This window comes from Heterodontus francisci, chromosome 11 (assembly GCF_036365525.1).
Source record: "Heterodontus francisci isolate sHetFra1 chromosome 11, sHetFra1.hap1, whole genome shotgun sequence".
Lineage (NCBI taxonomy): Eukaryota > Metazoa > Chordata > Chondrichthyes > Heterodontiformes > Heterodontidae > Heterodontus > Heterodontus francisci.
Window position 1 is genome coordinate 68,920,356 of NC_090381.1, and position 142,015 is coordinate 69,062,370.

The 142,015-nt window shown below is 42.4% G+C and overlaps 1 protein-coding gene across 1 annotated transcript; it reads right to left on the minus strand.

Moving 5' to 3' along the window:
- Positions 1-17,361: 17,361 nt before the first annotated feature.
- On the minus strand, positions 17,362-89,889 carry zmat3 (zinc finger, matrin-type 3). The gene is made up of 6 exons (XM_068041659.1): positions 89,244-89,889; positions 66,032-66,369; positions 51,123-51,242; positions 44,159-44,328; positions 31,654-31,754; positions 17,362-19,601 (listed from the first exon to the last, which is right to left on the minus strand). The coding sequence occupies exons 1-6, from the start codon at positions 89,887-89,889 to the stop codon at positions 19,399-19,401; spliced, it is 1,578 nt and encodes a 525-aa protein (XP_067897760.1). The 3' UTR covers positions 17,362-19,398.
- Between the last annotated feature and the right edge of the window lie 52,126 nt (positions 89,890-142,015).

Genomic DNA, 142,015 nt, shown 5'->3' on the forward strand with positions numbered 1-142,015 from the left:
TCCCAACAAACATCCCCACCTGTCCCTATATTTCCCGACCACCTACCTATACTAGTGACAATTTATAATGGCCAATTTACCTATCAACCTGCAAGTCTTTTGGCTTGTGGGAGGAAACCGGAGCACCCGGAGAAAACCCACGCGGACACAGGGAGAACTTGCAAACTCCACACAGGCAGTACCCGGAATCGAACCCGGGTCCCTGGAGCTGTGAGGCTGCGGTGCTAACCACTGCGCCACTGTGCCGCCCTTGGGGTATGGTTCCAAGGGTGCCAGCCAGCTTCCAGTATATTGCAGAAGAGGGCATACTTCCCACACGACCCTTGACAGTGATTGTCAGTAGGCTATAGAACAATAGTAGGCATTACAGTCAAGCCTGATGCTCTGCTTATTTGAAATACATATATGTGTATTTCCACCACAGGTCACTAGATAGCAAGCCGGAGCCCTGATTGTTCTTTACAGGACACTGAACAGGAAGTACAGTAGAAAGTTCAAAAGAGCTAACCGAAAGTGAGGCCAGAGTTAAAATTTGTAAAGGCTTTTGTAAGGGGACGACATTTAATCAGAATCATGCATAAGGAGAGCAGATCAATTAAAAATCAAGCAGCACTGAGGGTGTACCTATCCCACATGCACTGCAGCGGTTCAAGAAGGCAGCACACCACCACTTTCTCAAGGGCAATTAGGGATCGGCAATAAATGCTGGCCTAGCCAGTGATGCCCACATCGAATGAATGAATTAAAAAAAAGAATTAGAACTAATGACCTGTATATGACTTGGGAATAGAGGTGCTCCAAAAGATAAAGTCTGCATGCACAGATGTCAAAGAGCACAAATAGCCCCAGGATGCCTAGACAGTAGTCAAAATATTGCAGCCTGCAGCATGTACACTTCAAAACTCAGGTACCAGTAATCAAGAAACACCTCAGTTCCAAGTGGTACTTGAATTTTCAGGTGGACCTGCTGTAGATGAAGGATAGGTTGAAGACCATATATTTTGCACATTTCTCACCAAAGGAAAGCATTGTGGGAGAAAACACTAGGCACTTACATGAAGCATGTCTGTTTATTAAAAATTTAGTTTCACTGAAGTCTAATGTGTGTAGAGAATATTCTTTCAAAGTTTTGCCAACAAGGTTCATCAGGTGCCACGAATGTGAGTTTTGTGAGGTGCATGGAAAATGTAAGACATTGTGGCTGAATACATATATTCCTGGGCAAAAATGTAAACAGGATTGTTAAACTTGTATTCACATTTGTATGAAGGGATTTTTTAAAAATTCAATCATGGGATGTGGTCCTTGCTGGCTAGGCCAGCATTTATTGTCCATCCCTAATTGCCCTTGAGAAGGTGGTGGTGAGCTGCCTTCTTGAACCGCTGCAGTCTGTGAGGTAGGTACACCCACAGTGTTGCTTGGAAGTTCCAGGATTTTGACTCAGTGACAGTGAAGGAAAGGGGATATAGTTCCAAGTCAGGATGGTGTGTGGCTTTGAGGGGAACTTGCAGGTAATGGTGTTCCCATGTATTTGCTGCCTTTGTTCTTCCAGTTGGTAGAGGTTGCGGGTTTGGAAGGTGCTGTCTAAGGACCCTTGGTGCATTGCTGCAGTACATCGTAGATGGTACACACTGCTGCCACTGTGTGTCGGTCGTGGAGGGAGTGAATGTTTGTGGATGGTGTGCCAATCAAGCAGGCTGCTTTGTCCTGGATGGTGCCGAGCTTCTTGAGTGTTGTTGTAGCTGCACCCATCCAGGCAAGTGGAAAGTATTCCATCACACTCCTGACTTGTGCCTTGTAGATGGTGGACAGGCTTTGGGGAGTCAGAAGGTGAGTTACTCGCCGCAGGATTCCTAATCTTGTAGCCACCTGCTCTTGTAGCCACGGTATTTATATGTCATCTCCAATTCAGTTTCTGGTCAATGATAGCCCCGAGGATGTGGATAGTGGGGGATTCAGCGATGGTAATGCCATTGAATGTCAAGGGGAGATGGTTAGATTCTCTCTTGTTGGAGATGGTCATTGCCTGGCACTTGTGTGGCGCTTCCTGGAGCAAATTAGACATTGGCCACTTGCTTTACACATCTGTGAAGAGTTGCTTATCTTATGCTGTTGATAATCACAGTAAAAGCCTAAAATACACTTGCAACATAAAGGTTAAGGGCGTTTGAGACTTTCACTGCCACCATAAATGCTGTGCCTGGGTCTGAATCTGTTGGTTGAGGGAGAAATATTGACCAGGATACCAAGTGGAGCTGCTCTGCTCTTTTAATAGTTCCATGGGATCTTCTACATCTACCTGAGAGGGCAGATGTGGCCTTGGTTTAAAGTCTCATCCAAAAGGCAGCAGTCCCTTAGTGATGCACTTAAGTGTCAACCTATTATGCACTCAAGTCTCTGGAGCTCAACTTAAACCCACATCGTTTGACTCAAAGGCAAGAGCACTACCACTGAACCATGGCTGACACATGCGACTTTATTTAAATATTCGAATGAAGATCCCATAGCCTCATTAAACCTAACATCAGAAATGTGCGGGATGCACAAAGTGAACAGAGATCAGTCAAAAATCAGGCATGACCAATCAGAAAAACAACTTTACTTTCTCCACTAAATTACTGCTTTGAGCCTTCTCATAGCTTCCACCACAACTTCTTTCAAGGCAATCCTGATTTTTAATAACAAATCGCTCAACAGCAACCACAATACTAAAAAAGTCAGAAAAACAGAACAAAAAAACTAGCATTTAATCAAAAACTACTCTTTTCTCCCCGAAATATTCAACTTGAATAGAACATTTTTAGAATATAAAAGCTGCACTCAGACTTGGATGATTTCTGTTTTGTTTGTTACCATAGAAAATGTAGTACAGAAATAAAAATGGTGTTTGAGCTTCAATTACACAAAGGACAGAGACTCCATACTATTTTGTTCTTTATTCATGTTTATTCATTCTGAAACACAATATTACTTCTATAGGATTGCTTTCTACAATATGCACAAACTGCGTTCCATCAAATGCTTCCTTCTAGTTTGTGTACTGTGATCTATGTGATTTCTTTGCTTAATAAATAGGTTAATTTTATTGTTGCATAAACAAAATATATTTTCTGGTCAAAAATTTCACGAACACTAATTTTACTGACTTGTTCCAAAAATTGCCAGGGGCATTTTAACTGCATACACAGTTATCAAAACAGTTTGTAAAATCTATTTTGGCAGCAGTAACTCCAAAGGAGAACACATGTCTGTTCAGCAGGACAGAGAACCCATGCTAGTTTGTCATTCATGTGAGACAATGTTGTCATCATAGAGCTTACTTAGCAGGAATGTTCTTTGTCTGCTGCTGCTCATGATAACTATCCTGGAATGTAACCAAGAGCTCTCAGTGCACAGCTGTCTAGAAACTTCCTGACTGTGGGAAGGACACAAACTCTACCATTGTTTAGAAAATTTAACTGCAATACTTTTACATTTCAGATTGGATTTTTGTATTCTAGTTGCTGTATCATTTGGGACCCCTAAATTCAAGCCGAAGGAAAGGGGAGGATCTAAAAGCTTGGTTTAGATTATATATTTTTCTTCAATATACTGGAAATGATTTTCTTCTAAACCAGGAATAATAACATCACAAAACAGACTGACACCCTTTGAAGAATAACAAGAAACATTGGAATTCTCCAAAAATCAAAATTAAATCCGTTTGCATTAATAGCCCTTTAATATAGAGGAGCTTCACAGAGGGCAAATGGATGCTGAGTTGTACCAGAAGAGTTGCGAGAGCTGGTGGAACAGATAAGCTTTGAAGAAGCTTCCAAAGGTGGAGAGTGAAATAGCAAAGCAAAGTGGTTTAGGTAGGGACTGGCAAGGTGCGGCCACTGATTACAGAGTAGGGAGGAGAAGATGCACAAGAGCTGAAGTTTGAGGTCTGAATGGTACATTGGAGATAGGGCTTGAAAAGGTTACAAAGGTAGGGTCGGAAAAAGCTATGGAGGGCCTGTAATTAGAATGAATTTGAAGCATCGGGAGTCAAGAAAAGCAATGGAGATGATAAGGACAAGATACTGGACAGACAGAATTTAATACAGGAGAGCATGTAGGCAGCAGAGATTTTGACAAATTGTGTAGGGGACCTCTGAAGGCTAGGAAGGGTGTGGATTAAGTAGTGTCTGGAGCTGACACAAATCTATGTAAGTGTGTGAGAATTAATAGGGATAAGGTAAGGACAGAGTTAGTTATTGAGGGGGAAGTAAGTAATTTTGGTGATGTACAGGGTGTGAGGTTGAAGCTTAATTTGGGGTCAAACAGGACATTGAGGTTACATAAGAATAGAATAATATAAGAAATAGTAACAGGAGTAAACCAAATGGCCCCTCAAGCCTGATCTGCCATTCAAAGCGAACATGGCTGATCTTCTGCCTCAACTCCATTTTCCTGCCCATATCCCTTGATTTCCTCAGAGACCAAAAATCTATCTATCTCAGCCTTGACTATATCCAGCGACTGTGCATCCACAACCCTCTAGGGCAGAGTTTCAAAATTCACAACCCTCTGAGTGAAGAAATTTCTCCTTATCTCAGTCCTAAATGATCGATCGGTCCCTTATTCTGATACTGTGCCCCCAGCCAGGGGGAGAAAACCTCTCAGTTTCTACCCTGTCAAGCCCCTTCAGATTTATGTATGCTTCAATGAGCTCACCTCTCATTCTTCTAAACTCCGGTGAGTATAGGCCCAATTTACTCAGCCTCTTATCATAGGACAACCCTTTCATCTCAGGAACCAATCTAGTGAACCTTTGCAGTACCGCCTCCAATGAAAGTAAATCCTTCCTTAAATATGAAGACCAAAACTGCGCACAGTACTCCAAGTGTGGTCTCAGCCAGCCCTACACAGTTGTAGCAAGACTTCGTTATTCTTGTACTCCAATCCCTTGCAATAAAGGCCAAGAAGCCTTTCTTTTAATATTCATTGAATATGAGCATTGCTGGCATATTTATTGCCCATCCCTAATTGTTCTTGAGAAGGTGGTGGCAAGCCATCTTCTTGAACCACGGCAATCCATGTGGTGTAGATATACCCATGGTACTGTTACAAAGGGAGTTCTAGGATTTTGACTCAGCAACAGAGAAGGAGCGGTGATAAACTTCTAAGTCAAAATGGTGTGGGGCTTGAAGGGTAACTTGAAGGTGGTGGTGTCCCTGTGCATTTGCTGCCCCTCTTTTTCTAGGTGGCAGAGGTCGCAGGTTTGGAAGGTGCTGTCAAAGGAGCTTTGGCAAGTTGCTGTAGTGCATCCTGTATAAGGTATACACTGCTGCCACTGTGCACCACTAGTGGAGGGAGTGAATATTTAAGGTGTTGGATGGGGTACCACTCAAGCCGGTTGCTTTGCCCAAGATGGTGTCAAGCTTTTTGAGCGTTGTTGGTGCTGCACTCATCCAGGCAAGTGGAGAGTATTCCATCACACTCCTGACTTCTGCCTTTTAGATGCTGGACAGGCTTTAGGGAGTCAGGAGGTGAGTTACAGGCCACAGAGTTTGCCTTCCTAATTGCTTGCTGTACCTGCATGCTAACTTTCTGTTTTCCTTGTATGAGTATACCCAAGTCTCTCTGAATATCAACATTTAAAAGGTTCCAAACTTCTAGAGTCTGATTCAGCTTGATTGATACAAAAATACAAATGTTAAGAGTAAACCTCCACACATAGTTGAAACCAGCATGAGTAAAAGACTGGAATTTAATTTCAGGGCTCTGGTAATGGTTACAACACTCGAGATTTCTTTTCACAATTTCTGACATCATTAGAACCCTTGGATTAAATTTCAGACTATAGTTCTGTGTGAGCAGTAACAAGTAAAACCTAAGATAACAGAGGTTTAAGATTATTTTCATTTAATGGTATAAAAGCAAGACCAATGTAAGATTTTAAAGATGAATTGTCATTCTGAAATACTGCACCAATGGCAGACATAAAATAGGAAAAACAGCGTAGGTTAATTTTGAAAGATATTGTTGTCCAACACTGCCCTCTTGTGTGGATCTGACATTGCAACAGTTCCCACAAAGTTGGACAGAAGGGAAATTCATCAGTAATAGAATCGTGCTGCAGTTTTCTTACTACGAAGAACAATTTTTGATGTATATATATTATGAAAGTGCTTCTATATTTCTTGTTAGGTATCTGTTTTGAGGACTTATATTTAGATTGTGAAGATGGAATCATTGCAAGGCTGAAGATTTCATAGAAGCTGGACTTCACTTTGTTGTTGACAGTTCATTGAAAGGACACTGAGATGTTGTTTAAAAACAGCCTTTCTGGAAGGCATGTGATTTCAGCAATAAACAATAGAAAACTTGGTGACATGGGGAAGATGTTTACGGAGAAGTGACAGGTCAAGATTTATAGCGGTCAGGAGGCTTGACTGTTGAGATATTGTTTTTGGTTTCACTTTGGACAGTGTGTTGGGGTGTGATCTGTTTTGAAGACAGTTGGAGAAAACCAGCCAAGAGAGCAATCACCATCAGTTCATCCTCTTCCATCTCTTTGAGAACTTCCCGAGAATCAAGTGTAAGAAATAAAGAAACTGATGCTGCATTTCTCCTGAAAAACATGCCAAATTGATCCTCAACATTGCCTGAAAAGAACTGCGCTAGAAAGATCCCAGCGACAGTCGTCTATGTGTATTTGGGATGCCAGACCAAAAAGGGACAACTGACATCTTTCCATATCTTCTCCTTTTTCTTCAAGAATCAGCAAGTATTTGGACAAAGTATTCTTTTTGTTTTTTTTGTAACAGACCTCTACAGAGAGAATTTCTGTATTTCTTTCAGTGTATGTGTGTGGGGAATTTAAAAAGGGGAACTTTCATATTTCAATCTGTGCGTTAATGCTTTGCTTCATTACTGGTTAAGTCTTGTTTTATAATAAACTGATAATTTTGTTTATTAAAGAAACCTGGTTGGTGTATTTTATTCTGGGATAAAGAGTAGAGTATATGATTGTTTACCCAGTTACCGGTGCAGTCAATTAAAAAAATATATGTTGTGACCTGTGGAGAAGTGGAACTAGAAAAGACAATGCACTTCTCCTGCCTCGGTCATAACAATATATATGTATGTTCACCTGACAGTGTGTCATAAGCGTTCCTAGGTTTTCAGTGCTTTTTCCAGAAAGCAGAGCTTCAAGTAATGGAATATTCTAAAAAATATCTATCCTTAATGGTATTGCTTTATACATTATAACATCAAATGGAACATTATTTTCCTATAGAGGGTTGCAGTAATGATTTCATGTCCTGCCAGCAAAATGCAAGTCAAACTGAATCATACATCCAGGCTAAAAGTGTTAGATTATGAGGGCAGACATAGATGAGGCTTGTACTTCTTTGGGTACAGAAGATTAAAGAGTGATCTAATTGAATTGTTTAAAATGATTAAAGAACTGGTTACGGCAGTTGAAACTATTTCCTCTGGTACAGGAATCCAGAACAAGGGAAATAACCTTAAAATTAGAGCTATGCTGTTAAGGGGCATCAGGAAGTACTTCGTTACACAAAAGGTTGTGGAAATCTGAAACTCTTACCAGCCCTCATCGCCCAAAAGCTGTTGAGGTCAATTGAAAATTTCAAAACTTGAGACTAATAGATTTTTGTTAGGTCTGGATTTTAAGAGATGCGGAACCAGAGCGGGTAGGTGAAATTAGGATATAGATCAGTCATGATCTAATCGAATGGTGGAACAGGTTCAAGGGACTGAATAACCTACCCCTGTTCCTATACTATCAGGCCATCATCACATGCATAGCTTGTATAGACAGCAACATTAAAAGATTCATCCTTAGGAACATGATATGCTGAGAAGGAAAATGATCTATTAGCAACTGCTATTGAGAAAAAAATGTATTGATCTGAGTTGGATCAACATTGTTAAACCAGGATGTAAAGAAACTCAAAATTGGACAACTGCAAACCAGTACATTGATATAGTGCCTTTCACATAACAAGACATCTTGAGATGTTTTACGGGACACTAAACAGAAAATATGGTAGAAAAATTGGGAGAGCTAACCAAAAGTGAGATTTGAAAAAGCTTTTGAAAGGGGAGGAGAGGGGAATCATTTATCAGAGGCATGCATAAGGAGAGCAGATGAGTTAAAGTTCAAGCAGAAGAATTAGAACCAACGACCTGTAATTTACTTGATAATACAGGTGCTGCAAAAAATAAGGACTCAGGGTACAAGATCTGTCTGTTCACATGTGATTCATGCGAGTTGGAAGATTTGATGACATACTGCTAACTTACTTTCTCTAACAGTTCATTTCAATGTTACAATTGAATTAATGTGAATGCCACTTATTTGAAAACCAACCAAACCTTTAAATATATTTTTCTCTTCTTAATGGGAAAATAGGGATGTTTTTCAATAATATTCACTAATTTTTTTTATTTGTTTGTGGGATGTGGGTGTCACTAGCTAGGCCAGCATTTGTGCTTATCCCTAATTGCCCTTGAACTGAATGGCTTGCTAGGCCATTTCGGAGGCATTTAAGAGACAACCACATTACTGTAGATCTGGAGTCACATGTAGGCCAGACCAGGTAAGGGCAGATGATTTCCTTCCCTAAAGGACAATAGTGAGATGGGTTTTACAACAATTGGCAATGGTTTCATGGTCACCATGAGACTAGTTTTTAATTCCAGATTTATTAATTGAATTCAAATTTCACTATCTGCTGTGATGGGATTTGAACCCATGTCCCCACAGCATTAGCCTGGGCTTTGGTTTACTAGTCCAGTGACATTACCACTACGCCTCCCCTAGTGAAGAGTTTTAAAATTATTTTGTGTTTCATTGTGTATAAAAGAACAAACTTTGCTGTGCTTCTGGAGTTATCAGATGAAGTTTGATTATGAAATACAGAAAAAGGATACCAGCCATCTGCAATAAAAATTAAGTATTTTTTCCATAATTTATGGCTGTTTGCTCCTTTCTGTATTTAACAAAGGGGTTATTATAAGAAAGATACCACTGATAATACATCCTACAACTGCATGTTAGGAACGTATAGGAGCATAGGAAGATAGGAACAGGTGTAGGCCATTCAGCCCCTCAAGCCCGTTCTGCCATTCAATGAGATCATGGCTGATCCGCGGCCTAACTCCAAATACCTGCCTTTGGCCCATATCCCTTTATATCTTTGCTTAACAAAAGTCTATCTATCTCAGATTTAAAATTAACAACTGTTCTAGCTTCAACTGCTGTTTGTAGGAGAGAGTTCCAAATCTCTACCACTCTTTGCATGAAGAAGTGCTTCCTAACCTCTCTCCTGAACTGTCTGGTCCTAAATTTTAGACTATGCCCCCTAGTTATAGAATCTCTAACCAGTGGAAATAGTTTATCTTTATCTAGCCTGTCTTTTCCTGGTAATATCTTGAAGACTTTGATCAGATCACTCCTTAACCTTCTAAATTCTAGCAAAAACAGGCCTAATTTGTGTAATCTGTCCTCGTAACTTAACCCCTGTAGTCCAGGTATCATTCTTGTATACCTACGTTGCACACCGTCCAAGGCCAATATATCCTTCCTAAGGTGTGGTGCCCAGAACTGCTCACAGTACTCCAAGTGGGGTCTAACCAGGGTTTTGTACAGCTGCAGCATAACCTCTGTGTCTTTATACTCCAATCCTCTAGATATAAAGGCTAGCATTCCATTAGCCTTTTTGATTATTTTCTGCACTTGCTCGTGGCATTTTAAAGATCTATGCACCTGAACCCACTGTACTTAACCTCTTCCCATTTAGAAAGTACCCTGCTCTATCTTTTTTGGTCCAAAATACTCATACTTGCCTGCATTGAAATCCATCTGCCACAGTTTTGCCCACTCACCTAGTCTGTCACTATCTCTTTGCAATTTTATGCTATCATCTAGACTGTCTACAATGCCGCCTAACTTTGTATCATCAGCAAATTTGGATATATGACTTACTATGCCATCATCCAAGTTGTTAATGAATAATGTGAATAATTGAGGCCCCAACACAGATCCCTGTGGGACACCACTAGTCACATCCTGCCAATCGGAGTACTTACCCATTATTTGCGTGATTCTTGTTCTTTTAGCTATACATGAAGTATATAAAAATAATGTTGATTGTGAACTTGCACACAAGGCCACGCTTCAGTTTATACTTGAGCTTGCCTATTGGAGCTGTCTTTTGTGTTGGCACAAGAAAAGGTATCTGAAGGAGCCCTCAATGTAATAGGGACTTTAAACCAAAACACCACTGCATCAGTCAGACAAGATTATGTAAAGATGTAATTTCTCTTCTGTCAAAACTTTTATCTTGCTATCATTGTATGTTGGAATGTTACTGTTTTAACAGATAATCCATCTTACACCTCAATATTTATTCATTGACAAACTATATTTGCAAAGAAAGAAAATCAAAGTATATCAAAAGAGAGTAACTTCCCGTACACAAAGTAAATCAGTTGTTAGCAGCTATCTTGATTTTAAACACTTGTTCTGCTTTGAAGACTTGGGAGCAGAATTTCATCAGCCATTTTTCCAGATTCCCGCTGTAACTCCAGTGGGCACAATAGCTGAGAAAAAGGCTGGACCCAGATACATCAGGTGTTAACCTCAGTAGGGATTTCCTGCTTGGCCTTGTAAGGAACAGAGCCTCTGCCAGCCCCTTTCAAGGTCAGCTGGGCCAGAGGAGGTGAGGCCCAGGGTGGGGACTCCAAGTCAGGTAACGCATACACCCTCCAGAACAATACCACTGTGGGAGTCCAAGCTAGGCAAGTGTCCCAAATCTTCAAAGGCAGACACATTTAAATAAAACTTTTGCTACTGGTAGCGATACATAGAGGGCCAAAGGGGAAAGAGCAAGTAGTCCCAGAAAGGGCTTGGTAAGCATGTCCACCCCCAAAGGTAGATAGCAGTAGCAACGGGCTGGTGGGCCTCTAAGATGTACCTTTACCGACATGGGTACCCATGACCCCAGGCAAATGAGATGTCCAACCCCCACTGTTGTTGAAAACTCTGGCAGTTTCAATACATGATCCCAGTATAATTGCAGGGATTGCGGCCCATCAATTTCTAGCCTACACGCACTTCCTGAACTGCTCTGGTGCCAAATTTTCCAGGAGTAGCCCACTGAGCTCCAGAGTAGTTTTATTAATTTCATTGCAAATTGATACTTTGGGCTGCCCAAGAAGCCTAAGCCAAGGACCTGAGTTTGGAAAAGTTGATGTCACCTGACTATGCAGTAGCTCCAAGCAATAGCAGCTCTACCTGGTCTTAGCAAAGCCCGTTCATTTAATTTTCCATTAGGTTAGCAACTTGTAAAGAAAGAACTCTCCTAATTTTTCCTACTCCATTAATAAAATCATGATTCAAAATTAAACGTCCTGAACAGAGTGCATTTAGTTTCTCAGTACAATTGCAACATACACACATATTGGTGATTGGGATTGAAAATTAGAACAAAATTGTAACATCTTTATCAATCACTAGATGGCAATGGCACCAAGCAACACTGATTCTAACAGATGGAAATCACATTTATTTGTATACCATTTTACAAACTTACCATAAATGAACAAAAACACCTGTTCATTTAGCATCTGACTTCGTTAGTCAACTTTAAATAAACATTTTTCTTCCCTGAAAATAGAAACCCCAGCTTCAACCTTGTGTTGGTGATTGGGGTCTGAAGTGGGCAGCAAATTGTCCTGACCTCACCAGCATTAGGCCCTTGCAATTTTAACCCCTGGGCATCACCCACATTCCCCCAGTCAGTTGCCTGCACAAAAACAACTGAAAGGGGCAGCTAGTCAGTGGTCAAGAATGGAGTGTTGAGCAGCAGAATCCACTATTGTGGAGTGAAGGAACAGTTCCCAGCTCTTGGATAAGTTGCTGACGGGGATTTTGGGAGGTTTTGCTTTAGAGGCTGTGGGGGAGCTCAGGTCAGGAGAGGCCTAAGCTTTCCTTGTGGGGGCTGGAGGAGCTCTTCAACTTCTCCTAACACCACAAGGAAAGAATTTTTTTCTTGAACTTATAGTTTTGGACCTCTTCTGGCCCAGACTTTGTCCTGCTAGATTCACCAAGTGGAAGAGCCTCGACAGTTTCCCACTCACGCCATTGTTTAAAAATCAGTCGGGTCCTGATGACATAATTGGAACCAATCTACATTTTTCAAGATCATCATTGGTTTCAGTGAGTGTCCTTCCCATATTCTCAGAATAGCAGCTTAAAGTGGAAGACTATAGAAAGTGAGGATGTCAGTGGGTAAGTTTCTGCTGGGTGGTCAAAGTTAAGAGCATTCCTAGCATTCCAACATTACTGAACCATTTGGATGTGGAAAGGATGTTTCCCCTTGTGGGAGAATGTAGAACTAGGGGTCACTATTTAAAAATAAGGGGATGCCCATTTAAGACAGAGATGAGGAGAAATTTATTTCTCTCAGAGGGCCGTGAGTCTTTGGAACTCTCTTCCTCAAAAGGCAGCGGAAGCAGAGTCATTGAATATTTTTAAGGCAGAGGTAGACAGATTCTTGATAAGCAAGAGGGTGAAAGGTTATTGGAGGGAGGTGAGAAAGTGGAGTCGAGGTTACAATCAGATCAGCCATGATCTTATTGAATGGTGGGAGCAGGCTCGAGGGGACGAGTGGCCTACACCTGCTCCTAATTCGTATGTTTGTATATTCCAAACACACTCATTAAGTAGAACTCTTGGCCGGAATTTTACGGCCCCCATAGGAGCGGGCTGTGGCCGCAGTGGGCCGTAAAATTGAGTGGGAGGCGGGGGGCTGTTCCCGACACCTTCCCGCCCCCGGTGCAATTTTACACAGGGCGGCAGAGGTGAGAAACAGCCAGCCCTCCCCAGGCGAATCCTCCTGGCGGCAAAGGCCCCCAGAACGCCGCCAGGTAAAACCCCTTGCGGGCTGACGGCAGCCCCAAGGTGAGACGCCCAACCACCCCCACTGCAAAACACTCCTCGCTCCCTCCCTCCTAACCGACTCCCCTTGCCTCGCCAGGGCCTGGCCGATTGTCTCCGGCGAGGCCTCAAAAACTTACCTTTTTCTGGAGCCATTGTCTGTCTTGCTGCCACTGGCTGAGTGCAATCCCAGCAGTGGCCACCACTCCCGCTGGCGCTGCTGGGACTGAGAGCTGCCGGCATGCTGATTGGCCAGCAGGTCTATTAGGCAGGACTTCCTGCCTCAGACAGGTAGAAGTCCCACCCAAGTCCAATTAAGGGCCTGGGGAGTGTAAAATCCCAGTATGGCTCCCCAGGCCCAGTCAGTGGGCGAGGCCTCCCATCCAACATAAAATTCCAGCCTTACTGCTGCTGAACTGCCATTCATTCTTATTATGTATAGTTCTAGTGTTGCGGACTACTTCCCATTCATTCCTTTGTATAGCACTCTGACACTAAACATCAGGGGCTAAAAATTCATCAGCCCTGTTTTTTGAGCATGGGATTGCGATTTGCAATCTGCCCACACCAGTTCCTTTGAGGACATGAGCTTCGTGCTCCCACCTCATTACTACGACTGTCGAGTGGGCCAAATAGGCTCCGTACTGCTGCCTTCCTTTGCGCTCAGCAGGGGGCCAAACAGCATTGTGCTGAGAGCACGTGGTCCAGCCAGCCTACTCTTCTTCAGGCTGTCCCTCTGAAGGGAAAGCTGCACTGAATAATATTGCTGGAATTTAAAAGATGGGAAATGGAACACCGGGGCACAGAGAGCGTTCCAGGGTGATGGTTTTGGCACTGGATGCATTAGTGGTGAAGGTGGGCAGGTGGGTAGATGCCATGGTTTTGTGAAGGGCTAGGAGGCCCTCAAGGACCTGCCTCAGAAGGGGAGGGAGCCAGTGGCCAGGATTCTGGACCAAAGGACGGCAGCAGTGCCACAAGCAATCTGATGACCTCAGACAGGATATCAAGGTCATCTCCTACCAATCCATACTATCAACCTCACACCCAACTCAATACAGCACACCCCATCACTCACCCAGCAGCACTCCCTGGCACTCAGGAATCACGCCTAACATCCAGATACTCCACTTCACGCTCATACATCTACCAATGCTGCCAGACTCTGACTCACCTAGTGCTGCCTCCACATAACTCCAGCTCTTCAGCTATGGCCTGCACATCACCCAAACCCAGAGCTACCCAATCACTGACACTCTGCCTTCCCTCTGCCAGGACAAGATGGTACACAATAGAAGGGAGCAGGGCATAACCGGCAGGAAACAAGGATGCCTGCATTTCCTGAGCTCGATGGAGAAGATAGCTGTCGGCATCATGGGGCATCTGGCGTCACTGAGAACACTGAGGATGCCCCTTCTCAACTCCCAGCTCACCTATCTGACATGATAAGCTGCTGGTGGTGTGACCATGGACCTCTTGCTTCCCACACCACCCCCTTTCAGACACCCAAAGAACTGCTACCTGCCCAGCCACAGCTACCCATGGAGGAAGACAGAGAGAGCAACAGCACAGCATTGATGAAGAGGCCCCATCACTTAATCTGACACTTGCAGCCACTAGCTCAGATACTGCACATACCTTGGAAACTACTATATCATTGGGATCAGCACAAAGTCATCCAGGGACGAGCGGGCTGCAGCCGGGTCAGGGAGAAAGGATGGTTCATTTACGAGCTCACTGGAGGGCAAGGTTGCAGATGAGTTCTGCTGCAGAGATCTCAGATGAGAACCTCGATGAAACGGCATACAGACCACCGATGGGCATGCACACTAAGATAAAAACAGAAAATGCTGGAAATACTCAGCAGGTCAGGCAGCATCTGTGGAGAGAGAAGCAGAGTTAACATTTCAGGTCTGTGACCTTTCATCACAACCTTCTGAAACATTAACTCTGCTCCTCTCTCCACAGCTGCTGCCTGACCTGCTGATTATTTCCAGCATTTTCTGTTTTTATTTCAGATTTCTAGCATCTGCAGTATTTTGCTTTTATGCATACAGAGATGTTAGGTGAATTGGTGGCTTGCCAGACAGCCTCCTGTCACTGTCAAGATGCATGGAGTCCAGCTCCAAGTTGGCAGAGGGCATTATGCAGAGCTTGCTCTGTCTGCACCCTCTGTTCCATGCTGCACTGCCACTGCTGCCCCCATACCTGTTGCACCTTCTGTGTGGATAGGCCACCTAATTCTCTGTCCTCGCTGTGAGGATGCAGAAACATTCTGGCAAATCCAGGAACATACCACACCTCCAAAAACATTCCAGAGTACTTCCAGACACATTGCAATAGCAGAAGTTTTAAAAAATACTTTGCCTGCAAGATGTGTGCCTGGTCCTTTAAATAACACTAGTACAGGGTGCATCTTGCAGCTGAGCACTTGTTGTTCGCAGAGTGGCAAGCAGGCGCTACAGAGGCTTGGTGCCTTTTTTCTGCGGCACGTAGTGCAGTCAGCTGCTTCCATCGCAAGCATCCCAACATGTGCTAGAAGCCTATGCAACCTATTGTCATGCAGACCCCCACCTGCCAAGAATGAGGCATATTAATTTTGCCATATGAACATTGATTTTAAACTGTTGCTGGAGTGAAGAAATGACTTGTTTGAAGATCACCAGACACTTGGCTGGAACAACATTTGCATACTAAGAGACAGTGCTTGGAGAGACAAAAGAATTACTCCCTGATCCAATTACCCAAATGGATTTTTTGATCACCAGACATTGAAGGTGTAAGGAAGCGCATTCCAGGGACTACTAAAATGATACAATCCACAAAGCCAGGACAGGTTAAAACAGCTGGTCACATGACTAGCTGGCTGGTTCAGGTTTTTTGAACTACCCACAGGACAGTTTGAATTGAGAGGCAGTTTGCAACTGAAGCTGGAACAAGGAAGCCTCTCTCTTGGCTGTCTCTCTCTCTCGCTTTCTTCCAAGCCACCGGACCCACGGAAGACACGCAAACCTCAAAAGAGAAAAGACTCCGACATCAAAACAAGTTGAAGTGTGAACTGGGCCCCAACAAACAGCAGGACTTAACGGCAAGCAAAGACTCCACGTTGAACTCAAAGGACTGTAAATATAATCCCGATATTGCCTCAAACTTTTCCCCTTTAGTCTTTTCTACTTTTTCTGTCTCCATCTGTGTGTGTGTTTATCACGTATGCAGGCTAGCGTGGTCACGTCGCATATTCGTAGTATTAACTGGATTAGAGTTCAAGATTAATTAACTTCCACCTTTCTTGTTTAAATCTAAGAAAACCTGTCTTGATTGATTTCTTTGCCTTACAATTGGAAAGTGGTGACCAAGGATTCACTGAGGGGGAGCTAAAATACTGTGTTTTTAAAATTAAACCCTGTTATGGTTAAACCAGGCAAAGGCTGAGAGGGAACCCCTAGATCCCTTCTCACCTGGTCATAACACTATCCAGACATCACACAGCCCAACTAGCTGTTGCCAGAATACCAACTTTGGATCACACAGATCCGGGATGCATTTGATGATTCCGAGACTTAAAGCTCTAAGTTATAAGGAAAAACTCATGGAACTAAACATTTTTGTTAGTAAAAATGTTTAAGGATGATATGAGAAAGGTCTTTAAAATGCCAAAGTAACAGATGATGTCGACACAATCTTGTTATTTATCTTGGATTTAGTGCAGAACTTGAAGATATAAGTAGGTGAATTTAAGATTACCGTAAGATTATAAGATTTCTCCCTTTCCCAAATAATAGATATGTGAAACAGTCTTCAAGCAAAATTACTTAAAGCTGTGCCAATAATTCCTTTAAAAAGGAACGGACATTTGAACATAAGAATTAGGAGCAGAGGTAGGCCATTTGGCCCCTCGAGCCTGCTCTGCCATTCAATAAGATCATGGCTGATCTGTTTGTGTCTCAAATTCTACTGTCCCATCTACCCCAGTTAACCTTTGATTCCCTTGCCTAACAAGAATCTATCTACCTCAGGAGTACAGATTGGGAATGGGATTAGCATTGGAGGCTGTGGGGATAGTTTTTGATTGGACTGATCAAATACTTCTTGATTGGACTGATCAAATACTCCATCAGATGTGATTGTTCCTGTGCAGATGGGGCTATGGAGAGGACATATTGTCTATGGAGTACGGTTAGCTTGGGTTGAATATAGAGATGTAGGAAAGGATATTGATTCTGGACTTTTGCTTCTTCACTTAGAGATAAGGAAGTACTTACGCATTAATTTGAGGACAAAAATTATCAATAACCACTCACAATGACATTTCTGTTTTGTTTTTGCATTGTTTTGACATTAGTATGAAATAGAACCACAAATAAATGTTATTAAAAAAAAATCAAGAAATTATTTTATTCCATAAATTAAAATTCTTGAGAAGCATATTATAAAGCTCTGTGAAATAAAAACAATTGCAAAGGTATGTTCAGGTAATTCATTCTTGGTGAGTTCAGGTAATTCAGTCTCGTATTTCTGCAATTTAGCATGGTAAACTATGAAAAAAATACATATAGTGAAATATATATATTAGATATATATATATCTTATAAATCAAAAAGTCAGCATCAAAAAGCCACTGGCTTTTAAATTTATTTTATGCCCCTTCTATGTGAAATTTTGCAACTATTCTTGTTGAATTGAATTTTAATCAGACAGAATACCAGAAGTAAGACCTGAAGTAAATCCATGTTTAAAATGGAAATGTTAGCCTATAGATTGTATCTCTGGCTACAACTAAAATTCCAAATAAATACAATCATGCAGTGGACACAGTTTGAACCATAAATGTATAAATGCACTTTTTTAGTATCAACATCTTTTCTATGAACCTAAAAGGCTCAATTTGATTATCTCTTAAAACGTAGACACCAAAACAGATCATTATCTTTCACGTTAAATCCAATGCAGAGAAAAATATAACAATGATAGAAAAATTCAGCACAATTTTACATCTGTAAAAAAATTATAAAAAATAAACCAGAATTTGAAAATGAACATTCATTCATAAAGGTATTTATTAAAAGGTCCTGCAATAAATATTCTTAAATGTAGCCTTGGCAGGCCAGTGAAAAGGGGCATATAGAGGTCATAGAATATAAAACAAGTAGCATGGAGTTCATGAAAATAATCACATTCCACCACTAAACTTGCAGTATATCCTACACAAATATACCCTTTATCTTGGCTATACTAAGTTTAACAATTTATATTATTTTTCACTTTGTAATTCACAGACTTACCTCGAATCACTCCAAGCACTGTCAGTCAGTCATCTAGCTCAGGTTTGGAAAGGATTTTATCCATCAAATGCTGAAATTTGAACTGACCAGCTTTCAAAACAGCAGCATCTATAACTTACCCATAATTTTGACCTTTGCTTCTTTTTTAAATTACACTTCGGTGGATTATTTTCATAAGATTTGGTACAGTGAAACCAGTCTTAAAAGGATATCACCATTAGGATCCTTTTCAAAAAAAATCAAGCAGTTTCAAGATTCACAAGAATAACACTAATATCCTTTAACTTTTCTGTTGTTGACTTTAAATAGTGCATGCTGACAATGCCATTAGTGGCTAAAATACTGACCCCAATTGAGGGAGCTCAATTTTACATATATATAAATAAATTATATATTTTATATATATATAGCATATACATATATATGTGCATATATATTAGAGACATACCCAGGGATGCTTCAATTTTGTTAATTTTCTAACATCACATCATCAAGCTCATTAACTCTTCCGAGCCTGTACCTCCCCACAATGATGTAATTAGCATGTTTTTTTAAACAAAAATATCTTTAAAATTAGCTGAAGTAGACACAGCAAACAGGTATTAATATATTATTGTAATTTTTATATCTATTTTTTCTACAGGGAGCCTGATGGTGAAACTCTCTTTATAAAGATCATTCAACAATAAATGAATGATTCAGAGTTGAACATTTATTAGGATATCACCTTTTGGATCAACTTCAGATGGCTATTATAGACTGTGAATCAAAATAAATAGAATATTATAGGGACTAAATTAGAATTACATTAAAATTGCACAAAAGCTGAACTTTTTGTTGGAAAATATTGTTATGAAACAATTATTAAATCACTTAAATGCTTCTAAATCATTTGCAGAAGCAGCATGTGACCAGTTACACAATCATCCTTTTAAGGGACAAATCTTAGCAACAAACTGAGGTTCTCTATACACAAAGTAGCAATATTAAATTAAAATATTAAGAGAATACAAAGTACATTGACATTAAACAAACTTCTGTACAAATAAAAAAACAATGATTCTATGATTTTTTCTTAATTATCAAGTCTTTTAACTTTCTATACAGAAATTGTGAATGTGCCATTAACAGACAATTATAATCATTCTCCTAAAGTTTCAAGATGCACGTATTTCCAAAGCTTCATGCATAGCCAAGGTTTTCCATCTCATTGCGGTACCGCTGTTCTGACACCTTGCTCTTATGCAGTTTGCTTTCAAGGTGAAGCCGAAATTCTTGTTCCTCACTGGCCCCAATATTACACATGGAACAGTAGAACTGTCCACTTGGTGTCACACACATTGCTAGGTCGCGTGGAATCCGCTGACGTGGATTAAAGTAAGGACCTATATAATGATAAGTTAACATAAATTGATCTTGAATCATTTAGAGACATGCTAATTACATGCCCTGATGTTCTGTGTCATCTAAATTATTATTTATTCTTGTAAAATTTACTGAAGGAAAAATATTCTCATACAATAACATACAGTGAGTGTTTCTTTGCCACTGTTTCACTACAATATTGCTCTAGCTGAAACTTTCTGATTTCCTTTTTCATTTGGTATCAGATTATTGGTTTCTAAATGTTTCATTTCTGTTTTCCTCTGTCTTTGAGAAATTGGCTCTGAACTCTCTCCCTTTATACTGATCCCTCTGTCCTCTTGAAATGATCTCACATATTTCTGCCAGCTGGCTACAAATTCTTTCTCTGAATGCACAATAAATGGGAGAATATTGAGAGAGGTAGAAGAAGTAAGAGACCTTGGAGTGCATATCCACAGGTCCCTGAAGGTGGCAGGACAGGAAGAGTTGTGAAGAAGACATATGGAATGCTTTTCTTTATTGGTCAAGATATAGAATACAAAAGCAGGGATGTAATGCTGAAACTGTATAAAACGCTGGTTAGGCCACAGCTGGAGTATTGCATACAGTTCCGGTCACCACATGACAGGAAGGATGTAATTGCTCTGGAGAGTACAGAGGAGATGTACAAGAATGTTGCCAGGGCTTGAAAGTTGCAGCTATGAGGAAAGATTGGATCGGCTAGGATTGTTTACCTTAGAACAGAGGAGGCTCAGGGGTGACTTAATTGACGTGTACAAAATTATGAAGGGCCTAGATAGAGTTGATAGGAAGGACCTGTTTCCCCTAGCAGAGAGGTCAATTACCGGGGGCACAGATTTAAGGTGACTGGTAGAAGGATTAGAAGGGACATGGGGAAAAACTTTTTCACCCAGAGGTTGGTGGGTGTCTAGAATTCACTGCCAAGAACAGTGGTGGAGGCAGAAACCCTCAACTCTTTTACGAGGTACCTGAACATGCACCTGAAGTGCTGTAACTTGCAAGGCTACGGACCAGGTGTTGGAAGGTGGGGTTAGATTGGGCGACTAGTTTTTTGGCCATGCAGATACGATGGGCTGAATGGCCTCCTTCTGTGCCATAATTTTTCTATGGTTCTATGGTTTTTCTATGTTGTTGATTTGCTGCTACCATTGAGGTCAATTTTTCTCAGCCTCTTCTCTCTTTTTCTGTTTCCCTTTCCTTTTCTTTTTACTTCCATCACATTTTCTCTTCCCTAAAAGTCTCTCTGTACATTGAACTGCATGGCTTCAGCAGCTATATTGATGTCAGTAAAATCTTTCAGTTCGTAATTTCTTTGTATGAGAATTTGACCATTACTTACTTCAATCTAGGCTCTCTGACGTTGCTAAGCAAGTACTGAACCCATTATTTAAAATAGATTTAGAAATGTCTATAAGGAGAAAAATAAGCTTGTGTACATATTAATATACTGAATAGTGTGTGGTAAAATGAAGTAAAAACATTACAAAGAAATTCAGTTCTCAACAAATTCAAAAAAAAAGTGAATTTAATATAAAAACAGAAAATGCCATAAACACTCAGCAGGTCAGGCAGTATCTGTGGAGAGAGAAACAGAGTTAGTGCTTCAAATCGATGATCTTTCATCAGACTTGGGAAATAAAGTAGAGATTTAACAGGTTTTTAGCAAGTAAAGAGGCTGCAAAAGGAGGAGCGGGAGGAAAAGGGAAGGTCTGTGATAGGGTGGAAGACAGGACAGATTAAATGAGAAAAGGGACAATGGTGCAAGACAAAAAGGAGGTAGTAATGAACAAGTAACGAAACAAAATATGGATCTACAGGAAGCGTGAATGGGAAACAGCAGAGTCATCACCAATAACTGCTATTTCTACCCCCATAAAATGGGGGAGAGGTTATGATCTGACATTGCTGAACTTAATGTTGATTCCGGAAGACTGTAAAGTGCCTAATCGAAAGATGAGGTAATGTTCCTTCAGCTTCATTGGAATTGTGTGGGAGGCCAAGGATAGAGAGGAGGTCAGAGTGGGAGTTCTTCTTCTTTGGCCTCCTTATCTCGAGAGACAATGGATATGCGCCTGGAGGTGGTCAGTGGTTTGTGAAGCAGCGCCTGGAGTGGCTATAAAGGCCAATTCTAGAGTGACAGGCTCTTCCACAGGTGCTGCAGAGAAATTTGTTTGTCGGGGCTGTTGCACAGTTGGCTCTCCCCTTGCGCCTCTGTCTTTTTTCCTGCCAACTACTAAGTCTCTTCGACTCGCCACAGTTTAGCCCCGTCTTTATGGCTGCCCACCAGCTCTGTCTTACATGTTAATTGTACATTAATTATGTTTAATTATACACAGGTGGTGGGCATTAACTGGGCATTCACTTGAGCTCCCTCTAAATAGACACAAATAGAGTGGGAGTAGGGCAGAGAATTAAAATGAGATGGGACTGGAAGCTCAGGGTCACATTTGTGGCCTGAATGGAGTTGCCGTGCAAAGCAGTTACCCAATCTACATTTGGTCTCCCCAGTGTAGAGGGGACCACATTGTGAGCAGCGATTACAGCATACTAAACTGAAAGAAGGGGCGGCACAGTGGCGCAGTGGTTAGCACCGCAGCCTCACAGCTCCAGGGACCCGGGTTCGATTCCGGGTACTGCCTGTGTGGAGTTTGCAAGTTCTCCCTGTGTCTGCGTGGGTTTTCTCCGGGTGCTCCGGTTTCCTCCCACAAGCCAAAAGACTTGCAGGTTGATAGGTAAATTGGCCATTATAAATTGTCACTAGTATAGGTAGGTGGTAGGGAAATATAGGGACAGGTGGGGATGTTTGGTAGGAATATGGGATTAGTGTAAGATTAGTATAAATGGGTGGTTGATGTTCGGCACAGACTCGGTGGGCCGAAGGGCCTGTTTCAGTGCTGTATCTCTAATCTAAAAAAAAGTACAAGTAAATCACTGTTTCACATGCAGCAGTGTTTGGGGCATTGGACAGTGAGGAGGAATTAAATTACACTTGCATGGGAAGGTGCTGTGGGGAGGGGCAGGAAGTGTTGGGTGTGATTGAAGAGTGGACAAGGTGTTGCGGAGAGAACAGGCCCTTCGGAATGCTGAAATGAGAGGGGAGAAGATGTGTTTGGTGATGGCTTCACGCTGGAGGTGGAGGACATGACAGAGGATGACCCATTGAATGTGGATGCTGGTGGGGTGGAAGGTGAGGACAAGGGGACCCCTACTGTGGTTCTGGGAGGGAGGGGAGGGGGTGAAAGCAGAAGTGCAGGAAATGAAACGCACACGGTCGAGGGCCCTGTCAACCACAGTGGGGGGACCCCTCAGTTGAGGAAAAATGAAAATATATTGAAAGCACTGGTATGGAAGGTAGATAAGATGCGACAGAGACAGACAAACTGGGAAAATGGTAGAGTCCTTACAGGAAGTGCCTCTCCCTTCTGTTCCTTGCCTCGTTACTTGCTTAAAACAGGTTATATCTCTAACCGTTTCCAGTTTTGATGAAAGATCATTGACCTGAAATGTTAACTCTGTTTCTCTCTCCACAGATGCTGCCTGTGTTTCCAGCATTTATATTTTTATCACAGGATTTTGCTTTCGAACTCGGTATACACTGGGGAAGAAAAATCAATTTGTACATAGCTACTACTGTCTGGCTAGTGGCTGATCCAGTGATAAAGACTAATACTTGCTTCTTTAAACGATAAGTTATTGGTCTGTCATATGCACTAAGTCTCAAATCTACTAGCAGAAAAACATACAAACAGTTGCCCCATAAATTAGTTGATTAACAAAGAAATACATTAATTTAATTTAAAAACCCCTATCCTATGTACAAAATAAATAGAATCACAGAATTATTACAGCATAGGAGGCCATTCAGACGATCGTGTTTGCACCAGCTCTCTGAATGAGCAATTCACCTAGTGTCATTCCCCTGCCTTCTCCCTATATCCCTGCACATTCTTCCTTTTCAGATAATAGTCTAATTCCCTTTTGAATGCCTTGATTGAACCTGCCTGCACCACATTCTCAGGAAGTGCATTCCAGACTTCATCCACTCGTTCTGTGAAAAGGTTTTTCCTCATGTCGCTTTTGTTTCTCTTGCCAAATTATTTTAAATCTGTGCCCTCTCGTTCTCGATCCTTCCACGAGTGGGAACAGTTTCACCCTATATCTAAACCCCTAATGATTTTGAATTCCTCTAACAAATCACCTTTCAGCCTTCTCTTCTCTAAGGAAAACAGTCCCAACTTCTCCAATCTATCTTCATAACTGATGTTCCTCATCCCTGGAACCATTCTTGTGAATCTTTTCTGCGCTTTCTCCAATGCTTTCACATCTTTCCTAAAGTGCGGCGCCCAGAACTGGATATAATACTCCAGCTGAGGCCGAAGTAGTGTCTTATACAAGTTCAACATAACCTCTATGTTCTTGTACTCTATGCCCCTATTATTAAAGCCAAGGAAACTGTACACTTTATTAATCGCTCTCTCAACCTGTCCTGCCACCTTCAATGATTTATGCACACAAACACCCACATCCCTCTGCTCTTGCACCTCCTTTAGAATTGTATATTATTCTATATTGTTTCTCTGCATTCTTCCATCCAAAATGAATCACTTCACACTTCTCCGCATTAAATTTCATCTGCCACTTCTCCACCCATGCCACCAATCTGTTTATGTCCTTTTGAAGTTTTACACTATCCTCCACACAATTCACAATGCTTCCAAGTTTTGTATCATCCGCAAACTTTGAAATTGTGCCCAGTACACCAAAGTCTAGGTCATTAATATATATCAGGAAAAGCAAGGGTCCCAACACTGATCCCTGGAGAACTCCACTATAAATCTTCCTCCAGCCCAAAAAACATCCATTAACCACTACTCAGTTTCCTGTCACACAGCCATTTTGTATCCATGTTGCTACTGTCCCTTTTATTCCATGAGCTATAACTTTGCTTACAAGTCTGTTGTGTGGCAGTGTATTAAATGCCTTCTGGAAATCCATGGACACCACATCAACAGCAGTGCCATCTTTACACCCTTTTTTGAACAAGGGTGTAACGTTTGCAATTCTCCGGTCCTCTGCCACTACATGAGTCTAAGGAAGACTGGAAAATTATGGCTAGTGCTTCCGCAATTTCAACTCTCTCTTCCCTCAGTATCCTTGCATGCAACTCATCTGGTCCTGATGTTTTATCAACTTTAAGTATAGACAGCTTATCTCATACCACCTCATCAATTTTAAATCCTTCCAGTGTATTAATTACCTACTCTTTCACCGTGGCCTGGGTAGCATCTCCTTCCTTAGTAAATACAGATGCAAACTAATAATTTAGCACCTCAGCTGTTCCCCCTGCCTCCATGTGTAAATACCCTTTTTGGTCCCTAATTGGCCCCACTCCTCCTTTTACCACCTTTTTACTATTTATTTGCCTATAGAAGACTTTGGGATTCCCTTTCATGTTAGCCACCAGTCTCTTTTCATACTCCTTTTTTGCTTCTCTTATCTGCCTCGTTACTTCCCCTCTGAACCTTCTATATTCAGCCTGGTTCTCCATTGTATTATAGGATGTAGCAGCTGAGAAAAATAAGTATCTCTGTTGTACAAATAATGTACCTTCCATGCACTGATGTATCTTCTATGCCAACAGGAACACAAATAGCAGCTTTCTATTTTGTGATATCTTAATTTAGTCCCCAAAATTAAATTACTGTCCTTTAGTTTATGACCTCTCTGTTTATAGTAACAAATTATCCACAGTGGTCTCTATAAAGCTACATGCATCAGTACAATTCTGTAATATAAAACATTACTGAATGGTCCTCTCAGCTCCCAAAGTAGCCATCAAAAATGCACGTAACCATTTGTGGAATTCAGGTATTATATGTACTCAGGATGCATATCAAGACATGTATAATGAGACTTTTGACCTATGGGGAAGATTAATGGTGTTTTTCAAAATGTAATGCTTTGTGTTTCTTGGATGCAGTACAATACTGCCAGCTACAGGAGAAATGCCATGAACAACAGATGCCCCTCTACGTTGCTTTCATTGATCTCACCAAAGCCTTTGACCTCGTCAGCAGACGTGGTCTCTTCAGACAACTAGAAAAGATCGGATGTCCACCAAAGCTACTAAGTATCATCACCTCATTCCATGACAATATGAAAGGCACAATTCAGCATAGCGGCGCCTCATCAGACCCCTTTCCTATCCTGAGTGGCGTGAAACAGGGCTGTGTTCTCGCACCTACACTGTTTGGGATCTTCTGCTCCCTGCTGCTCTCACATGCGTTCAAGTCTTCAGAAGAAGGAATTTTCCTCCACACACAATCTGGTGGCAGGTTGTTCAAGTTTGCCCGTCTAAGAGCGAAGACCAAAGTACGGAAAGTCCTCATCAGGGAACTCCTCTTTGCTGACGATGCTGCATTAACATCTCACACTGAAGAGTGTCTGCAGAGACTCATCGACAGGATTGCGGCTGCCTGCAACGAATTTGGCCTAACCATCAGTCTCAAGAAAACGAACATCATGGGACAGGACGTCAGAAATGCTCCATCCATCAATATTGGCGACCACGCTCTGGAAGTGGTTCAAGAGTTCACCTACCTAGGCTCAACTATCACCAGTAACCTGTCTCTCGATGCAGAAATCAACAAGTGCATGGGAAAAGCTTCCACTGCTATGTCCAGACTGGCCAAGAGAGTGTGGGAAAATGGCGCACTGACACGGAACACAAAAGTCCGAGTGTATCAAGCCTGTGTCCTCAGTACTTTGCTCTATGGCAGCGAGGCCTGGACAACGTATGCCAGCCAAGAGCGACGTCTCAATTCATTCCATCTTCGCTGCTTCCGGAGAATCCTCGGCATTAAGTGGCAGGACCGTATCTCCAACACAGAAGTCCTCGAGGCGGCCAAAATCCTCAGCATATACACCCTACTGAGCCAGCGCCGTTTGAGATGGCTTGGCCATGTGAGCCGCATGGAAGGTGGCAGGATCCCCAAGGACACATTGTGCAGCGAGCTCATCACTGGTATCAGACCCACCGGCCGTCCACGTCTCCGCTTTAAAGACGTCTGCAAACGTGACATGAAGTCCTGTGACATTGATCACAAGTCGTGGGAGTCAGTTGCCAGCGATCGCCAGAGCTGGCGGGTAGCCATAAAGGCGGGGCTAAAGTGTGGCGAGTCAAAGAGACTTAGCAGTTGGCAGAAAAAAAGACAGAAGTCCAAGGAGAGAGCCAACTGTCTAACAGCCCCGACAACCAATTTTATCTGCAGCACCTGTGGAAGAGTCTGTCACTCTAGAATTGGCTTTTATAGCCACTCCAGGCGCTGCTTCACAAATCACTGACCCCCTCCAGGCGCCTACCCATTGTCTCTCGAGACAAGGAGGCCAAAGAAGAAGAAGAATGCTTTGTGTTTCTTGGATGCATTACAATACTGGCAATACACCACTACAAAACAGAACTTTAACACTCACTTCAGGTTGCACGGTTTCTACAAAGCTATGCTGCTCCTTTTCTCTCCTTCAGGCAGCAGAAATGCCCTGACATATGCCTCTCTGTATTTGTAATTGCTCATCTAATTAATAAAGTATGTACTAAAAGCAGGAAGAACAATCAAAGCTTCCTTACAGACCCAAAACAAGAATTCAGAAATGAGAAAAGGGCACTTTGGATGATCCAAGTTCATACGAACATACATACGTACATACGAATTAGGAGCAGGAGTAGACCACCCGGCCCTTTGAGCCTGCTCCACTATTCAATAAGATCATGGCTGATCTGATCGTAAACCCGACTCCACATTGCCGCCTAACCACCCCCCCCCCATAACCTTTCACCCCCTTGTTTAGCAAGAATCTATCTACCTCTGCCTTAAAAATATTCAAAGACTCTGCTTCCACCGCCTTTTGGGGAAGAGAGTTCCAAAGACTCCCTCAGAGAAAAAATTTCTCCTTATTTCTGTCTTAAATAGACAACCCATTTAACTCTCCCATCATGGTGCCTAATTATATTTAAGAACCCCAATATTTTTGCTTCTGTTACCCTGCTTATTTGTTGTTGTTTATTTTATCCATACCATTTAGTATGTTACATTCTTTACCAAGAGAGATGTTAGAATGTGGAACCCACTATCACAAGAAGTAGTTGAGGCAAATAACATAGATGCATTCAAGAGGGAGCTAGAGAAGCACACGAGGGAGAAAGGAATAGAAGGATATGTTGAAGAGGTTAGATGAAGAGGGATGGGGGGAGGCTCTTGTGGAGCATAAACACTAGCAAGGACCTCTGTGTTGTAAATACTTGGTAATACATAATGTGATAAGGTCCCTCCAACAACCTTCCTTCTAGAATAAGGCTTAATAATCTTTAATTTGTCCTTTTTCCCTTTACAATTGTAATCAAACTAGCTAATTGTTACTTAACCCCTTTATTACAAGTTTATTTATTTAGTGGTATAGTGCAATAACCAAAATTGAACACAATATACGTCCAAGTTTGGCCACTGTCATATGTTTGCTATTACTCCCAAGTTTTAATCTATGTCTCAATGATAATTCAATTTTGTCTTCCTATTTTTCAACACATAAAACTTTAACCTTAACATTGAGATAAATGTAATTTGCCGTAAGTCTGCCGAATTGCGTAGCCAATCCATGTCTTTTTGCCAATCTTTTCCTGCACCTTTTGTTTCTATTGCCTCCCTACTTTTGTGTCAACAAATTTGACCAGCTTAGGGTTGGTTTCAGTATTCAGATCATTTAAATAGATTTATGTAAGTAAATGAGGCCCAATGGCATCCCATATTTTCTAATCAGAACAAACAACAGTATATTTTGAATCTTTGCAGATCTTCATGAAAGAAGTTCTAATGTCACAGATCCTTTCTAACAAGGACTGGCTTTTCCTACGAGATCAGACACCTTGGCTAGAATTTTATGTTGTGGCGGTGGCCCTACCCACTGGCTAAAATGTCGGGGGCAAGCCCGCCTCAGCTGGGTCTGGAGGCCACGCAGCAATTTTACATGGCTCAGGCCCTTAATTGGCCTCGGATGGGACTTCCACCCGTCTGAGGCAGGAAGTCCTGCCTCCAAGAGCTGGCAGTCAATCAGAGAGCCGACAGCTCCTCAGTCCCAGCAGCGTCACCGGGAGTGATGGCCACTGCTGGGACTGCACCCAGCCAGAACCAGCAACAACGGAGACAGCCCCGGAAAAGGTGAGTGGGGGGGTCGGGCCTTGCCAGGGACAATCAGCCAGGCCCCGGCAAGGGGGAGGGGGCGGGGGGGGTGTAGTTCTAGCAGGGGTGGCCCATGCTACTGGGGAGTCCCTTCCGTGGGGCCTGATGAAGAGGGTGCCCCCCCCCCACCCTCCCCACCAGTCTGCAAGGAGGCCGTCAGGTATTACTGGGCAGCCTCCTCAGGTGCTGAAGTTCCCATCCGCCGCTGGTAATACATCAGCGACGATGGGAGGAGGCCCTTAAGTGGCAATTAATTGGCCATTTAAGGGCCTTAATTGGCCGGGCAGGCCGTTTGCCACCTCCTCTGCCACTGGTAAAATAGCAGCAGGAGCGGGTAGGCGATGGGAACGGCACTTGTAAGATCACAAAATATCTCTACAAACTTGCGATGGAGTTATAATTCCAAGCATCATGTAGATTGCAAACAACTGTAAATTACTATATCCACAGAAGTGATGGGGTGAGGCAATGTAGACTTAATGGCACCGTTCTCAAGAGTGTGCAGGGACAGAGGGACCTGGGGGTGCATGTGCATCGATCTTTGAAGGAGGCAGGACATATTGAGAGAGTGGTTAGCAAAGCATATGGAATCTTGGGCTTCATAAATAGAGGCATTGTGTATAAAAGCAGGGAAGTTATGCTGGACCTTTATAAAGATCTGGTTAGGCCACAACTAGAGTACTGCATTCAGTTCTGGTCACCACACTTTAGGAAGGATGTAAAGGTCCTTGAGAGGGTGCAGAGGAGATTTACCAGAATGGTTCCATGGATGGGGGATTTTAGTTACAAGGTTAGTTTGGAAAGGCTGGGGCTGTTCTCCTTGGAGAAAAGGAGATTGAGGGGAGATTTGACAGAAGTGTAGAAGATTATGACAGGCTTAGATAAGTTAGACAAGGAAAAACTGTTCCCATTAACTGATAGTACAAGGACTAGGGGACACAGATTGAAGGTTTTGAGCAAGAGATGCAGGGGGAAGGTGAGGAAGAACTTTTTTATGCAGGTGGTAATAAACTGGAACTCGCTGCCCATGAGGGTGGTGGAAGTGAAAATAATCAATAATTTTCAAAAGGAAATTGGATGGGCACTTGATGGAAATAAACTTGCAGGGCTACAGGGATTGAACAGGCGATTGGGACTGACTGAATTTCTCTGCGGAGAGGCGGCATGGGCTCAATGAGCCGAATGGCCTTCTTCTGTGTCGTAAATGATTCCATGACTCTACTTTGCATGAGATTTTCCATTTTCTTATTAAAGATGTTCAAATATGTCAGTCTGGCAGGGACAATAGGTCCACAACAGTTATTCCAATGTAGCAATTTGACACAAACTGACTGGTTACAATATTAATTCCAGGCCAACTCATGGGATAAGATAAAGCCACTCCATATTAAAGTGAATGCACTACAATAAAAAACAAAGGCATAAAATCCATAAGAACTACTAATGGGAACATTTATATTTTGTAGAAGAAACTAAATAAGCACATAAGGAAAGGAATAGAAGGATATTCTTATAGAGTTAGGTGCAGAGAGGTGCAAGGAGGCTCATGTGGAGCATAAACACAGGCATAGACCAGTTGGTCTGAATGGCCTGTTTCTGTTCTGTAGATTTCATGTAATGATATGTAACTGAGCTTCATTTACATATTCCTATGATTCTGGTAAAATAATCAGATTTTGTGTAACTTTATCAGGAGCATAGTATAAATTCCTCTCCCCAATAAGAACTGACATAATTGAGTCAGCGCACATTTAAGACTATTGACTACCATCCTTGATAGTATAAAGGTTAAAAATAGTAACACTCCAGATCCAATCATGCCATATGCTGAGTTAGCTAATCTTACCTCAGGCACAGTGGGTCACTGGAATTTATTTATATGACCTGGCCTTAGCTGGGAGAATTGTAGAAAAAAAAAGCCTTCATTCCTGCTCCTGATCATCAAGTCACCTTCCCCTGAGAAATAACTTGTTTGTAGGTATCAGTTGACAGCAGGATTGGGCTCCCCATCCCCATGGTCAGAAAACCTGCCAACATCCACTGTCCAGGCTCACAAATGAAAAATATTTACTTGTGTGAGGAGCTAGGGTTTTATCAAAACCTATGGAACTGCACAACTGCATCAGCCACCACTTTCAAAAGAGGGCAAGAAAAAAGGTGAGGGAATTGGACAGGGAGTAGAGAGATGTAAAAGGAACTTATTTTTAATTTGTAATTTTGGTGTTCCCTAATTTCTCTTGAAGACAGAAAGTTTTACAATCAATTATTTCTTCCCTCAAGACATTTAGGATAGCTCCCTCAACTCTCTGTCCTTGCCCAGATCACTGATAGACACAGCCAATCTACAAAATGGGATATGAGCAGTAATTTATTTTTCATTTCTGCAACTAACATTAAAAAAAAACAAAATCTTAATAATTCCACCATCAACAATACCAAGTTAAAATATACAGCCTTGACAGCAGAATAATGCAAGTGTCAGGTGTCTGCCGTGACTTTGTGGTAGCACTCTCGCCTCAGAGTCAAAAGGTGAAAGGTTCAAATCTTACTCCAGAGATTTAAGCACATAATCTAGGCTGACACTTCAGTGCAGTACTGAGGGAATATTGTTGGAGATGCCGTCTTTCAAACGAAACATTAAACCAAGGGTCCATCTATCTTCTCAAATGGATGTAAAAGATCCCATGACAATATTTGAAGAAAAGGAGCAGGGTTCTTCTGGTGTCCTGGCCAATATTACTAAAAGCACTTCTCTCATTGCTGTACATTCCTATCTTGCAAATATTCAACATGTTTGCAAACAGAAAATACTAGATACCCAGTGTATTTTGAACTCCATGTAGATTGCGACGATTTGGCACAATTTTAAATTCATTCCCTTCTTTCCTTTGTCTCCTCTTTGTGAGCTCTGTAGCTTCTCTGCAAAATTAAGATACTTTGTTATTCAAATGTGTAACAATTGTACAATTTGCTTAAATGTTTTATAGTAATACTCTTGTTATTTTATCCTGTGATTAGTTAAATTATTTGGCAAGTGCAAAGCATCAGGCTTTGCTCTGTTGCTGCTAACAAGAACAGTTTACAATTTTAAGATAAAAGCCAAATACTGCAGATGCTGGAAATCTGAAATAAAAACAAGAAATGCTGGAAATACTCAGCAGGTCTGGCAGCATCTGTGGAGAAAGAAGCAGAGTTAATGTTTCAGGTCAGTGACCTGATGAAATTCTGATGAAGGGTCACTGACCTGAAAGGTTAACTCTGCTTCTCTCTCCACAGATACTGCCAGACCTGCTGAGTATTTCCAGCATTTCATGTTTTTATTACAATTTTAAGAATTTGTCGCACTATTTTCTTTTAAATATCCTTTCAGATGAAGAAAGATATAAAAATAGCAAATATAAATGCTCAATCCAGGCAATAACTCATCAGAGTTTAACATGTACAGACTGGAAAGATCCTAAATTTGAGAGTTTCGGCAAATCAAACTTAATTGTATGAAATCTACTATGGCATGCACATTTTGAATACCGCCACTTCAAATGAAAATTAACAATCCATACCAACCAGAAGTGGGTTGATGATAGAAAGAAGAACCACCATTCTACCCATCTCCAGCCTTTTCTGGTCAAACCATAAACTAGGCATAAAGACTGTTGTTACGTTTTGTTACCTTCTTCCTTTATCCCCATAGGAACAATTAACAATTCCCTTACTACAGGTATGGAGTCCAGGGCTTGATAGTGAATATTAGCAGGCTAATTGACCGCGGGTCCCCATCTAACTATCTACACAGCGTGGATCACTGATTAACAATTAAAAGCGAGAACCCTGATAGATTTTGCCCTTACTCACTTGAGGGTGGCCAGCTGAGATTAGTTAAAACTGATTAAGAATCAAACCTGACACCTTCCTTATGATTGATGTAACCATTGGATAAGATCACTAAGCCATCGGAAGGATTACTGTACTTTACCGACAAATTTTCTGGGCTTGAAATTATGCAGTAGGATACTAGCATACAAACACATGTTTGCCTAAAAATCCTCTCTCCATCATTTTAGCAGAGGCGTGAACCCATGAGAAGCTTGGGCTGTACCACTCCAGAGACTTGAGCACAAAAATCTAGGCTGACACTCCAGTGCAATGCTGCGAGAGCACTGCACTGTCAAAGATGCCATCGGATAAGAATTTAAATCAAAGCCCTGTATGCCCTCTCAGGTGGATGTCAAAGATCCCACGGCACTATTTTGAAGAGCATATTTGAAGACAATATTTATCCCTCAATCAACATCACTAAAATAGAGTATCTGGTCATTATCACATTTTTTAATGGAAACTTGCTGAGCACAAATTGGCTGCTGCGTTTCCTATATTACAACAGTGACTACACTTCACGAGTACTTCATTGGCTGCAAAGCCCCTTTGGAATGTCCTGAGGTTTTAAAAGGTGCAATATAAATGCAAGACTTTCTTTCTTAGAGCAGAGAGGCTAAAAGGAGATTTGATACAGGTGTTTAAAACCATGAAGGGCTTAGATAGAGTAAACAAGGAGAAGGGTCAAAAACCAGTGGGTACACATTTAAAGGTGATTAGCAAACGAACCAGAGGCTACATAAGGAAAAACATTTGTATGTAACAAGTGGTTAGGATTTGGAATGCACTGTCTGATAAGGTACTGGAAACAGGTTCAATAGTAGTTTCAAAGTGAATTGGACGAGTACTTGAAGGAAAAAAAATTGCAGGGGTATCGGGAAGGAGTCAGGGAGTGGGATTAACTGGACTGCACTTTGAAAGCACCAGCAGGAATAGAATGGCCTCCTGTACTCTATTGTTCTATGATTCTATTGTATTCCTGACAGTATTGGTAGGAGTGCCCATCGCACAGTCCTTGTGGGGAAAAAGTCCCATCTTCACATTAAGGATACCTCCATCATGTTGTGTGGTACTATCACCGTGCTAAATTGGATAGATTCGGAACAGATCTAGCAATGCAAAAGTGGGCATCCATGAGGCGCTATGGGCCATCAGCAGCAGCAGAACTGTATTCAATCAAATGGCCTGGCATATCCCCCACTCTACCATTACCATTAAGCAGGGGGATCAAATCTGGTTCAATGAAGAGTGCAGGAGGGCATGCCAGGAGCAGCAACAGGCATACCTAAAAATGAGGTGTCAACTTGGTGAAGCTACAACACAGGACTACATGCATGCCAAACAGCAGAAGCAGCATGCGATAGAGCTAAGTGATCTCACAACCAACGGATCAGATCTAAGCTCTGCAGTCTTGCCACATGCAGTCATGAATGGTGGTGGACAATTAAACTAACAGGAGGAGGCTTCACAAATATCCCCATCCTCAATGGTGGGGGAGCACAGCACATCAAGGCAAAAGCATTTTGCAACCATCTTCAGCCAGAAGTGCTGAATGGATGATTCATCTTGGCCTCCTCCTGAGATCCACAGCAACACTGATATCAGTCTTCAGCCAATTCAATTCGCTCCATGTGATATCAGGAAATGGCTGAAGGTACTGGATACTGCAAAGGCTATAGGCCCTGACAACATTCCAGCAATAGTACTGAAGACTTGTGCTCCAGAATTGGCCAGGCCCCTGGCCAAGCTGTTCCAGTACACGTATGACACTGGCATCTACCCAACAATGTGGAAAATTGCCCAGGTATGTCCTGTACATAAAAAGCAGGACAATTCTAATGCGGCCAATTACTGCCCAATCAGTCTACGCTCAATCATCAGCAAAGTGATGGAAGGTGTCATCGACAGTGCTATCAAGCGGCACTACTCAACAATAAAATGCTCAGTGACGCTCAGTTTGGGTTCCGCCAGGGCCACTCAGCTCCTGGCCTCATTACAGCTTTGGTCCAAGTATGGACAAAAGAGCTGAACTCAAGAGGTGAGGTGAAAGTGACTGCCCTTGACATCAAAGCAGCATTTGACCCAGTTGGCATCAAGACGCCCTTGCAAAACTGGAGTCAATGGGAATCAGGGGGAAAACTCTCCACTGGCTGCAGTCATACCCAGCACAAAGGAAGATGATTCTGGTGGTTGTAGGTCAATCATTTCAGTTCCAGGACATCACAGCAGGAGTTCCTCGGGGTAGTGTCCTAGGCTCAACCATCTTCAGCTGCTTCATCTTTGATCTTCCCTCCATCATAAGGTCAGAAGTGGGGATATTCGCTGATGATTGCACAATGTTCTGTGCCATTCCAGATACTGAATCAGTCCCATATGCAGCAAGACCTGGACAACATTTAGGCTTCGGATGATAAGTGGCAAGTTACATTCACACCACGCAAGTGACAGGCAATAAGCATCTCCAACAAGAGAGAATCCAACCACCTTCCCTTAAAATTCAATGGCATTACCATCGCTGAAACCCCACTATCAACATGCTGGGGAGTTACGTTGACCAGAAACTGAACTGGAGTAGCCATATAAGTACTGTGGCTATAAGAGCAGGCCACAAGCTGGGAATTCTGCAGCATGTAACTCACCTCCTAACTCTCCAAAGCCTGTCCACCATCTACAAGGCACAAGTCAGTATGATGGAATACTTGCCTGGATGAGTGCAGCTCCAACAATACTCAAGCTTGACACCATCCAGGACAAAGCAGCCTGCTTGATTGGCACCCCATTCATCACCTTCAACATTCACTCCTTCCACCACCAATGCACAGTGGCAGCAGTGTGTACCATCTACAAGATGCACTGCAGCAACTCACCAAGGCTCCTTCGAGAGCATCTTCCAAACCTGCAACCTCTACCACCTAGAAGGACAAGGGCAGCAGATGCATGGGAACACCACCACCTGCAAGCACCCCTCCAAGCCACACACCAACTTGACTCGGAACTATACCGTCATTCCTTCACTGTCGCTGGGCCAAAATCCTGGAATTCCCTTCCTAATAGCACTGTGGGTGTACCTACATCATATAGACAGCAGCGGTTCAAGGAAGCGGCTCATCATCACCTTCTCAAGGGCAATTAGGGATGGGCAATAAATGCTGTCCTAGCCAGTGACACTCACATCCCATGAATGAATAAAAGAAAATTGATCTCAATACTTAATTTCAAGGCCCTTATGTTTTAGTTCACCCCACCTCCTTTTCTTTCAAACTGAGTCAAAGATGTATGGCTGATTTAACAGCAGTAAAATATGTTTGAATGACATCTTGTTGGCACTTGAAATGTCTCCTGCTCAATTGATTCCAGCCCCATGGATTTTGCAGTTTGTCTAAGAGGAAGCGACTCCATTATATTTAAAAAGTTCTATATTTAAAAACAGTTTGAGGTAAAGTTGATCTTATTGATAAATTTTCAGAAGAAACTTGCATTTATGTAGTTTAGTTGGTCTCACAATTAGTAATAGCTACTTAAATCAGTTTTCTGGTAATGTTGATTTCGGGTTAAATGCTGGACAGGTCATTTGGAGAACTCCCTTGCCTTGGGCTCGTTTATGGTCAGCTGAATAATTGGGGCCTCAGTTTAATGCCTATCTGAAAGATGATTCTTCCATTACATGCAGCACTCCTTCAATACTGTAATGAAGTGTCAGTTTAGATTATGTGCTCAAGTCCTGGAGAGGGGCTTCAACCAATAATTTTCTGACCCGGAAGCTAGAATGCTGCCACTAAGCCAAGCTGAGATGGTAAATTTTGTTTAGGCTGTGAGATGATTGACAAAATCATGAGATAGTTGGTCATAAAAGATTTTTTCTAATATAATTTAAATAAAAGTACCACCTTATAAAATATAATTATGTCCTCCAAAGTGCAGCACAGAATTCATAAAGCAATTGATCAGCAGAATTTACATCTTAGTGCAATATCTTTTCATTTCCCATCATCATTCATGTGTGTCTGTTGTGTATGTTAAAAGGTATACCAAAGCTACTCCCCTATACTTACAAGGTCTAAAAAAACAGGGTGACTCAACATTTACATTTCCTGAGTATTTTTGGCCTTAGTTATAAATTAGTACACAATTAACCTAATTTAGAATTGAATTTAGTTGCCATTTTCAAATTAATTTAAAGTGCTTTTGTGTGTGCATCATTGCAGACATAGCAGTTCAATGCTGGAGACTATGAAGCACACAAAAGCGCAAAGGTGAAAGACCATCTCCAAACAGCTGTCTTACACAAGCGGAGTTTGCACACAGTATAATACAACTTCAGGCTTAGAATACCAATCAGAGTTTTGATGACATCATTTTACACACTGGATTATTACATCATTTTCATCTGACACTTGAATCTATCACAAATCAGCAAAAACCATCTTACAACAATAAGATCAACTTAGAAGCTATAACCTAAAATGCTACTACTATGGAGTAGTTACTGAAATGCAAGCCTTCAGAAGAATTCAGTCACTATGAATGATTACATCCAGCATTTTTAGCAAGGTGACAAAGTAGCAAAAAGACCCATGTTATTGTTTTATACCTTCAAGTTGCTGTACATAAATATAAAGTAAGATCAGTTACCTTTGATACGGTCCTCCTTATTCTTCAAATGTAGTTTATCCACCATGTACCTTAGGATATGCCTATTTTTTTTTTCTGGGAAAGGGGCAAAAATCAATAGACCAGTGCCCCCTGGAGGGGTTTTATACTCATCGAAATCATAACAGAATCAACTGATTTTCCCTCAATACTGTAAAACAAACAAGGCCTGCCCACAGACCACTCCTCTGTACTTTTTGCGGGACAGATTGAACTGAAGGTATTGTTATTCGGAGAAGAAAACAATAACAAAGTTAAATTACAACAAATATACTTGAAATAAGACTTAGAAATAGTAGAGGAGGATGTGTGCAAGATATGTCGAAGATAAATTACATTCAAAGAATGAGGAACATCACACAGAAAGGTAGCTACAGTCTTACTTTCTTCCTCATTTGTTTTTCCTTCACATACCTTACATCCTCAGACTAACCACCTTCAACTGCTTTGTCAATGACTTCCCTCCATCATAATCTCAGGAGTGGGGCTATTTGCTGACAGTGCTACAATATTTATTCAGCTCCAGTCACAATTTCTCTGAAATTGAAGCAGACCATGCTAGCGTACAGTATGATTCTGGACAATATCCAGGCTGGCCTGACAAATGCAGGTAACACTTGTACCATATAAATGCCAGAAATGACCATCTTCAACAATAAAATGTCCACCTCTCCATAACATACAGCAGCAGTACCAACACTGCCGAATCCCTGGACAATCATTATCTTGAGGGTCACCATTGCTCAGAAACTTAAATGGGCTAGTTGGATTAACAGAGAGGCTAAAAGATAAAGGCAGAAACTAGTAGACTGCTTTAAGTGGTTCACCTCCTGACCCCTCAAAACCTCTCCACTGTCTATCAAGACTCAAATGAGGAGTGTGACAGAATACCCACCATTTGCCTGGATGAGTAGAGCTGCAGCAATATGCAATAAGCTTAACAATTCAGAAGGGAGCAGCCTGGTTGATCAACTCCCTTTCCATTGAACTTAATATCCGCCACTGACCCACTGTGGTTTCACTATGTACCACCATAATTCACTAAGCTTATTGTGACAGCACCTCCCAAACCTGCAACTTCTACCGCCAAGCAGCGATGACATGGGAACATTATCGCCTGAAAGTTCCCCTCCAAATAACACAGTATCCTGGTTTGGGTATATATCAATGTAAGAACATAAGAAATAGGGTCAGGAGTAGGCCATTTGGTCCTTTGAGCCTGCTAAACCAGTCAATAAGATCATGGCTGATCATCTACCTCAACTTTACCATCCTGCACTCTTGTCTTAAATATGTTCAATGATTGAGCACCGACAGCTCTCTGGGATAGGGAATTCCAAAGATTCACAGCCCTTTGAGTGAAGAAATTTCTCCTAATCTCAGTCTGAAATGGCCAACCCTTTATTCTGAGACTGTGACCCCTAGTTCTAGACTCTCCAGCCAGGGAAAACATCCTCCCAGCACCTACCCTGTCAAATCCCTTAAAAATTGTATGTTTCAATTCAATCACCTTTCATTCTTCTTAATTCTAAGGAATATAGGCTTAGTCTACTCAATCTCTCCTCATAGGGCAATTCTCTAATTCCAGGAATGTTCCTTCATTGTTGCTGGGTCAAAATCCTAAAATTCCCTAACGCCATTTTAAGAATATCAAAGTCGTGAAAAAAATTGGGGAAACCCCATCCTCGAAGGGCAACAAAGTCCTGCCAACATTGCACCACATCCCAACAACAAAAAATCCCTAACATATTAAAGTTATGCCAAAAAACTGGGAACAGAGTTACTTTGATACTACAGAAAGCAGAGAGGAGTCGAGAAAGTAGAGGGTGAAATCAAAAAGGAAATTAGGAAAGCAAAAAGAGGGCATGAAAGAATATTGGCAAGAAAAATCAAGGTGAACCCAAAGATGTTTTATCAATACATTAAGAGTGAGAGGATAACTAAGGAGAGAGTAGGGCCCATAAAAGACCAAAACAGTAACCTATGTGTAGGGGCAGAAGATGTTGGTATGGTTCTTAATGAATACTTTGCATCTGTTTTCACAAAAGAGGGGGACAATGCAGATAGTGTAGTTAAGGAGGATGAGTGTGAAGTATTGGATATGATAAACATAGGGAGAGAGGAAGTATGACTACGTTTAGCATCCTAGAAAGTTGATAAACCACCAGGGCCAGATGAAATGTACCCTAGGTTGTTAAAAGAAGCAAGAGCGGAAATAGCAGAAGGTTTGACCATCGTTTTCCAGTCCTCACTGGATATAGGTGTGGTGCCGGAGGACTGGAGAACTGCTAACATTGTACCTCAGGATAAACTGTCACTTAGAAAGGCACGGATTAATCAAGGATAGTCAGCATGGATTTGTTAAGGGAAGGTCTTGTTTGACCAATTTGATTGAATGTTTTGATGAAGTAACAAGGAAGACAGATGAGGGTAGTGCAGTCGATGTGGTCCACATAGATTTTAGCAAGCCACATGGCAGACTGGTTAAAAAAGTAAAATCCCATGGGAACCAGGGAAATGCAGCAAGGTGGATACAAAATTGGCTCAGTGGCAGGAAACAAAGGGTAATTGTTGACGGGTGTTTTTGCAACTGGAGGGCTGTTTCCAGTTGCGTTCCACAGGGCTCAGTACTGGGTCCCCTGCTTTTTGTGGTATATATTAATGATTTTGATGTAAATGTAGGGGGCATGATCAAGAAGTTTGCAGATGACACAAAGATTGGCCATGTGGTAGATAGCGAGGAGGATAGCTGTAGGCTGCAGGAAGATATTGATGGTCTGGTCAGATGGGCAGAAAAGTGGCAAATGGAATTCAACTTGGAGAAGTGTGAGGTGATGCATTTGGGGAGGTCAAACAAGACAAAGGAGTACACAATAAATGGGAAAGTACTGAAATGTGTAGAGGAAGTGAGAGACCTTGGAGTGAATGTCCACAGATCCCTGAAGGCATTAGGACAGGTCGATAAGGTGGTTAAAAAGGCATATGGAATGCTTTCCTTTATTAGCCGAGGTATAGAATATAAGAGCAGGGAGGTTATGCTGGAACTGTATAACTCATTGGTTAGGCCACAACTTGAGTACTATGTGCAGTTCTGGTCACCTCATTACAGAAAGGATGTTATTGCACTAGAGAGGGTACAGAGGAGATGTACAAGGGTGTTGCCAGGACTGGAAAAATGCAGCTATGAAGAAAGATTGGATAGGCTGGGGATGTTCTCCTTGGAACAGAGAAAGCTGAGAGGAGATCTGATTGAAATGTACAAAATTTTGAGGGGCCTGGATAGAGTGGAGGTGAAGGGTCTATTCACCTTAACAGAGAGGTCAGTGACTAGGGGGCATAGATTTAAAGCGATTGGTAGAAAAATTAGAGGGGAGATGAGGAAAAACTTTTTCACCTAGAGGGTGGTGGGGAACTCACTGCCTAAAAGGATAGTTGAGGCAGAAACCCTCAACTCATTCAAAAGGAGTCTGGATATGCACCTCAAGTGCCGTAATCTGCAGGGCTACAGACCAAATGCTGGAAGGTGGGATTAGAATATGTGGGCCGTTTTTCGGCCGGCACAGACACTATGGGCCTAGTGGTCTCTTTCTGTGCCTTAAACTTTCTATGATTCTATGACTTGAGGTTATGATTGCCTTATGAACCAATTCACAAGACAGTGGCTTTGGATAAAAGTTCACAGAGTAGTGTTTTATAAAGGCATTAAGATTAATCAAATATGTTCCCTCAAAAATAGAAACTAAAGCACTTCTAATAATGTTAACTCATGGGATAATTGTGTCATGATCTGGCCTTTTCATACATAAAAAAACATTCCACAGTGCTTAGCTTTATGAAGTGGTGATCTTGAAGTTTTATTGCTAGAAACCACTATCCTGCTTCATAGAATTTTAATCCTATAAAATGTGAAAGCAATAAGTAAGCTTACACAGAAAATAGGTCTTCAGTCGTTGGTGATTGCAGTCGTTGAAATAAAGGGCTAACGGGATTGACCCGGGGAGCGGGACTGACTGCATAGCTCTGTCGAGAGCTGGCATGGACCTGATGGACCGAATGGCCTCCTTCTGTGCCATAAATGACTCTATAACCAGTTTTGAGGCTTAGATGAAATAAGTGTTACAAATATATTTTGTTGGAATATCATACTATATGACTGTAAAATCCTACACCATGAATCAAATGTCATCCATTTGGTGCTAAATGTTTTGAGAGTATTTTCAACATTAACCACTACAGGTGGAAGACCTCATTTGACAGTTTATTTCTCTTAACAACTAAGCCATCTGCGTCAGATCATGGAAAGTGATGAGTTTAATTGACATTCTGAGACAATGAGACCAACTTATGAAGAATTAGGTAGAAAAGGGATCAGTTTTTGGTTGTTGGCCATTAAAAGCCCTAACAGGAATTGTTTGTGCAAAGCAAACAATTTATATCATGCAAGAATTATATAATGTCCTTCGAGAAGCGCACAATAATCATTGTCTATGAAGTTTTATGAACCAATCAAAGCACAGCCACAAGCACCAGTTTAGCACCTAGCCAAGACTGATAAGTCTTTTCAATCTTATGTAAAAAAAAAAGCTGGCCCTCAACTCTAATGTAAATATAAACTTAAGAGCCATGGCTCAAAACCATTCTTAAAAATCTTTTTCACAAACACTAAGGCATCAATCATTGTGGTAGAAGTGCTGCTTAGATCAGGAAACATGTCTATGATGTGGAAAAAAGTTCCACTGACAGGTATGTAATCTTTTTCTCACAATACTCCTGCATTTCTTCAAACTACTTCCCAAAGAAGAATTTCTGTCATAAGGGAAATCCATGAAAACTTATGGGTGGTTGATAATTCCAATATTTCCAAGATTGAAACGTATGGGTAGAAATAAGTCTTCGGTGGTAACACAAAACTGGCAGGGTAGCAGCCACCTATTATATGCTGTGACCGATATTCAGTCCTCCTAACTTTAATGGAACTGAATACTGGGTAGGAAACATAACATGTGACCCATGTGACACCACCCAAGACAGATTTCTAACCCATGATATGAAATTGTAGGTATAGTAAATAAGGGTACACTCAAAATCAATAGTATTTAGGTCTACGTAGGAGATGGTAATCTAATACAGCCAAGAAGCAGTTTATCCTCATATCTTCTCATTGTAGTCTTCTGATTAACGAAGTGGATAAAAAGGACTTCAAAACCTCCAAGTAAATCAGATGAAGCAGACTGAACTACTGCGATATGGGATATATTGGTGCAGCAGCTGAAATCAATATGAAATTTGTGAAGCCAACATCCACCAATGAAGCGATTTTTCTATGCTGAATGGGGATGGGTGTTGCTTTGTCAAACAACACACTACAGCTAATTCTAGTTTTCTATCCTCTGGGAGCTTTGACTTCAAGCAGTACTCTAACTTAAAGATTTCTTGAAGACGGAGATACTGATAACCTTGATTGACTGTTTAGAGGTCACTTTGACAGGACCTCCCCTTCCACGACCTTGCAACACTGAGAAAGTGATCAGCAATGTTATGGGAACACCATAACCTCCAGGTTCCTCTCCAATTCATACACCAACCTACCTTGGAAATATATTCCTTCATATCAATCTTAGAGTTGTCCGACTACCATCATTGTGAATGTACAAGGACTGCAATGGTTCAAGGAGAAGGCCTACCATCACCTTCTCAGGGCAACTAGGGATTGATAGTAAATGTAGTCTTGCCTATGTCGTCCACATACCAAGATATTTTTTTTAAATCCATGTATGTCAGGTAAATCAGTAGCGTTCAAATATATGCTTGAGTCATGATTATGAATTGTGGTAATCGCAGTTCTTAGGTCAGTTCGTGGGTTCTGCCTCTCAGAAATCAAATCAAAAAAGCTTAGAAATTAATTTATGAAATCTTGTGGTAGATAGTCCAAAACTACATTGTACTGGACACTCATTGGCTTCTCCTGACACTAAGGCTTTAGTGAACAAGATAGAGAAAAGATGCCTCAGTTAAAAATTACTACTGCCATCCTTTCCAGTATACAGAACCCCCCCCCACAACCAATGGGTCAGCCTCACAACTAAGTACAAAGTCTTCTACGAAAAACAGAACTCTCAGGCATTAATTACCTATGTTTCACTTCAGAATTAGATTGCAGAGATCTTGGTTCTCAAGATTGACTCCTGCTGAGTGAAAAATCATTTAACCTCTTCCCATCAGATACACTGCTGCATAATCAAAATCTGAAGTCTAGTATGGGGAACATACCAATATACTTCTCATGTAAAAGGTTCCATTGAAGATATCTGAGCTGAGAACTGAAGCAAAGCTTCAAAAGTTGGAAATGGCTAATAACAAAGCAGAAAATACTTCACAAAAGCCTTTCCTACTGACAGGATAAAAAAGCTCTGTGCTGCTGCCAGAAATGGGAAACAAATTGTTGTGGAATGGCTTTCTGTGCAATGTGCACTTGGGGGAAGATCAAAATGTCAAAATTTCAAAACTCCCAAGAGGGCACTGTTCCAATAATTGCTGACTGGATGATAGGCCTGTCCTAAGGTATGTAGAGGATGAACGCATGAGGAAGAATCAGCTTTGTCTGTAGACAGTAAAAGAAACAACTGATATTTAGATGCCTATCATTGAAACAAAATCTATTTAGGTTTCTACGTAAAGAAGCGAAACATCTGTTTACGTTTTTCAAAATTATGATGGTACTATAACAGAAAGTAGATGTTGTACAAAACCTAACACATTAAAAATCCTGTTATAGAATTCTTAGCTGTTAGCATACATACGAAAATGAATTGGATTTTTGAGCCTCTGCTAGCCGCAGTCTCTTGGCATGGTTCTTTCCTTGATAATGTGCCTGTGCCACAGCTGGGGAGCTAAAAGAAGCATCGCAGAGTTTGCAGTAATCATTTGCTGTGGCCAGTATCACACGACCTGCTGCCTTTGAGGATCCTGACTGAACAGAAAATAACATTCATCAATAATTCACAAACATAAAAGAGGCAAATGATGAATGTTACATCCCCACAGAGCTCCCTGTAGACAAAAGAATAACCACAACAGTTATTTCATATCTTTGCATTATATAGGTAGCATAGACCAAAACAGAGAACACTCAAGTATTCTAGTTATTAGAAATTAGCAATATTGACAGAATTAACAATTGTAAGCTCAGTTATACTACCACTTTTGTGTTAATATGCAGCCACTTCTGTTAAGAAAAAGATGTGACCCTATAATATCATGTGAAATACAACTCCAGCGTAGCGTCAAGTCCGATTTAAAAAGTGCATTAATGGGCTCCATGGGCCTTGTCAGCGATGCCCACATCTTTTATTTCTTTACTTGTCCCATTACCACTTCCTGTGGCTTTTCACCATGAAAGCTTTTGTCATTTAATCTCTCCTGCCCTCCACCCTATCAGAGACCTTCTTCCCTTTTATTCATCTTCACACCCTCCCCCCTTTCACTTGCTCAAAACCTATTACATTTCTAACTTTTCTCAGTTCTGATGAAATGTTAACTCTGTTTCCCGCTCCAGGGATGCTGCCAGACCTGCTGAGTATTTCCAGCATTTTATGTTTTTTTTATTCCTGTTAGTTTTTCTTAAAATCATGTTATATTGAACACAAAGCTGGGTCTGCACCACCAGAACAGCTATGACTGTCAGACCACACTCTCTGAACCTTCAATAAGGGTGCACACTGGTACTGTTTCTAAATGTGGAAAAAGTTTTTGAAAAGGTTTAGTACAATGGGTTGCAGTACACTATCTCCCAGCTTGACTTCGATGGAAGTTTTGCCCAAGGGCAGATCTGCAGAGTCCAATTATCAGTCCACTCTTGTTCTTCATTTTTGCCAATAACATTCCACTATCAAAACAAAGGACTAGGGCTTTCTCATAATTTGCTGATGGCATAGCCATTTGAGTATTTCTGAGTTGAATATAACATTAGAAAAGCGTCAGAGAAGCATATTGATCTGGAGGAATGGACTTGGATGGCAAATTCGGCTGTATTCCAGAAAATCACAGTCTGTGCTATTTTCCAAAGAAAGTAAGCCAAAGGAACAGATGTGAGGATGAATTTCTGTCAAAACCATCAGACAACAGAAGGGCCATGACTTCTGAATCTTAACTAGGCCTCCATCTGCTTTTAGTAGGAGTCCCATCAGGAGTCTAAATCGCCACCATAAATATTACTGCAGCAGGAAACTTGAAGGCTTTGAGCCAGGATCTCAATTTTTAGGATTTTAACCTCTTGCCTGACCCTATCCTGCCCAATGGCAGTGGGGGTGGACGGAGGGGCTTCGAATTAAGGACAACATCTCAAGTATAGGACTTTGGTTCGGCCACATTTGGAATACTGCGTGCAGTTCTGGGTTCAATTCTGGGTACTGCCTGTGTGGAGTTTGCAAGTTCTCCCTGTGTCTGCGTGGGTTTCCTCCGGGTGCTCCGGTTTCCTCCCACATGCCAAAGACTTGCAGGTTGATAGGTTAATTGGCCATTATAAATTGCCCCTAGTATAGGTAGGTGGTAGGGAAATATAGGGACAGGTGGGGATGTGATAGGAATATGGAATTAGTGTAGGATTAGTATAAATGGGTGGTTGTTGGTCGGCACAGACTCGGTGGGCCGAAGGGCCTGTTTCAGTGCTGTATCTCTAAACTAAACTAATTACCAAAAGGATGTGGATGCTTTGGAGAGGGTGCAGAGGAGGTTCACCAGGATGTTGCCTGGTATGGAGGGCGCTAGCTATGAAGAGAGGTTGAGTAGATTAGGATTATTTTCATTAGAAAGACGGAGGTTGAGGGGGGACCTGATTGAGGTGTACAAAATCATGAGAGGTATAGACAGGTTGGATAGCAAGAAGCTTTTTCCCAGAGTGGGGGATTCAATTACTAGGGGTCACGAGTTCAAAGTGAAAGGGGAAAAGTTTAGGGGGGATATGCGTGGAAAGTTCTTTACGCAGAGGGTGGTGGGTGCCTGGAACGCGTTGCCAGCGGAGGTGGTAGACGCGGGCACGATAGCGTCTTTTAAGATGTATCTAGACAGATACATGAATGGGCAGGAAGTAAAGAGATACAGACCCTTAGAAAATAGTCGTCATGTTTAGATAGAGGATCTGGATCGGCGCAGGCTTGGAGGGCCAAAGGGCCTGTTCCTGTGCTGTAATTTTCTTTGTTCTTTGTTCTAAAATTCCTTTGGAAGGAAAGAGTGGCAGAAAGACCAAATTGATATAAAAATGAATTAATGCTTAATACAGCACTTGAGCACATGATCTAGGCTGACACTTCAGTGCAAGAGTGCCATTTATCAATAAACTGAAGTCCCTTCTGTCTGTTCAGCTGGATGTTCAAGAGACAATGGGATTTTTTTCCCTCAAGAACTACAGGGAGTTCTTCAGCTGTCCTAGCCTACATTCATATTTAATCCACACCAACATAAGATTAATTAGTCATACATTTCATTGCTGTTTCTAGGACCTCGGTTGCTTACAATACAAGACTGATCGCACTTCAAAAGTAATTCAAACCAAGACCTATCTGCATATTCACATGAGAAGGGAGTTATCCCTCAACTCATCATGACCAAGATAAATTAACTGGTAATTTATCTCATTTGCTGTTTGTGGGATGTTGATGAGTGCAAGTTACTGCCATGTTTGCCTAAATAACAAATAATAGTGACTTGGCTTCAAAAATAATATATTGCCTATTAATGCATTAGGATGTCCTGACAACAGGAAAGGTATTTAAAATGCAAGTTCATTCCTTTTTAAAGATATCAACCTAGTCTACTCAATACAGATTAGTAATGGTTGCCTAAACTTTTGTCCATAAATAAAACAAGCAATGACCTGGATGGATGACTGCCCTTGGTCTTGTCTGTAGACAAAATTAAAGCTCTGTAAACTGCCAGAAAAAATCCAACTAGAATCCATGTGGTGGCAGTAAAGTTTTGGCACCATTTCCTGAGGTACCTGGCAGACACTAACTTAGGTATAAATTTTACATGTGGCCTAAGGACTGCCCACCCTATATAAATATCAAACCAATGTGAAGTTTGCTAACACTGGAAAGCCAACAGTCCATCTGAAAGGTTAAAAACACATTAAGAAATTATGGTTTTGAATGTGTGGACAATTTCTAAAAATATTCCATATATATTATTAGATGCACAACTATTTAATTTTCCAGACACCCCTCAAAAACCTTGGACAGCCATTGATATTCACAAACTGATTTTGCCAGAGGTGGTCAACAGGCTGCAATGCTTGTCAGGTTGATCGTCAGCATGATAGATAATCCTGACCAAGTTGACACTGAACACAAAGTTCGGACAACACCAATGCTATATTTGTGAAATTGAGTCACAGCAGTTGGGAGTGATTCTTTTTCTCGAATGTTGACAAATTTATCTAATCTATCCACGAACTTCCCAATTTTCTGAAGTGCTTTTTTTGAAAAATCTGTGCTCTCTGAGCTCCGATGTGAAGCCTCTTCTGTCAGGAAATGAACTGTGCTTTCTATTAAAAGATGATTAGCTGATGCACATTGGCAGGGCAGGCTATTTTAGGTGCCACGCTGGGAAATGCTTTGAGGCACTGTTGGCATATTTATAAGTATCTCCAGAATCTCTTCCATTTCCTCCTCAGAGATATTTCCTTTAAAAAGGGTCTCTTTAGCATCTTCAATTTGTAGTTCCTGGGGAAACCTGAAATTAATTTAGGCATACCCTGTGCAACTAAGAACCTCTTGAACATCCAGCCTCATATCTTGTTGCAACAGCTTAGCAATTGGTATAAAGTTTCCCCAAATGAATGGCATTAACCTTCACTACTTTATTGAGTAATAAGCTCCACAACTGTTGTTTGAAGTGCATTCTGGACATAATGGACTGGATTTTAAGAGCCCGCCACCAATCTCGACGGCAAGCTCAAAAAATGGCAGCCTGACGCCAAAGAGCCGCCACGATCTCCCGTGCAGCGGCTCATTTAAATACCTGGGGCAGCCTGCACCCACCAATCATGTGGAGGGGGTGGGCTGTCTGCCCCCAGCAATGTCATCAGCAGCCTCTGCGCAGGCGCCATTTTTAAAGGGCAGCCAGCCCTGCCGGCTCATTAAAATGTTAAAGAAATATCCCCCCAAAATTTATTACATAAATTTCTAATGCCCCTTTCCCACCCCGCAATAACAACTATATTTACTATTTGCCCTTCCCCCATCCTCAAAAACACTCATCTTTTAAGTGTGACCTTCCCCCCCAGACTGCACAAAGTTTGAAGTTCACTCCTTCCCAGCATCCCCTACACCTATTACGTTTATTTGACCTTGTCCGCAACACCCCCACCCCCTGAAAACATCCCGGGCACTGAAAATATTAACTCTGCCCCCCCACCCCACCAGTGTCACGTGCCTTTCCCCAGACGGGGAACTGGGGAACTGAAGGCGCGGGAGTATGGGCCGCCGTGCCAAAGATCGTGGCAGGCCCACAAGATTGCAGGTAAGTCCATTTAAATGCATTCATTTTATTAATTTAAATGAAGGTCCCATCATTCAGCAGCAGGGGGAGGGGGCTTTCATAGAGCCTCACCGCCACCGAGAGGATCGGGCCGGGCCCTCCCGGTGTCAAGATCCAAGTCGGGCCTCTTCCGGACCCATCTTTGGGTCACCCCCACCACGGATCACAACGTCAGGGGCTTGGTAAAATCCAACCCAATCTTTCAATAATCAAATTAGTTGGATTCTATCACTGAGGCTATAAGGATCCTACCTAGGATGAACAACTTGTACACTTAACACATAGGATTTTTGTGAGGAATCCACAACAAATGAACAAAAAATAGCTGTTATACAGCTATGGGGATGCTATGTCACTGTAACTGAGTTAAAATGATCGGTTTTCCCAAACAGCTTTAGTGGGAGCAATGCAATATTCGTGCATATGAAAGTCCACAAGATTTAGGCAGTTCTTGCTCCAAGCAAGGCTCCCAAGTTTTGCGTTTTACCTCTTACCCCTTTATTGCTGCATGCTTCTTCAGTGGCTAATACTTAAACATTGCTATTGTATCAGCCTTGGTCCAGTGGTAGCACACTTGCCTCTGAGTCAGAAGTTGAGGGTTCAAGCCCCACTCCAGAGACTTGATGGCATAATCTATGCTGATGTTTCAGTGCAGTACTGATGGAGTAACCTACTGCACTGCCAGAGGTCATGTTTATCAGACGAGACATTAAACTGAAGCCCAATCTGTCCTCTTGGATGAATGTAAAAGATCCCATGGTGCTATTGAAGAGCTGAATTCCTCAACCAATAGCACTAAAAAACAGATTATCAAATTTCTTCTTGATATCAAATTTTAATTCTACTGCAAATTGTTAAGAATTTGCAAGAGTACACAATAGTGAACTTAGCTCCAGTAATTAGATTTTGGTCTAAAGTTAGCAGGTTTTTCTGGGGTGTGAACCAGAATTTTATAAATGACCTGGAAGAGGGTGTAGAAGGGTGGGTTAGTAAATTTGCGGATGACACAAAGGTCGGTGGAGTTGTGGATAGTGCCGAAGGATGTTGTAGGGTACAGAGGGACATAGATAGGCTGCAGAGCTGGGCTGAGAGATGGCAAATGGAGTTTAATGCGGAAAAGTGTGAGGTGATTCACTTTGGAAGGAGTTAGAGGAATGCAGAGTACTGGGCTAATGGGAAGATTCTTGGTAGTGTAGATGAACAGAGAGATCTTGGTGTCCAGGTACATAAATCCCTGAAAGTTGTTACCCAGGTTAATAGGGCTGTTAAGAAGGCATATGGTGTGTTAGCTTTTATTAGTAGGGGGATCGAGTTTCGGAGCCACGAGGTCATGCTGCAGCTGTACAAAACTCTGGTGAGACTGCACCTGGAGTATTGCGTGCAGTTCTGGTCACCGCATTATAGGAAGGATGTGGAAGCTTTGAAAAGGGTGCAGAGGAGATTTACTAGGATGTTGCCTGGTATGGAGGGAAGGTCTTACGAGGAAAGGCTGAGGGACTTGAGGTTGTTTTCGTTGGAGAGAAGGAGGAGGAGAGGTGACTTAATAGAGACATATAAGATAATCAGATGGTTAGATAGGGTGGATAGTGAGAGTCTTTTTCCTCGGATGGTGATGGCAAACACGAGGGGACATAGCTTTAAGTTGAGGGGTGATAGATATAGGACAGATGTTAGAGGTAGTTTCTTTACTCAGAGAGTAGTAGGGGCGTGGAACGCCCTGCCTGCAACAGTAGTAGACTCGCCAACTTTAAGGGCATTTAAGTGGTCATTGGATAGACATATGGATGAAAATGGAATAGTGTAGGTCAGATGGTTTCACAGGTCGGCGAAACATCGAGGGCCGAAGGGCCTGTACTGTGCTGTAATGTTCTAATTCTAATTCTAATACAAGTTTCATGTGAATAGCTGCTTTGTATTTGCTGCTGATCACACTATTCAGAATCCTACCTGTTCATGTTAGATAATTTAACACCCACTGCTACATTGGCTCTCCAGTGCATTGGAACATCCTGAGCACATGAAAGGTGCTTTATGTAAATGCAAGTTCTTTCTTTTTCAAGTTGCAGTGAGTGGTGGAAAATTGACTACATAAACACAGTATTATTGCACACAGTCATAATTCAATGACAACTGAATTATACAGATCTGCAGGAAACAAATAATAACTATAATTTTCGGTCGTTTCTCCAGATCTGGATCTTCTCTACAATTAGCATATATTTACATTACCTGGGATGCTGGTGGATGAAGTTGTGTGCCTAGCTGATCTACAGTATGAATCACTTTGGGAGTAGCCACACACTGATGCCCAGCATAATAATTACGAAGTTTCTTTGAGTGGTTTTTACCCTAAAAAAACAAATTTTAATGAATTATTTGGGTAGAGAGAACATATACACTGCATAATTAGCTTATATATTATGATACTATGTGCATAAAAATATTTACAATTGTAAATAGTAAACTATGGTTGGTACCTCACACAAGAAAGAAATATTGTAGTGCCTTTATCAACTTTGCCCTGCTTTCCTGTGTATCTCTTTGGCCTATGCCTACTTTCCAGACTTTTCTCCCTTTCGCCCTTTCGCCACATTTTAATATGCTCCTTATGCTCATCTCACTCACAGTAAGAAAGGGTCAATCAAAAGAGGGTGAAGTATGGTGGGACTCTTTATGTACTGGGCCGCTTCGATAACCTTAAAGGCCTGTTAGGAACCCTGGAAATACTCAGGAGACGGGGGCTCTGGCAAACAAGTCCTCAATGGTAGAACAGGCGGAGGAAGGTGTGCCATCTGAAATATCTCAATAGCTGTTCTGGCGGGCGTAAGCTGCAGCAGAATGAAACCCCCAATCATCCCAATCATCTTGGTTTCCTTGTCATTGGATCAAGGTGTCAGTCTGTCAAGATACATGTGGAAGCTGGTGTACAACAGTTTCTCCACATTAAAAGATGTCATGCACAGGCATCTTCCTTTCCAAGGTATGGATATCCTCCAAAATTTGTCACCATCCTTCACCCGCTTCATGATGATATGCAAGCGGTGATCCTTAGCAACGGATCCATTACAGACCCCTTTGAGGTTAAGACAGCAGTTAAACAAAGTTGTGTCATTGCCCCAACTCTTTTTTCGATTTTCCTAGCAGCCATGCTCCATCTGACTAGAGACAAGCTCCTTGCTGGAGTGCAGCTTATTTATAGAATGGACGGTAAACTATTTAATCCCCAATCAAAAACTAAGACCACCCTGACTTCAGTCATTGAGCTCCAATACACTGATGACACTGCAGCAAGTGCTGTGTCGGAAACAGATCTTCAGAGAAACAACGATGTATTTACTGAGGCATATGAGAAAATGGGACTTACACTCAAAATTCAGAAGACCAAATTCCTCCATCAGCAAGCTCCACATGCACACGCCCCAGCCTCATTGATCAGGATTCATGATGAGTGCCTAAAAATGTGGAACACTTCCAGTATCTTGAAAGTTATCTTTCACAGAAGGCTGACATTGATGAAGAAATCCAGCATCGCCTGAAATCTGCTGGTGCAGCCTTTGGCCACCTGAGGAAGTGAGTGTTTGAAGATGGCAACATCAAAACTGAAACCAAGCTGATGGTCTACCATGCGGTCGTGATCCCTACCTCACAGTACGGAGCTGAAACATGGGCAACGTATAGGAGGCACCTCAAAGCACTGGAGTCATTTCATCAACACTGCCTGAGGAAGATGCCCACATATCAAGGGAGAGGACAGGCGCACCAACATCAGTGTCCTCTCATAAGCAGGTACAAGCATCGAGGACATGATTAGCCGTCATCAGCTTTGTTGGGTTGGTCATATAGTTTGGATGTCATATACCAGGCTCCCAAAGCAGGTCTTCTTCTCCCAGCTCAGTCAGGGAAGACACACCAGAGGAAGACAAAAGAAGCGCTTCAAGGATTTGCTGAAAGCCAACATGAAGAAATGCAAGATTGACATCAGTTCCTGGGAGACAATCGCCCCGGACCGAACCAGATGGAGGCAGACTCTGTGGGAAGGAGCCAACAACGACAAAATGAAGAGGAAAAGCAAGAGCGGCGGAAAGAACAAGCCATGACCTGAATTAATAATACACGAGTTGACATCCCACAAGGCAACAAATGGTCTACATGCCATTAAGTTTGTAGATCCTGAATTGGCCTCATCAGCCATCTTCGGCCTGTTATGAGAGTGCTTCTACTTTTTGTAAAATATGTTTTAAGGACTTTTAGTTGAATTATGGACATTGATTCATCTGGAGGCTTGAAGAGATGCTGAACTTTGTGGGGTTTTTTTGCAAAAGAGGTCACCAAAATGATTCCTGGACTTGGCTCATAAACAAGTCCTTACTGGAAGGCACCTGCTTTCAGATAAAATACCAGCAGGGAACTTGTTGTTTTGACTTGGGGAGATGTTTATAAAGAAGTGACAGGTCAAGATTTATAGCGGTCAGGAGGCTTGACGTCTGGAATGTTTTTGGTTTCACTTTGAAATGTTACAAAAGATAGTTGGTTTTTGCCCGCCAAGAAAAACCCAGCCCATCTCTCTCTCAGAAAGAAACCCTACATGTCAAATATGTCTGTCTCCTCTTTCCTCTTGTACTTGAGGAAACCCTGTGTATCGAATGTGTGGGAACTGAAACCCATGTTGCCGCATTTCTGCTGTAAGGCCTATCTGAAGCCTCTGTAGCTGCATTTCTTAGAAAGCCTACTCAAAATGATCTTCAACATCGCCTGGAAAGAACTGTTCTAGGAAGATTCTAGTGACAATTGGGACGCCAAACCAAAACAAAGGACACCTTTCCATGTCTTCTCTTTTTTCCTCGAGAATGAGCAAGTATTCAGCCTAAGTGGTTTTTTGTATTTTTTTTGTAACAGAGCTCTAAAACCAAAATCCCTTTTTGTTTTTCCAGTTAACCGATGTATGTGTGTGTGTGTGTGAGGGACTAAGGTAAAAAGGGAACTGTTATACTTCAATCTGTGCATTTATGCTTTGCTTCATTACTGGTTAAGACATGTTTATACAATAAACTGATAATTTTGCTGTTTATTAAAGAAACCTGGTTGGCCTGTTTTATTCTGGGATAGAAATAGAGTCTATGATTGTATCAATAAGTGGGAAAAAAATTAAATGTGTGTTGTGACCCGTGGAGAAGTGGAACTGGAATAAACAGTGCACTCCTCCCACCTCAGTCGTTACAGGACTCACGGAAGACAATCATCCTCAATTGTCTCCAAAATGAATTTGAAAATGACAAATTGAGAGAGGCTATGAAGACATTTCGTGTATCATGAAAACAAAGTAATTGTCAGGTTCAGACAAAAAGTTAACAGTCTGTTTCTTGTTCCACAGATGTTCGCTGACCTGCTGAGTATTTTCAGCATTTTCTGTTTTTATTATTAATATGCAGTATGCTTCGCTTACAGGAAAACGCCATTGGGGTAATTTTCATAACCAAATATTGGAAATTAAGGTGCATGTGGGACATGATTATAGTTATAAAGCACACCCACAATTCTGATATGCACTTCTGCTGGATAAGGCTTCCTGCTTGCAGCACCAAATTACAGCATGGCCCCTTGTATTTCAGCCAATAACCAAACCCATCATTACCTAGGACTCAGCACTAGTACCACTGCTGTGGAAAACCTCATGGCTATTCAATTAATCTCTAACTGAGCCACAAAATAAAGGTAATATATGAAATAGAAATGTAAAGGAAATGCTAAAACTAAAAATCTGTAATAACCATTTTGAAACTGTGGATGGTATCTCGGTATTTTTCAGGTTGCTATGCAACAGAATATGTAATTGATGACATGGAAACTACTTGACCTCCTTCATGTGAATTCAGACAGAAGACTTCAAGATTTGCATTCTATAGCTCTTTCACTAGGCTTGTTTAGGAAGCCCTCTGCTATTTAAGAATGTAAATTCTGACCTTCTTCCATGCTAACAGTTTTGCCGTTGAGAACAAACTTTGGTCTTACGATTCAAAATATGTGCTTTATTTTTACAATAGCATTTCAACTAACCATGCATTTGTGGGACAATAGAAATATTCCATGATTTTTCAGCAATTAAGTGATTTAAGATTGTCAAATATATAGACAGAAAAGCTCTTGTAACACGGAACCCAAATTTGCATCCAATAGCAATCTGAATTGTTGGGCACTTGCAAAGAACATTTTTTTTAATGTATTGAAAGTTTAAAATTTGCATATACTTCAATTATAAAATCACATTTTCACCTTTGTTCCAGGTGGATGGCAGCATGTAGTACTCAATATGGATCACACTATTTCTGTTACTCAGAACTTTGCCAGTGCAACCAACTTTCCTATGGTACGGCATAAAATAGTTAGGGGGCATTCTAAACTATCCCCCAGAAAGTGGTACAGGTAATTGCAGCTTGAGATAATTATTTTCTGGAGTGCAGCAGGCTATTGGGTTTGAGATGTTTATGCTGGGTCAGTGATGGTGCATAATGTAAATGAGCTAAGAAATGGCATTGATGGGAAAATAGCCGTTCCTTCGTTTGTATTTCTGCTTCTATGTGCTGCATAGAGTCCTAGAGTAATACAGCACAGAAACAGGCCCTTCGGCCCATCGTATCCACACTGGCCATCAAGCACCTATTTATTCTAATACCATTTTCCAGCACTTGACCTGTAGCCTTGTATACAATGCTCATCAAAATACTCCTTAAATGTTGTGAGGGTTCCTGCCTCTACCATCCTTTCAGGCAGTGTGTTCCAGATTCCAACCACCTTCAGGGTGAAAAAATCATTCCTCAAACCTCCTGCCCCTTACCTTAAATCTATGCCCCCTGGTTATTGACACTTGTGTTAAGGGAAAAAGTTTCTTCCAATCTACCCAATCTATGACCCTCCTCATAATTTTGTATACCTCAATCAGGTCCCCCATCAGCCTTCTCTGCTCTAAGAAAAACAACCCTAGCCTATCCAGTCTCTCTTCATAGCTGAAATGCTCCAACCCAGGCAACATCCTGGTGAATCTCCTCTGCACCCTCTCCAGTGCAAGCACATCCTTTTGGCATGCATCAAACTTTGTGGAATTGCATTTGATGCTGGCACTGAGTGCAGAGTGAAAACATGATGCTTCAATTAGTTTATGGGAAGTTTACATGGTTAGTATTACTGCTGAGTTGTACCTCTCCTTACTGGATATGGTTCCACAGGTGCCGTTTGCTCTGATATATGTAGCTGAAGTGACCATCCATCACTAGTGAATGTAGACAGAGAGTGTCGGCAGTGCTGCTCCAGCATATGGGGAAGGGGAGAACCATGTTTTTGCGCGACTTACACACAGCGTTCTAGCAAAGTTTGCTGGAAAGTCATATAAGTCCTCACCAATTTTACCCTCCCTGACCTTGGGATGCCAAGCTTACTCAGTGATTTAACTGTTGCACAGCCGAGTTTGCCTAACTCTGTACAGATTGTTAATTATATATCAATTGTTTAATTATATATGGAGATGGAGAGTATTAATTGGGGTTTTACTTGAGCACTTAAAAGGAGACACTTACTGAAACTGGTGGAGGTTTTGAGTAAGGAGATCCACGTTTGTAATCCTTTTTACTCTGTACAATGAATGCAACACTGAGTAAAGATTGGCTCCAGCATCATCCTTCAACAACAAGCTTTCCAGAATTTAACACAGGCTAGGATTTAACTTGCAATTTTTCTGTTCTGTACGGCCCAGTTACTTACTGCCTTAGTCAGCTGAGCCACTGGTAGAGCCTGACCTTCTAATTGTTAATGTGTTCCTTGATATTTGAACCCCTTCACCATGGTTAACAACTTGCACAAATCAAATTCGTCAATTCTTCTAATAAACTGGAAACTTTGAAACTGAATATCTTGAAGTTCTTTCAAAAAGAAAGCAAGCCCAACTTCATTAACCTATCCTCTTAAATTCAATTCCAAATATGTAGCATTGGTATTTTTGCTCCTCCCTACCTTCTCGAGGGCAGCACTATCGTTCCTACAATAGGGTGACCATGCTATACACAGTACACTAGCTGGGGCTAGCAAACTCCTTAAAATAACTATATAACATGTTTTGATTAGTATTCTTCACCTCTGATAATTGCCTATTTTTTAACTGCTGCTAAGCCTTGGATATCTTCTGTGATCAGCGCAGTTGAATCACTGTACCATATAGTACACACACCTGAGTTTAGTTCTTCACGCTCACACTAACTATTTTATTTGCCCACATTGATTTGAATCTACCACTCTTTGGCCTTGTTATCCAAAAGATCTAGTTCTTTCTGAATCTAGTTACATTTTTCCTCATTATTTGTGCTTCCTCCTTTTTTGTGTCATCTGCAACCTTTTGCTTAATACATTAATAGAAGTAAATACACTGCACAGATCATAGAATTGTTAAAGCACAGAAGGTGGCCATTCGATCCATCATGTCCATACTGGCCCTCCAAAGGAGCAATTCACGTTCTGCCACTCCACCATTCTCTCCCCACATCCCTGTACATTTCTCCTCTTCAGATATTTAGAATATTTATAAAATGTAGAAAAATTTAAGCACAGAAGGAGGCCACTCTGCCCATCATGTCCGCGCCTACCGGAAAACAAGCCACCCAACCTAATCCCACTTTCTAGCACTTGGTCTGTATCCCAGGAGGTTACGGGATTTCAAGTGCATATCCAGACGCCATTTAAATGAGTTGAGGGTTTCAGCCTCTACTACCCTTTCAGACAGTGAGTTCCAGATCCCAACCAACCTCTAGGTGAAAAATTATTTCCTCAACTCCCCTCTAATCCTTTTATCAATCACTTTACATCTGTGCTCCCCAGTCACTGACTGATCTGCTAAGGAAAACAGGTGCTTCCCATCCACTCTATCCAGTGCCCCTCACAACCTTGTACATCTCAATCAAACCTCCCCTCAGCCTCTTCTGTTCCAAGGAAAACAACCCCAGCCTATCCAGTGTTTCTTCATAGCTGCAATTTTCGAATCCCGGCAACATCCTCATAAATCTCCTCTGTACCCTCTCTAGTGCTATTACATCCTTTCTCTGTAATGAGGTGACCAAAACTGCACGCGGTACTCAAGTTGTGGCTGAACTCGTGTTTTATATAGCTCCAGCATAACCTCCCTGCTCTTATATTCTATGCTTCGGCTAATAAAAGAAAGGATTCCCTATGCCTTCTGAAACCCTTATCAACCTGTCCTGCTAACTTCAGGGATCTGTGGACATGCACTCCAAGGTCGCTCATTTTCTCTACACCTCTCAGTATCCTACCATTTATTGTGTATCCTTTGCCGGGTTTGACCTGCCCAAATGCATCACCTCACACCCCAGTGGACTGAATTCCATTTGCCACTTTTCAGCCCATCTGACCAGTCCATTGATATCTTTCTGTAGTCTACAGCTTCCCTCCTCGCTCCCAGCCACGCGGCCAATTTTTCTGTCGTCTGCAAACTTCTTGATCATGCCTCCATACGTCCAATTTGTTAATATATACCACAAAAAGCAGGGGACCTAGTACTGAGCCCTGCAGAACCCCACTGGAAGCAACTTTACAGTCACAAAAAACACCAGTCAGCAAGTACCCTTTGTTTGAAATTACCCTTTGAGCCAATTTTTTATCCAGCTTGCTACATTCCCCTGGATCCCACAGGATTTTTTTTTTAACCAGTCTGCCATGTGGGTCTTGATAAAATCCATGTAGACCACATCAACTGCACTACCCTCATCAATCCTCCTTGTTATCGCCTCAAAAAATTCAATCAAGTTGGTCAGGCATGATCTTCCTTTAACAAATCCATTCTGACTGTCCTTGATTACTCCACACCTTTCTAAGTGACAGTTTATCATGTCTCTTAGAATTGATTCCAATAATTTTCCCACTACCAAGGTTGACTGACTGGCCTGTGATTATTCGGTCTAACCCTTGTACCTTTGTTTAAAAATGGAGCAATATTAGCAGTCCTCCAATCCTCCGGCACCAAACCTACATCCATTGAGGATTGGAAAATGATGGTCAGAGCATCTGCTATTTAACAGCCTGAGATACATTTCATCTGGTCCTGGTGATTTATCCACTTTCAAGGATGCTAATCTCCTTAATACTTCCTTTCTCCCTATGTTTATCACACCCAATATTTCACACTCCTCCTTAACTACAATAGCTGCACGTCCCCCTCTTTTGTGAAGATAGACGCAAAGTATACATTAAGAACTATATTCACATATTCTGCCTCCACACATAGGTTACTTTTTTGGTCTTTCATGGGCCCTACCTTTTTCTTAGTTATCCTCTTACTTTTAATGTATTGATAAAACATCTTTGGGTTCTCTTTGATTTTTCTTGCCAATATTTGTTCGTGCCCTCTCTTTGCTTTCCTAATTTCCTTTTTGATTTCATCCCTGCACTTTCTATACTCCTCTCGGCTTTCTTCAGTATTGAGTTCTCGGTGTCTGACATAAGCTTTCCTTTTCTGTCTTATCTTACCCTGTATGATCCTTGACTCCGGGGGCTCTAGATTTGGCTGCCCCACCCTTTTTCTTTGTGGGAACATGTTTACTCTGAACCTCTTAAATCTCACCTTTGAATGCCTCCCAGTGCTCTAACACTGATTTACCTTCAAGTAGCTGTTTCCAGTCCGCTTTTGCTAAATCACTCCTCAGCTTAGTAAAATTGGCCTTACCCCAATTTAGAACTTTAACTCCTGTTCTATCTTTGTCCTTTTCCTTAATTATGTTAAAACTAACTGAATTATGATCAGTACCACCAAAATGCTCTCCCACTGCCACTCCTTCCATCTGCCCAGCTTCATTTCCTAAAATTAAGTCCACAACCACACCAACTCTTGTTGGACTTACCATATACTGGCCAAAAATGTTCTCTTGAATGTACTTCAAGAATTCTGTTCCCTCCATTCCTTTCACACTAGAATGATCCCAGTTGATATTGGGGTAGTTAAAATTCCCTACTATTACTGCCCTGTTGTTTTTGCACTTCTCAAAGATTTGCCTACATATTTGCTTTTCTATGTCCCTCTGACTGTTTGGGGGTATATGGCAGCCCCTTTTTTGTTCCTTAGCTCAATCCATATGGCCTCATTTGATGATCCTTCTAACATATCGTCCCTCCTCACAGCTGTAATCGTTTCTTCAACCAAAATTGCCACCCCCCCCCCCCCTCCTTTTTTATCTCCCTCTCTATTTCATCTGAAAACCCTGTAGCCAGGAACGTTGAGCTACTATTCCTGCCCCACTTTAAGCCATGTTTCTGTAATAGCTATGATATCATAATGCCATGTTTCTATTTGTGCCCTCAGCTCGTCTGCTTTATTTGCTATATTCCTTGCATTGAAGTATATACTCTTGAGCACTGCCAAATTCTTTTTTAAATTTTCTAATCTTTGTTTCCTCTGCCTTCCAGACTCATTCACTAATTTACTGCCTTCCTTTTCTGATTCTGTCCCATCTGAATTCCCCTCAAGTTCCCATCCCGCTGCCAAACAGGTTTAAACCCTGCCCAACAGCACTAGCAAACCTCCCTGCAAGGATATTTGTCCCGGCCCTGTTGAGGTGCAAACTGTCCGGCTTGTACAGGTCCCATGTCCCCCGAGAGCCGATCCTAGGCTCAACCATCTTCAGCTGTTTCATCAATGACCTTCCATCCATCATAAGGTCAGAAGTGAGATGTTCGCTGATGATTGCAATATGTTCAGCATCATTCACAACTCCTCAGATACAGAAGCAGTTTGTGTCCATATGCAGCAAGACCTGGACAACATTCAGGCTTGGACTGATAAGTGGCAAGTTACATTCATGCCACACAAGTGTCAGGCAATGACCATCTCCAACAAGAGAGAATCCAATCATCTCCCCTTGACATTCAATGGCATTACCATCACTGAATCTCCCATTATCAACATCCTGAGAGTTACCATTGACCAGAAACTGAACTGGACCAGCCATATAAGTACTGTGGCTATAAGAGGGGAATACGCTCCACTTGCCTGGATGAGTGCAGCTCCAACAACACTCAAGAAGTTCGACACCATACAGGACAAAGCAGCCCACTTGATTGGCACCCCATCCACCACCTTAAACATTCACTCCCTCCACCACCAACGCACAGTGGCAGCAGTGAGTACCATCTACAAGATGCACTGCAACAACTCACCAAGGCTCCTTTGACAGCACCTTTCAAACCTGCGACCTCTACCACCTGGAAGGATAAGGGCAGTAAATGCATGGGAGCACCACCATATGCAAGTTCCCCTCCAAGCCACACACAATCCTAACTTGGAACTATATCGCTGCTTCTTCACTGTCACTGGGTCAAAATCCTGGAACTCCCTTCCTAACAGCACTGTGGGTGTACCTACACCACACGGACTGCAATGGTTCAAGGTGGTGGTCATCACCACCTTTTCTCAAGGGCAATTAGGGATGGGCAATAAGTGCTGGCCTAGCCAGCAATGATCACATCATGTGAAAGAATACATTTTTTAAAAATGCCCCAGGAATCTAAAACCCTCTCTCCTGCACCATCTCTCCAGCCACACAATCATCTGCGCTAACCTCCTATTTTTATGCTCACTACTGCGTGGCACTGGGAGTAATCCGGAGATTACTACCTTTAAGGTCCTGTTTCTTAATGTCTTTCCAAACTACTTAAACTCTGCCGACAGGACCTCATCCCTTTTTCTACCTATGTCGTTGGTACCAATATGGACCACAATATGGCTGCTCACCCTCCCCCTCCAGAATGTTCTGCAGCCGCTCAGTTACATCCATGACCCTGGCACCAGGGAGGCAACATACTGGATTCACATTTGCGGCTGCAAAAACGCCAGTTTGCTCCCCTAACTATAGAATCCCCAGCACTATTGCTCTACCAGTCTTTCTTGTACCCACCTAATCTTTTCGACCTAAAAAGTTCCTATTTATGGCTACCCTCTGTTGTCTGCTTTCAAGGCACTTTTAGAACAAGGACTACACTTTATCTTCTGATCCATCATCACAAATGTGGAATTTATATCAAAAGTTTGTTATGATAGTTTACTTTCTCCCTCTTGGACCAAGAAACAGAAATAAGATAGCTATACAGCAGTATTGGAAGCTGTTTATCCGTCATCTCAGTGAGAAACACATAGCTCATTCTATTGCTACCCTTTGCATGGCTTGTATATGTGACTTAGCTCTTCTAAGTTGTGTAATCCTTTTGCTGAATTTTATGGTCAGATCTTCCAATTTGAATAGAACTAAAATTCAGTCAAAGCATGCATCATGGCTTTGTTCATAGTATACCAGATGAAAACTGCTTTTCTGAATACTTCAACCTATACATATATAGTGAAGAAAGCTGTAGACTGCAGAATAATATCAATGGACTAGTCAGGTGGGAGGAACAGTGGCAAATGGAATTCAATCCAGAGAAGCGTGAGGTAATGCATTTGGGGAAGGCTAACAAGGCAAGAGAATACATAATAAAATGGTAGGGTACTGAGAAGTGTGGAGGAACAGAGGGACCTTGGAGTGCATCTCCACAGATCCCTGAAGGCAACTGGACAGGTAGATAAGGTGAGCAAGAGGTAGACGAGATACTTGTCTTTATTAGCCAAGGAATAGAGTAAAAACGGCCGGTTATGCTAGAACTGTATAAAACACTGGTCAGGCCACAGCTGGAGTACTGTGTGCAGTTCTGGTCACTGCACTAGAGGAAAGATGTGATTGCACTCGAGAAAGGGTACAGAAGAGATTTACAAGGATGTTGCCTGGACTGAAGAATTTTAGCTATGAAGAGTGGATAGGCTAGGGTTGTTTTCTTTGGAACACATGAGGCTGAGGGAAGACCCAATTGAAATGTATAAAATTATTAGGGGGTCTAGATAAAGTGAATAGGAAGGCCCTGTACCCCTTGGTTGAGGGGTCCATAACAAGGGGGCATAGATTTAGGGCAAGAGGTAGGAGGTTTAGAGGGGATCCAAGGGGAATCTATTTCACCCAGAGGCTGGTGGGGATCTGGAACTCATTGCCTGAAAGGCTGGTAGAGACAGAAACCCTTATAACATTTAAAAAGTACTTGGATATGTGCTTGAAGTACTGTAACCCACAAGGCTACAGACCAAGAGCCGGAAAGTGGAATGAGGCCGGCCAGTGCGGACACAATGGGCTTCCATGCTGTAAATTTCTATGATTCATGATTCATAACAGAATTCTCCTATCTGAGATGGTCAGGCTGTAACTGCACCCTATCGCCAATGATGGCACTGTAGCTCCTCAGTCACAACTGCAGAGAAACTCCTATGTCTTAGCTAACACTACTTCTCCGTTAACCAAATTAGATAAAGCTTTGCTATTTAACTATAAGTTAGTCAATATCCTGGGGCATTGCACAAGCAAAGTCAAGCCCAAATATAGTCTTCATATAAAGTGGGGAGAGCAAAGCACGCGTGAGGTGGTAAGGAAAAGGGAAGCAGGTAAGATAGAGGGTACAGAAGGATATAGGGGAAGTTATTTTAATATTCCTTTTTCTTATTTGTTCATGGGATGTGGGCATCGTTGGCAAGACAAGCATTTATTGCCTTTCCCTAATTGTCCAAGAAGGTGGTGGTGAGCTGCCTTCTTGAACCGCTGCAGTCCATGTGGTGCAGATACACACACAGTGCTGTTAGGGAGAGAGTTCCAGGATTTTGATCCAGCAAAACTGAAGGAATGATGACATATTTCCAAATCAGGAGGGTGTGTGACTTGGAAAAAAAACTTGCAGGTGGTGGTGTTCCCATGAACCTGCTGCCCTTGCCCTCTAGGTGGTAGAGTTTGTGGATTTGGAAGGTGCTGTCAAAGGAGACTTGGTGAGTTGCTGTGGTGCATTGTGTAGATGGTACACACTGCTGCCACGGTGCACCAGTGGTGGAGGGAGTGAATGTGTAAATTAACGGATGGGGTGCCAATCAAGCAAGCTGCTTTGTCGTGGATGGTGTTGAACTTAAGTATTGTTGGAGCTGCACTTATTCAGAAACTCACGCTCCTGAATTGTGCCTTGTTGATGGTGGACAGGATTTGGGGAGTCCGGAGGTGAGTTACTCGCCACAAGGTTCCCAGCCACTGACTGCTCTTGTAGCCACAGTATTTATATGGCTTGTCTGATTACATTTCTAGTCAATGGTGACACCTGGATGTTGATAGTGGGGGAATTCAGCAATGGTAATACTGCTGATTTTCAAGGAAAGGTGCTTAGATTCTCTCTTGTTGGAGATGGTCATATTTTAATATTCCTCCTCTCGTCCCATACCCTTATCTCCTCTCCTCAATGCCCTGAATCTCCTCTCCACTCCACTCAATGCTCTCCATTTCTCCCCTCCTTTTCCCTATCTCCTCCACTTCTCATTAACTGACCCTTAGCTCTCCTCTCCTTTATTTCTCCCTTTCTGCTCTTCTCCATTTATAAACTTTTTTCCCCATCATTGCTCACCTCATCATCTCTCCTTACCCTTTTCTAAACCTATTCTCTCTGCTCCTCAATCTTCTCTACTCCTCCCCCATCAATCAATACAAAATGGATGCACAAGGAAGGCTATCAAAGATTACTTAGAAAGCAAGGTTCGAGGCAGCGGGTGGTGGGGTTAAGGTCAAGTCAAAGTTGTGCACAGTTAGAGAGAGCACCAAGATCACCTGATCATCATAATGGGGGGCAGCGTAAGGGGAAAGAACCATATAAATGTAAACGATATATGTGAAACTGTTGCTTATTATTTTGGGCTCCATGAGGTCGAAATGTTGCTCTACACAAGGGATTTGCAACCTGTGTGAACAGGGCAAGCAACAGTGCATCCTTTTAACCAAATTGAAGAATCCTTACTGAGAAGCACTGAGTCTGAACATGGAAATGGCAGTTAGAATACTGAATTCAATGCCAAATCATGTACAGAATGTGAAATAAGGAGGAAAAGAAAGATGGGATAAAGAGAGATTAAAAAAGAGACAGAAAGAAATAGTTTAAGAAAATGAAATTATTTTTGGATCTCCAATAATTATTAAAATCTGAAGGATTGAGAATCTACACTTGTAAAAGGTAATTTTCAGTGACAGAGAGATTGTTTGGCAGTAATTAAAGATTTATTGTGCCATTAAAAATGCGCTTACACTAAAATAAATAAACCCTGGCGAGTTTAGAAGGTATCATGTGTGTACCCCAACCTCACGCCCTTCTACATATTTCAATGCTAAGCCGCTCGACAAGATATTGGTGTAGCGCAGCTTCTGGATAAGCAGGACAACTCAGATTTCCGCATTTAACTGTGCATGTGCTGTCGTCAGGGTGAGCTGTCTTTTTTATGCTTCAGTAACAATGAGCACTGTTAGCTTCATGTTAATTCTATACCATATTACAACCCAATATGAAGTCAAAACATTATAATAAGGATAGAATGTTTGACTACAAAACAATGACTGAATTACATCTGCTGCTCTAGTCCAATATCTCCACCCTCTAGCCCCACTTCACCTGAAGACAACACATGGTCTTGATTCCCTGTGTGTAACATGAGAGATTAACTTGTTTATATATAAATTCACTTCCAGCATTTAACATGCAGGCTACTAGAACAATTGCAAAGAAATTTGCTCCAAGTATTTAACATGAATGCTACTAACTCATTTGCAGAATAGTTTTAAATTGTAGCTTGGTAATTTGTTGTGCGTGTATAGATATCAGGTAAGACTTTATTCACGGTGATGTAACTGGATTGATTTCTTTAGAATTAATTTTTTCCAGTACAAATGCAAATTAGCCTTACCAGAAGCAACTGTTAATCTCAAGGCAGAGAGGAAGCCTCAATACATCAAGAAAGGTAGCTAGGCAAAAGCAATAACGTCCAAGACGCCAGACAGATGGTATCCAGCTCCAGTTTAGGCTCTAAAGCTAGATTTTCCAACTGGCGTTATTTTAACATTGCTATTCACCCATTTATTTTGAACAAACAATGCCAGTCAGAAAATTTAGGCTTAGGGTTTTTTTCATACAAATTCACCTCTAGATATTTCGATAGTGTGATTCAACATAATAATGCATGCACACACACACACTCACTTTCTTTCTGGCCCACTCACCTGATAATGTGCCTGTGCTTGCTGTGTTGAATTTAGGGATACGTTGCACAATTTACAAAGTAGTGGCTTACAGAGATCTGCTAACACCGGATCTTGGTCTGCATCAACGGACGGTACTTTTTCTTGCGGTAACAGAACAAGCTCTGACTGAGATGGTTTAAATAACTGTGCAGGTAACAACTGTGAGGATGGTGGCATCATTGCAGATGAGGTAGACTGAAGATTCTGGGGTTGCTTTAAGAGCAGAGGTTCAATAGCAAGAGGCTGCAGTGTCTGGGCTAGAGCTGTGTGGCGATATGGCTGTTGACACATTGTTGGTCCAGACGTTACCTTTGTTTCTGGCGATAAACAAAAAAGAGTAAAGTTAAGTTTCTATAACTTGTTTGCATGCACTTCCTGTCTGATGAAACATCAACATCCTGAAATGTTAACTGTTTCTCTCTCCACAGGTGCTGTCTGACATGCTGAGCACGCCAGCATTTTCGGATTTCCAGCATCCGCAGTATTTCAATTTTGAACTTCCTGTCTGCACCACTTGACTTTCTGTTATATTTTTGTGTCAACTTTATGCATTATAAATTGCCATGCATAATCTTTAGTGTATAATTCTGTCACACTGATTGCCCAATCATCAGTGACTATACAGAAGCTTTCGAGGCTGTGTAACAGCTCAGCCCCATCCTGATTTTTCAACTGAGATCCTAAAATGTAATTAAACACACATTAAAGTTTGTATTTTTTATTTTTCACATTACCTTTATGTCACAAAGTTTTTTCCCATCTTTATCTCTTACACCTGGCTTATTTAGAAATTATAAGTTTTCAGTTCTCTTTAGGGTCTCCTGCTACAGATCACTATGGCCACCCATGCTCTCATTGAAGTCAAAAGCTGATTTCATTCTTTTGCAGACAACACCACAAAACATAAAATTTGAAGGTGATATACTGATATGTAAGTTAAATCTACCTGGTAACAACTAATATTTTGGAGGCCTCTGTTCCCCAGAGTCTTCCCTGTGATGTACTTCCCCAACACTCACTCATGCTATAAAAACATCCACCAACTTTATAGGCAACATTACACTACAAAACCAAGCATCCTCCTTTGCAATAGCTTCCGCTCTGAGCACGTTTTCCATTTTAGGGATACTCCCACCAACACTACTATTGATCATCGTTTGTGACCCCATCCCCTCATTCAATAGGACTTCCACTTTTGAAGCAATCCTCGCCCACCCAGGAACATCTTCTCTTGGTGACCCCTTGCCACTGAGTGGCATTTTCATGATAATAGTAGAATTTCCACAACTAGATAAGCAACCCCCTATCACACACAACATACACACCTGGTAATTGCCCCTCCATTCACAGGAAAGTATTTACACAATCCCACTCTGGCAAGTGAGCATTATTGCCACCACTCATTCCAAAGCTCCCCCCCCCCTCCACCCCACCCAAGGTGAGCAACCTTGTTCTCCCTCCCTGAAGGATGCAGGATGGGTGCAGCAGAAGTAGGAGGAGGAAGAGGAGGATGAAAAGAGAAAGAAGAGTAGAAAGGGATGGGAAAATTCATGCAAATAACAGTGGGGGGATGGGGGAAAGGAACTGAAAGTGACCAATAGGATGGGGAGATCACCTGTTTCTGTCACTCCAGTTCGACTTTTATGTGCAGTCCTTGGTCTCTGCTGAGGCCTACAAGGCAGTAGTTCTCTCAGTCTTCAGCTTCTGCTCTTTTAATGTCAATATAACCAACACCATTACATCCCTCCACACCATTTTTCAAACAAAGATATGTTTTTACCTCTTGTGGTGCTACAGTGACAGTTCCATTGTAGCACTGCTGGCATTTCCCTCTGTGCCACTAACAGGCCCCTTGTTGGTGGGAAACTTGCTTGGGCCTCACCATGCATGGGAAAACACTCCTGATCCAAGGAAATGGAAGAGGATTGTTGTTAGGTTGCTACTGAAGCACTTAGGCTTAGGGGAATTCTTGTCCAGTTTCCTGTTTTGGAGAGGAAACCAGAAACATATCTTCAGCCACCTTTTAGCTCAAAGGAACCTGGATATGTACTTGTTGAGGTCCTGGAACTGCTGAATTGCATTGCAAATAGGCAGCATTTGGAACATAAAGAAGCGAGGGGGAGCATATTTATCTATATGATGTTCATTTTACTCAGCAGTAAAATGAACAGGCTCTTCCATCTGTTCAGGTAATCACATATGCTGTTGAGGAGTGAGCAATCCTAATTTTTTTTCCAGTAAAAGGCCCATGCGTTCCATCCTAAGGTAAATCTGCTTATAACCTGGGAATTGACTGAATTCTGATTGTTTGGAAGGTGGATGGGAAGGGATGTAATGGGGTTGGTAAATGCAAATTGGGTAAATAATACTGTATTCGCTGCTCACAATGTGGTCTCTTCTACACTGGGGAGACCAAACGTGGATTGGGTGACTGCTTTGCAGAATACCTCCACTCAGTCCGTAAGCATGACACTGAGCTTCCGGTTGCTGGCCATTTCAATAGCTCCCCCCATCCCACCTCCCGCTCTCATGCTCATATCTCTGTCCTGGGATTGCTGCAGTGTTCCAGCGAACATCAACGCAAGCTCGAGGAACAGCATCTCATTTACCGATGAGGCACGCTACAGCCTGCTGGACTGAACATTGAATTCAATAATTTCAGAGCATGACAGGCCCCCCCCTTTTTATGTTTAGTTATTTTTTTTCTTTATATTTTTTCTTTTTTCCTTTTTTATTTGGTTATTTTATTTTAGTTTTTTTAATTTGGTTAGTTTGTTTCTACCGTGCCTACCCACTTTCTGTTTTTTTTTTAATTTTAATGTTTGTGCTTGGAGTGCTTTGTGCTTTACAGTCAATTCACACCCTCTCTGTACTAACGCTTTGTCTTTCAGCACGCCATTAACATACTGTTTGCCTTTGTTCCATGACCTTCTGGTCAGTTATTCTCTGTGACCTTGTCTTATCAACACCTTTTTTGTTATCTCTTGCCCCACCCCCTACTTTACTTGCTTAAAACCTTTTACATTTCTTATATTTGTCAGTTCTGAAGGGTCACTGACCTGAAACATTAACTCTGCTTCTCTCTCCACAGATGCTGCCAGACCTGCTGAGTATTTCCAGCATTTCTTGTTTTTATTTCAGATTTCCAGCATCTGCAGTATTTTGCTTTTATTTTAGTGCAACTTTGGGAGTTTGGATATGCACAGAATAACGTGGAAATCCAGAGATTGGTGTGAGTCTATGCTCCTCCATAGGATGTGTAAAGGGTCCCCACAGATTGCTATTTCCCTTGCAATTATGAATTTACTAGAACTTCCACTCTAACGCTGTTAGTCTCACCGTAAAAAACCCTGGAAAATGTTACACCTTGTTAAATGAGATGTAACTGACTTTTAGCTGCATATTAACTTCTGTTACGACCTCAGTAGAGATCATTAAATTTAAAACAGGAGAAATGACCAAATAAGGGATTACACAAGATTTTGCGTTTTAAGACTTTTACTATAACACCTAAACTAAAAATCAACATTAATCAAACAATACTTAGTAGGTAACTAATACACTAAATTACAGAGAAAGGTATTTCCTATTAACTTATTAACACACTTGAAAACCCCGCACAACATTTATACATTACACAATGTTATCATCGAAAGCTTTCCTTGCAGTTAAAAGTCCCAAACTCCTCCCAATTGCAATGGGTTGGATCTTCCAGTGTCCTTCTCAAAAAACCAATGTCCGCTTCGCTCACTAATAAAACAACCTCTAGCGACTCGATTGGTCTTTCTCCTCCGCAAATGTCAACTTTCGAATCAGATTCAAGAATTGGCAATCTTTTGCAATATCGGTGATCTGAAAGCAGTTGTTTCTCGCTCTCTTTTGAAGCTGCCCCTGCTGGTCTTCATGTCTTCCTTTCGGCCTGCCTCATCTAGGCAAGCTTGTCGAATTGATTCCGAACAAAGTCAATAGTCATTTGCCTTTTACAATTCTCAGAGTACATACGTTTGACCATAGCAAAACCACCTGGGCCTTCCTTTATTTCCAGTTTTAGTGCCCCTGGCTCCCTATTTACAACCTGAGAGTCTGGGAGAGTAAAACCCATTGTCCTTTAAAGGTTACAACCTTGCACCCTGCTTTCAAAGGGTTTTTGATCTGGGATCCTTGTTTGCATGGTACCAAGATCCCTGGTTTGTCTCTGGGCAGATGTGGCGTGAGGTCACATGTCTCCTCCAAATTCATTTTACACTGCATTGAAGATCATAGCTTTTTAAAACATAACCATACTACAAAGTCCAGCATTCATAACACTTCATAATCACTGCTAAACACCCTACTGGCCCTGAAAAGCTAATCAAATTTATTTACTGATTAACAAATTAAAATTTTCAGAAATTTAATATTTTTCATTTTTTGTAAGTCTCTATTTTAGCTTCTATCTTTAATGCAAGCATACATTTATTTCACTATCTGATGATGGATATTAAGTGTTTTTAACTTCCTGGTTTGCTGTGTGTTAACACTTCACTTTCAATTGGTTGTCTACCATAGATCACTGAAGGCAGCAGCACAGGTAGATAAGGTGGTTAGGAAGGCATATGGGATACTTGCCTTTATTAGCCGAGGCACAGAATATGTGGAGCTGTATAAAATGCTAGTTAGGCCACAGCTGGAGTACTGTGTACAGTTCTGGTCGCCACACTATCGGAAGGATGTGATTGCACGAGAGGGTGCAGAGGAGATTCACCAGGATGTTGCCTGGGCTGGAGCATTTCAGCTATGAAGAGAGACTGGATAGGCTAGGGTTGTTTTCCTTAGAGTACAGAAAGCTGAGGGGAGACTTGATAGAGGTATACATAATTATGAAGGCCTCAGCTAGGGTAGATAGGAAGAAACTTTTTCCCTTAGCAGAGGTGTCAATAACCAGGGGGCATAGATTTAAGGTAAGGGGCAGGAGGTTTAGAAGGGATTTGAGGAAAATATTTTTCACCCAGAGCATGGTTGGAATCTGGAACATACTGCCTGAAGGAGTGGTAGAGGCAGGAACCTTCACAACATTTAAGTAGTATTTAGATGAGCACTTGAAATGCCATAGAATACAAGGCTACAGGCCGAGTGCTGGAAAATAGAATTGGAATAGATAGATTTGATGGCCGGCATGGACACGGTGGGCCGAAGGGCCTGTTTCTCTGCAGTATAACTCTATGACTCTACCCACTTGTTGACATCATTGATGCTGCATGCCAAGAGATCCCTTTGATTTAAATTTCCCTGGGGCAAGGGGAAATTCCCACCACAGAGATTGTTAGATCTTCTTGGACAGCTTTCTTCAAGGTCAGCAGCGCGCGCCCTTGCCTCACCACTGGCCATAAAATCCATGCCTATGTATTCAAAAGCCTTTTTCTGCAACTAGCGGTAACACCAATATGAGTATATTCTTGCTGTTCTGCTGATGCAAAACATTGAAAACTGAGGCAAGTGTACTCTTGCTGTTGCAATGGAGCATGACAATGCAGTTTGGTTCGCTGAGAAACATTGTCAGATGAACTTGTTTTGGTTAGGGAGGAGTGGTGACTGAATCAAAGAGGTCAGAATTTGAAAAACTGACATGGGCCTGTTGGATGCACAGACATTGGGGCATACCTTTTTATGTATTAGGGTAGTCGTAACTGATTTCAAGGATCCTAAGAGGATGTTTATAGCAATATATGGGAGAAAAGCTTTGTTAGCATGGGGGTCAGTTCAGGAATTGGGCATTATAGAACTCAATGGGAGACTCAATAACCCTGTAGCTTTGCCAAACTGTGGGCCCAAGATTACTCTTGAGATGCTACAAGGCCCAGGTCACAGCACCAGTCTTAAACTGCCATGACTGTCTGTTCAGAGGTCTTAGATCTGCAGGAAGCTTGTTGAAGTCTGGGGATAGAGGACAACTTGCATTATCACTGCGGCTCCTAAATGGAATGTGACATTAAGAGTATTGCCGTGGGAAATGTGGAGATATTTGTGTTTTAGACCTAGTCACTTTGGACATACTGTTCCTTTTTCATTATGTCTGGACCCGTTTCCTACTTATTGGATAATTTGGCCCATGTACACTTAGGGATATTATTTTGTTTGCCAAATTAGGATTTGATTCCATAATAGGCCCTGGACAATTATTCTCTTTTATTTTGCAACCTTCACCTCCTAGTGACTTGCTAGATTGCCTCTGCATCAAGCAAGCACATGTTGAGCAATCCTAAATTATTGTGCATATAATTGATTCCCCTTCCCCCCCCCCCCCCCCCCCCCCTCATTAACTACAGCTCTTTCTGACTGAGGGATACAAGTTAGATGAAAAATCCCTGAGAAGGTCAAGCAGTGGATTATAGCTGAAGGTCAACTGACTCTCTTTCCTTCCCATCTGATTCAGTTTGTGCGCTAAATATGCAAACCTCATGAAATGGCCGATGGAGTGCCAGGTTCCCTAATTGTCTGCTTACATTTATTGCAGTATTTCATTATCATTCACAGCTTGTGATAGGTTTTTATCTGCGCTCAGGACAGTGCCTATGAAACAAGCAAAGATCATTACACTTGGAAGACAGTGGTCACAATTCCTGTACATCATGGGGAAAGGACTGTGGGGAAATTATCTTTAAGTCCGTAGGCTAAACTTTATCCAGAGGGATTCTTGGGAATGGTTCTGTTGTCCTGGTGGTGTGTTGAAACCTATGATAGGGTTCTTACATAGGGGACAGTGTGACTGGGTAATTTGTGCTACAGTTCACCTTCAGCCTAAAGGAAGAGGGGCTTTTGTTTTATCTGGGTTTCTGTCCATGGAACTGTTGCCAGCTTGGGATCAGGTATAAGGAATAAGCTTCAGGTAGTGCAGTACTTATGCCTTTGTTTTTCAGGTGGTAACTGCGGCCTCAGAGTGTAAAAGGGCAGTCCTTATTTAGGGTTTTGAGCTTGGCAGAATATAGCATTCATTATCCGATGCTCAAGCTTCAGACATCTATTTTTAATGACATTAACAGTCTTATGCATCCATAGCAGCTCAGGGGAAATGTGAACAAAAATGGGTAGTCAGTGTCTGTGGAAATGCAGTTGTTTCTTGACTTCTGCATTAGCCCTGATAATCTTTTTAGGTTGGTAAATGTGAACTCTCACAACACCCTAGGGCTGTTTTGGTTCTGAGGTTCAGCATCCTGTGGGCTGTCCAGAGGAGTCCAGATCAGTTGCCACGGTGTAGGATAGATGCAAAGTGCTCTAGGTGAAGAGGAATAAATCTATTATTATGCTTACATGAAGTGCAGCCATTGAAAATAACTCAAATGGAAGAGTTATAAAACTTGACTTTTCTTTTAAAAAGTGGACAAAGTGCTGGCAAAACTGGCCGCTGAAGGTCAAACTGTATATTCAAACTGTCTTACTGTTCAGCAAGGACAAGAGGATACATTCTAAGCTAAGAGGTGTCAATTATACCCATCCTGAACCCATCAAGAGATAGTTGTGAATTGAATGGGTTCTTCTGAAACAAAGAAGATGTGAAGTAGCCACTTCCTGGGCCACTGTCAATCACCACAGGGAGGAAGATCTATGTCTCCCAACAGAGGCAAGACGTGAGACCATTTTGACCTTAAAAGTAGCTCTCTGGAGAGAGAGAGGAGGCAAACATCACAAAAGCATGTCCAGCTGAGAGATAGGAGAAAATCCAGCAAGCCAAAAAAGATGTCCTGTTGTGAGTACTACACTTCAATTTTGTACAGCAGAGAACTGGATGTGATCCCCTGTCTTCAAACTGAAATTTCAACCAACAGAGAAATTTACGATCAACACAGGCCTGCAACTTTAAAGAGAAAGTGACCTTCAAGAAGATTCAACAGGTTTACCATGAACCCCAAAACCCTACCTCATTTCAAACCACTTACCCCTTGTCCTCTCTATCTATCTCTTCTTGTGCGTGTGTGTATATATATATGTGCACAAATGAATGCCTGTGTGGGTGTGGTTTCGACAATTTCGGGATAATGCACATTGTTCAATAAATAATTAATCTTCTGTTTTAAACCTACAAGAAAACCGGTTGTTGCCTGTTTATTTGACAAATAAAATACAAAGGAGTTAAAACCCTAGCAACAAAAACACTTGCTGTGGTTAGCTGGGGATTGAACAGTGGGGACCACCTGTTAATTGGGTATCAATTGTTTAATTTTATGTAGGTGGTGGGTATTAATTGGGGTCTTACTTGAGCACTTATAAGGAGACAATTACTAAGACTGGTGAACATTTTGAGCATGTTTGTAATCTTTTTACTATTTACAATGAATGTGAAACTGAGTAAGATAGGCTACAGAGGATGGTTGCCTAAAGCTATTGGAAACTACAATTTTTTTTTACATAGAAAACTAAAATCTGACTGGCTATTGTGGAAAATATGGCAGAAAGCAAGTAAATTGTTAGGGTATGATTATCCTGGAGTCTGAACCATATGAATAGTAGAAGAATGAAGCAGATGTGTGGACACGGGTTACGTCCCGACCGAGGAACAAGGTATGGCCTTGGCACTGTCACTTCCTACCAAAAGTAAAATCAGAAGTAAAGTATTTTGTGAACTGGATGCTCGTCAGTTGGATACTGATGAAGGTTTGGATCATCTGCTAGAATTCTTGGATGAAATTTACAAGAAAGATGACCTACTGAATGCATATGAGGCATGTCAGACTTTGATAGATTTTGGAAAACAGATGGTTATTCAATGGAGTGTTATGGAAGTGCTTCCTTTTTTTTTGAGGACTATTATTTAAATTGTGGAGATGGATTCATTGGAAGGTTGAAGATTTCATGCATGCTGGACTTTGCTTTGTTGATGACAGTTCACTGAAAGGACATTGAGATGGTGTTTGAAAACAACCTGTGCTGAAATCATGTGCTTTAAGCTCAGTAAACAACAGAAACCTTGGTGGCCTGGAATAAACCTGCCTGATTAATTCTCAACTTCACCTGAAAAGAACTGCTTTAGAAAAGATCCCAGCGACTTGTCTCCGTATACCCGGATGCCAGACCAAAGGGAAAACTGACTTCCTTCCATATCTTCTCTTTTTTCTTCAAGAATTAGCAAGTATTTGGCCAAAGTATTCTTTTTTTAAAATCTTTTTTGTAACAGACTTCTGCAGAGAGAATTTCTGGATTTTTTTCAGAGTGTGTGGGGGGAATTTAAAAAGGGAACTTTCATATTTCAATCTGTGTGTTAATGCCTTGCTTTGTTACTGGATAAGTCTTGTTTGATAATAAACTGATAATTTTGTTGTTTATTAAAGAAACCTGGTTGGTGTATTTTATTCTGGGTTAGAGTAGAGTATATGATTGACCAAATTGGTAACTGGGTAAACATTTTTTAAATATATGTTGTGCCTCGCAGAGAAGTGGGACTAGAAAAGACAGCGCACTCCTCCCACCTCGGTCATAACAGCAGGAATATATCATGAACTTTAACAGACTGTGTAAAAAATTGAGGAAATTCAATTTGGAGATCCCTGGTTCAGTGCTAGCATTTAAATTGCTAGAATGTGCTAGGGCATCCCATATGGACAGGCTCCTGGTTCTAACTGGTGTTCGGTTCTTGGACAAAGACCTCCCTGTTGGATCAAATGTCTGCTGCCTTCAAGAAATTCCTGGGAAAACAGTCATTTTCTGCAGCCCTAGTAGAACAAACAGGCATTCTACTGTGACACTAAGAATGGAGGACTCAATGATCACTGGATTTCAAAATGGTTCAGATACTGGATGCAGACATAAGTATAATGGAAGAGTTAAAGACAGGAGGAATGAGGACGAAAGTACCTTTAGCAGGTCTGGTTATTACAGCAGAAGACGGAATTGGAACAGCAATCATAGGTGAATGAATCCCAGGAATAACCAAGGAAAAGTTAATAGGTGCTCCTGGTGTGAGTCGAAGTATCATTATGCAATGAACTGCCCAAAGAGGATGGGCAGAGGCATTGAAATAACACATGATACAGAAAACTCTAGGCAGAAAAGGAGGAGACTGATGAATCTGAACAAATTGTACTAGTCACAAGGAGTTTTAGTCCTGTCATGAATGTGCTAGTTGCAGATTTGTTCAACTGTGCTATATTAGATAGTGCCTGCATATTGACAGTTTGTGGAACTGATTGGTTACAATGTTATCTGGCTTCACACAGCAGTGAGGATCAATGCAAGGTTACGCAATATAAAAGTACTACCTTTAGGTTTGGTGATGACAACACATTGAAGTCACTGAAGAGATTAATAATTCCATGAAAAATAGCTGGAGTAAGCCACTTTATCAGTACTGCTGTAATCTCTATTGTTGAGTAAACCTTCAATGAAAAAGGCACAAATGAAACTTGATATGGAGCATGATAAGGCAATTGTTTTCGGAAAGTCAGTGGAAGTGCAGTTTACTCAAGTCAGGGCATTATAATATACCCTTAATAAAACCTGATATTTTTAGTCAGAGTGTTAGAGAAGTATTAATGGCATCAGATGACAGGAATCAGAAATAAACCCAAATTGTCTTCAAGTTACACAGACAATTTGCTCACCCTTCTTGTTAAAGATTAAAAACCCTGCTCAAGGATGCTGGTGTGATTGATGAAGAGTATATGAGGATAATAGAAGAGATTAGTGAAAAGTGCGAAATATGTAAAGAGTATCAGAGGACGCCATCACATCCTATTGTAAGCCTTCTATCGGCAAATGACTTTAACAAGGTAGTTGCCATGGATTTAACGGTATGGGACAAAGACAAGAATATTTTCATTCTACATTTTACAGACTTAGCAACTAGATTTAGTTTTTCTACAATAATACATAGCAAGGAAAAAACTGTCATTATTGATAAAATCATGGATAAATAGATAGGGACTGGACATGGGGTACCAGCTATGTTTCTGACTGATAATGGAGGGAAATTTGCCAATGATGAGTTCAGAGACATGTGTGAAAACATGAACGTTATGGTCATGAATACTACAGCTAAAAGTCCTTTCAGCAATAGGCTGCGTGAAAGGAATCACACAGTGATTGATGCATAATATCTTAGCTGACCAATCCAACTGCAAGTTGACAACTGCCTTGGCATGGACAGTTCATGCATTTCAGATGGCTGGGGGATACTGTCCCGATCAATTGGTCTATGGGCAAAATCCTAAATTGCCTTCAGTACTGTGCGACAGTCCTTCTGCTCTAGAAGGTACTACAATTAGTTCAATTTTTTCTGAGGTTGAGGCCCCAGCACTGATCCTTGTGGCACACCATTTGTTACATCTTGCCAACCAGAAAATGGCCCATTTATGCCTGCTCTCTGTTTCCTGTTAGCTAACCAATCTTCTATCCATGCCAATATGTTACCCCTGACACCATGAGCTTTTATTTTCTGCGATAATCTTTGATGTGGCACCATATCAAATGCCTTCTGGAAATCTAAGTGCAGTACATCCCTTTTATCCACAGCACATGTTACTTCTTCAAACATTTTACAATTTATATAAATGACTTGGATGAAGGGACTGAAGGTATGGGTGCGAAATCTGCTGATGACACAAAAAAAGGTAGGAAAATAGTTATGAATGTTAGGGTCTGAAGTTTTGTTATTGGATGATAAATACCTGGTAGTTCAAGATAATAGGGTGAACAGGTGTTGGGTGTCAATTAGTTAATCGTATTCAAGTGTGTATATATAAAGAGCCAGCCAACACTGGCTGTGGGTGTTGTTTGGAGAGCAGAAGTAAGCTTTATGGCAAGCAATTGCCACAAAAACATCCTGGTCTCAGTGTCTACTTCACAAACAGGCTTGGAAGTTTCTTGAACATTGGTAGCAGAGGATGGTTGCCTGAAAGTGAAGATTGGTGACTAAGATTTGTTTTCAGACAAGAGATTAGAGGTTTTTTTTGAGAAGGCTGTATCTGGAGTGTTTTTTTGAAGAAAGATGACTGAAACCAAGTGTAAGGTGTTGGGATATGATTTTCCACTGCTGTGTTGTGAAGCTGAACCTTATGATCAATGGAAGAATTAAGTTGATCTATGGACACTGGTTATGTCTTTACCAAAAAGGAGTGCAAGGGCCATTCCTTGCTTTTCACTTCCTGCCAGAAGCAAGATCAGGGGCTAAGTGTTCTGAGTAGAGGCTCATCATTTGAACAATGAGGAAGGTTTAGACAATCTCTTGAAATTTATGGATAAAATTTATATGAAAGATGACTTATTGAGTACCTATGAGGTGTGGTTGAACTTTGATAAATTTAGAAAAATGGATGGTTCTTCCATAGAAGAATGTATTATGGATTAAACTGACTGTATGCTAGGCTGCAGCAATTCTTCTTGGAAATTCCTACATCTGTACTTGCCTTCAAATTGTTGGGTTGTGCTAGGATATCTAACATGGATAGGCTCTTGCTATTAACTGGAGTTAGATTCAAAGAAAAAGATATGCTATTTGATTAGATGGATGACCCCCACACCCCCCAAAAAAATATTTTGGTAATACATTCCTTTCTGGCTGCTTTCATGGCACAGATATGGTGGTGACACCAAAGGTGGAGGATACAATGCTAGCAGGATTTTGGGGCCCATTCAAGTATGGGGCCCAAAAGGAGAAACACACACAATGAATGAGGATAGAGACCTTTTTGGCAGCTACAACAGACAGCAGGAATTGAGCAATTATGGTAGAAGGATGAACCCAGGAACAACCAAGGGGTGATCAACAGGTGTTTCCAATGTGACTCAAAGTATCACTGTGTTGCACTGTCCAAAAAGGAATAACTGGTTTTTGAGATGACATATGATGTGGAATGTTCAGAAGTTGATGATGCTACTGATCAATCAGAAGGAACTGTACTGGTCACTATAAGCTTCAGTCGGTAATGAGTGGCCTAGTCAGATTTGTTCAATTGTGCAGTATTGGACAGTGGGTGTATGTCCACAGTATGTGGAGTGGATGGTTATGGTGTTACATGGATTCTTTAAGTAAGGAAGACTAAAATAAAGTCAAAGAATAGTACAGTTCTACCTGTTTCAGGTTTAGGGATGACAACATGTTGATATCACTAAACAGTGGTAATTCTGTGTAAAATAGCAGGGGTAAATCATTTTATTAGTACAGATGTAGTATCCAGTGATATACCTTTTGTTAAGTAAACTGTCTATGAAAAAGGCTCTGATGAAATTGGATATGGAACATGATAAAGTGATTGTCTTAGGAAAGTCTGTAACTTTGCGGTTTACACAGTCGGGACGTTATTTTATTCCTTTAGCGAGACCTAGCATCTCTAAGCAGGATGTTAAAGAAGTATTAATGGCATCTGGGGGTAGGGACTTAAAGGAGAAAAGGCAAATTATTTCAGTACTACATCGACAGTTTGCACATCCTCCTTGTCATAGGTTGAAGATTCTGTTAAAAGATGCAGGGGTAATAGATGATGACTATACTAAACTTATCAAAGATATCAGTGAAAAGTGTGACGTCTATTAAAAGTACAGGAGGACGCCATCGTGACTCATAGTGAGTCTCCCATTAGCTAGGGACTTTAATGAAACTGTAGTGATGGACTGGAAAACATTTTTATTCTACACTTTATAGGCTTGGCAACTAGATTCAGTGTGTCGGCTATAATTTATAGTAAAGACAAACAAGTAATAGTGAACAAGATAATGTAAAGGTGGAAAAGAACGGGTCTAGGAGCACTAGCTAGGTTTCTAACTGATGGAGGAGAATTTGCCAATGGTGAGTTCAGGTGTATGTGTGAAAATATGAATATTGTAGCAATGTACATGGCAGCAGAAAGTCCTTTTTATTAATGGTATTTGAGAGAGAAAAATCACACTGATTGATGAAATGCTTAGCAAAATTTTAGCTGACCAGCCAAATTGTAAATTGACTACTGCTCTGGTATGGGCAGTACATGCAAAAAGCATGCTTCAAATGGTTGGGGGCTACAGCTCCTATCAATTAGTTTATGGCAGGAATGCAAAAATACCTTTGGTAACGTGGGATCATTCCCCAGCTTTAGAGGGGACTACAATTAGTTCAATTTTTGCAGAACATTTGAATGTCATGCATGCAGGGAGAAGAGCATTTATTCAGGTGGAAGTTTCAGAAAAAATCAGGAGAGCTTTGAGGTATTGGATCAGGCCATCAGAAGAATTTTGATATCGGGGACATGGTGTATTACAAAAGAGAAGGGCAGAAAAAATGGAGAGGCCCAGGAAAAGTTATAGGAACTGACGGCAAAATGGTGATTTTGCAACATGGCAACCAAACAGTTAAGAGTACATTCTTCGTGGCTTATTGGCACTGATTATACATTGACAGAATCTGAACAAATGATGGACACTGATGCTGCATTATGTACTTCGCAAGCACATACGTCAGACCTTTGCGAGCAACAGATTGACAGATAATGGGCTGACTGAGTGGACCAAATGATAGTGAAGATCCAGATAAGGCCATTTATCCCAAAAGTAACTACTGAAAGTTGGGACTAGAGTGACATATATGCCAGAAGGGACTAGTGAAGGAGGGAAGGCACCATTATAGGAAGGGCAGGAAAGGCCACAGGGAAATACAAACATTGGCTGAATGTGTGCAGGACAAAGGATAGGATATCAAACCTATAAATTGGAATAAGGAAGTGAAAATGTGGAAGGTCAGACAGTGGGCCTGAAGATGATCATAATCCAAGGAAAAGGTCACAAACTTGTGAAAGGAAGTCTGGTTGTAGGAGGGACAGGTTGAGTAGTAGTAGTCCAGAAAGGGATAGGAACTCTAGTAGGGGACATGGTTTCAAAAGAGCAAGGACCAGAGAGCAGGTGAGGGGCGCCACAAGAAGTAGGAGCCCTTACGATAGAGAAGCTCTAGTGGCTAACAACAAGTTAGATGGTAAATTGATAAAGAATGCCAAGCAAAAAGAGTTTGACAGTTGGAAAGAGTTTGGTGTATACACAGGTGCCAGATAGAGGACAACCAGCATGATCCTATAGATGGATCGGTACAGAGCAACTACTTCCCAATGGTACATATAAAGAGAATGCAGACTTGTAGTGTGGGGATTTGAGGAACAACTGGGCAACCAGGAAGTTACAGTGGACTCCCCAACAGCAGGAAAAGCAAGTTTGAGGATTTTCCTAGCCCTTTTAATGACACTCATGGGAAGGTAAGTCCATTGACATCAAAGCAGCATTTTTGCAAGGAGAGAAATTTCAAAGGGAATTATTTTTAAATCCACCAAAAGAAGCTAGAGATATAGAAGGTAAATTTATGGAAGCTTAAACAAGTGTTTATGGGCTAAATGAGGCATCCAGGGTGTTGTATTTTTCAGTTAGGTCCATCCTACTAAAAGCTGGCTGTGTTCAACTAAAAATGGATCTGGCAATGTTTTATTGGTACTATGCAGAAAAACTAGCAGGTATTTTCTTGATGCATGTGGATGATTTTCTGTGGGGAGGATCTGAGGCATTTGAGAAATTTGTGGTAGATAAAGTTCTGCAGGAATTTAAAATTGGAAGCCAGGCTTCCAGAGCTTTTAAATATATAGGGTTGAATATTGGGCAGACTAAGTTGGGAGTAATCCTAAATCAACAGTCTTACCTAGAGAATGTAATAGGATCCCAATAAATTGGGCCAGATCCTCTCAAAAGGAAGACTCTGCAACCAAGGAAGAAGTAGACCAGTTCAAGAGCTTAATTGGGCAGTTGAACTGGTTGTGCACACAAACTACGCCAGATGCTTGCTATGATGTGTACGAATTGAGCACCATGCTGAAACATGCTACTGTTGGGGAAGTGCTGAAAGCAAATAAGACATTGAAGAGATTGCATTTGTACAAATGTACACAAGTTTACAGCATTGGGTGACCCAGAAGAAATGAAATTAGTCATTTTTAGTGATGCCTCATACTAATCTTCCTAATTGTTATTCGAGTGCAGCAGGATTCATTATATTTTTTTGGTGGGAAGAAATTATAAATGTTGTCTGTTAGCCTAGGAATTGAAGAAAATAAAGAGGATAGTTAAAAGCGCCTTAGCTGCTGAGACACTTGCACTAATAGAAGCGATAGACATAGGTATGTATTTATCTAATATAAGAGTTCCTTTAAATATAAGGGGCAATTGGAGAAATGTTTTCCTATAGAATGCTACGTAGATAACCATTCTCTCTGGGACAATGTCCATTCGACAAAAAGTGTCATGGAAAAGTGATTGAGGATTGATCTCGCAGTATAAAAAAAAATGTTGGAAAGAAATTTCCAAAATAAAATGAGTTGATGCAAGTCATCAGTTTTCTGTTTTACGAAGAGGTGCTTGTTCAAGAAAATTTAGATGTCCTTGAAGAGGGTTGTCTTGTGTTATAAGTTAGGAAAACATAGAAATTTTTTGATATTGCTTTTTCTTTTAACAAGTTTTTTTTTAAAGGGGGCAATATACAGCATGTTAATGGTTGGTGCTGTTGAAAGTTAGTGATAAATAATGTATCATTATTTTGATTTTAATTTATTTTATGTATTTAATTTAAAGAAAAAAGTGGGAATCTGTTGGGTCTGAAGTTCTGTTAATGGATGATAAATACCTGGTAGTTCAAGATAATGGGGGGGGGGGGGGGGGGACAGGTGTTAGGTGTCAATTAGTTAATTGTATTTAAGTGTGTAGCCAGCCAGCCAGCAATGCCTGTGGGTGTTTGGTTGGCAGTAGTAAGCTCTGGTGAGCAATTTCTGCCAAGCATCCTAGTCTCAGTACCTACTTCACAAACAGGCATGGAAGAGTTTCTCTAACAATGAGGTCATAAGGAGGGTACAAAAGATATAGATAGGTTTAGTGAGTGGGCAAATGGAGTATAATGTGGGAAAATGTGAAATTGTTCTTTTGGCAGGAAGAATAAAAAATCATTATCCAGATGGTGAGATTGCAGAGCTGAGATGCAGAGGGATCTGGGTGTCCCAGTGCATGAATTGCAAAAAGTTAGTATGCAGGTACAGCACATAATCAGGAAAGCTAATAAAATGTAATTGTTTATTGTGAGGGGAATTGAATGCAAAAGTAGGAAGGTTATGCTTCAGTCATACTGGGCATTTGGTGAGACCACATCTGAAGTACTGTGTACAGTATTGGTCTCCTTACTTAAGGAAGGATGTAAATGTATTGGAAGCAGTTCAGTGAAGGTTTACTAGACTAATACTTGGAATGGGTTAGTTGTCTTATGAGGAAAGGTTGGACAGACTAAGCTGTATCTGCTCTAGTTTAGAGTAACAGGTGTATTGATAAAATCCTGAGGGGTCTTGACTGGGTGGATGTGGAAAGGATGTTCTCCCCAGTGGGAGAATTTAAAACTAGGTCACCCTTTTAAAAAATATGGGGTCACCCATTTAAGACAGATGAGAAATTTTTCTGAGGATAGTGAGTCTTTGGAACTCTCTCTCCCTCAAAAGGCAGTGGAAGCAGAGTCTTTGAATACTTTTGAGGTAGGTAGATTCTTGATAAGCAAGGGGGTGAAAGGTTTCTGGGGGTTGGTGGGAATGTGGAGTTGCGGTTACAATCAGATCAGCCATGATCTCGTTGAATGGCGGAGCAGGCTTAACGGGCCTGCTCCTGCTCCTAATTCATATGTTTGTCCTTTAGCTTGGGAATCTAAGAAAATAAAAGATCATTAAAAGCACTTTAGTGGAAACTGGGTCTTGTGGAGGCAGTGGATATGGGGTTCTATTTAGCAAATATTTTAGATGAGATCCTGAACAAGGGACATGTTGAAGATGGGATACCCATTGAAAGTTATGTGCATAATTGTTTTTTTTGTGGGACAATGTACACTCTACAAAAAGTGAGGAAAGACCTTGTACTGATCTTGCTGGATTGAAACAAATGCTGGAGAAAGGAAATCTCCAAACTTAAATGGGTCAATGCAAGTCATCAGCTATCCGATTGTTTCACAACGAGATGCAAGTACAAAAATGTTGCTTGGGGTGCTAGGGGAGTGGCATCTTGCAATTTAGTACTTTGTACCTAATGGAATTTATTTTGAAATCTTTGAGCATGTTAATACTTTGTACATAATATGGACCTTATTTTGAGATGTTTGAGTATGTTGATATAAATTTTTATTATAAATGAAGGGAATCTTAACTATTTGATTATATGCAGGTGGAGGTTATTAATTGGGGTGCACTTGTAAGCAGACACTTACTGAGACTGGTGGAGGGTTTTGAGAGGAGTTATATTTGTAATCCTTTCACTCTGAACAATAAATGTGAAACTGAGTAAAGAGGCTCCAGCATCCTGCCACAACAAGCTTTCTGGAATTTAACACCACCCACACCCCTCAACACATGGCTGTAATGCTAATTTTCTCCACACCTTCAGGAATGAAGACCGATGTTTGTGTGAGGTCCTTGGTTGCCATTATTTATTTCTATAGTGGCCTCCTGGTATCTGAAGCAAGTAGATCACCTGTGTTCTTTCCATTCCAGTTATTGCTTCCCTCCAGGCTAGTTTCCAGCATATGTTACAGTTCTCCATCTAGCTGTTTGCAATGTGGATATCAAAGATTTCTGCAAGTACCACATTAAAAGTCTCATCTGATATTGGACAGTAGCTCTATACAATGCAGTACGTTCTGCCTGAGTCCTGTCTCAGATCCTGGGGATTTCATATACCTCCAGGAGGTGGCAGGATGGGCTTCCAATGGCATCTCCTGAGTCTTTGATACAATGCACGAATGCATTGATTGTCATCCTATTGCATGCACTGCTTTGCATTCAGGAGTTGCCTTAATCATGTTTTGGGAGGAGTTGAGTCTGCACATGGTCTGGTTTCTGTGGATGCTCTATCTTGAATTTGGAACTGCTGAGTGATAAAGGAGTGAACTCTATTTGCTACTGGAGGAGGGAAATCAGTGGAACAGCCAGTTATGTCAGCAGACAGATCAGCAGGCTGGGTCAGGATAAGGAGAGGAAGCAATTCTCCAATTGTACCTCCTACTAACAGCAAGTGGAGAAGTTGTAAAGCATATTTGACAATGGGGCAATGAACACCCATGGTAGTTGTAGGTCCAGTGTTTTTGGATTGCATTCTTTACTATCACTAGATTTTTAGTATTCTATATAACTTTGCCGCAATAATCCTTGACATCACTAGGAATAGTGAGTGCATAGAGAATGAAAATAGCATTCTGATGTAATGTTTAGAGATACAGCACTGAAACAGGCCCTTCGGCCCACCGAGTCTGTGCCAACCATCAACCACCCATCCATACTAATCCTACACTAATTCCATATTCCTACCACATCCCCACCTGTCCCTATATTTCCCTACCACCTACCTATACTCGGGGCAATTTATAATGGCCAATTAACCTATCAACCTGCAAGTCTTTGACATGGGAGGCACCCGGAGGAAACCCACGCAGACACGGGGAGAACTTGCAAACTCCACACAGGCAGTACCTGGAATTGAACCCGGGTCGCTGGAGCTGTGAGGCTGCGGTGCTAACCACTGCGCCACTGAGGAGCATTTTTTCCCCCAAAGGGCAGGGTTAAATGTATACACCAGGAAATGTGAGGGACTGCAACTAATCTGAATGTACTGGATTTGAGTACTTTCTATTTTCAAAGATGTGCAATGTTCAACAATATTTCATCCAGCATCCAAGCAGAATCTGTCTATTAAAAAAAAAAAATGATTTCTGTTATAGAAAAACTACAATTCCCAATGTTTGCCATACTGTTACAGCAATGAATGCAGGAATGCTAGCCACAGGTGAGGTACTGCAAGACTGGAGGATAGCTAATGTTGTGCCTTTATTTAAGAAGGGCAGCAGGGATAAGCCAGGGAACTACAGGCCAGTGAGCCATACATCGGTGGTGGGAGAGTTATTGGAAGGGATTCTGAGACAGGATTTATATGCATTTGGAAAGGCAAGATCTGATGGGGATACTCAGCATAGGTTTGTGTGTGGGAAATCATGTCTCTCGAATTTGATTGAGTTTTTTGAGGAGGTGACCAAGAGGATTGACTAGGACATTGTCTACATGGACTTTAGCAAGGCCTTTGACAAGGTCCCATATGGTAGGCTGGTCCACAAGGTTCAAACACATGGGATCCAGGGTGAGCTAGCCAATTGGATGCAAAATTAGCTTGATGGGAGCCAGAGAGTGGTAGTGGAGGGTTGTTTATCAGATTGGAGGCTGGTGACCAGTGGTGTGCTGCAGGGATCGGTGCTTGGACCCTCTGTTTGTCATATATATTAATGATTTGGATGTGAATGTAGGGGGCATGATTAGTAAGTTTGCAGATGACACCAAAATTAGTGGTATAGTGGACAGTGAAGAAGGTTGTCTAAGGTTATAATAGGATATAGATCAACTGGGAAAGTGTGCAAGGGATTGGCAAATGGAATTTAATGCAGACAAGTGTGAAGTGATGCATTTTGGGAAGTTAAACCAGGGCAGGATGTATACAGTAAATGGCAGGGCCCTGGGGAGTGTTGAGCAGACACCTTGGGGTGCAAGTACATAGTTCCCTGAAAGTGGCAACACTGGTACACAGGGTGGTGAAGGCGTATGGCATGCTTGCCTTCATCAGCCGAGGCATTGAGTACAAGAGTTGGGATGTCATGTTACAGTTGTACATAGCGTTGGTTAGGCCACACTTGGAGTACTGTGTGCAGTTCTGGTCGCTGCACGACAGGAAAGATGTGATTAAGCTAGAGAGGGTGCAGAAAAGATTCACAAGGATGTTGCCTGGTTTGGAGGGCTTGAGTTAAAAAGAGATTGGATAGGCTGCGTCTGTTTTCCCTGGGGCGAAGGAGGCTGGGTGGGGACATAATAGAGGTATATAAAATTGAGAGGCATAGATAGGGTAGATAGCCAGAGTCTGTTTCCTATGGTAGGGGTGACTAAAACTAGAGGGCATAGATTTAAGGTGAGGGAGGAGGTTTAAAGGGGATCAAAGGGGTAAGTTTTTCACACAGAATAGTGGGTATCTGGAATGAGCTGCCTGAGGAGGTGGTGGAGGCAGGAACAGTAGTAACATTTAAGAGGCATCTGGACAGGTACTTGAATGAGCAAGGCATAGAGGGATATGGAATTAATGCAGGCAGGTGGGATTAGTATAGATAGGCATTATGGGTGCGGTGGGCCGAAGGGGATGACTATGACTGAATTGGGAAAGTATTATTTGACATCCCATAAATAAGACCAAATGTGGCAAAAATCCAACAGGTTCACTAATGTCTTTCAAAGAAAGGAATCTGTCTTTCCTGCCAGGTCTGTCCTATGACTTCAGTCTAACAATATATGGTTGACTCTTAATGCCTTCTAAAATACCCTATTACCTTCTCTCAGCAAATAGATACAGGCAATAAAAGGCACCAACAATTTTTTATAGTGGAAAAACCTACCTATCATACCTTCTTTGTAGTCAATCTGCCATTAGATGCACTGTGACAAAAGTTGCCAAGGCAGAACACAATTTCTTATACCACCACCTTGTCTTCCCTGCCCCCCAGCTGCCCCCAACCTCCCATCTGGTCAGTCTTAATTTAATTAAGTCATTTCTGCCAAATTTAATTTAGTTTTCATCTCCAGAAAAGATCAGTTATTATTTCTGCTTTAGTCACTGCTGCCAGTTTACTTGATTCATTGATTGTGATCTGTTCTTATTTACTACAGTCATTGTTCCTCATTTTGTATTTAATTCCTCTACTGCCAAAGTAGCTACCTCCACATTAGTTCCGAAGAAGGGTCACTGACCCGAAACGTTCACTCTGCTTCTCTTTCCACAGATGCTGCCAGACCTGCTGAGTGAATCCAGCATTTCTTGTTTTTGTACCTCCACATTATGTTCATTGTCATTTAACACCCTCTCTGCACTAACGCTTTGTTTTTCACACCATTAACACATCCTTTGCTCCATGAGCTGCTTGTCAGTTATTCTGTAACCCTGTTTATCGACACCTTCCCTTTTGTTACATTTTGCCCCACCCCTGCTTTAGTTGCTTAAAACCTATTACATTTCTAAGCTTTGCCAGTTCTGATGAAAGGTCACTGATTTGAAACATTAATTCTGCTTCTCTCCACAGATGCTGCCAGACCTGCTGAGTGTTTCCAGCATTTTTTGTTTATATTTCAGATTTCCAGCATCTGCAGTATTTAGCTTTTTATCCCCAACCAGCTCTAATTTAATTTTATGGCTTTTTAAAAAAATATTGAATTCCTAACTTCCTATGTTATTCACTTGTTTAGGTATTATTTCACTAATATTTATTTAGGTTATTAACTCCAAGGATGCCTGTTGGTCTGCTGAGCTCCAACATTATTTAATTTACTACATTACTCTAAAACATTACCTTTCAATTCACCTCAACAAAGGCATTTATATTAAGTCTTTTGAATGACACCCACTTCAGGGAGTGTCCGTTATTTTCTCTTAGCCCTTGGCACTGCTCAGAGTTTGTCAGGGGACATCAGTTAGTGCATATGTAGATAGAGATCTCAATTTCGGAAAGACATTGCGTGAGAAAGGTAACAAAGAATCATTTAATCTATCCCCAGTATTTCCAATGTTAAAAGGTAACTTCTTTAAAACCCGTAAAAGCGGATAAACATTATGCATTTTTCCCATCCCCAATCAATGGAAGCAACCTCCCTTTTCATTAGAATACTGTCATTGGAAATAAGTGAGCCGTTAGGTCTGTAACTCAATGTACAAGTAAATAACTCAATGGCGCGCGAAAACAAAAAGCAATCGCATCTTTCTAGCAACAAATTCTTTTAATGTCAATGTCCCTTGTTGATACAGTAAAAATCCACTGCAATCAAATCATCATCCCCAGTACTATTATCGAAGTTAACGGGAGAGCTCTGATCATCAGCATTATTCAACGAAAATGTGCATTGTAATTTCTCGGGAGCCCTTGGATATTTACGTTAATCGCATCTACTGCAAATCTTTGCGTACACATATTTTTGTCGCGGGTCGCCACGACTTCTAATGTCTGCAGTCATTTTGCTGATAGCCTCCACTGCCTTACACTGATCGCCATTTTTTTTCCCCCTGCACCGTGCCCTCTGAGATTGTTTACAGCTTCCAAGAAACAGACCAGAAGCACCGTTGATTAGAGAAGGGACTGAGATCCCCAGCGACTACACTGCAATGCTTGGACAAGATATCTTACCACAAACGGACAGGGGCAGACGGCGACAAGTTAAAGGCGAGGCGATCAGGTAGACGGAGCCGGGCTGGGATGCTGTTGGACAGGAATTGCGTTGCCGTTTACACCTGGCACAGTGCAGGGAACGCGGGGCCGGCCCGGGCGGCCAGAGCATGCTGGGAACTCCGCGCGGCCGTTCTTCCACGTTCCCCCTCGGTTCAAAGCGTTTGTCCAGGCTCGAGACGGGAGAGCATTGCCGGGCTGGGACGTTGGGCGCTGCCACCACCCGCAGCGCGGCCTGGGGCTCCAAACGGCTCGAGCTATGGTTGCCATGGTGAAAGGGCAGCACGAGGCCTATGTGAGCAAAGCAAACCGTGAGCGCGGGTGGGGGTTGTTGAGAGTGAGCGGGAGGACTAGTATTGCAACCGGGTTCCGCGCGTGTTGACCAAATTGTCAGGTGGTTTATGTGGCTGTAGACGGTGCACCGAACGCAGGCAGAGGAAGAGGTGCGGCGCCAGCACACCTGAGCCAATAATATTGACAGCAAGTACTTGATTTTTGCCTTTCTTCCTCTGTATCCTCGAGCGAGAGGAGATGAGAAAAGGTAATTATTATTTTGTTTCAGCGCAATGAACTTTCTAACCCATAACTGATCTGGTACCCACAACATTTTTACAAAGTGCGTTAGTTTCACCAGTAATTAAGTTTTTGGCAATGGAAGTGACTGCACCAATGTCAGGGTGTAGCAGCTTGTCACTCAGACCCCTTGACACTAGGGAGCAGCCTCGTTTCTCTAATGTAACACTGCCTCCAGCAATTGTATGGCCCAAATTTTGTGATGCTAGTGACAGCGAAACTACATTCGCACTCATTACTTCACTGAAATTGACCAACTTCTGGAGTCAGTACATGCGTAAAATAATACGGAAACGTAGAAGTTGCTGTCGGTGATTCTGGGCTCTCCCACAGGGTGTGCTGTTGAGGTACCCCTGACTGCAATCAATGCAAAATCAATTGAATTGATGAGAACTTTCACTTTTATTTTGTGAGCTTGGCTGTAAAAACCCTCGGGAAAGTTACTTTTTTTATGCTTTCATGTGAAGTGGACATCACTGGTAGGCCAGCATTTGCCCATCCCTAGTTGCCCGTGAACAGTGTGGCTTGCTAGGCCATTTCAGAGGGCAGAATCACAAAATTGTTCCAGCGCCGAAGAAGGCCATTCAGCCCATCGTGTCTGCACCAGCTCTCCGAATGAGCAATTCACCAAATGCCATTCCCCTGCCTTCTCACCTAACCCTGCACATTCTTCCTTTTTCATATAACAGTCCAATTCCCTTTTGAATGCCTCAGTTGAACCTGCCTCCACCAAACTCTCAGGCAGTGCGTTCCAGATCCCAACCATTTGCTGCATGAAGAAGTTTTTCCTTTTGTCGCTTTTGCTTCTTTTGCTAATCACTTTAAATCTGTACCCTCGTTCTCGATCCTTTCACGAGTGGGAACAGATTTTCCCTATCCACTGTCCAGACTCGTCATGATTTTGAATACCTCCATCAAATCTCAATCAAGTAATTCACGTCATTCGTCTTTTTCCCTATCAAAGTGATTCCTGACAACACAGTCCAGTGCCAATGTCATCAGAGTGCTCCCAGCTTCACACAGGTGCAGAACGGACCCTTGCTCTCAGTATGGTGCTGCACATGCACAGTCTAGGTCAGCCAGGACTAATTCGCGCGTGTGTGTGAAAATGTCATCGCGTACTACAACATCTGCTCACCGCTCACTTCTCCCTCGGCTGCTCGCTCCCCGCTTCACCCCCCACCTACCTGTGGGTCACACGCTCCCCACCTCGCCACTTCTTCTCCTTCCACCCCCACCCCCCGGCTGCTCGCTTCCTGCTTCCACACCCCCCACCCCACCGTGGGCCACACACCCCCCCCCCTAGATGTGGGGCACTCGCTCCCAGCCTCGCCACATTCTCCCCTCTGCTCTGCCTCTGCTTCCCTGATCCCTTCTGCTTCTGGTCCCTGTTCCCTCGTGCGATCGCCTCCTTTCTTCCCCTCACGGGGGAAGCAGGGCAGAGAGAAAGTGACAAGATAGGCAGCGGAGGGAGAGAGACTGCGAGCAGGACGGAGCAGGGAGCAGAAGCGGGAGGCAGAGCAGAGGGGACGAAGAAGCGAGGCCAGGAGCGAGTGGCCCACAGATGGAGGGGGGGGGTGGTAAAGTGGGGAGCGAGTGGCCAAGGAGGGGAGAAGTGGTGAAGTGTGGAGCGAGCGGGAGGCAGTGGCGAAAAGGAGCGTGGGCAGGAGTGAGCAAGGTACTGTTGGGGGTGGAATGGAATGAAGACAGTGATCACAGCCACTGTGGACACTTGGCTTTCATTTTATTGTTGTGATAAATCGAGCAGCACCATCTTTAGTACTGGCAGCTGCCAAAAACCTTGCAGACAGTGATGTTTCAATGGATGAGGCTGCATTTGTGCAAGTACTGCACCATCTAGTGGTTGCATTGTCAGCAAACTCAACCTTTCCCTGTACTTTATGGGCTACTGAATCTGGCTTTGAGGTTTGCCTTGCAATGGTAAAAGTACTAGAATCTGGCTCCCTGGTTTGAATTCTCAGGCTGTGGCCTTTTTGTCTGCTTGCCTTTTCATGTTTTGTTGAGCTGCTTTTAAGTGTTCCTTTGCTACAGCATAGACTTTTTAAAAAGTCTCTCACGAGTCAACCCCATTACCATGGGTCTGCATTCACATGTAGGCCAGACCGGGAAAGGAGAGTAGATTTCCTTCCCTAAAGACATTAGTGAACCAGGTGGGTTTTATGACAATCAATGATAGTTTCATGGCACCATTACTGAGGCTAACTTTCAATTCCAAATTCTTATTTATTGAGTTGAAATTCCACCAACTGCCATGGTGGGATTTGAACCCATATCCCCAGGGCATTGTGCCTGGGTTCTCTGGATTACTAGTCCAGTGACATTACCACTACGCCACTGTTGCAGCAGTACAGCAGCTCAGTGCCTCGCTCTACTCAATGCCTTTTGCATTTTGCCTTGCACCATTATCTGTTTTGACATTTAATTTTTTTTCCAAAAAATGCACCAGAGAATGTTTGACATGAAATGTATACTATAAATATAACCTGCCATTGTAAGGGTAGTGAGGCACTTCATTGTGCCACATACTGTACTGAAAGAAACAACTGTATTGAACTTTAATGTCAAACTTGAAGTGTTGTGTAATGTACCTTAACAAATTTTATGATTAAAGTATGGTTTGTTGGTATCCTTCTATCTACGAAAGATGATGGACACGCAGCAAACAATCCATTTAGGTGGAGTGTCTTCTCTTGGGTGCATCTTTGCTGACGGCTGTGAAGGCCAATCCTTGAGAGGCAGGTTCTGTCACAAGTGCTGCACATGAAGCTGACAAGTGACGCAGTGAGTTGTTTTCAGCATTGGTGCCTTTTGCCAAGCTGCTGTAGCCATTGGTTGTTGTAGGTAGTGCGCGCCAGTCCACAGGATGTGTTGCCATTCCCCTCTTTCACCAGCTAGTGACTTGCAGTTCGATAGTTGACATTTAGAGCCTTCATGTCACACTTGCATGCATCTTTGAAGCGGAGCTTTGGGTTCCCCACTGGTCATGTGGCCCTGGCTACCTCACCATACAGAACATTCTTGGGTATGCAACCGTCTTCCATCCTGCGGATGTGTCTGATCTACCGAAGCTGCCTCCGTTTGATTCGTTCCAGTGCACTTGGGAACTCTGCCTTTCAGATATTTTTGTGATTTTTTTTTTCCCACTAGGATATACCCATAATGCGCCGCAGACAGCAAAGATGGAAATTGAGCTGCTTTTCCTTGTAGCTGTAAGTCGCCCATGTTTCAAAGTCATACAGAAAGGCACCCCCAGTTTCTCTGTTCTTGCATCTCCTTTAAAATTGAACCAATTTTGGAAAGTTCAGAGCCTCCACTATCTCTTCCCTAGTTGTTTTCAGGATCCTTGGAAGTGAATCATCATCTGAGGATTTCTTTACCTTATGTTTGAGTAATTTCTTTACTACTGTAAACTCCACTAACTGTTCTACCTCTATCCCTGGTGGTTCTGTAATCCCAATAGCTGATATGAAAACATGTGGTGTACAGTATCTCTGCTTTTCATTCAATCTCCACTGTAAGCTTGACTTATCAATATGAATTGTCCAGTCCCCTAAGCTTCCCTCATACACTTTATTTTTTTCAGTTATTAATCCACTTTGCTTTTAAAAGCTACTATAGCTTCTACTTCCATCACAATTTCTTCCAAAACATCCCATATCCTCATCGCTCCTTAAGAATATTTTTACTGACTGCTCCATTCTGTTGGTGATGATACTAAATTAAGGTCCTCTGGTTACTGACTGACTGCCCAATGGATATAGTTTGTCTGATTTATCATATAAAAAGCCCTTAAAAATAAACACTGTAAAAAAAAAATCTATTTTTTTTCTGTGAAGTGAGATTTTGTCTGTTTAACTTCATATCTCTCAGTAACAGAGCTACACCTAGTTGTCTGTGTTTTGAGAAATAATTCCAAATGATTCCATTTCATGTAGATCCAAATCGGCTTCAAAATAGTTTTCCACAGTATCAAAACCAAGATTATATTTATTGCTTAACTCTACACACACTTGTGTGAAGGAACTTAAAGTAAATGTCTATTTTATACAGTATGTAGTTAGGTATAACAGAAAATATGTTGACAAATGTCACATTTGAAAAAAATAAATGTTACTTAAATGAATATTCCAAGCTTCATGTTCAGATTTCAATGATTAGGACTTTGACATTATTGAGTTTGTTATTATTCCAATATATAATTTGGTCTTTCCTATTAATGCATACAGATCTTTTTCGTATTGGGTACAGCCAAGAAACGGCACTCAAGATGCCCAGATGATGCATAAGTGCCTTGTGATCGATTTAACTCCATCTGAAGTATAGGGCAATTACAAGGATCTGGCATGTCATTCACCAGTTATTCTGAAAGTGAATGGTGCACCTTTTGGTCTATTATGTTAGTCATTTGGTAACTAATAGGAAGTATACATAAGTTTTCAAAAATATTTGTTGCAAATAATTGATTTTTGTTTCATTTCTTTAATCCTAGGTATCAATGTGAAAATTTGTAATGTTCTGTCTGTAGCTGCCTCCATACAATGGTTCTAACTTGAAGAGGGAAATGTTGCCCAGACTACTGTGAACTTTGGGATATTTATTTGATGCTCCCAAGGATTTTGATGGACTGTCTACTGCCAAATGAAATTATAGTAACTTTAGAATGCCTCCGTGAGGCCTCACTTGTAAGTGTTAAACATGAACTATTTAAGGAAGGTAGAAAGTATTCTCTGCATCATCTGGTACAGGATAAAACTTTGTACATTTTTGTCAGTGTAACAAGAAGCTGAACAAGAAGCATTTTATGGTGAAGCATTGCCATATGTGTAACCTTTGACCTTTTCAACCATTTTGAAATTTCAAAAGCCAATGTGAAACAGAGGAAAAGATTCTCAATCAAGAAATTGGTAAACTTATTTCAGTGTTTATATAATTGAACATTTTTCAATCTTGCCTTTTTTGACCATAGTCACTTTTTAAAAATTCATTCTTGGAATGTGAGCATCGCTGGCAAGGCTATCATTTGTTGCCCATCTCCATTTGCCCTTGAAAAGGTGGTGGTGGTGAGCTGCCTTCTTGAACCACAGCAGTCCATGTGGGGTAGGTACACCCATGGTACTGTGATGAAGGGAGTTCCAGAATTTTGACCCAGTGACAAAGGAGTGGCGATATAGTTTTAAGTCAGGATGGTGTGTGAGTTGGAGGTTTTGCTGTTCCCATGCATCTGATGCCCTTGTTCTAGGTGGTAGAAGTAGCAGATTTCAAAGGTGTTAGCAAAGGAGCCTTGGTGAGTTGCTGCAGTGTATCTTGTAGATGGTACACACTGCTGCCACTATGTGGCAGTGGTAGAGGGAGCAAATGTTTAAGGTGGTGGATGGGGTGCTGATCAAGCGGGTTGCTTTGTCTTGGATGGTGTCTTAAGTGTTGTTGGAGCTGCAGTCATCCAGGCAAGTGGAAACTATTCCATCACACTCCTGACTTGTGCTGTGTAGATGGTGGACAGGCTTTGGAGAATCAGGTGAGTTATTCACTGCAGAATTCCCAGCCTCTGAACTGCTCTTGTAGCCACAGTATTTATGTGGCTGGTCCAGTTCAGTTTCTGGTCAATGCTAACCCTCAGGATGTTGATGGTAGGGGAATTCAGCGATTGGTAATGTCATTGACTATCAAGAGTAGATGGTTGGATTCTCTCTTGATGGAGATGGTCATTGCCTGGCACTTGTGTGGCACAAATGTTACTTACCACTTATCAGCCCAAGCCAGAATGTTGTCCAGGTCTTGCTATTCACAGGCGCCGGCTGCTTCAGTATCTGAGGAGTTACAAATGGTACTGAACATTGTGCAATTACCATCAAACATCCCCACTTCTGACCTTGTGTTAGACCTGTTACGACCAAGGCGGGAGAAATGCACTGCTAACTCAGTCCCACTTCTCCACTGGTTACAGCATATCAATAAATTTTTCCCATCTACCAAAGCGTAGCAAATTAGACTCTTTGTCCCCAGAATAAAGCACACCAACTCGGTTTCCTTAAACAACAATATTAACTATTAGAAATAAAAAGTCTTAACCATTAATAAGAAATCTAATTTTATGAAAAGCTCCTTATTTCCCTAGCCCTCATGCACACATACACACATACATACATTCAAAAAAACTGTTTAACTGGGGGGAAAAGGATTCTGGTTTACAGCAGTTTTATATGAATAAAAGGAAAAATAAAATAATTCAATTTGTCACGTTCTGGTGGGAAAGTGTTCCATTGGGTGAGGTGTCCCAGAGTTGAATAGTCAGATGCCAGTCAAAGTCTCTCCAGGTGAGGTTAATGAACAGTCTGATGGGTAGGCGTTCAAGGCAATTTGGCTGCAGCAGGCATCACATATGCAGGGGTGTAGCAACAGGTCTGCTTAGGACTCACAACAGCAGTATAGCGGTAGAAGCATTCTTCAGGTTCCAGGATTTCCCAAAACACAGGAGGCAACAAGGACCACACTGGAAGCAGGAATTCTTCGGAGACGGGAGGCAGTAGGAATCTGCCACCTTTCAAGTACAGGATTTCTTTGCAAAAAGTGCATGTTTCCTTTTTACAGAGGTATTTTTCTGGGTCTTCCACTTTGATCTTCAGGCAGGTCAAAAAACTAAATTTCAAATGCCTGCTCGTTGTCCAACTCTGGTTTTTAGAAGGGTCCAAAGTGAAAGTAAACCTTCCTGAGCCAATCCCATGACCAGACATAGTCTCCTCTGTCATTAAAAGTGTTGCTCTAAGGTGGTCAAAACCCCTGGCTAGCTTCCTTGAAACTGTTTGCTTTCTTCTTGTATACAAAGTCAACATCCAAAAATTTCAGCTTTTTGGAGGTTTCCATCTCCACTGAATCCTTTTTTAAGTTTTAAAAAACACAGAATTCTAAGATTTTGTACAAAAATAAAACCTCTTATAACTCCTCTGCCCTTGGTGAAATGAAACTCCATTCTTGAATGATTTTCATTAAAATGTAAGAAAAAAACAAGTTGAAAACATTTTAAACATATTTTCACACTCGTGCCTTTCATTTATTCTACTGGTAGTTAACACAATTTTGCTTTGTACCATTGTTACTCATATAACTCAACAAAGTTAAATTCGTGGCAAAGATTCTGCGATAACATTGTTTTTTCCCGAAATGTGTACAATCTTCAAATGATAAGGCTGTAACAATAAACTCTATCAGAATATTCTGGCATTTTGGGTTTTGAATTTTTCCACAAAGGTTAATGGATTGTGGCCAGTGTATATCGATGTTTCTTTGTAGTCATGGCAGACATATACTTCAAAACGTTTAAAAGCTAGCAATAGGCTTAACATTTCTTTTTCCATGGTAGAATACCTTTTTTGGTGGCGATTCAGCATTTTTGAAAAATACCCTACTCGTTTTTCTATGCCTGATTCGTCATCTCATAATAGGACTGCACCGACCCCCAGGTCACTAGCATCAGTTGCTACCTTGAAGGGCTTAGTAAAATTGGGAGCAGCCAACACGTGTTCATCAGTCAAAATTGCCTTTAGCTTTTCTAAAGATGCCTGGCATTCTCTTGATTACACTACTTTTGTTTTTTTCTGTCGCAAATCAGTTCACGGAGCAGCTACAGTGCTGAAATCTGGTACAAACTTTCTGTAGAAACCACACATCCCCAAAAACCTCATGATTTCACACTTAGTCTAAGGGATAGGGGACTCTACCAAGGCTTGTACTTTTCCTGTTCTTGGCAAAACTTGTCCTTGCCCCATTATATGCTCAAAGTAGGTCACTCTTGCTTTTGCGAATTCAATTTATGCCAGATTTACCACTAAATCAGCTGCTTCTAATTTTTTAGAGTTTCTAGATGTTTTAAGTGTTCCTTCCAAGTGTATGTTAGCATATCAGTTAGGAACACTGGATACCACGTGATTCATTAGTCTCTGAAAAGTTGCTGGAGCATTTTTTTAGCCTGAATGGCATCACTCAGCACCGGTAAAGACTGTCTGGTGTGACAAAAGTTGATATTTCTTTAGCTCGCAGTGTTAAAGGAACTTGCCAGTATCCCTTTAACAAATCTATCTTTTTAAGAAACATGCCACTGCCCACTCTGTCAATACAGTCTTCCAAGTGAGGAATTGGAGTCTACCTTCATTACTGCATTAACTTTTCTGTAGCAAAGTAGGATTGACCCATCAGGTTTATGCACTAATTCTATTGATGAACTCCAGCTGCTTTGACTAGGTGCAATTAAGTTGTTTGCCAGCGTGTATTGGATTTCTGCTTTTACTTGGGCCTGATTGTCTGGACTTGAGCAGTAAGGATGCTGTTTTATAGGAACGGATTGCCCTACATCCACACGTGTGGTGAAGGTTGTACATGCTGGCTTATCCCGACAGACTTTTTTTTAAAATGCTGTGAGTTGCCTTGTTGGGTCTTCTCATTGTTCTGCATCTAAGTACGAAAGCATATTGCCCAATTTTCCTAGCCATTCTTTATTAGCTAACTGGACATTAGGAGGTTCAATCTGAGAATTGTATAGGCCTCCTGCCTCATCCTCACTATCCCTTTCATTCTCATCTGTCCCTATTACCTGACATACCTGTACTGGCTTATCCTCCTCCCTGCTTTAACATGTTGATATGACACAGCCGATTCTTCCAGTGATCTGGGGTGTCAATCAAATTTACCTTACCAACTCTTTTTTGACCACTTTATACAGACCATTGAACCGCTTTTTTAATGGTTCACCCTGTAAAGGTAGTAATACTAAAACTTCATCCCCTGGTTAAAGTTCGGGTCTTTGCGTTCCTGTCTGCCCATTTTTTTTCATAGTGGTTTGAGATGATTTAAGGTGCTCCTGAGCCACATTGCAAGCTTTCGTGAGCCTTTCTCGGAACACGGATACATAGTCTAGTACCGAAAATTCATCCCTTTATTCTAAGAACATATCTTTGATTAGTTTTAGAGGACTTTTTATCTTATGTCCATAAACCAATTCGAAAGGACTAAAACTCATTCGGTGAATCTCTAGTAGCAAATAAGAAAAGTCTAGCCCTTATCCCAATCATGGGGATATTCATGACAGTATGCTCTAATCATTGTTTTGAGAGTTTGATGGTACCTTTCTAAAGGGGCGGCACAGTGGCGCAGTGGTTAGCACTGCAGCCTCACAGCTCCAGCGACCCGGGTTCAATTCTGGGTACTGCCTGTGTGGAGTTTGCAAGTTCTCCCTGTGTCTGCGTGGGTTTCCTCCGGGTGCTCCGGTTTCCTCCCACATGCCAAAGACTTGCAGGTTGATAGGTTAATTGGCCATTATAAATTGCCCCTAGTATAGGTAGGTGGTAGGGAAATATAGGGACAGGTGGGGATGTGGTAGGGATATGGGATTAGTGTAGGATTAGTATAAGTGGGTGGTTGATGGTCGGCACAGACTTGGTGGGCCGAAGGGCCTGTTTCAGTGCTGTATCTCTAAACTAAAAAACTAAACTAAAGCGCCCTGTGTCTGTGGGTGATATACTGAAGATTTTAGCTGTTTGATACCCAAATTACCCATGACTTCTTGAAATATCTTAGACATAAAATTGGAACCTTGATCAGATTGAACTTCAAGTGCTAATCCATATCGCACAAATAATTGGGTTAACTTCTCTACCACTACTTTAGCAGTAATTGACCTTCGGGAATGGTCTCTGGAAATCCAAGTAGCCATATCCAAGATAGTGAGTATATATTGATATCCTGCTTTTGTTTTTGGCAAGGGTCCTATGCAGTCTACCAACACCATACAAAACTGTCCTACAAAACTGCACCATGTTCTTGGTAAGACCTGGCCAGTAGTAATATTGACTTATGCATGATTTTGTCTTCTGGATCCCCATATGTCCTAGAGGAATGTCATGTGCTAACATTAATAATTCCCGGCAATATTTAGGTGGTACCACTACCTAACTATCCAGTCTTCATCCGCAGGTCTACAATTTCCTCATCAGAACCCCATCTTCAACATAATAGCCTTTTGGAACTCCTTTTGCCTCAGCTTCAGTCAGAGCCGACTGCTATTTTATGTAACTCTGGATTAGCTTGTTGTGTTGTGATTAAAGACGCTTTGTTGAATATCTCATTTGGATTACCTAAATCCCCGAGGAAAATTTCAGATACTTGGATATCTGTCTGTGGTGCCAGTTTTACCTCCGACAATGGAACTTGTTTAGCCATTGCTCAGGTTACTACACACAGGAAATATTCCTGGAACTTGTTCCTATAATTGTTCTGTTTCTTTAACTTTACTTAGTTTCTCCTCTAGTCACAGAGAAACCAGGGGTCAGTTAGCTCAGTCGGCTTGATGGCTAGAGTGTGATGCAAAAAGATGCCAACAACGCAGGTTCAATCCCTTTACCAGCTGTGGTAGTGCATGGAGACCTGTCTTCTCGCCTTGCCCCATGCTTGTGGAGCGGTGACCCTCCAGCTATACATCACTGTTACAACCAAGTGCTTAATTCAAAGCTCCCAATCAAATATATGATTCTGATTGTGGTGGGAGAAACACTGTTGATTCAGTCCTGTCCCTCCACAGATTGCCTAACATATCATTTTTAAACTTTCTAAGTTAAAGACCCAGCCAAATTGTACCATCTATTAAACCCTGAATGAGGCTAACCAAACCAGGTGTCTTTAGATCAACAAATTAACTGTTTGATTAGAAAAACTAAATTCTTAAACACTAAGGTATAAACACCATTTAAAATAGAAAAAAATTAGTGTCCTTGCATATTTACACTCCTGCTGAAGTGAAATCTTCCAATGTGGAATAGTACAAGGTTGGCTTGAGGTCTTCACAGCCGTCCGATGGAGAAAGAAGAAAGGTTCTTCAACAGTAGAACAGTCTGTAGTCTAATTCAGCAGTTGAATTGGTGTTGCTCTTTTCCAGCGATAAATTTCAACAATTACAGTTCAGTAATTAAAGGAATTTGGTTATTAAATGAATTTGGCTTGACGTCAGAATTCTGAGAGTATAATAAATAGGATTTAAATAAACCAAGAGAGCTCTCTTTTCTTTCAGTACATGCTGGCAGACAGTCTGTGTCTGTCTCTGTTAACCGTCTCAAAAGCCAGTTTTTCAACTAGTTTCAAATGTCCTTTGGTAACAACGTATCCCTTGATCCTCAGTCTCTGAGTGGCTGTATCCCAGGGCAACGAAAATGCATTTTTTGACTCCATCTCTGAAGCTTGTTGCCTTAAAGCAGTATTGCTCCTTTTCCAGCTTTAAAGGCACACTGCATTCTTCCCAGAAAAAAAACTACAGGATCATAATATCAACTGTCTCTCTCAAATGGGAGAGATGACTATGGCAGCAACAACAATAGGAGAAACTGATACTTTTGCTCCAGCCAAATCATTCCCTCAGAGTAGGTCAATTCACTCTACAGGCAAACGATGGACAACTCTTATGGTTACCATCCCAGACATAAGGCCACATTCTAGGTGCACTCGATACAAAGGTACGGGTATATACTCCCTGTCAATACCATTAATTAAAACTTTAGCATTCAGTGCGCTCTCTGGGGGAAATGTTATACCTTTCCCCAGCAAAAGAGTTTGGGTTGCTCCTCTATCCCCAAGTATAACGATAGGTTTGCCTGCCTTACTTGAGAGATATGGAGTTACTTTTCCTTTTGACAAGAATTCCCTATCACTTTCAGGTATCTTATTCTCAACACCTACACTCACTTTGGTTTTTGTGTCTGGTTTTACAGCTGCTGTCAATGCTACAGCTTGATCTGCTGTACTCTCATTCAGAGCCCCTTTCTCTGCATTGGCTTTGTGTACCCCAACAAGTCCCATGGGTTTACCTCACAACTTCAAGTATTCTGAATGAAGATGGCCCACCTTCTGGCAATGATAACAGTTCGGCTTGCAATCTCATTTCTACCCTCAGCACCTCCCTTTCTGGCCTGAGATGATGATCCTGGGGCATTCCCAGCCATTCCTTCTTGTCCCCGGCTACTTGCCTTCCTTTCACTCTCCCACTTTCTAGCCTTGGGTTTGTGGGGTTGATAGACAAGGGTTTCGGCTAATTCACAAGCTCAAAATCATCAGTGATGTCCAATGCTTGTCTGGCTTTTAAAACTTTAAAAAATTATCCAACTGTCCATTTATCACACCCTTTAGAATAGATTCTAACATTTTCCCTATTAATAGGCTAACAGGTCTGTAGTTCCCTGTTTTCTCTCTCCCTCCCTTAAATAGTGGGGTGACATTTGCTACCTTCCAATCTGCAGGAACCATTCCAGATTCTCTAGAATTTTGGAAGATGATCGCCAATGCATCCCTTAACTCCGTAGTTCCCTTTTTCAACACTCTGATGTAAAATATCAGGTCCTGGGGACTTATCAACCTTCAGCCCCGTAAATTTCTCCAATACAACTTTCTTACTCATACTAATTTCCTTCAATTCCTCATTCTCCCTAGTCCTTTGGATCTCTAATTCTGGGAGATTTCTTGTATCTTCCTCAGTGAAGACAGACACAAAGTAATCATTTAGCTTCTCTACCATTTCTCTCTTCTCCCTTATAAATTCCCTGACTCTGCTGAAACTGGGCCCACATTTGTCTTAGCCAAACATTTCCTTTTTACGTACCTATAGATGCTTTTACAGTCCGTTTTTATGGTTTTTGCTAGTTTACTTTCTATTCTTCCTTTATCAGTTTCTTGGTCCTCCTTTGCTGTATTCTAAAATCCTCCCAATCCTCGGGTTCACTACGATTTCTGGCAACTTTATAGGCCTTTTCTTTAATCTTATACAATCCTTAACTTCCTTTGTTAGCCATGTTTGACTGACTTTACTTTTAGGGTTTTTGTGCCTTGAAGGAATGTATAGTTGCTGTAAACTATGTAATAATTCTTTGAAGGCTATCCATTGTCCATGTACTGTCATACCTTTTAATGTATTTTCCCAATCCACCTCAGCCAATTTGCCCCTCATACCTTCGTAATTTCCTTTGTTCAAATTTAACACCCTGGCTTCAGATTGAACTACCTCACTTTCAAACATAATGTAAAATTCTATCATATGTACAATTGCAGCAAGACTTCTTTACTGTTGTACTTCAACCCCCTTGCAATAAAGGCCAACAGACCATTTGCATTCCTAATTGTTTGCTGTGCCTGCATGTTAACTTTCTGTGATCTGTTTACAAGGGCATGCAAATATCTCTGAACAACAACATTTAATAGTTTCTCACCATTTAAAAATATTGTTTTTCTACTCTTCCTACCAAAGTGAATGATCTTACAGTTCCCCACATTATACTCTAACTGCCACCTTCTTGCCCACTCACGTAACCTGTCTATATGCCTTTGCAGACTCCTTGTGTCCTCCTATTTGCCCAACTAGCTTTATATTGTCAGCAAATTCAGATACATTACTCTGTCTCTTCATCTAAATCATTAATATAGATTGTAAATAGCTGAGGCCACAGCACTGATCCTTGTGGCACCCCACTTGTAATAGTATGCTAACCTGAAAAAGACTGGTTTGTTTCTACTTTCTATTTTCTGTCCTTTAACCAAGCTTCTATCGATGCTAGTCTATTACCCCCAACCACTTATGCCCTTATTTTATGTAACAACCTTTTGTGTGGCAACTTATTGAATGCCTTTTGAAAATCCAGATATATTACTTCAACTGGCTCCACTTTATCTACCCTGCTAGTGGATTTGTCAAACATGATTTCTCTTTCAGAAAGCCATGTTGATACTGCCTAAGGGGAGGTGGTGGTGTAGTGATACTGTCACTGGACTAGTAATCCAGAGCCCAGGCTAATGCTGTGAGCATGGATTCGAATCGCACCACGGCATGATGCTGAAATTTGAATTCGATTAATAAATCTGGAATTTAAAAAAGCTAGTCTAATGGTGACCATGAAATCATTGTTGACTGTTGTAAGAACCCATCTGGCTCACTAATGTTCTTTAGGGAAGGAAATGAGCTGTCCTAACCTGGTCTGACCTACATATGACTCCAAACCCACAGTAATGTGGTTGACTCTTAAATGCCCTCTAAAATGGCCTACCATGTGACTCTGGTCAAGGGCAAGGATGGTTCAATAAATGCTGGCCTAGTCAGCGACGCCCACAAACGAATTTTTAAAAAATCATGATTTACTAAATGCTTCCTTAATAATGGATTCCAGCATTTTCCCAATGACTTATATCAGGCTAACTGACCTGTAGTTCCATATTTTCTTTCTCCCTCCTTTCCTGAATAGCAGTGCTACATTTGCTACCTTCCAATCCACTGCTTCTGCCTGTTGATATTTCAAGCTGACATTAAAATCCTACTGCATTACTTGAAGCACATGTAGGACAAAAAAAGCCTTTTGACATAACTTTAAAGCTTGACATTCAACCAACATGCCTTGGAAAGCTAGTAAACAGTGCTGATGGAACAACATCCTTGTCCATCAAAGTTTTAAAATTAAACTTACTGAGACGAGAATTGAAAACAATTGCTATTGAGAGAAACAACAGGGCTAATACAGGCCAGTGAGAGACACTAGTGCTTTAGTTTATGAAGACTAGGCCTTGGACCTAGATAAGGCGAAAATCTGGAAAATTGATCATAAGGGGCTTCATGTAATGGAAGATTACTGGAGAAAGCAAAAGAAAGATGGACAGCTTTCTGGGCAGATTCAAATCATGGTTTAAACAAAGAGTGCAGAATATCTTTGTGTATTGTGCTTTTAAAAATAAGTTTCATAGGATGGAGTGGCCTGTCAATATAACAAACTAACCCCTCCTCTGAAAAAGGGATAAAAGGTTGAACACATTGGAGATCTTTAGTGCAGGGGCGAGAGACCAGCACAGCATAGGAGGAATTGAGATCTCAAGGAGAAGGAACCCATCGGATCAGCGGGAAGAGAGCTTACAATTGACAGAAAGGCCACCTCGGATGATTGTACAACTAGTTCGTAACATAATTGAGTATTCTATTGCTAGACACTGAACATTTACTTTACTTGCTGGGAGTCTAGTAACATTGTTGAAGCATTCTTTTGCTGCTAGTAAAGTAACAAAGCAGTTCCATTTTTATTAATATTTTCTTTCCTCTTCCTTTCTCAACCTTTTCTGTAATCATTTTCTGTAAGTATTTTAATTTTCCTGTAATCATTTCAAATCTGTGCCCTTTTTAAATCTGTAACCATGGATACAAATAAACTAGCACTATTAAGCATAAGTCTTAATTAAGCATAAGCGTAAGTCTTCAGAAGAAGGAATTTTCCGCCACACAAGATCAGGGGGCAGGTTGTTCAACCTTGCCCGTCTAAGAGCGAAGACCAAAGTACGGAAAGTCCTCATCAGGGAACTCCTCTTTGCTGACGATGCTGCTTTAACATCTCATACTGAAGAGTGCCTGCAGAGTCTCATCGACAGGTTTGCGGCTGCCTGCAACGCATTTGGCCTAACCATCAGCCTCAAGAAAACGAACATCATGGGACAGGACGTCAGAAATGCTCCATCCATCAATATCGGCAACCACGCTCTGGAAGTGGTTCAAGAGTTCACCTACCTAGGCTCAACTATCACCAGTAACCTGTCTCTAGATGCAGAAATCAACAAGCGCATGGGAAAGGCTTCCACTGCTATGTCCAGACTGGCCAAGAGAGTGTGGGAAAATGGCGCACTGACACGGAACACAAAAGTCCGAGTGTATCAAGCCTGTGTCCTCAGTACCTTGCTCTTTGGCAGCAAGGCCTGGACAACGTATGTCAGCCAAGAGCGACGTCTCAATTCATTCCATCTTCGCTGCCTCCGGAGAATCCTTGGCATCAGGTGGCAGGACCGTATCTCCAACACAGAACTCCTCAAGGTGGCCAACATCCCCAGCTTATACACACTACTGAGTCAGCGGCGCTTGAGATGGCTTGGCCATGTGAGCCGCATGGAAGATGGCAGGATCCCCAAAGACACATTGTACAGCGAGCTCGCCACTGGTATCAGACCCACCGGCCGTCTATGTCTCCACTTTAAAGACGTCTGCAAACATGACATGAACTGCTGCCCTTGTCCTTCCAGGTGGTAGAGGTTGCAGATTTGGAAGGTGCTGTCTAAGGAGCCTTGGTGCAGTGCATCTTGTAGATGGTACACACTGCTACCACTGTGCTTCGGCGGTGGAGGGAGTGAATGTTCATGGATGGGGTGCCAATCAAGTGGGCTGCTTTGTCCTGGATGGTGTCAAGCTTCTTGACTGTTTTTGGAGCTGCAATCATCCAGGCAAGTGGAGAGTATTCCATCACACTCCTGACTCGGAGATGGTAGACAGGCTTTGGGGAGTCAGGAGGTGAGTTACTCGCCGCAGGATTCCTAGTCTCTGACCTCCTTTTGTAGCCACGGTACTTATATGGCTACTCCAGTTCAGTTTCTGGTCAATGGTAACCCCCAAGATGTTGATAGTGGGGAATTCAGCAATGGGAATGCCATTGAATGTCAAGGGGAGATGGTTAGATTCTCTCTTGTTGAAGATGATCATTGCCTGGCCCTTGTGTGACACGAATGTTACTTGCCACTTATCAGCCCAAGCCTGGATATTGTCCAGGTCTTGCTGCATTTCTACATGGACTGCTTCAGTATCTGAGGAATCGCGAATGGTGCTGAACATTTATTTATTTTTTTATACAGCACTGAAACAGGCCCTTCGGCCCACCGAGTCTGTGCCGAACATCAACCACCCATTTATAATAATCCTATATTAATCCCATATTCCTACCACATGCCCACAATTCCCCTACCACCTACCTATACTAGGGGCAATTTATAATGGCAAATTTACCTGCCAACCTACAAGTCTTTGGCTGTGGGAGGAAACCGGAGCACCCAGCGAAAACCCACGCAGTCACAGGGAGAACTTGCAAACTCCGCACAGGCAGTACCCAGAATTGAACCTGGGTCGCTGCAGCTGTGAGGCTGCGGTGCTAACCACTGCGCCACTGTGCCGCCCTAATGTGCAATCATCAGCAAAGATCCCACTTCTGACCTTATGATTGAAGGAAGGTAATTGATGAAGCAGCTGAAGATGGTTGGGCCTGGGACACTACCCTGAGGAACTCCTGCAGTGATGTCCTGGAGCCGAGTTGATTGACCTCCAACAACCACAACCATCTTCCTTTGCGCTACATACAACTCCAACCACCGGAGAGTTTTCCCTCTGAATCCCATTGACTCCAATTTTGCTAGAGCTCCTTGATGCCATACTCCATCAAATGCTGCCTTGATGTCAAGGGCAGTCACTCTCACCTCATCTCTTTTGTCCATGTTTGAACCAAGGCTGTAATGAGGTCAGAAGCTGAGTGGCCCTGGCGGAACCCAAACTGAGTGTCACTGCTAAGCAAATGCCGCTTGATAGCACTGTCGACGACACCTTCCATCATTTTACTGATGATCAAAGTAGACTGATGGGGCGGTAATTGGCTGGATTGGATTTGTCCTGCTTTTTGTGTACCGGACATACCTGGGCAATTTTCCACATTGCCGGGTAGATGTCAGCGTTGTACTGGAACAGCTTGGCTAAGGGCGTGGCAAGTTCTGGAGCACGTCTTCAGTACTATTGACGAATGTTGTCAGGGCCCAATGCCTTTGCAGTATCCATTGCCTTCAATGTCCACGTGGAGTGAATTGAATTGGCTGAAGACTGGCATCTGTGATGCTGGGGACTTCAGGAGGAGGCCGAGATGGATCATCCACTCAGCGCTTCTGGCTGAAGATTGTTGCAAATGCTCCAGCCTTATTTTTTGCACTAATATGCTGGGCTCCCCCATCATTGCGGATGGGGATATTTATGGAGCCACCTCCTCCAGTTAGTTGTTTAATTGTCCGCTACCATTCACGACTGGATGTGGCAGGACTGCAGAGCTTAGATCTGATCCATTGTTGTGGGATTGCTCAGCTCTGTCTATTGCATGCTGCTTACACTGTTTGACAGGCAAAATGTCCTGGGTTGTAGCTTCACCAGGTTGACACCTCATTTTGAGGTAAGCCTGCAGCTGCTCCTGGCATGGCCTCCTGCACACTTCATTGAACTAGAGTTGGTCCCCCAGCCTGGTGGTAATGGTAGAGTGGGGGATATGCCGGGCCAAGCAGAAGGGCCGCCCGCGCATCAACACTAGCAGAATTTCTCATCCACAGCTGTTACGTAAGTTTCTAAATTCACTTGAAAAAGCCCTTCAAAACACTCCCACAGGGGATGCAGAGACCAAGTGGGCCCACATCAGAGACGCCACCTATGACTCAGCAATGACCACCTATGGCAAACGTGTGAAGTGGAATGCAGACTGGTTTCAATCTCACATTGAAGAGCTGGATCCTGTCATAGCCGCTAAGCGCATTGCACTGCTGAACTACAAGAAAGCCCCCAGCGAGTTAACATCCGTACCACTCAAAGCAGCCAGAGGTGCTGCACAAAGAACAGCCAGGCGCTTCGCAAATGACTACTGGCAACACCTATGCAGTCATATTCAGCTGGCCTCTGAAACCGGAAATATCAGAGGAATGTATGATGGCATTAAGAGAGCTTTTGGGCCAACCATCAAGAAGATTTCCCCCATCAAATCTAAATCAGGGGACACAATCACTGACCAACGCAAGCAAATGGACCGCTGGGTGGAACACTACCTAGAACTGTACTCCAGGGAAAATGTTGTCACTGAGACCGCCCTCAATGCAGCCCAGTCTCTGCCAGTCATGGATGAGCTGGATGTACAGCCAACAAAATCGGAACTCAGTGATGCCATTGATTCTCTAGCCAGCGGAAAAGCCCCTGGGAAGGACGGCATTACCCCTGAAATCATCAAGAGTGCCAAGCCTGCTATACTGTCAGCACTGTACGAACTGCTTTGCCTGTGCTGGGACAAGGGAGCAGTACCACAGGACATGCGCGATGCCAATATCATCACCCTCTATAAGAACAAGGGTGACCGCGGTGACTGCAACAACTACCGTGGAATCTCCCTGCTCAGCATTGTGGGGAAAGTCTTCGCTCGAGTTGCTTTAAACAGGCTCCAGAAGCTGGCTGAGCATGTCTACCCTGAGGCACAGTGTGACTTTCGAGCAGAGAGATCCACCATTGACATGCTGTTCTCCCTTCGCCAGCTACAGGAGAAATGCCGTGAACAACAGATGCCCCTATATGTTGCTTTCATTGATCTCACCAAAGCCTTTGACCTCGTCAGCAGATGTGGTCTCTTCAGACTACTAGAAAAGTTTGGATGCCCACAAAAGCTACTAAGTATGATCACCTCATTCCATGACAATATGAAAGGCACAATTCAGCATAGCGGCGCCTCATCAGACCCCTTTCCTATCTTGAGTGGCGTGAAACAGGGCTGTGTTCTCGTACCTACACTGTTTGGGATCTTCTTCTCCCTGCTGCTCTCACATGCGTTCAAGTCTTCAGAAGAAGGAATTTTCCGCCACACAAGATCAGGTGGCAGGTTGTTCAACCTTGCCCGTCTCAGAGCGAAGACCAAAGTACGGAAAGTCCTCATCAGGGAACTCCTCTTTGCTGACGATGCTGCATTAACATCTCACACTGAAGAGTGTCTGCAGAGTCTCATCGACAGGATTGCGGCTGCCTGCAACAAATTTGGCCTAACCATCAGCCTCAAGAAAACGAACATCATGGGACAGGACATCAGAAATGCCCCATCCATAAATATCGGCGACCACACTCTGGAAGTGATTCAAGAGTTCACCTACCGAGGCTCAACTATCACCAGTAACCTGTCTCTCAATGCAGAATTCAACAAGTGCATGGGAAAGGCTTTCTCTGCTATGTCCAGACTGGCCAAGAGAGTGTGGGAAAATGGCGCACTGACACAGAACACAAAAGTCCGAGAGTATCAAGCCTGTGTCCTCAGTACCTTGCTCTACGGGAGCGAGGCCTGGACAACGTACGTCAGCCAAGAGCGACGTCTCAAATCATTCCATCTTCGCTGCCTCCGCAGAATCCTTGGCATCAGGTGGCAGGACTGTATCTCCAACACAGAAGTCCTCGAAGCGGCCAACATCCCCAGCATATACACCCTACTAAGCCAGCGGCGCCTGAGATGGCTTGGCCATGTGAGCCGCATGGAAGATGGCAGGATCCCCAAAGACACATTGTACAGCGAGCTCATCACTGGTATCAGACCCACCAGCCGTCCTTGTCTCCGCTTTAAAGACGTCTGCAAACGCGACATGAAGTCCTGTGACATTGATCACAAGTCGTGGGAGTCAGTTGCCAGCAATCGCCTGAGCTGGCAGGCAACCATAAAGGCGGGGCTAAAGCGTGGCGAGTCGAAGAGACTTAGCAGTTGGCAGGAAAAAAGACAGAAGCGCAAGGAGAGAGCCAACTGTGTAACAGCCCCGACAACCAATTTTATCTGCAGCACCTGTGGAAGAGTCTGTCACTCTAGAATTGGCCTTTATAGCCACTCCAGGCGCTGCTTCACAAACCACTGATCACCTCCAGGCGCTTACCCATTGTCTCTCGAGACAAGGTGGCCAAAGATACAAGAGATGTTACAGTTTGTGGTTGAGTATAATTCTGCTGCTGCTGATGCCTCGTGGATGCCCAGTTTTGCGTTGCTAGATCTGTTTGAAATCTATCCCATTTAGCACGGTGGTAGTGCCACACAACACAATGGAGTGTATCCTCAATGTGAAGATGGGACTTTGTCCCCATAAAGGTCACTCCTACCAATTTTGTCATGGACAGATGCATCTGCAACTGGCAGATTGATGAGGACGAGGTCAAGTATGTTTTTCCCTCTTGTTGGTTCCCTCACCACCTGCTGCAGACCCGTCTAGCAGCTATGTCCTTGGCCAGCTTAGTCAGTAGTGGTGTGACCAAGCCACTCTTGGTGATGGACATTGAAGTCCTACACCCAGAGTACATTCTGCACTCTTGCCACCCTCAGTACTTCCTCTAAGTAGTGTTCAACATTGAGGAGTACTGATTCATGAGCTGAGGACTGGCAGTAAGTGGTAATCAGCAGGAGGTTTCCTTGCCCCTGTTTGACTTGATGCCATGAGACTTCATGGGGTCCAGAGTCGATGTTGAAGCTTGCCAGGGCAACTCCCTCCCAACTGTATACCACTGTGCTGCCACCTCTGCTGGGTCTGTCCTGTTGGTGGGACAGGACACACGCAGGGATGGTGGTGTCTGGGACATTGTAATGTATGATTCGGTGAGTATGACTATGTCAGGCTGTTGCTTGACTAGTCTGTGGGACAGCTCTCCCAACTTTGGCACAAACCCCCAGATGTAAGGAGGACTTTGCAGGGTCGACAGGGCTGGGTTTGCTGTTGCCGATCCATCCGTTATTGACTTTGTAGTGATAGATACAACTGAGTGGCTTGCTCGTCCATTTCAGAGGGCATTTAAGAGTCAACCACATTACTGTGCATCTGGAGTCACATGTAGGCCAGACCAGGTAAAGATAGCAAATTTCCTTCCCTAAAGGACATTAGTGAACCAGATGTGTTTTTACGACAATCGACTAGCTTTTTAATTCCAGATTTATTAATTGAATTCAAATTCTACCCTCTGCCATGGTGGCATTCGAACCCATGTCCCCAGAAGAATACCCTGGGTCTTTAGGTTACTAGTCCAGTGACAATACCACAATGCCACCGCCACACTCTTTGTTACTTCCTTTGTACATAGTTGATGTCATCCCCAAAGCGCTGCTGAAGAGATACAATGTCGCTCACGCATGCACCAGAGCCATCATTGAACACACATTTTGCAGGCTGAAAATGCGATTCCATTGCCTGTAGGGGCTCTTCGCTTTGCACCACAGAGGCTGTCCCAAATACTCGTTGTCTGCTGTGCCTTGCACAACCTTGCAATTAGACACAAAACATTCTGCCGGCAGAGGAACAGGAGGAACACCAATCCCCTTCAAAAGAGGAAGGCTATGAAGAGGGTGAAGAGGAGGACAACAATGCCAATGATGTCGTCATCGGTATGAGGGCTATGGAGAGACATGCAAAGGACATCAGGGAGAACCTCATTTATGCACATTTCAGCCAACAATAAACCACATCATCAAGGAACATTAGGAGGAGAAACATAACAATTCCCCACAGAAATTCCCTTTTGCATGAGGTCTTATTCATCTCTGCAATCTTATTGAAGCATGGCTGCACTTTCATGTGATTGGCATTTGAAATCATTCATGGGCTACGATGAATGCAACTACACACCACTGTAAACAGCGTTGTTATAACCGTAGAAAACAAAAGTAAGGCATGACAGTATTGGAAAAAGTTTTTTTTAATTCATTCATGGGATGTGGGCATTGGTGGCTAGTCCACCATTTATTACCCATCCCTAATTGTCCTTGAGAAGGTGGTGGTGAGCTGCCTTCTTGAACCGCTGCAGTCCACAGTGCACACCCACAGTGCTGCTCGGAAGGGAGTTCCCGGATTTTGACCCAACGACAGTGAAGGAACGGCGATATGGTTCCAAATCAGGATGATGTGTGACTTGGAGGGGAACTTGCAGGTGGTGGTGTTCCCATGCATTTGCTGCCCTTGTCCTTCTAGTTGGTAGAGGTCGCGGGTTTTCTCTTTTGTTATCTCTTGCCCTACCCCCCCGCTTTACTCGCTTAAAACCTTTTACATTTCTAATATTTGTCAATTCTGAAGAAGGGTCACGGACCTGAAACGTTTTTTTTCATGTTTGCACTTGCTGCTGTTCAATCTTCAATCAGTTAACACCTTATCTGTACTAACGCTTTGTCTTTCAACACACCATTAACATCTTGTTTGCCTTTGCTCCATGACCTTTTGGTCAACTATGTGGCCTTGTCCAATCTACACCTTCTCCTTTGTTATCTCTTGCCCCACCCCCACCTCACTTGCTTATAACCTGTGACATTTCTAATATTTGTCAGTTCTGAAGAAGGGTCACTGACCCGAAACGTTAACTCTGCTTCTCTTTCCACAGATGCTGCCAGACCTGCTGAGTGGTTCCAGCATTTCTTGTTTTTATTTCAGATTTCCAGCATCCGCAGTATTTTGCTTTTTTAAAATTAGAACCCTTCTTTGTCGTATGGTTAAAGTGGTAAATTTAGGAACTAGGGCACAATAGAGACAAGATGTCAAGGTCGAGGGATTCTGGGAGATTATGTCAAGTTTTAAAATGCTTACTTATGGTAAACGTGTGAGACCTTGAGAGCAGACTGTAAAAACAGCTTCTGTGTAGATTTGTCTCATAATGAGATAGGAACCTCGGAATGTAAAAGCATTGAGATGAAGTAGTCAAAACAAAGGGGTATTACTTGCGTAAATCTGAAAGGTTAGCAACCATCACAAAATGATCTTTAGTTGGTTAAGAAAGGCATCCTTTAATACAAGACTAATCACTGATTGGGAGAAGGGAGGGTTAATTGGAAAGCAGCCAGGACAAAAGAAGTCTTGTCTTTGACACTGTACAGCAGAGAATTTTCAAACAAGAGACGAGGGAGAGAGACCAGCCAAAAAACATGAAGACCAAAAGCTGCAAGAGAAAAAGTCATGCGCTCTGCCGTCCAGTCGCTAATATTGGTAATATTTGTGTTATACTCTTAATCACTGCCTGAATTTGTGACTATGGTTTATCTGAAAACTTAATAAACTGGTCCTTACCTTTATCTCAATAAAGTCGATTCACAACAAGCTTTGTGCTGCAAAGTCCGTTCCCACCTTAGAAGGTGGCATAAACCACCCCATCTTATCAAATCTTACACTTAGCTATACAGCTGTGGTGAGAGCATCTCTTGCAATGGTTTTCACTCTGCACTCTCACCTTGGGGATCCTCCAAATGTCCATGATTGGCCTCTCCTCTTCCTCATTTAAGTGTCATCTCATGCCAACATCATTCACAGACATAGGGTTAGTTTTCACATGTCTGTTAATGACATCCAGCCTTACCTTTCTTGACCTTTCCACTGCTCCTGTTTTGCCAATAGACTTGATCAACATTCTGTCTTGGATGTGTCTTAACTTTCTCCAGCTTAACATTGGGAAGACAAAACCCATTTTCCTCAGCCCCAAATACAATATCTGCTCTCTTGCCACAGGCTCTGTCCCTCCATCCCTCGCCACCCACTGTCTCCGGCTGAACTAGTCTTCACAACCTCTGTGCCATATGTGACCCAGAGCTGAGTTTCTCGTCCCATATCCTCTCCAACACAGTCCCCTTACTTAGACCACTGTAACTGCACCTATCTATCCCAGCTCAGCCCATCTACCACTGAAGCCCTCATATGTACTTTTGCTATGTCCCAGATTCAATTATTCTAATAATTTCCTTTCTGGTCCACTATCTTCCACCCTTGATAAACTCCAGTTTACCCAAAACTCTTCTGTTTGTCACTTTTCTGCACCAAGTCCCACTTGCCCATCAGCGCCATCCTCACGAACCGATACTGTCTCCTAGTTCTACGTCAAGCTTAAAATTCTGGCCTTTGTCTTGAAATCTCTCCATGCAATCAGCAATCTTCTCCAGCTTTACATCCCTCTTCCCACCCCCATGAACACTCTGTTCCTCTGACTCTGACCTCTTGTACATCTTACCCTCCCACCCCCTCTGCCTTACCTTTGGCAGGTGCGCCTTCAACCACCTAGACCCAACTATCTAAATTGTCTCCCCAAACACTTTTGTCTCTCCACCTCCCTTTCCTTTATGCCCCTCCTTAAAATCTACCTTTGTAACCTAGCTTTTGGTCACTTCTAATCTGTCCTTTAGCTCAGCATCTGTTTTCCTCTACCTGTGTAAAGCAGCTTCAGATGTTTTTCTACACATGTAGAGGCACTGAATAACCAGAACATCTCAATGTGCATGCTTTTACTTAGCATTATTATATTCACTTACCAGTTCAGAATGACCAAAACAGTAATTATATAGTTGTCTGGAAATCCTAAATTTGGAGGAAAGTTGTAGACTTGCAGAGTCTTTCTCATTCTTTAAATTAAACCACTTTCCAAATGCTAAACTTTCAACATCCAGCATCTTGTTTGATCATTTTTTTGAATATATTTATACAAGCTATGCTTGTATGTTTTCTAAACAGGAGATAGTTTTCATGTTTTGTGTTATCTTTGTTGTGACTGTTATGCTTCTAGCAATCCAGAGGAGGTGCTATTTGTACATAGATAATTGCCCCACTTCAGTCAAATTCTTAAACTAACTTTGGTACCATCATTCATGTTTTCACCTCTTCCCCCTTTCTATCCTCCTGCTTCTCCATTGTTCAAATGGGCTAATTGTTATACTGTTTGGAGAATGTTGTGTTAAAAAATAAGAACACTCCAAAGCTTACGTTCATTTGCTTTGTAAATGTTGTGCTCATCGTACAGCATTGAAATGCAGGCAAAGTTTTTCCCCACTTTTTGCAGCTGATGGCAGTATTATATACTTAAAGATCAGGTGTTGTATGGATCCAATGCAGAATAAAGCTTGTTCTGCTCTGTCTCAGTCTGAGAGGAGCATCCCTTTCCTCATCACAGGTCACTGTATATTTTTATCTGATATGCAACTTGTGCTGAGTTATCAGTGTGGACTTGCAACCACAAGGTTGAGAAATAAAACTTGGTTTCCCTTAGTGCTGATACAGCCAACAGAGAGAGGCAGGGGCTTGGGGAATAAAGGCCCCCTTGACATGAAATACATAAAAGGGCCCTGGGGTATAAAGGCCACCTTATGAAAAAAAAGAAAAAAAGGGGTTAGATACAGAAAAAAAAAGAAAAAGAAAACAGAGAGAGGCATACTACTCCATCAATTTTGGGCTGGTTTGAATCCAAAACATAAAAGACAGCATTCTAATGCATGGTGCTGCCACTTCTTTGGGTAACTATGTTACTTAGCATTGATAGAATTGTTGTGTGTTTTTTTCCTGTCTGCTCCATTCTGTCTCTCAGCAGCAGAAGAGAAAGATGCTGCCAGCACTCAGGAAAGAGATTAGTGATACTACTAATCTGTGATGATGAGTGTTTTAGTTTTGGAGAAGTTTTTTTTTCATCTTTGCTTTGTGTAATGGAGTGATTGCATTTACATTTACTGCAAGAGACACCATCCTTCAGATAGAACCTATATTTAACATTCTATCAGTTTCCAATACATTTTTTCTCATGGCTCGTACAGGTGAGAAGGCTAATTGTTCAATAGTACGTGTATGTTATGACCGAGGCGGGAGGAGTGCACTGTTTATTCTAGTTCCACTTCTCCACAGGTCACAGCATATATTTAAATTTTTTCCCACTTACCGAGTGCCTAGTCGAAAGTTGAGATGCTGTTCCTCAAGCTTGCGTTCAGCTTCATTGAAACACTATAGCAGGCCAAGGACAGAAAGATCAGTGTGGGAGTAAGGTGCAGAATTAAAATGACGGGGGACTGGAAGATCAGGATCATACTTGCAGACTGAATGGAGGTGTTCTGCAAAGCGGTCACCCAGTTTGCGTTGATCTCCCCACTGAAGAGGAGACCACATTGTGAGCAGCGAATACAGTATACCAAATTTAATGAAGTACAAATAAATTGCTATTTCACCTGGAAGGAATGTTTGGGGCCTTAGATGGTGAGAAGCAAGGAGGTAAAGGGCAGGTGTTGTATCTCCTATGTTTGCATGGAAAGGTGATGTCGAAAAGGAGGTGTGTTGGGAGTGACTGAGGAGTGGATCAGGGTGTAGCGGAGGGAATGATCCCTTCGGAATGCTGAAAGGGGGAGGGGAGGGGAAGACGTGTCTGGTGGTGGTGTTAGCGGGAATGAATCTAGAAGAATCACTCGACACTCAGGTCTGCTCCAATGTCAAACAGTTTATTGAGTTACGCCAGCGGGGAGCAGGTCACTGGGCTGTCCAGATGCCTCTCCACCGAACAAAGGAAAATCATCCATACTTATACATTTTTCAAACAGTTACTCAGCCCATCCTGGCTGGACATGATCCAATCATAACGGTTATTGATTACATGCATTACACATATTACCAATTAGATTACTCATTAGGCATCATGTGGCTACGTGATCAGCTCATAGCAAGCCCCCTGATCATCTTGTGATGTTTCCCAGACCCCTTTATCAACTATCCTTGAGTCTTCACAATGAATCCTTCTACCTCTATCAAGTTCGCATTCCTGATTGCTTTATGCAGTCTGCAGTTACACAAAGCAGCTGTCTTATACACTGATATGAGGGGCCCTGCTTGGTCAGCCTAACTGTCTGTGTCTCACGGTACCATTCTCAGGGATATGACTTGGCCAATCTTGTTCCCACAATGCCTTGGGTAAATACTCCATTTTGTAACAATCTGTGGCTATACTTTCAACTTGTATATGAGTATATATATATAGATAGATAGATAATCCCTAGGATTATATGAATCTACTTACTCAAATAACATTTAAACATTATAATGTTTGCTGCAGATGCCTCTGCGCTTGGGAGTGTCCTTCAACAGTGGAACCACTGGAGATGATGGAAATGGCGCGGATGATCCATTGAATACGGAGACTGATGGACTGGAAGGTGCGGACAAGGGGAACTGTATCATGATTCTGGGAGGGAGGGAAAGGTGTGAGAGCAGAAATGCATGAAATAGAATGGACAGGGTTGATGGGGGGCGGTGGGGGGAACCCTTGGTTGAGGAAAAAGGAAGACATATTGGAAGCAATAGAATGGAAAGTTGCATCATCCGAACAGATGCAACGGAGTCAGAGAAACTGAGGGAATGGAATATAGTCCTTACAGGAAGTGGGCTGATGGGAAGTGTAGTCAAGGTAGCTGTGGGTGTTGGTGGGCTTTCAGTGAATATTAGTTGACAGACTATCCCCAGAAATGGAGACAGAGAAGTCAAGGAAAGGAAGGGAAGAGTCAGAAATGGACCATGTGAAAGTGAGAGAAGGGTAGAAATTGAAAGCAATGTCAATTCAATTTTCCCGTTCAGGGCGAGAGCAGGACGCGGTACCAATTTAGTCATCAATATACTAGAAAAAGAGGTGAGGGAGGGGGCTTGAGTCAGAGTGGAACAAAGAATGTTCCACATATCCCGCAAAAAGGAAGGCATAGCTATGACCCATGTGGGTACCCATAGCAACACCTTTTATCTGGAATAAGTGAGTGAATTTGAAGGATAAGGTGTTCAATATAAGAACAAGTCAGCCAAGTGGAGAAGGGTGGTGCTGGATGGGGTCTGAATGGGCCTCCATTCAAGGAAGAAGTGGAGAGCTCTCAATTTGATGTCCATGGTGAAAAGGAGACAGTTAGAGCCAGGAAAGGGCAAGAGGAGAAATATAGAGTTGAGATAGGAGGAAATCAGTTCAGCGGGCAGGAATAGGCTGAAATGATGGTTCGAACAGGGAAGTCCTGTTTGTGGAAGGAGGTAAAAGTGGGCTGTTCAGGGTTGGGTGACTGTGAGTTTGGGGGCTGCAGAGGGAAGATCTCTAGAGGAGATGAGGTCAGTGACAGTCCTGAAACCAGTGAGAGATAAGCAAAAGCTTGGTCAAAGTGTAGGTTTTAAAGAGCATCTTAAACAAGGAGAGAAAGTTAGAGATGCTGAGAGGTTTAGGGAGGGAATTCCAGAAGTTAGGCCCAAGGCAGCTGAAAGCACACCCATCAATGGTGGAGGAACAACAATCGGGGACGCACAAAATTGCAGAATTGGAGGAGCACAGAGATCTTGACTGCTTCTGTGACATGCAATCCCAAGAATGAATTAAAAAAACAGCCACACATTGCACCAGTGGCTGAAGGAGAAGAATAAAGAAGGGGTAAGTTCTGGTGGTAGTAAGCTTACATTGCTTAACTGCATTTACAACTTTTTAATCTTGGGGGAAGGAAAGTTAGAATTAGAATTAGAATGAGAATTAGAATTAGAATATTACAGCGCAGTACAGGCCCTTAGGCCCTCGATGTTGCGCCGATCATCTGACCTACACTATTCCATTTACATCCATATGTCTATCCAATGACCACTTAAATGCCCTTAAAGTTGGCAGTATGTCTACTACTGTTGCAGGCAGGGCGTTCCACGCCCCTACTACTCTCTGCGTAAAGAAACTACCTCTGACATCTGTCCTATATCTTTCACCCCTCAACTTAAAGCTATGTCCCCTCGTGTTTGCCATCCTCATCCGAGGAAAAAGACTCTCACTATCCACCCTATCTAACCCTCTGATTATCTTGTATGTCTCTATTAAGTCACCTCTCCTCCTCCTTCTCTCTAACGAAAACAACCCCAAGTCCCTCAGCCTTTCCTCGTAAGACCTTCCTTCCATACCAGGCAACATCCTAGTAAATCTCCTCTGCACCCTTTCCAAAGCTTCGACATCCTTCCTATAATGCGGTGACCAGAACTGCACGCAATACTCCAGGTGCGGCCTCACCAGAGTTTTGTACAGCTGCATCATGACCCCGTGGCTCTGAAACTCGATCCCCCTACTAATAAAGGCTAACACACCATATGCCTTCTTAACAGCCCTATTAACCTGGGTAGCAACTTTCAGGGATTTATGTACCTGGATACCAAGATCTCTCTGCTCATCTACACTACCAAGAATCTTCCCATTAGCCCAGTACTCTGCATTGCTGTTACTCCTTCCAAAGTGAATCACCTCACACTTCTCCGCATTAAACTCCATTTGCCATCTCTCAGCCCAGCTCTGCAGCCTATCTATGTCCCTCTGTACCCTACAACACCCTTCGACACTATCCACAACTCCACCGACCTTCGTGTCATCCGCAAATTTACTAACCCACCCTTCTACACCCTCATCCAGGTCGTTTATAAAAATGACAAACAGCAGTGGCCCCAAAACAGAACCTTGCGGTACACCACTAGTAACTAAACTCCAGGATGAACATTTGCCATCAACCACCACCCTCTGTCTTCTTTCAGCTAGCCAATTTCTGATCCAAAGCTCTAAATCACCTTCAACCCCATACTTGCGTATTTTCTGCAATAGCCTACCGTGGGGAACCTTATCAAACGCCTTACTGAAATCCATATACACCACATCCACGGCTTTACCCTCATCCACCTGTTTGGTCACCTTCTCGAAAAACTCAATAAGGTTTGTGAGGCACGACCTACCTTTCACAAAACCGTGCTGACTATCGCAAATGAACTTATTCTTTTCAAGATGATTATAAATCCTGTCTCTTATAACCTTTTCCAACATTTTACCCACAACCGAAGTAAGGCTCACAGGTCTATAATTACCAGGGCTGTCTCTACTCCCCTTCTTGAACAAGGGGACAACATTTGCTATCCTCCAGTCCTCCGGCACTACTCCTGTCGACAATGACGACTTAAAGATCAACTACAACGGCTCTGCAATCTCCTCCCTGGCTTCCCAGAGAATCCTAGGATAAATCCCATCTGGCCCAGGGGACTTATCTATTTTCACTCTTTCCAAAATTGCTAACACCTCCTCCTTGTGAATCTCAATCCCATCTAGCCTAGTAGGCTGTATCTCAGTAATCTCCTCGGCAACATTTTCTTTCTCTACTGTAAATACTGACGAAAAATATTCATTTAACGCTTCCCCTATCTCCTCTGATTCCGCACACAACTTCCCACTACTATCCTTGATTGGCCCTGTTCTAACTCTTATCATTCGTTTATTCCTGATATACCTATAGAAAGCCTTAGGGTTTTCTTTGATCCTATCCGCAATTACAGTGCTTGTTTCCTTTAACCTAAAGGTGTGAAATAAACCAACAGTGCATTTTTTAAAAAATGGATGATGTGAACAATATCTATGGCTTCCATGAGTGAAGAATGAAAGTTGCAAAGTTATCTGTACTTACAAAGTAGGATGAATTTTATTTATTCCTGTGGAATTTATAGTGATGATTTACAGGTCACATAATAATAACTTGCACATATTGCTCCTCTCACACAATAAAACACTTCATTGGATTTGAAAAATACTGAACATTGAGAAATGGCAAGATAAGTAATAGTGAAAGTGACAAATAGCAAGATCAAAGCAATCTTTGAGTTGTGGGGGGGGAGGGGGGGCGGTTACAAGGTACAGTGGTGCAGTGGTTAGCACCGCAGCCTCACAGCTCCAGCAACCCGGGTTCAGTTCTGGGTACTGCCTGTGCGGAGTTTGCAAGTTCTCCCTGTGACCGCATGGGTTTCTGCCGGGTGCTCCGGTTTCCTCCCACAGCCAAAGACTTGCAGGTAAATTGGCCATTGTAAATTGCCCCCAGTGTAGGTAGGTGGTAGGAGAATGGTGGGGATGTGGTAGGGAATATGGGGTTAATGTAGGATTAGTATAAATGGGTGGTTATTGGTCAGCACAGACTCGGTGGGCCGAAGGGCCTGTTTCATTGCTGTATCTCTAAATAAATAAATAAGGCAGAAAGGATTAGGGAGAGCTTATCAGAAGGTAGGCTCAAAATGGCTGATGCTTATAGAGCTGAAAGTGGATCAAAGGGAGAAAGGGGGGTGCAAAGGATACCACAGTGAAATGAATGGGGGGCACTGTACAGGGTGAATGAAGTTATAAAGGTAGGGGTCAAACATACAAATTAGGAGCAGGACTAGGCCACTCAGCCCCTTGAGCCTGCTCCACCATTCAACAAGATCATGGCTGATCTGATTGGAACCTCAACTCTACCTTCCCACCTACCCCCAATGTAAGGATCTATAGATGAGGAAAATAATTTTGAAACTAATGCATAGGTGGATACAATCTGTATCTACTTCTGCAACTCTTCAAACTGTAAGCATAATTTCTTGAGTACATTTTCTTCTGTCCTCTTTTACAGTCTTAATGGTGCTGTGAGCTATGCACCTTAATCCTTCACAGGTTCATAAATTTAAAAAATGGTTTGAAGACTGGGTAGGGTCAAATTTGTGGTAATTTAAGGTTAGGCAATTTAAAACCTCATATTTACAGAATAGGCAAACAGGGTTTGTAAAAGCTAGGCTTTATGTCCACTTTCTATTTGTAAAACAGTGTTTTAATGTGGATTTGAAGCCTATATCTAGCTCTCAGTACTAGCTAAACAATGCGCCTAAGAAAATGCATTTTAAAAAACCTTATCTGAATTTAGATTACTGAACTATATGGCTGAATGTTACCAGCCCACGACATCGAGGGTCGTGGCGGGGGAACCCGGAAAATACTTCCGGGAGAGGGCCACCAAGGGCCTCAACACTGGAAAAGCTCCACCCCATTTTACTGGCAGCGGTGAGGCCTCGGGGCAGCCCCCCCAACACACTGCTCGGTGGTGGAGCCTTGATTTAAATATTTAAATAAATGTTAATGCATGCATAAACACCTACCTTGTCCTGACAGCCGTCCCACACCAATATTCCAGCCGGGAGCCAGAACTCCCACATTCGGAGATCCAAGGCGTGACACTGGTGGGGAGGGGGGAGGAGTGAAATATTGAGGGTGGGGGAGGGAGTGGGGAAACCTCCTACTATTGGCTGAGGGAATGGTGGGAAGTGGTTGAGGGTCAAAGATAACAAAGCTGGCGGGGGAAAGTTTGGCATCAAAATAAAAATTTGTTTTGGGGAGGATAGGGCAAGTTATATATTGATGGTGGAAGCGGGTATTCAAAGTGACATTAAAATTTTATTTCAATTTTTAGAACAACGGGACCTTTCAAAATTGAAATTAAACTGAAGGGCTTAAAGCCCTTTAAAAATGGCGCGGGCGCCTGCCCGGTGGTGCCGGATGCACTTACCGGGGACAAAGTGCCCGCCCCCTCTACGTCATCGGGGGCAGGCGGGGCAGGCGGTCTGCCCCCTCTGTGGCACACGTCTCACACGTTTTGAAGCCAGAACAGCGGCGAGCTATTAAAATGCAGTCCTATATCTGTGTTCTGAAAATGATGCTTTGATATACAGCAAATATATGAAAAACTAATGGAAACAAATGCAGCCCATCTTATTTTGAGAAAAAGATCAGTTTGTGAAAGTTTCTCATTATCTCAAGAAATGCATTAATACTGGGTGAATTAAATATTTCTGAGTCTGTGTCATGGTTCAGAATTCTGTTGCTATTTTTTTCACAAGTGGGACCCAAACATGAGTTGTTTTAAAATGCATTTTGTGTAAAAGCTTATTCAAAGTGGTTAGCTGCTTCAGATGAGTTCCCTGCTGAGTTGGCAATCCAGTAGCAGTGAAGAAGTACTTTAAATGCATGTTTGGCCATTGGTTTAGAGTTTAGCAACGTCCAGTCATTCAGCAGACATCTAGAGTAATTGATCTCTGCAAGACTTTGAAGGAAATCTTTTTAAGAAACAACACCCCCAGAAGAGGGCAGGACTGCAACAAAAAGGCAAAGAGGGAAAAATAGCTTCTGCACTGTCAGCGGGCAAATGCAAGAAAAATCTATATTTTTATGTTAAGTAAGAATACCCTCAACTGGACAAGTGTAATAGTACATGAATACAAGTTGAACTGATTGCACCGTGACTTTTATCATACTTAAATGTCAGTATGTGTATTTTCTTATTTTCAATGTCTGTATGTGGAATAAAACAGCTTACAAAGCAAGTTAATGTTAAATAAAGCCAAAAAGTGCTGGAAACACTCAGCAGGTCTGGCAGCATCTGTGGAGAGAGAAGCAAAGTTAACGTTTCAGGTCAATTAATGTTAACCCGGTTTATCTGCAGAGAGGTTAAAGGAGCTTAATGAGATTCTGTCCAGATCACAGGAAAATTTCATTAGTACACTGCCAGGTCCGACTAGACTAACAGGTATGGGGCAATGGGAATCAGCTTCTGCTTCAAAAAAAAAGAGCAGTTAAACGGACGATTTAAGGGAGAAACTGACATCACTGAGCCTGGTATTTACCTACAATAGGTCAGAATTTGGAACAGTCTAATGTGGGTTTAGCTTTTGTACAAGATGATCTTGCATTGAGTTCTGATGAAAGGTTACACCGAAAGCATTAATTAACCTGTCGTTTTCCTTTACAGATGCTGACAGAACTGCTCCTTATTTCCTCCACTTTATATTTGTATACCAGCTCATTTTGGTTGCCTGTTATATTTTGGAATGTATATAGTTAGAATAATCTATTGAATTTTTCAGTGGAGATTTTATTAACAGATTTATTCCATTAGGATTGTTACAAATTTCAGTTGAGTGCTGGTTTAGCATATTCCACCTCCTGTTTGATTATGATTCAACAATGCGCCATTGATTTGTTTACATGTTCATGTGCTGGTTATTGTGTTGTCACATTCATTCTTGGAATAAATGATCAGATAAGATCTAGTTGTTAGTGTAGGGTTTACTTTAAAAAAAAATTGAGTGCTGAAATTCCAAATGATTCAGCCCTAACATTAAATTGCTCAAATATTTTTAATCCATCAGTATTTGTGCATTTCGTAATATTATTTCTGATATGCATTTCATTCAATTTTGCCCAACAGTAAAAATAAGTAAATCTATGTGAAAAGCATTTGAAATTTTACACTGCTAAATAAAATTCCAATAAATCACAACACTCGGCATTAAATAATGCCATCGGGAACTTTAAGTGCAATTCCTGCTTGTGTAGTCTGTTGGATTAAAAGTAAATGCCACTTCAGTGTTTATGATTTAATTGCGAGCCTAAGAAATTGCATGTGAGCTGTAAGTGGGTTTTTTTCTTTGTTTCAGTTGTGCCTATATTTGTCTCTGACAGGTACTATGCAATCTATTGGATATGCATGTGCAATTAAAATCCTTAAGAGAAGTGCTTTTGTCACAGTGCAATAGATAATAAGACAAACTTCAGTAACTTTTTCACGAGTTTCTCTTCACCAATTTCTCTCAAATTTACAGGTCATTAACAGTCTATTTCAGAATAAACCCATTGGAATATTACTGAAGTTGTACAAGATCATCCTATTATTTCAGCGATTTTTTTCTCCACCATGCTCTCCAATGCCTTCCATGATGATGATCCTGGCATCAAAATCAAATATTGCATGGATGGGAAGCTGCTCAATCTGAGACAACTCTGGACAAAATCTAAGGTCTCCAAGGACATACTGTTCTGCTGTTTGCTTTTCCTGTTTGCCAATGACTGCACTAGTTGCCGGTTCAGAGTTGGACATGCAATGCCGCATGGACTTGTTCTCCAATGCATGCGACAACTTCGGTCTTACGATCAGCACAAAGAAAACTGAAGTAAAGTACCAGCCTGGTCCAGGAACGCCCTATCTCAAGCCCAAGGTTTCAGTCCATGACCAGAACCTGTCAGCAGCGGATAAATTCACTCATCCTAGCAGCACACTCTCTCAAGCTGTCTATATCAATGACAAGACACATGCAAGAATTACCAAAGCAAGTGTAGTGTTCAGGAGACTTCGAACATCAGTCTGGGAATGAAGAGGAGTAAGTCTGCCTAACAAACTGAAAGTCAATAGAGCAATAGTCCTGCCCACTCTGCTCTACGTATACAAGAGTTGGACTGTGTACCAGCCTCATGCCAAGAAGCTCAACCACTTCACTTGAGCTGCATGCGGAAGCTTCTGAAGATCAGGTGGCAGGACAAAAAACCAGACACTGAGGTTCTCACCCGAATAGCATGCCAAGCATCCACACCATATTGAGACAGTCAAAACTAAGTTGAGCAGGTCAGGTAACCAGAATGCCTGACACTCGCTTACCAAAGTGAATCTTCTATGGAGAGCTTGAGTCTGAAGTGCGCTCTCACGGCAGTCAAAGGAAGCACTACAAGGACACTCTGAAGGCTTCACTTTGGAGTCTTTATATCAACCCTGAGTCCTGGGAGAAGCTCAGCCAGGATTGCTGCACCTGGCATGACCAAATAAAAAGGGTGCGGCCTCCTTCGAAAGCAAGTGCATATCAGAGGCAGAGGAAAACGCAACGAGAGGAAATCCCAAGCCAGCAGCTCGCCCAAAACCCAATTGTCTGTAGTATCCTGTCCTATTTGCAGGTGCAGATTGGCCTTAGCATTCACCTATGTACCCACCCAGAACCCTATCAAACACCCCAGATGATGGACATGGTCATCTTCGCCTCAAAGGATGAACATGATTGCAAAGAAACTTGTTGAATAAGTGAATGTGCATGTGAATCCCAGCATGCCATGGACATTATGGATTCCAAGCCAATACTTTGATCAATATAATGCATTCCAAGTATGACAACTAATGAACAATGGTTCATTTCAGTTAAATGCCATGCTTGGAGTAAAGAAAAAAGTGCTGGAAGTACTCAGCAGGTCTGGCAGCATCAGTGGAGAAACAGAATTAATGGGCCAAAGAGCCACCACGCTCGGAATTGCAGCAGCTCATTTAAGTATTTGGGGCGGGCCGCCCCCGCCCAATCCCCTGATCACGTGGGCAGGCGTTGATGCCATTTTTAAAGGGTTGTTAGACCTACTGGCATATTTAAATATTTACAGAAATATTTAATGAAATTAAATAACCACATCTCTTTTGCCCCTTTCCCACCCCCAATAACAATTAAATTAATTATTTGCCCTTTTCCCCCACAAAACACTTATCTTTACCATCTGACCTTCCTTCCCCCCAACTGCACCAACTTTAAACTACAACCCTTCCCACCATCCCCTACATCCATGATGTTCATTTGACCCCGTCCCCCGCCCTGCACTGATAAGTTTACCTCCTCCCCACTCCCCAGCAGTGCTGCGTCTCGTTTCCCCGGACGGGGAACCGAAGGCACGGGAGTGCCAGCCACCAAGCCGAAGATCGCAGCGGGACATCAGGAGGCAACGTAAGTTTATGTAAATTAATTATTTTAATTCATTTAAATATTCAAATTATGGTCCCGTCACCCAGCGGCAGAGAGGCCGCCACAGTGCCTCGCCGCCACCGGGAGGATCAGGCTGGGCCCTGGCAGTGTCGAAGTCCATGGCAGGCCTCATCCAGGCCATCTTCAGGCCTGCCTCAAATCCCAATGTTGAGGGCTCCTTAAAATTCAGCCCAATGTTTTAGGTCAATAATCTTTGTGTTTGTAGCACTGTGCTATATTTAGAAACAAATCATACAACACTAATACCACTGAAGATTAGAAACACAGTGCTTGCAGTATCATTAGCCTGGATAGAAAAAAATACATTCAAACATGGTTTCGATTTTCTCTTGCAAATGTCCTTGATTTGGATAGGCTTGAAGAGCACTGTATTCAGTTCTCATATATGCTGCTGAACATATAAACATTTATTTACTTATTCTATTAAATAAGATGTGAAAACAGGAAAGGTTATTCAGCTCATGCAATGGAGCTTCTTCTTTGGCAATATTCTTTTTCTTTTTTCTTTTTTCTTTCTCTTTTGGGCCTCCTTATCTCGAGAGACAATGGATACGCGCCTGGAGGTGGTCAGTGGTTTGTGAAGCAGCGCCTGGAGTGGCTATAAAGGCCAATTCTGGAGTGACAGGCTCTTCCACAGGTGCTGCAGAGAAATTTGTTTGTTGGGGCTGTTGCACAGTTGGCTCTCCCCTTGCGCCTCTGTCTTTTTTCCTGCCAACTACTAAGTCTCTTCGACTCGCCACAATTTAGCCCTGTCTTTATGGCTGCCCGCCAGCTCTGGCGAATGCTGGCAACTGACTCCCACGACTTGTGATCAATGTCACACGATTTCATGTCGCGTTTGCAGACGTCTTTATAACGGAGACATGGACGGCCGGTGGGTCTGATACCAGTGGCGTGCTCGCTGTACAATGTGTCTTTGGGGATCCTGCCATCTTCCATGCGGCTCACATGGCCAAGCCATCTCAAGCGCCGCTGACTCAGTAGTGTGTATAAGCTGGGGGTGTTGGCCGCTTCAAGGACTTCTGTGTTGGAGATATAGTCCTGCCACCTGATGCCAAGTATTCTCCGAAGGCAGCGAAGATGGAATGAATTGAGACGTCGCTCTTGGCTGGCATTCGTTGTCCAGGCCTCGCTGCCGTAGAGCAAGGTACTGAGGACACAGGCCTGATACACTCGGACTTTTGTGTTCCGTGTCAGTGCGCCATTTTCCCACACTCTCTTGGCCAGTCTGGACATAGCAGTGGAAGCCTTACCCATGCGCTTGTTGATTTCTGCATCTAGAGACAGGTTACTGGTGATAGTTGAGCCTAGGTAGGTGAACTCTTGAACCACTTCCAGAGCGTGGTCGCCAATATTGATGGATGGAGCATTTCTGACATCCTGCCCCATGATGTTCGTTTTCTTGAGGCTGATGGTTAGGCCAAATTCATTGCAGGCAGACGCAAACCTGTCGATGAGACTCTGCAGGCATTCTTCAGTGTGAGATGTTTGGCAATATAAAGTTTTAAATAGGCCCCACAGACAAATCTTTCCATTGTTAAAGCTCATTTTCCTCCACCCTTCTCTGACTTAAAATGAAGAAATGATTTGGTTTTTGCATTGATACTGTTAGCTCTCACTCTGTTGCTTTTTAAAAAAAAGTCCAGATTTTGTAGTAGTAATGATGGCAAAACTGTCAATGATCACCATTATTACTCCTCTGAAACTGACAGCATCTCTGTGGTCCACACATGCGCAGCAGAACGCAGAAATTTAGGAGTTGCTGTCAGTGATTCTAGACCTCTTCAGAAGGTGCACTGTTGAAGACTCCCAGAATGCAATCAATTGGAAGTAACCGAACAGACAAGAACTTCCACTGTTACTCTATAGACTGAATTTTATTAGCCGGCGTGCTTTGAACTCAGCAGCCTTCCGACACGGAAGCACTGCTGCTGAGCCTCCGTGATATTTTGCACGGGGCTCATTTAAATGGAGAGGGTGGAGCGGCCGCCCCGATGATGTAAAGGGGGTGGCCGCTGTGCCCCGGCCATGGCATGCAGCGCCACCGCACAGGTGCCGGCACTGGCACCATTTTTAAAGGGCTTCAAGCCCTTAGGATAAATTTAAATTAGCAGGTTGTTACGACACATTTTATTGAAAAAAATTATTTCAGTCCCAACATGAGCTTTCCACCCCAACCTCATCAAATTTGCCCTTCAACCCCTTCCCACCATCCCCACAGCCAATAAGAATTGTTTTTCCTGCTCCCCCCGCCCAGCCCTGATAATTTCAATCCTCCCCCATCTCCACCAGTATCTCGCCTTGGAACTCTGAACAGCAGCTGGCGGCCGTAAAATCGGCGTGAGACAGCTGCCAGGAGCAGGTATGGTAATTAGCATTTTGTTTGAATTAATTTAAATATGTAAACAAAGACCTCGCCGCCCAGCGGTGGAGGGGCCGCATCGAGGCCTTGCCACCACTGATAAAATGCAGCAGGGCCTTCTCAGCATCGTGGGTCGTGGCGGGCCTCTGCTGCAAGTATTTTATGGGCCCTCCTGCCACAACCCCTGACGTCGAGGGGCTGGTAAAATTCAGCCCTATTAGTCTTGCCCTTGAAAACCCTTGAAAAAGTTACACCTTGTTGAATGAGATGTAATTGGGTTTTTAAGCAGTGTACTAAGTTCATAATTACTGCTAAACAGTCTCACTGGCTCTGAAAGAGTAATTTGATATTTGTTGAATGTCAAATTTCTCCATGATAATAAAAAATCTACATTTTTTAACATAATTTTTTAAGTTTATGATATTTTAGCTTCTATATTTAATCTCATTTGTTTCTCCCAATCATTTGTTTTGCTATCAGTGAAATTTAAAATTAAAAGTGAAGGGACTCCGTGATTTTTACTTCCTGCTTTGCTGTCTCTGAGAATACGTCAATGTGACTGGCTGCTTAATCTGCTTGATGACATAATTGCTGCTAGATGCCTGGAGATCTCCTTGACTTGATTCAAGCTGACTTCAGGCAAGGGAAAATCCATGCCACAAAGATCAAGATCTTTGTGTTTAAAAATTTGCCTGTATTAGGTTATCAAATTCTTCATGCTTCTTTACATCATTTTAAAATTACAATTTTGCTGCATAGATTAGTGACATCTAGAATTTTGTAACTATTAATTTGAATATTTTACAAGGCTACAAATACAATCTAACTAGAGATTATTCAGGAATGCTAAATGAGAATTCAACAAGTAGAGAAAATGATAATCAAAATTTGTGGGTCACATATTCTTTACCTTTACTTTCAGACCAATGGAATGTATAATTTTGAGTTTACACTGATATTTCCATGTCTGTTTTATAACTCTTAAAATAATTTCTACTGATCTTCCACCTCAACTCCACTTTCCTGCCTGCTCCCCATATGCCTTGATTCCCTGAGAGATCAAAAATGTATATATCCCAGTCTTGAAAATACTCATGATAGAACTTCCACAACCCTCTGAGTGAAGAAATCTCTCCTCATCTCAGTTCTAAATAATCAGCCCGTTATCCTGAGACTATGGGCTGAATTTTACTCAGCCCACAACATCGGGCTCCGTGGCGGGGGGGCCGGAAAATGGTTCCGACAGCGATCCACCTCGAAGGCCAACACCGGGAGGGCCCGGCCTTATGCTCCCGGCAACGGCAATGCTCCATGGTGGCTCCCTTGCCGCTGGGCGACGGGACACCGATTTAAATATGTAAATTAATTAAATGAATAAATTACAATACACTTACCTGGGATCTTACGGGCCCGCTGCAATCTTCAGAGCAGCGGCCGGCACTCCCGCGCCTTCAATTCCCCGTCCAGGAAAAGCAGGCGTGACGCTGGTGGGGAGGGGGAGGAGTTAATATTTTCAGTGGGGGAGGAGATGGGGTCAAATAAATGTACTGGGTGTAGGGGATGGTGGAAGAGGTGAACTTTAAACTTTGTGCAGTCTGGCGGGGGGGAAGGTCAGATTTAAAAGGTGTTTTTTTGGGGGAAAGGCAAATAATTAATGTAATTGTTATTGGCGGGTGGGAAAGGGGTGTTAGAAACTTATTTCCTAAATTTTGGAGGATACTGCTTTAAAAATTCAAATTGATAGGCAGGGCTGGCTGCTCTTTAAAAACGGCGCCAGCGCCTGCGCACAGACAGCTGACGCCATTGCCGGAGACGGACATCCTGCCGCCTCCACGTGATTGGGCCGGTGAGATCAGCGGTGGGCTCTTAAAATCGAGCTCTATGCCTCCATGTTCTCGATTCCCACCAGTGGAAGCAGCCTCTCAGTGGCTACACTGTCAACCCAAATCATAGAATGGTACAGCACTCTTCCCCATAGCCCTTTTAAAAGTTACTATTGAATCAGTTCCACAACCCTTTCAGGCAATGCATTCTAGATCACAACAAGTTGCTGTGTAAAAAAAATGTTTCTTCACATCACCTCTGGTTCTTTTGCCAATCACCTTAAATCTGTGTTCTCTGATACTGAACCACTGCCACTGAAAACAGTTTCTCCTTACATAGTCTATAAAAACTGTTTATAATTTTGAACACCTCTATCTCATATCCTCATAAACTTCCCTGTTCGAAAGGAGAACAACCCCAGCTTCAACAGTCTTTCCACATTAACTGAGGACCCTAGACCCTGGCAATATTCTAGTAAATGTCTCCTGCATGCCTTTCTAAAGCCTTGACTTCCTTCCTAAAGTGTAGTACCCAGAATTGAAAACAATACTTCAGTTGAGGCCTAACCAGTGTTTCATAAAAGTTAAAAATAACTTTCTTGCTTTTGTATTCTATGCCTCTACTTATAAAGCCAAGGATTTGTTATTTTTTGTAAATAGCCTTCTCACCTTGTCCTGCCACCTTCAAATGTCTGGTTTGCATACATCCCCAGGTCTCTCTTCCTGCACACCCTTGAAAATTGTATTTTTTTAATTCGTTCATGGGATGTGGGCATTGCTGGCTAGTCCAGCATTTATTGCCCATCCCTAAGTGCCCTTGAGAAGATGGTGCTCAGCTGCCTTCTTGAACTGCTGCAGTCCATGAGGGGTAGGTACACCAACAGTGCTGTTAGAAAGGGAGTTCCAGGATTTTGACCGAGCGACAGTGAAGGAACGGCAATATAGTTCCAAGTCAGGATGGTGTGTGGCTTGGAGGGGAACATGCAGATGTTGGTGTTCCCATGCATCTGCTGCCCTTGTCCTTCTAGGTGGTGGAGGTCGCAGGTTTGGAAGGTGTTGTTGAAGGAGCCTTGGTGCGTTGCTGCAGTGCATCTTGTAGATGATACTGCCACTGTGCGTCGGTGATGGAGGGAGTGAATGTTTGTGGATGGGGTGCCAATCAAGTGGGCTGCTTTGTCCTGGAGGGTGTCGAGCTTCTTGAGTGTTGTTGAAGCTGCACGCATCAGGCAAGTGGAGAGTATTCCATCATACTCCTGACTTGTGCCTTATAAATGGTGGACAGGCATTGGGGAGACAGGAGGTGAGTTACTCGTCACAGGATAGCTAGCCTCTGACCTGCTCTTATAGCCATGGTATTTATATGGCTACTCCAGTTCAGTTTCTGGTCAATGGTAACCCCCCCGGATGTTGTTAGTCAGGGATTCAGCGATCGTAATGTCATTGAACGTCAAGGGGAGATGATTAGATTCTCTCTTGTTGGAGATGGTCATTGCCTGGCACTTGTGTGATGCGAATGTTACTTGCCACTTATCAGCCCAAGCCTGGATATTGTCCAGGTCTTGCTGCATTTCTACACAGACTGCTTCAGCATCTGAGGAGTCATGAATGATGCTGAACATTGTGCAATCATCAGCGAACATCCCCACTTCCGACCTTATGATTGAAGGAAGGTCATTGATGAAGCAGCTGAAGACGGTTGTGCCTAAGACACTACCCTGAGCATCTCCTGCAGTGATTTCCTGAAGCTGAGATGATTGACCTCCAAAAACCACAACCATCTTCCTTTGCACTATATAATTTAGTTTATATTGCCTCTCCTCATTCTTCCTATTAAAATGCATCACTTCACAATTCTCTGCATTAAATTTCATCTATTTCACCAGTCTATGTCCTCCTGAGGTCTGTTACTATCATCCTCATTGTTTACTACATTTCTGAGTTTCATGCCATCTACATGAAACATTGAACTTCTGCCCTATATAACCCAAGATCAGGTCATTGATGTATATCAAAAAGAGAAGTTGTTCCAATACCAACTCCTGGGAATCACCACAGTATGCTTCCCTCCTGTCTGGAAAGCATTGTGTTCACCACTCCTCTCTGCGTTCTTTCCCTGTGCTAATTTTGTATCCATACTATCACTGCTCTTTAATCCCAAGGGCCTTAATTTTGTGAACAGGTATACTTCCAAGACTAACTTCTAGTAAAGTCCCGTTGTAGTTTGTATACGTCATTGAAGAAGTTTGTGTTGCACTTAGTATGCATAGCTTTATAACTGTATATTAAAATTTGATAGCTTTGAAAAAGGTACTACAAGTGGTACTCGAGTATAATATTGTAAAAGGTCTTTTAGTCGCATTGGGTTCTGTAAAGTGTGAATGCTTTTTTGAACTTGCTATACAATCTGTTTTCAGCATGTTTTTGAGTAGTCCAGTATTTTCACTGTGTTGGTGAATTGATACTTTGAACCATATTGCATGTTTTATCCTCCTTAATTCTCCATAATCCAATAACTTCTGATATATAAACAAAATGCTGGAAATACTCTGCAAGTCAGGCAATATCTGTGGAAAGAGAAACAAAGTTAACATTTCAGGTCAGTTACCTTTCATCAGAACTGGAAAATATTACAGATGTAATAGATTTTAAGCAAATACAGAGGCAGGGAAAGGGAGGGGGAAGGAAAGAACAAAAGGGAAGATCTGTGCTAGAGTGGAAGGCAGAAGTGATTAAATGACAAAAGGAATGATGGTGCAAAGCAAAAGGGGATGTTAATGGGACAAGTAAGGAAACAAAAAGACAGGTATAGTGGAGGTGTAAATGGCAGCAGAAGAATCATTACCAGCACTTGTTATCTTAAAAATTGAGCACAGTGGTTATGATCTGAAATTGTTGAACTCTCTATTAAGTTCAGAACATTGAAAGTGCCTAATTGAAAGTTGTTCCTTGAGCTTCCATTGAGCTTCACTAGAATAGTGCTGTATACTAAGGTCAGAGTGAGAGTGGGGTGGGGAATTAAAATGGCTTGCAAACTGAACGGAGAGGTTCAGCAAAGCGATCACCCAATCTGCATTTGGTTTCTCCAATGTAGAGAAGACCACATTGTGAGCAGTGAATTCAGTATACTATATTAAAAGAGGAAAGTAAATCGCTATTTCACCTGGAAGGTTTGGGGCCTTGGAGGATAAGAGGTGTGGTGTTGCATCTCCTGTGCTTGCCTGGGAAGCTGCTGTGGGGAGGGGATTGGGGTGATGGTAGAGTGGACCAGGATGTCACAGAGGAGTGGTCCCTAATGCTGAAAGGGGAAGAGAGGGGAATATACATTTGGTAGCGGAAGCTAGTGGGGTGGGAGATGAGGGCAAGGGGATCCCGATCTCTCGGGGAGGGGCCTATCTCTCGGTGGGCCAAAGGGCCTGTTTCAGTGCTGTATCACTCTATGACTCCATAACTCTATGACTCTATTATTCTGCAAAAGAGGGGAAGAGCGAGGGCAGATATACAGGAAAGGGACAGACAAAGCCGAGGGCCCTATCAACCATGGTGGAGGGGAATTCTCAGTTGAGGAAAAAGGAAGACATATTGGAAGTACTGGTATGAAAGATGGCTTCGCTGGAACAGATCTTGATATAATTGGTCTAAGTGCCAACTATGAGTTTACTGTTAAAACTATCACCAGGATTCTCCCTATTTTCTGTGTTTTAAATAGCATGTTCATTACTTGCTTTTTGAGTAACCGCACTACCACTGCATGCTCTTTCCATTAATCTTATCATGGTTGTACACACTGAAGTATTACTCAGAACGTCTTTATAAAGGCTAGGATATCCCTAGACTTTTTGACCCTTAGACTGTAAAATTATTTGTTTTGTTTGGCTGGATTATGCTATACCTTTCCATGTTAAATGCTTTCTATTTCACTTTTTTTTGCAGGAGTTGCTGCTATTATTTTACTTGAAATTTATTGTATTCACCCATATGCAATGGCTTCCCTTCCCACTCCTGCACCATTACCTCTGGTATCCCACAAGGACCTATCCTTTTCCCACTCCTATTTCTCATCTACATGCTGCCCCGGATGACATCATCCAAAAACATAGTGTTCATTTCCACATGTACGCTGATGACACCTAGCTCTACCTCAGCACTAGCTCTCTCAACCCCCCCACTGTCTCTAAATGGGTAGACTGCTTGGGCTGAATTTTACCGGCCCCTTGACACCGCATGTCGTGGCGTGGGGCTGGTAAAATTCTGTGGGGAGAGGCCTGCCTCGACCTGCAGCGCAAGAAGGGCTTGCTGCACATTACCAGCGGTGGGGGGATCGCAGTGCAGCCCCCCACCGCCTGGCAGCAGGCCCTTCATCAGCACATGCAAATTGACATTAATCATAGGTAAATAAACTTAGCTGGAATTAGAATTAGAACATTACAGCGCAGTACAGGCCCTTCAGCCCTCGATATTGCGCCGATCTGTGAAACCATCTGACCTACACTATTCCATTTTCATCCATATGTCTATCCAATGACCACTTAAATGCCCTTAAAGTTGGCGAGTCCACTACTGCTGCAGGTCCCTACTACTCTCTGAGTAAAGAAACTACCTCTGACATCTGTCCTATATCTATCACCCCTCAACTTAAAGCTATGTCCCCTCGTGTTTGCCATCACCATCCGAGGAAAAAGACTCTCACTATCCACCCTATCTAACCCTCTGATTATCTTGTATGTCTCTATTAAGTCACCTCTCCTCCTCCTTCTCTCCAACGAAAACAACCTCAAGTCCCTCAGCCTTTCCTCGTAAGACCTTCCCTCCATACCAGGCAACATCCTAGTAAATCTCCTCTGCACCCTTTCCAAAGCTTCCACATCCTTCCTATAATGCGGTGACCAGAACTGCACGCAATACTCCAGGTGCGGCCTCACCAGAGTTTTGTACAGCTGCAGCGTGACCTCGTGGCTCCGAAACTCGATCCCCCTACTAATAAAAGCAACACACCATATGCCTTCTTAACAGCCCTATTAACCTGGGTAGCAACCTTCAGGGATTTATGCACCTGGACACCAAGATCTCTCTGTTCATCTACACTACCAAGAATCTTCCCATTAGCCCAGTACTCTGCATTCCTGTTACTCCTTCCAAAGTGAATCACCTTGCACTTTTCTGCATTAAACTCCATTTGCCATCTCTCAGCCCAGCTCTGCAGCCTATCTATGTCCCTCTGTACCCTACAACATCCTTCGGCACTATCCACAACTCCACCGACCTTAGTGTCATCCGCAAATTTACTAACCCACCCTTCTACACCCTCTTCCAGGTCATTTATAAAAATGACAAACAGCAGTGGCCCCAAAACAGATCCTTGCGGTACACCACTAGTAACTAAACTCCAGGCTGAACATTTGCCATCAACCACCACCCTCTGTCTTCTTTCAGCTAGCCAATTTCTGATCCAAAGCTCTAAATCACCTTCAACCCCATACTTCCGTATTTTCTGCAATAGCCTACCGTGGGGAACCTTATCAAACGCCTTACTGAAATCTATATACACCACATCCACTGCTTTACCCTCATCCACCTGTTTGGTCACCTTCTTGAAAAACTCAATAAGGTTTGTGAGGCACGACCTACCCGTCACAAAACCGTGCTGACTATCGCTAATGAACTTATTCTTCTCAAGATGATTATAAATCCTGTCTCTTATAACCTTTTCCAACATTTTACCCACAACCGAAGTAAGGCTCACAGGTCTATAATTACCAGGGCTGTCTCTACTCCCCTTCTTGAACAAGGGGACAACATTTGCTATCCTCCAGTCTTCCGGCACTATTCCTGTCGACAATGACTACATAAAGATCAAGGACAAAAGCTCTGCAATCTCCTCCCTAGCTTCCCAGAGAATCCTAGGATTAATCCCATCTGGCCCAGGGGACTCATCTATTTTCACACTTTCCAAAATTGATAACACCTCCTCCTTGTGAACCTTAATCCCATCTAGCCTAGTAGCCTGAATCTCAGTATTCTCCTCGACAACATTTTCTTTCTCTACTGTAAATACTGACGAAAAATATTCATTTAACGCTTCCCCTATCTCCTCTGATTCCACACACAACTTCCCACTACTATCCTTGATTGGCCCTAATTGACAATAAGTGCCACTTAAATGACCACTGGGGGGTTGGGGAACGGCCTCAACATCTTTATTAATTGTTAATAAAACATCTCAATTACTGTACCTGTAAAACTTAAAATAAATTCTGAGGGCTTAAAGCCCTTTAAAAATGGCGCCAGCACCTGCACGGAGGCTCCAGACGCTGTTGCGGGGACACGGCGGCCACCCACTACACATCATCGGGGGTGGCCTCTCCGCCCCCTCTATTTAAATAAACCCCCACGCATAATATCGCAGGGGCTCCTCGGCGGCCGCTGAATGCGGGCACGTCGCCGAGTTCAAAGGGTGCCGCTGTGGAGCGTGGAGCCTGAATAAAATTCAGGCCCTTGTCTGACATCCAGTACTGGATGAGCAGAAATTTCCTCCCACTAAATATTGGGAAGACCAAAGCAATTTTCTTCAGAGCGTGGAAAGTGGGAGGCCAGCCAAGAATGTGTTAGAATAGTCAAACTCTAGAAGTAAAGCCATTGCCTTCACTCCTTGCCACAAACTCCATTCCCTAGCCACTGTTTCCATTCGTCTCCCTGGCAACTGTCTGAGGCTGAACTAGACTGTTCACATCCTTGGTTTCACATCTGACCCCAAGATGAGCTTCTGACCACATATCTGCGCTATCACAATGGCCACCTATTACCACCTCCGTAGCATCACTTGATTCTGCCCCGCCACAGCTCATCTGCTGCTGAAACCCTCATTCTTTCTCTTATTATCTCTAGAGCAGATGATTCAAATGCACTCTTGGCCAGCCTCCCACGTTTTACCCTCTGTAAATTTTTGGTCATCCAAAACTCTGCTGGCCATGTCCTAACTTGTACCAAGTCCTGTTCACCCATCTCCCCTGTGGCCGCTGACATACATTGGCTTCTAGTTAAGCAATGCCTCGATTTTAAAATTCACATCCTCGTTTTCAAACCCTTCCATGGCCTCATGCCTCCCTATCTCAGTAATCTCCTCCAGCCCCATAGCCGCCAAGAAATCTGCGCTCCTGTAATTCTGGCCTGTTGAGCATCCCTGATTTTATCGCTCCACCATTGGTGGCCCTGTCTTCAGCTGCCAGGCCCTAATCTCTGGAATAAAAACAAGAAATGCTGGAACCACTCAGCAGGTCTGGCAACATCTGAGGAAAGAGAAGCAGAGTTAACATTTCGGGTCAGTGACCCTTCTTCGGAACTGGAACTAATCTCTGGAATTCCCTCCCCAAACCTCTCCGCCTCTCTATCTCTCTTTCCTTCTTCAAGATGCTCCTCTTTGCCCAAGCTTTTGGTCATCTGCCCTAATATCTGCTGATATGGCTCGCTGTCAAATTTTATTTTATGATGCTCCTGTGAAGTGCCTTGGGATGCTTCACTATGATACAAACCCTATTTAAATACAAGTTATTGTTACTTTGTAATTTACTGCAAAATTTTGGTTACTATGTGACATTGAATCTTAAAGTGTAAGCATGCACAAATTTGATGACGAATGTTCATGCTTTTGGTCTCTAATTAGGAGATCCTATTTTAAAGGCTCTAAGCTCCATATGCTTTTGAAATAGGCCTTAAGCCAAACTTTAAATGATAATGTGAACATTGCACATTCTAAGTCGTGACCAATTAACATCTGGGTTAATATAAATTTTTAAAGTAGTAGATTAGTCTGATAAAATAGTTTGAATTTTATGTTGAATGTGTGTTTTCAAAATGTTTTAAACTATAATTGTGTCAAAAGGCAATGCAATTAAAAGAAATTCCTTCACTAACCATTTGTGAAAGTTATACAAACGCAATGATCAAAAAAAGCAATAAGTCGTAAGATTCTGAATCAAGCATGTTCAAAATATAGGGCTGGATTTTGTAGTCCCACTGCCGGGAGCAGCAGCGGGCGTGGAAAATGGCGGCCACCCCCCATGGGACTGCGATTCTGTGGCGGCCGGCCACTTCACATATTCATGGCGTCTGCCCCCCCCCAATCACACAGCGAGGGCGGCATCGGCGTCACCGATGTGGAACCAGGTGCTGACGCCACTTTTAAAGGTTGCCAGCCCTGCAGACAGTTCAACAAAGTGCAAAGTTCACACCCCTTCCCCACCTCGGTGGCGACAGCTTTCCCTGAATGGGAAAGTGAAGGCGGTGAGTGCCACTTATCGCGCTGAAAAACAGGAACTGAACGTAAGATTGCTGCGGTTTATATTTTAATTCATGCAAATAAATTATTTAAATATGCTAAATCGGATCCCGTCGCAGAGCGGCGAAGAGGCTGCCACAAGTTTCCCCGCTGCTGGGAAGATCGGGCCCGATAATCCCAGCGTCGGGTTCCATGGCGGCCACTGTCGCTCCCACTATGATTTTCCAGCCTCCCCCCACTGCAGAACTCAACATCAGGCTGGGAACAAAATCTACCCCATATTGTGCAAAGATATCTAAATATTTTCAGTATTTATTCAACACTTAACAGTTAAATGCAGATCTTGAAAATAGCCCCACTTTTATTGAGTATTAAAATGCTACTGTGGTATTGCCAATTGACCTTGCCAAATAAGTAAAATATTCGGCCTGAAACCCTTATTTTTAAGTTGCGTTTATTACCTATTTAACTAGGCACTGGTATGGTCTACATTTTGTATATTTAACTATTCAGTTTGCATACCATGTTAACTTTTAATATTGTTAGCTTATATCTGGTCTATCAAAAATAATTTTTATTGAATTTTATGTAACACAAAAATAAATGTATTGAAAATTAAACTTTAATTAAAAGATAATTAGCTGTTCCAAGTCTAATCGAGTGATTCAGAAGACACAAACAAAAGCAAAGAAATAGCATCATATGAATATCAGCACAAATTTTAATTAAATTTCAGCATTTAACTGACTCCCACATATTTGTTGTACTGATGAGTGCTTTATTTTTAGGATTGCACTATATAATTGCAAGCCGGAAACAATGTCTTGTTGTAAGTTGATTATAACAAAAGCTAGTGTAGTACTATATAATAATCTTTCACGTTGGCACTAATTTACCAGTTCCTACAACAACAACTTGTATTTATACACCACCTTTAACTTTGTAAAACATCCCATGGCACTTCACAAGAGTATTATCAAACAAAATTCAACAAGCCGCATAAGGAGACATTAGCCAATTGACCAAAAGCTTGATCAAACAGGTAGGTTTTAAGGAGTGTCTTAATGGATGAAAGAAAGAGAGGCAGAGGGGATTAGAGAAGGAATTCCAAAGCTTGGGGCCTTGGCAGCTCAAGACATGGCCGCCAATGGTGGAGCGATGAAAAATTGGGAATGCTAAAGAGACCAGAATTGGAGCAGCACAGATATCTCAGAGGGTATATTAACATTATAGTACATTAATACCATGTTTATTAACAAAGAGCAGATCTTTTATGGTATTGCTTATTTTAAGTCAGAGGATACCATTGTGTTACAATGGAGGTGTTATACCATGTAACACACAATGTAATATACTAATATTTTTTTTTTCAAAATATACTTTATTCATAAAAATCTGTAAAAATTACATACCCAAACAGTTTAAAACAGCATCAAGTCAAAAAATACAAACAGTGCAAAGGTGATCAGTTTCCTTCTATACAATTATGAGTTGCCTCACAACCCTTCCATTTCATTGTCATGCCATATACATTTTTACATTTACAGCACACAAAATTTTCCCGATACAGTTCGAGGGGTTTCCCATGAATCCAGCCCCTCAGTTCAGCTTGGTGGGGGGGACCTTACACTGTGGTCTTTCCCCATTGAGCCTTTGCTGTGGCTGCCCCAAGCTTTAGTGCGTCCCTCAGCACGTAGTCCTGGTCCTTGGAATGTGCCAGTCTGCAACATTCAGTCGTGGACAACTCTTTGCGCTGGGAGACCAGCAAGTTTCGGGCAGACCAAAGGGCGTCTTTCACCGAATTGATAGTCCTCCAGTAGCAGTTGATGTTTGTCTCGGTGTGCGTCCCTGGGAACAGCCCGTAGAGCACAGACTCCTGTGTTACAGAGCTGCTTGGGATGAACCTCGACAAAAACCACTGCATCTCTTTCCAGACCTGCTTTGCAAAGACACATTCCAGGAGGAGGTGGGCAACCGTCTCTTCCCCACCACAGCCACCGCGGGGGCATTGTGCAGAGGGGGCGAGACTTTGGGCGTGCATGAAGGATCTGACGGGGAGGGCCCTTCTCACCACCAGCCAAGGTACATCTTGGTGCTTGTTTGAAAGTTCTGGTGATGAGGCTAATATATATCTGTAGATTGGTAAAAATCTTATGTCTGTATGTACATCTTACCTATAAAACTTTAGTTGCTGCTATGTTTCTTGTCACACTTCTATGTCATTCTTTCCATTATAGATCCTTAATTTCATATTTATAATTTAAACTAGCGATATAAACTTCTCACACTAAGGGCTGGATTCTATAGAGGCCTCAACCTCAGGATCCGTGGCAGGGGGGTGGACATGAAGATGGCCCAGAATGAGGCCTGCCACGGACCTTGACGCTGGCAGGACCTGGCCCGATATTGCTGGCGGTGACAAGACCTCGTGGTGGCACCCCTGCCGCTTTGTGACGGGACCACCATTTAAATATTTAAATAAATTACATTACCTGAATTAATGAGTCCTCCGTTGCCTCCTGAAGTCCCAGTGCGATCTTCACCCGGCAGCCGGCACTGCCATGCCTTCGGATCCCTGACCAGGGAAATGAGATGCAACACTGGTGGCGAGGAGGTAAGTTTCTCAGTGTGGGGGGTTGGAGGGGTGGTGGGGATGGGATCAAATGAACATCATGGGTGTAGGGGATGATGGGAATCACAGAATCATTACAATGCAGAAGGAGGCCATTAAGCCCATCGTGTCTGCGCTGGCTCTCTGAAAGAACAATTCCCTCAGTTCTATTCCCTTGCCTTCTCCCAGTAACCCTGCACATTCTTCCTTTTCAAAGAACTGTCTAATTCCCTTTTGTATGCTTCTATTGAACCTGCCTCCTCCACGTTCTCAGGCAGCCCATTCCAGACCTTAACC

What these genes read in the sequence shown, in the direction of transcription:
- zmat3 (XM_068041659.1), bottom strand. Translation starts at nt 89,889, where the DNA reads ATGTTGTGGGTACCAGATCAGTTATGGGTTAGAAAGTTCATTGCGCTG. An exon ending in TCTGCCCCTGTCCGTTTGTG is followed by an intron (nt 66,370 to 89,243) that starts GTAAGATATCTT and finishes GTTTATCGCCAG; the next exon opens with AAACAAAGGTAACGTCTGGA. An exon ending in CAAAAATCCAATTCATTTTC is followed by an intron (nt 31,755 to 44,158) that starts GTATGTATGCTA and finishes TTAATTTTGCAG; the next exon opens with AGAAGCTACAGAGCTCACAA.